At 42.0% G+C, this 129739-nt stretch overlaps 3 protein-coding genes across 4 annotated transcripts; 2 read left to right on the top strand and 1 right to left on the bottom strand.

The window, feature by feature from the left end:
* Window positions 1-2435: 2435 nt before the first annotated feature.
* clip3 (CAP-GLY domain containing linker protein 3) lies at window positions 2436-68804 on the top strand. Of its 2 annotated transcripts, none has more exons than XM_087984015.1 (14): window positions 2436-2880; window positions 17364-17529; window positions 18637-18776; window positions 30690-30783; window positions 31910-32071; window positions 34127-34245; window positions 35375-35611; window positions 37246-37381; window positions 38923-39051; window positions 43027-43161; window positions 45420-45543; window positions 46012-46076; window positions 46707-46779; window positions 68102-68804. In XM_087984015.1, the coding sequence occupies exons 2-14, from the start codon at window positions 17376-17378 to the stop codon at window positions 68130-68132; spliced, it is 1599 nt and encodes a 532-aa protein (XP_087840141.1). In that variant the 5' UTR covers window positions 2436-2880; window positions 17364-17375; the 3' UTR covers window positions 68133-68804. The 2 variants fall into 2 exon arrangements, with proteins under 2 accessions (XP_087840141.1, XP_043536687.1); XM_043680752.2 differs by lacking the exon at window positions 68102-68804 and adding an exon at window positions 57907-65278 and having other exon boundaries at window positions 2443-2880.
* LOC148135982 (homeobox protein goosecoid-like) lies at window positions 68375-73727 on the bottom strand. The gene is made up of 3 exons (XM_087984016.1): window positions 73451-73727; window positions 71973-72154; window positions 68375-68593 (listed from the first exon to the last, which is right to left on the bottom strand). The coding sequence occupies exons 1-3, from the start codon at window positions 73725-73727 to the stop codon at window positions 68450-68452; spliced, it is 603 nt and encodes a 200-aa protein (XP_087840142.1). The 3' UTR covers window positions 68375-68449.
* A 23722-nt stretch (window positions 73728-97449) lies between these two features.
* Window positions 97450-127257, top strand: LOC148135983 (cytochrome P450 2C23-like). Its single transcript, XM_087983879.1, has 9 exons — window positions 97450-97935; window positions 102291-102453; window positions 104908-105057; window positions 108215-108375; window positions 111240-111416; window positions 111643-111784; window positions 115548-115735; window positions 125462-125603; window positions 126554-127257. Exons 1-9 carry the CDS (start codon window positions 97753-97755, stop codon window positions 126733-126735), a joined length of 1488 nt encoding a protein of 495 aa, XP_087840005.1. The 5' UTR covers window positions 97450-97752; the 3' UTR covers window positions 126736-127257.
* Window positions 127258-129739: the final 2482 nt, after the last annotated feature.

The following is a 129739-nucleotide window of genomic DNA, read 5'->3' on the forward strand; positions in this document are numbered from 1 at the left end:
CAAAAGCTAGAATTGGTCAAATGAAAGTTCTCTGAGGATTGTAGATAAGGAAAGTGCAGTTAGGACAAGATTTGGATTCATGAATGAAAATTTAAAATTCATGGAGAATGCTGGATTGAGGGCTAGAGTAGAAAAGTGTGGTGCTGGAAAAGCACAGGAGGTCAGGCAGCAACCAAGGAGCACGACAATCGATGTTTCGGGCATAAGCCCTTCATCAGGAATGTCATTCTGGCGTAAGCCCACATCAGCCCATTCTTGATGAAGGGCTTATGCCCGAAGTGTCGACTCACCTGCTCCCTGGATGCTGCCTGACCTGCTGTGCTTTTCCAATGCCACACTATTCAACTCTGATCTCCAGCATCTGCAGTCCTCACTTTCTCCTGAGGGCTAGAGTAGGTCAGTAAGCACATGGATGATGGGTGAATAGTACTTGGGGCCAATCAAGATTCAGGCATCAGATCATTTAGATAAACTGACATTAATGGAAGATAGATGATAGAAGACTGATCAGAAGGGGATGGGAATAGTTGATTCTGGAGAATCTTTGAGAATTTCAGTAGCAAATGGGCTGAGGCGGTTGCAAAATGGAGTGATCTCTTGGTTTCTCAGCAGGTGTGAGATCTTAAAAAATAATTGAGGTGATGCTTCTGAGGGAGGTCCCTTCGTTAGAGAAAGGGTGCTTCGTGGGTTTCCTCTGGGTGCTCCGGTTTCCTCCCACAGTCCAAAGATGTGCAGGTCAGGTGAATTGGCCATGCTAAATTGCCCGTAGTGTTAGGTAAGGGGTATGGGTGGGTTGCGCTTCGGCGGGGCGGTGTGGACTTGCTGGGCCGAAGGGCCTGTTTCCACTCTGTAAGTAATCTAATCTAATCTAATCTAATCTACACAGATGGTACAGAGGAGTTTTACCTGGCTGTTGCCAGGACAGGACTGGAAAAATGCAGCTGTAGGAACAATTGTGTAGGCTGGGGTTGTTCTCCTCAGTATAGAGAAGGCATGGGGGAGATCTCGTTGGTGTGTTCAAGGTTGTGAGGGATTTAGATAGAGTGGCTGGGAAGGATCAATTTCCTTTGTTGGAGAGGTTAATGAGTAAGGGGCTTAGATTTAAAGTAGTTAACAATTAAAGGTTAGAGGAGAGATGGGTAAACAGGGTCTGGAATTCAAAGCCTGAACCCTTCAACTTATTTGAAAGGTGTCTGGATAGGCACCTGAAATCCCATAACTTTCAGGAAGGTGAACCAAATGCTACAAATACCTCACTGCCCATTGCTTGGCCAACACACACATAATGGGCAGTGTGGTATTTTTCTGTGCTGTAAAGTTTCTATGGGGAGGTTTGATCGAGACATTCAAAGGGACATTAGATGGTTATTTAACTAGAAATAATGTGCAGAGTTATGGGGGAAAGAATGGGAGAATAGTGCTAAGTCATAATGCTCATTTGGAGAACTTGAGCATATATGATGGATTGAATGGTCTCCTTCTTCACTATAACAGTTCTGTGAGTCTGTCAGCCTCAAACAGTTGCCAAAGAGAGCCATGGAATCAATGGCAGGTGAGCAGAATTTGTAGTCAGGATGAAAGACATTTCGTTAGAGAAAATTTCTTCTCATACAATATCAAACAAACAGCCAAACAAAGGAAATGCAGGTGGAAGGTTGGGGAGTGAGGTTGACTGGTTGTTGTCAGTGTACATGTGAAAGCTGACTTTGTATTTTTGAGTGCTTTCTTTGATGGGTAGCATGTCAATGAGAAATATGAGGAGGTGAAATTCAGATCCTGTGAGGAATCCAGTGGTAACAGTGCTATGGTGGAAACAGAAACGTAAATTATCCTGGCTACCACTGCACAGATAAGAGTTAGCATCAAGTGGAGACGGACTGAGACAGTGGAGAAAAGGCAGAGGTGTTGGATGATGTGGTCCATCATGTGAAAGTCAAGTTGAGGAAGGATAGTACAGCCTACTCATAATCATATGGATGCCACTCTGGTTAAGGTTGTGTCAATGCAGTCGATGGTACAGGAATCTCAATTTTATGGTTCAAACATGAAGTGACAGCAAAGATGAGCCAGATTTTGTACAAAGTTAAAAATCACACAACAGCAAATTATGGTCCAACAGGTTTATTTGGAAGTACAAGCTTTCGAAGCACTGCTCCTTCATCAAGTAGCTAGTGGGGCAGGATCAGAAGACACAAAATTTATCGCAAAAGATCAAAGTATCATACAACTGATGCGATAATTTTGAGGGTGACCACACTTTTTAAGACTTTAGAGAAGGAAAGGAGGTAGGAGATGGGGTGATCCCTTTCAACAACTGAGGCATCGAGGGCATCTTTTGGGGTGGGGGTGGGGGGTTAGTGATGGTTGTTACGGGTACTAAATACTGCAAATAGTAACCGAGACTGCAGCTTCTTGAGATGAAATGCAAACTTGAGCTACCACATTTAACATTTAATGGATAGAAATTTATTATTCTAGGAATATGCTGTTAACGAGATTGTTTTCCTCATGAGTGTAAGGGGAAAGCATCAGTCAAAATGGATGAAAACCTGTTAATTTATCCACAATCTGCAAACGTGTTTATTGTGTGAATTTCTACTTGAGCCTGGGTTGTGTGTCAAAATGGTATTGCCACAGTCCAGGGAGTGCAAGGTATTGAACATTTGCCACTCAATGCAGTCAGCACCACCTGAATTGAGAGTGTTTTCTAGAATTTGCAGCTTCGGGTGCAGCACTGACTGATCAATTCTCAGAGGCCAGGAGGAGTTGCTGTGACGCAGGCGGCTGGGTCCAGCCCCAACCTTCAGCTGCTTCTGAATGACTGGAAGATCCAAACAGCTCGGATCAGCACCAGGCAGGCGGCGGAGCTGAGCTAGTCCGGTAGGATTGCGCGACAATGATTGAAATCTTTTTGTTTTCATTATATTATTCTGAAATGTAGCGAGGCGGCCGGTGCCGCGCCATCGGTGAAATTGCAACAACATCGCGTTACCACCCGCGGCTGACCCGCTTCCAGTTGATTTTGACAGGCTCCTGAATGGTGCTTTGACAGGAACCGGGGTCGTTGCTTCAATCGGTCGTTTACCTCCCAGGCTTAATGTTTCACGAACGTGAACGAGTAGCGTCCAGTTCTCCAGGCCAGGAGGGAGGGAGGAGGGTGCCACAGTGTCTCTGATCGCGGTGTGTCTTGTACTATTTCAGTGACGCAGTTTGCAATCAATGCAAGACTGCTAATGTTTCCCCTTTCTCTATTGTTTGGTATCCTCGACCGAATGGGATGCAGCGAAAATAACAAAAAATAAGGGCAAAACATAGCAAAACATACTGATCAGTAACCGATGCTGAATTATATTAATTTCTAAGGGCGTTTCTGATTATTATTATTATAGAATGGGCTTGTAGAACATGTTTATATTGCTAATAATCTGGTCTCCCAAGGCTTGGTCAATTAGGAATGATCGTTCGAAAATAACCATTTCATACCATCAAATCGTGTGCTTGGTACGCCGTACTACAAACCTCAACCCCATGGCTCACGACTTGAACTGATTTCTGTTGTCGCCACCCCCAATGCAGACTAATTATCCAACATTTACAGAATATTTCTCATAAGTTAAATAATTGCTGAAAAAGTTTAACATTCGCCAGAAAATTCACTTGCTTTTAAAGTAACCGTGGTTCCTTTCTCATGGTTTGTACGGATAGTAAATATTTGGAATATAAAATAAGATCTCTGAATGCATTGTACATCCAGTGCATGGTACAATAGAAAAATTCTAAGAACACAATAGTTTTAAATGTTACATTTGGGTGACTTGAAAGTCAGTGTTTCGTGTTGTTTTTATATAAACAACACATTTTCAGAGGAATCACCCCACATTTGAATCGTATGCTTTCAATTGCTTTTATTTTCAAATGAAACCTTTTGAAATATTAATGAATTTGACGAGCAGCTCTGTGTAGCAGTCAATTTGGATAGTCCATTTTGGCCACGTCATTAGAAGGCTGTGGGCCTGAAAGGGTTACCTTTCCTCCTCTTGAAAATTACCAGACTATGGTCCTGGGGTAAGGGTGAATACTTTCTCAAATTCCCATAGTTATTTCAGAGCTTAGTGATGCTTTGTAATTTTTGTGGGAGAGAAAGAGATTACTTTTCCCTCTTCCACACTTCCTCCTCTTCCCCCACCTCTTCTCCTTTTGTCTCCTCCCTTAGCTTCTCCCCACTCATTCCTCTTTCTCTTTTGCTACTTCCTTCTGTCCTCTCCTCTTCCCTCCTTCTCCCAACTCTTCCATTCCTAACCCTCAAAATTTAATTCCTGGCCTCAGTCTGAACAGCAGATTCAGCACAAATCTGCCAATGTCAGATTGTTTTTCAATTATTTCTGCCTTCCCTCCCAATTTTTGATGTAAGTAAATCTCCCCCAGTGCAGCACAGCATGCCCCAAGATGATGAACCTAGCCTGACAGTTGCCTCTTAACGATTAATTTTTCTGAAGATCACGAGTAACTATCAGGGTCACTGAACCTTTAGTTTTCTCTCCCTCTCCCCTTAACTCTTTGGGGAAAAGCTTTGCCTGCACTTGGCTCTGTCATCAGAGAATGTGCTGAGAGCAGGAACACACCATATGGAGAATAACAGGTGTCAGCCCACCTTCCTCCTGTGAATCCTTGGCTCAAAACCAGCTCAAAAATTGTATTAATATTACCAGGACTCCCATGGCTTTCACTGACACCAAATCAGTTGATGTCCTGTTTTATAATATCAGGAGTATTAAACCTGTAATGTACAATGTATTACTCTTATATTAAGATGGATATACTATGCTGCTAATATGAGGCAGTGTTATAAAGTTATAATGGCAGAGAAGGAGTACATTCAGCCCCTTGAGTCCATGCTGATTTTAGCAAAGAAATCCAGTCAGTGCCCTTCCACTACTGTTTCTTTAATCCCACAAGTTATTTCCCTTAAATGCACATTAAATATCCTTTTGAAATCATTGATTGTTTCCAGTTCAAACCCCATGTAGGCAGGAGATTCTGTTCTTGATCAATGTGTAAAACAAGTTCTTCCTTACACCTCCTCTGCATCTCTTGCCCAAAACCTTAAAGGTGTATTCACTAGTCCTTGTACCGTCAGCTAATGGAAGCAATGGATTATCTAATCTAAATCTGTTACAATCTTGTACATCCCTCATATCCCACTTCCCTTGCTCCAAGGAGAATGGCTGTAGCTTCTCCAACCTAACCCTCATCCCCGGAACTGTTCTGGTAAATTTACTCCATCTCAAGATTTATCATATTTTTCTAGTTAAGTGTGGCGACAAAAACTGAAGGTGGTTCCTTCCTTTTTAAGGCCTTTAATGTCTTACTGGAAGTAGACACAGCTTGAGGCTTTGCTGAGTTTGATTAGTCACTTATTGATGCATGGTTTGCAGACAATGTCATTGTTGTAAGCTTCTGTCTGTAAATTAGGGAGATTACATAATATATAAAGTGTGGCTTTTAAAGAAAATATCCTAATGGTGACAGTGTGCGGTTTGACTTGAAAAAGTTTGTTTTTAATGAACTATTATTGACAGTGAAGTCTGTAAGATTGCTACTATTAGAAGAGCTAAGATTAATTTTGTGAAATTGCAAATCGCATTATCCACCCTGATTAAGGATTTTCTTGTAGAATTTTCATGAAGAAAGGAATTTAGTTTCATGTGCAGAGTTTTATATGAAGCTGAACAGTTCAGGAAGATCCCAGGATCCTTGTTGTGTTGCATGTGAGTAGCTATATGAGTGCTGCAGGTGGTTTCTGGAGATTGGGGAGGGTGTGATATGGGATAGATGTTACCTAGAGGAAGCAAGTATCAGCAGGAAGTTTGGTTCTGATTACTGTCTGTTCAGAGCTAAGATCTGATCTTTTGGTTGTGGGATCTCTTAGCTCTGTCATTTGTTTATGCTGTTTGGCATGCAAGTAGTCCCATTTGATGCCTTCACCAGATTGACATTTTTAAGGTGAGAGGAGAGAGAGAGAGATTTTAAAAAGACACAAGGTGCTTTTTTTTTGACACAGAGGGTGGTTCGTGTATGGAATGAACTTCCTGAGAAAGTGTGGATGTGGGCACAGTTACAATGATTAAAAGACATTTCGATAAGTACATGAATAGAAAAGGTTTGGAGGGACATGAGCACAAGCAGATGGGACTAGCTTAATTTGCGATTATATTTGTCATGGACTGGTTGGACCAAAAGGTCTGTATCCATTCTGTATGACTCTTAGTGAAGTTTGTACAGAATCTCTGAAGAAGACTCCTATTGGACTTGAAACATTAGCTCTGTTTCTCTTTCCACAGATGCTGCCAGACCCACTGATATTCTCCAGTGATTTCTGTTTTTAATTCCAATCTCTAGTACCCTCAATATTTTGATTTTGGTTTAGTTAATACTTGTACCTCCTCCCAAATACTTGAATAGGCTCAGTATTCATCGCTCAAACTCTTATGGTGTAGCCTGTAACTTTGAACCTATGTCTCACTGTATCAAACCAAATGAATTGTTGCCTTCAGGAGAGTATTTGAGGGAACAGGTCAAAATTACAAGTTCGTTTAGAGAATAGCTTTTATAAAATGGAGAGTTGAATGAAAAGAAAGGATGCCATAGAGTCATAGAGCTGTACAGCACAGAAACAGACCCTTTGGTCCAACTTGTCCATGCTGACCAGATATCCTAACCAAATCTAGTCCCATTTACCAGCACTTGGCCCATATCCTTCTAAACCCTCCCTATTCATATACCCATCCAGGTGGCTTTTAAATGTTGCAATTGTACCAGCCTCCACCACTTCCTCTGGCAGCTCATTCCATACACGCACCACCCTCTGTGTGAAATGGTTGCCCCTCAGGTCACTTTTATATCTTTCTCCTCTCACCCGAAACATATGCCCTCTAGTTCTGGACTCTCCTCCATCCCAGGCAAACGACCTTGTCTATTTATCCTATCCATACCCCTCATGATTTTATAAACCTCTATAAGGTCACCCCTCAGCTTCTGATGCTCCAGGGAAAAGAGCCCCAGCCTATTTAGTCTCTCCCTATAGCTCAAATCCTTCAACCCTGGCAACATCCTTGTAAATCTTTTCTGAACCCTTTCAAGTTTCACAACATCCTTTTGAAAGGAGGGAGATCAGAATTGCACTAAATGTTCCAAAAGTGGCTGAACCAATGTCCTGTACAGCTGCAATATGACCTCCCAACTACCATACTCAACATTGGTTAGGCCAATAAAGGAAAGCATACCAAATGCCTTCTTCACTATTCCATCTACCCGTGACTCTACTTTCAAGGAAATATGAACCTGCACTCCAAGGTCTCTTTGTTCAGCAACTCTCCCCAGGACCTTACCATTATGTGTATAAGTCCTGCTCTAATTTACTTTCCTAAAATGCAGCATCACGCATTTATCTAAATTAAACTCCATATGCCACTCCTCAGTCCATTGGCCCATCTAATCAAGATCCTATTGTACTCCGAGGTAATCTTCTTCGCTGTCCACTACACCACCACCCTCTGTCTTTTATCTTTGAGTCAATTCTGTATCCAAATGACTAGTTCTCCCTGTATTACATGAGATCTAACCTTGCTAATCAGTCTCCCATGAGGAACCTTGTCAAACACCTTACTGAAGTCCATTTAGATCACGTCCACCGCTCTGTCCTCATGAATCCTCTTTGTTACTTCTTCAAAAAACTCAATCAAGTTTGTGAGACAAGATTTTTCATGCACAAAGCCATACTGACTATCCCTAATCAGTCCTTGCCTTTCCAAATACATGTAAATCCCGTCCCTCAGCCCACCACTGGTGTCAGGCTCACCGGTCTATGGTTCCCCAGCTTTTCCTTTCTTAAATAGTGGCACCACATTGGCCAACCTCCAGTCTTCCGGCACTCGCCTGTGACTGTCGATGATACAAGTGCTGGGGATTTATCCGCTTTTATGCATTTCAAGACATCCATCACCTCCTTCTCTGTAATGTGGACATTTTCAAGATGTCACCATCTATTTCCCCACGTTCTATATCTTCCATGTTCTTATCCACAGTAAACACTGTATTTTCTATTGATAAATGACAGTGATGGGGAAATGAGATGGTTTATCCATCTAGTCTACAAGTCTGACAAATTCTAGACCAGAAACAAAATAATACAGATGCTGGACAGGAAGAAGTACAGAAACCATTAGAAATTCTGGCAAAGTTTGCAGAGAGAGGGACAGGGTTAATGTATTAGGTTTTATGTGGCCTTTCATCAGAGTGTGGTGCATGTGTGGAATGAGCTGCCAGAGGAGGTGGTGGAGGCTGGTACAATTACAATATATAAAAGGCAATTGGATGGGTATATGAATAAGAAGCGTTCAGAGGGATACGGGTCAAATGTTGGTAAATGGGACTCAATTAATTTAGAATATCTGTTGGCATGGGCAAGTTGCACTGAGGGGTCTGTTTCCATGCTATACATCTCTATGACTCTGTGACTGAAAATGTAAAATGGGGGAGGGATAGCAAAAGAACAAAAGACAATCTATATTTCATCTGACTCTCCTCGTGTTGCTGAAAATAGTCTGAATAAATCCATAGTCCTAAGAGAGCACCTGACCTTGCATATAATTAAATAAAGGGTAACTTTTCTCCATGCGCTTGTGCCCAAAGGGTACCGAAGCTGCCAGTTGATTTCACTTCGAGTGTGACATGTACAGCAAGACGCAGGAGCACACACAAAGGCACTGTCTGACCAAGCTGGCATCAGTCCCAGATCTAAGAGGAGAAAGGACATTCTAGCTCTCTGTTACTCAGTCTTTTAGCAGCATATTTCTAATTGTCCTTGTGATGCTGCTGAGAATTTGAGAAGGAAATGATATCGTCTTGAGGATCTGGGCCTTGGCTTTGGGACAGAGGCATGATTATTAGACACAATGTTCAAGAAAGCATCTGGAATATTTTATTGACTGAGACATTTGGCTGGATTATAAACTCGGGGGATGGGGCGGAGACTCACACGCTAGTGTAAATGTCAGGGAGAAACCTGTCTCTGCTTACCCCACTTGCCTCACTTTAACGTTTCAGGCAACGACTCACTTTAGTGTGAGGCACGGCTCCCCTGCTGTTTGTGGAGCCTCAGCTGGGCCATGGGTGTGTACCCACATGATGCCTCTTCTGTGATTCGTAAAATTGCAGCTGGGCCGGGGAGGGGGTGATCACAGCCATTGGCACAGCACCCCAATTTACATGTCAATATACAGAGTAATAGGGAATGATTTGTAGGACAGCATGGGCTTAATTTACACTGGTATAAAGAATAATTGTCAGGCCGCCATGAGGGTGATTTCAGATTGATATAGAAAGATTGATAGAGTGCCATGGGAGTAATTCACAGAGTGAGAGTGAGTGAGTGATGGTACACCATGTGGGCCATTTACAGAGTGACAGGAAGTGATGTAGTGGGCCTTATGTGGTAATTTTCAGACAGGGCATGACTTGGAGGACACAATTGCTTATTGTACGCGGTGATAAGAAATGAATAGCAGGAGGTTCTGTGGATAATTAACAAAGTCTTATGGTGTACTTGACATGGAATCATAGAAGAATTATAATAATGATAGGGAGTGCCTGGATTCCTACCTGTAGGTGTCGCGTAAAATTGAGCCCAGGAGCTTAAGGGCAAGAGGTTCACTGTTTACAGACACAGGTTAGGCTAGAAAAGCACAGCCGGTCAGGCAGCATCCGAGGAGCAGGATAATTGATGTTTCAGGCAGGACCCCTTCATCAGGAATGAGTCTTGTGGGCCAAGGGGGCTCAGAGATAAATGGGAAGGGGGTGGGGGTGGGCGGAAGGTAGCTGGGAATGCGATAAGTAGATGAACGTGGGGCTGAAAGTGGTGGTTCAGAGAGGAGGTGGAACAGATAGGTGGGAAGGAAGATGGACAGGTAGGACTGTTCAAGAGGGTGGTGCCAAGTTGGAAGGTTGGGACTGGGATAAGGTGAGGGGAGGGGAGGGATGGGGAAATGGGGAAACCGACCACATGGGAGAAGTGCAAAACCTGAGCCACACCTCCTGCCTCACCTCCGTCCAAGGCCCCAAAGGATCCTTCCACATCTGACAGAAATTTACCTGTACTTCCACACATCCATTGCACCCAATGTGGTCTCCTGTACACTGGGGAGACAGGATGCTAACTTGCGGATTGTTTCAGAGAACATCTCTGGGACATCTGCACTAACCAACCCCACCGCCCTGTGGCTGAACACTTTAACTCCCCCTCCCACTCTGCCAAGGACAAACATGTCCTGGGCCTCCTCCATCACCAAACCTGAACCACCTGACGCCTGGAGGAAGAACGACCCTCCAACCACACAGGATTGCATCAGTTTCCCCATTTCCTCTCCCTCACCTTATCCCAGTCCCAACCTTCCAACTCAGCACCGCCCTCTTGAACAGTCCTACCTGCCCATCCTCCTTCCTACTGATCTGCTCCACCCTCCTCTTTGACTTAACACTTTCAGCTCCATGTCCATCTACCCATCATTTTCCCAGCTACCTTCCCCCCCCCCCCACCAAACCCACCCCTCTCAGCCCCCTTGGCCCGTAGTCTTATTCCTGATGAAGAGCTTATGCCTGAAACGTCAATTCTGCTGCTCCTCAGATGATGCATGACCAGCTGTGGTTTTCCAGCACAACAATCTCGACTCTGATTTCCAGCATCTGCAGTCCTCACTTTCTCCACATGTTAGGCTAGAACTATAGAACTGCACATAGTCTGCTTGCCAATTTATAAGAAAGAGCTATTTGAGAGGGCACAGAGGAGGCGAATTAAAGGGAGTGATTTCTGAGACAAGGCTATTTTTACAGATTATTAGTCAAATGTGAAAAGGACATTCAAGGGTATACTAAGACTGGAGAATTTTAGCCATGAGGAAAAATTGGACTGGCTGGTGTTATTTTGTTAGGACCAAAATGGCTGAGAGGGGAATTAATTGAGATGGATAAAATGGTGATAACACTAAATAGATTGGATAGGAAAAATGTGTTTTCTTTAGCAGAGAGGGATTTAGATTTAAAATAATTTGGAGAAAGGTTAAAAGGGAAGTTGTGGAGAAATGGTTTCACCCAGAGGATCGTGGGGTTCTGGAACTCTTGTCTGAAAGGGTGGTAAAGGCAGAAACGTGCATTTACCACATTTTTAAAAAATGTGTGTATGCCCACTTGAAATGCCGTCACAGGGCTACATCTGGGACCTACAAAGTAGGAGTACACTAGATAGCTCCTTCTTGGCTGTGGTGAAATAATGGGCCGAATGGCCATTTTCTGTCTCATCAATCTTCCACGTTATGAAAGCATACATTGCTCAGGTGGGTGGAAAAGAGGATTTAGCAGGGTGTGTTCTGTTTTGGTCTCCTTATCTCAAGAAAGATGTTTTGCCACACTTTCCAGAACCATACCTTTTGACGTCTTCTCAGGATGTCCAAGTGGGCAGGTTGGGGCCATGTTCCCTAGAGTTTCGAAGATTGAGAGATAATCTCATTGAAATTTGCCAAATTCTTAATAAGATAAATGGAGGTAAGATGTTTCGTCTGATTGGAGGGGAGTCTAGACCTGGGGACAGTGGGGGTGGACAGTTTAAAAATAAGTGAAATGCCACTTTGGACCAAGATGAAGAGAATGATTTTTACTCAGAGTTGTGAACCTTATTTTAGTATTCAATATTGCTTTTCACTCTGCACTAAAATAACTGGCCCCAGTCCAGCAGAGTTTGATTGGCATGCTCTGATTGTTTATAGCTTCAGACAGACCGGGTGACCAATCCTTTGTTAACCTCAAGTCTGTCCTTCTGTCACATACCTCAGCTCCCTTTTCTTATTACAACCATGGGGGATACTTTGTGGAATTACCTCTCCCCTTCTTTCCTTGTTCCCCTCCCCCCACCTCTTTATTTTTCTCAACTGTAGATATGCCTTTATTTCTTTTACGATGCTAAAATGAAGAGTTATTCACCATCTAATTAATTCTGCATTGAAATCTCAGAGCTACACAATCCTTCCCTCCCTCAGTCCCACTGAAATAGAGTGCTTAAACACTCCTAATCATGACTTCCTGATTTGGCTCCTCTTAATTCAGCCCACGCAGTGTCTAACAGTTGGATTTCACCTGTCTCTGTCGTTTCTCATTTAAGGAGAAACAAAAAAATCCAAATCCAAAGAGGAAGCAGAGAATTTTTTTTTGTTTGACCTTAGTTTCTAATTGCTATGGCAGTGGCTGCTGTGATGAATTATAGGATGGAACCTGTCTCTCAGTAATTGACTGGTTCCTAACGGTAACTCAGCAGCAGAATGTCCTTTTTACATTTGCCTAATAACCTGTCAAAATAGCCTTGTATCAGAAATCACTCCCTTTAATTGGCTGGCTGATCAATATTTTAATTCATTTATTTCCAAGAATTAGTAATAATGGAGGGGGGAGGGGAGCAGCAAAATGTTTCCCCAGAAAGGATCAGCAGATTTGTCTTCACTGAGCAATAAGAAACCATATTGCTGTGTTAGGAAAAAGCAGCTGTTATTTTTGCATAGTGTAATAGACCACGTATTTTTCTTTTTTGGGACTATATATTTAAATGGAAGTTGGAGTGAAATACCAGAAGAGTGTTGCAACTTAAAAAATAAATCATGTGCTGCATATTTCTTGAGCTCTGTGATACTGTGTGGTTTTTGAAGTGTTTAGAGGGGGAATTCAAGACTGAGCAGCACTGAGATTCTTTTCAGTTGAAGTAATTCTGCCTGACAACAGCCTCTGATTGAATTGCAGTGTTAAAAAAAGCTCTAAATGTTGGGGTAGCAATGGAGGAGAGAAAAACAAAGCGTCCAGGGCCTGCAAATAGAAAGCATCCATCTCTTACTCTCTTTTTGTTTGTGGGAAAAGAAAGCAGGAATATCTAGAGAGATTCAAAGTTTGGGAGAAGATTTGTTGCTCGGGTGCTCGTTGTTGTGGTTCTATTCGCCGAGCTGGGAAGAAGAACACCTATAGAATGTATTCGCCAAAAATGGATACCCGCGCAATTTCATCAACAGATGCCTAAGGGAAAGACAACGGAACGAGGACGTGCCACAACCCAAAGGACTAGCCACACTACCATACATCAAGAGCATTTCTGAACTGACAGCCAGACTACTGCGACCACTAGGACTCATAACAGCACACAAACCAACAGCCACTCTCAGACAACAACTCACCAGGACGAAGGACCCGATACCCAGCTTGAGCAAAACCAATATAGTGCACAAAATCCCATGCAAGGACTGCACAAAATACTACAAAGGACAAACAGGAAGACAGCTAACGATCCGCATCCATGAACACCAACTAGCCACGAAATGACATGACCAGCTATCCTTAGTAGCCACACACGCAGATGACAAGCAACATGAGTTCAACTGGGACAACACTACTATTATAGGACAAGCCAAACAGAGTACAGCCAGGGAATTCCTTGAGGCATGACACTCATCCACAGATTCAATCAATAAGCACATTGACCTGGACCCAATATACCGGCCACTGCAACAGACAGCTGGAACTGACAACCGGAAGCGGCAGATACAAATCACTATAAATGCTAGAGGAAAGATCACAGAAGCGCTTCACAGGAGGCTCCCAAGCACTGAGGATGTCACCTAGACAGGGGACGAAACGTCTGCAACACAAATTCCTAGCTTGGCGAACAGAACTACAACAATATCTAGACAGATTTGAAGAAAGAATTCTGAAGCATGGGAAAAAAAATCTGTGTGCACCTGATCAACCATTGAATCGAAGTACAGCCATCACTTCAGATAAAAGCATATCATCATTGTTCAAATCAAAAAGACTGTGTGGCCTGGATTTTCAAGAGACAGAACAATAGCTCCATCACTATCATGTCCATTAAAGGGTCGAGGTGGTCCAAGTTCTCAAAAGACCGTTTTGAGACCTAGGTTTACTTAAATTATGGTGTAATCTAGAACATCCAAATATTTTATACTTAAGAATTCAGATGCCTGCAAATGGACAGATATGCCAACTGTATTGAGAATTTTGGAATCTGTCACTACTGAGTTTTGAAATTGTCAGCAGAAGTTCTGAGAATTGTGTTTTAGGTTTGATTGCAAGTAGCTGTGGAACACCTTAGGTTGTTGAGATGTTATTTTACGAGGACAAATTGCATAGCTCTTTCAAAAGGCTAGTATTGACACAGTAGAGAGGCTGAGTGGGGAGGTAGTGACAGAATGATATTGTCCACTGGGCTAGTAATCTTGAGACTGAGGTAATGTTCTGGAGACCAAAGTTCAAATCCCACGTTGGCAGATGTATAAATACAGTGCTGTCAACACTGCAGCTTCCTCCTTGCCAATATCTGGGGGCTAGTACCAAAATTGGGAGGGGTATCTCACAGACTAATCAAGCAACAGTCTGATACAGACATGTCCACGGAGTCATACCTTTACACACAATATCCCAAACAACATGATTACCACCTCTGGGTATATCCTGCCCTACTGGGAGTGATGGTAGAACAGTGGTATACAATCAGGAGGAAGGGATTTGCCCGGGGAGTCCTGTATATTGACTCCAGGTCTTGGGAAGTTTCATTGGCATCAGGTCAAACCTGGGCAAAGAAACCTCCTGCTGATTATCACTTTCTGCCTGCCCTCGGCTGATGAATCAAAACTCGTCCATGTTGAACAGCACTTGGAATGAAGAAGGGTCGCTGGACTCAAAGCGTTAACTCTGTTCTCTCTCCACAGATGCTCCTAGACCTGCTGAGTTTTTCCAGCACTTTCTGATGAGACATTGAACTGAGGCCTGTCTTCTCAGGCAAATGTACAAGATCCTGTGGTCCCAGTGTGCAGAAGAACATGGAAATTCTTCCAAATGTCAATATTTATCTTTCAGTTATATTCACTAAAGTAGCTTATGTATTCATCTTCACATGGCTCTTTATGAGGTCTCTCTGTATATAACTTTGATGCTGCATTTCCAGCATTACAATAGTGACTTCAAAAGCACATCATTAGCTGTAAAAACAAAAGCTTTGAGAAGTCCAGATTTAACAAGGTTAAGGATGTTCTCAAAGGTAGAAAATAGTTGGAAATACTTCATTCCCCAATTTCAGTGGATGATCCTGTAACTACATCAACGCACAGCTAACTCTCTGTCTGAGATTGCCCATGTAGTGCAGGTTAGTATCAAATTAGGATGCAATAAGCCTGGAACTAAGCCAAAAATCCTAGGGATCTCGAAGCCTCTATTTCCACCTGGTGCTATCTGAATGCGTCCAGTGAGCTGGGTTACACCAGCAGTGAGAGGAAATTTCCAGTCCTTACAGTTTACATTGCAATCGAACCCTAATATTTCCTACATTTAAAAATAATGACTACATTGGCTGTATTTAACAATAACTGAAGGCAATTACCTTTATATGTAATTAAAGTAAAGTCACCACAGTCCCAAAGGACCACGCAACTGCTGTCTCATTAGACAGAGAGAGAGAGAGAGAGAGAGACAGAGACAGAGAGAGAGACACAGAGAGACAGAGAGAGACACAGAGAGGAGTGGTGCTGAGGTTTAGCCTGATGGTCACCATGCCTGAGGCAAAGGGTAAGATTGAGAACCTTCATGGCAGCCTTTTATTGGCCCCTTTATCATGATAACATGCCCCAAGGAGCTGTACAGGAGCAATTTTATCAAAAATAAATTACCAAGCTCCAAAAGGAAGGATTAGGGCAGGTGACCAAAAGCCTGGGAAACAGAGCTGGCTTTTAAGAGCTAGAAAAGCACAGCAGATCAGGCAACATCCAAGGGGCAGGAGAATCGACATTTTAGGCACGCTTAATTGACACTTATGCCTGAAATGTTGATTCGCCTCCTCCTTGGATGCCGCCTGATCTGCTGTGCTTTTCCGGCACCACACTCTCGACTCTGATCTCCAGCGTCTGCAGTCCTCACTTTCTCCAAGGTTTTAAGAGCATGTGGAAGGAACAGAGTGAGAGGGAATCTCTGAGCTCAGTCCCCAGGTGTGTGAAGGCACAGCCGCCAATGACAGAGCAACTAAAATTAAAAGGTACAGAAGAAGCCAGAATTAGAGGAGCTTTGGAGCATGCTGAGGTTGTGAAAGATGCTTAATAAATACTTATCCTTTCTCACTGATGTGAAAGACAAATGCTTCAGTCAGCTGCTACTCTGCCTCGCCCTGCCCCTACTGAGAGTTTAATTTGAAAGCCCTATTTAGGAAACAGTCTCCAGATTGGTGAGAAATGTGCTTAGCATTTGGCTTTTTAATTATTATTATGGTTTAACTCTTACGCAACTCTCATCTACAACACAGCCAATAATCAGCGAATAAAGCCACCTGATTGGGCCTGTAACCTAAACAGAGCACTGGAACATATATTAAAGCCTTAAGTGACTGTGTCAAAGGCAGCTCTCAAGTAGTCAGTCCCACTGGATGAGTTCACCCATTCCCATCCAATCAGCTCACAAAATCTGCTCTGCCATTCAATGAGATCATAGCTAGTCTGATTATCCTCAACTCCACTTTCTTGCCTTTCCCTCATAGCCCTTGACGCTTTTACTGATTAAAAAAAAATCATTATTTTTATTTATTCATTCATAGGATGAGCATGTCGCTGACCAGGCCAGCAGTTATTGCTTACTCCTAATTTCCCAGAGGGCAGTTAAGAGCCAACCACATTGCTGTAGGTCAGGAGTTACATGTAGGCCAGATGAGGCAAGGATGGCCATTTCCTTCCCTAAAGGAAAGGGGGGAGAAAAGAGACAGGAGTGAACTAGATGGGTTTTTCATGATAATTGGTAACTGTCATGATTAGACTCTGAATTCTAGATGTTTATTGAATTCAAATTCCAACATCTGCTGTGGCAGGATTTGAACCAGGTTCTCTAGACATTACCTGGGTCTCTGGATTAACAGTACAATTATAATAACACTAGCCCATGGCTTCCCCTACTTCAGCCTTGAATATGTTTAATGACCCAGCCTCTACAGCCCTCTACGATAAAGAATTCCATAGATTCCCTACCCACTGAAAGGAGAAATTTCTCCTCATCTTTGCCTTAAATGTGCAATCCCTTATTCTGAGATCATTCCCTGGTCCTGGATGTGCCCATAAAGCCTGAGAACCAATCACTTTCCCCATGGCCTCATTGTTATAAGGGACGAGATGATGAGGATAGCTTATCACATCGTGTATTTGTAATTAAACACCCACCAAGAAAAAAATTGATAGTTGATTTTTTTTTTTGTCCGGCGGTGATTAATCTTTTGGAATGTTTTTCAGAAACTGTTGAAGATGACAAAAGAAAATGTGACGGATGTTGCTTCGGAGGAAGAGCACAAAGAGCTCCACGAGCAGCAGCCAGCAGAGTTCCAGAGCCCGGTGCTAGAGAGACGCAAGAAACCTGTTGTTCACCCGTCTGCCCCAGCACCACTGCCCAAGGATTATGGTAACTGCTTTGAGCTATAATTGGCTTTGAACCTGGTGCTGAGCTCTCAGGTCTGTGACAGTCGCCCATCACCAAGGGTCCTAATGTCTGACTCTTTAACCCCATGCACTCTAGTGTGGCCAAACAGCTGCCAGTGACCCTCTTAGAAACACCTCAATCACCTTTTCTGTTGGTGGCCTCATCTTCCAAATTGGTCAAGGACAGCGACAAGACATTACAAAGCCACCACAACAGGACAATGGCCATTTACAGTCGATGCAAACCCCTCACGCCTTACCTCATTTCAACTCAACATAATGCTCTTTTATTTCAGAACTACACCCAGACCTCTGGTAGGGTGGAACTGTTAGCTGGGAGATACATGGGTGATTCCCTACATACTGCATAAAGCTATCTGCTCCAAGTACTTAATATGTCCGCTTTAGTAGAAGCTATGACCATCAGACTTAGGATGAGCATAACCACTTCCATTTGAACCATGCAATGCCTTGAACCCTTTGGAAGTTACTCGATAAACTATTCCCCTCATCTGCTCAATTGAGCGGTAAAGATTGTGGTTCAGCCGCTGTGCTCCATGTGATCCTCAACTCTGCTTCTAATGCACTATTCTGTCCATTCCCACTCCTGCTCACTCTCTACAATGCCATGAACTCACATTCAGCACCAGTGATGTGCACACCCAGATTTTTGTCCTCCCCATCTCCTGAGCTGGTTTTCTATAACTGACCCCTGGCTGATATCGTGAGCTCCACTAGCACAAACTCCTAACTCATCCTGAAAGCAACCAGTTACATCTGCCCAGTTACTGGAAACCCTCTCCGAAACCTTCCTGACTTGGCTCCTTTAAAGCTGTTTTTGGATCATACTCTCAATAACTCTCTCAGCAAGACTCAATTCTGGAGGCATTTCCCACAGCAGAGATGTTAGACAAGTGTGAATCATTAATGGAAATGTAGTTATCTCGTTCCTTGCCATGTGCAGGGGCTTCAGTTGCTGTTGTATGTGGGATCTAGATCCCAAAGGTGGTCCTGGATCTTTGGGTGCTCACCTATGCGTGGCAACAGGTTAATACAACACAGTAATTGGTTGAAATGTGTTTCTGTGCAGCCTTTACATTCTTTGACCCAAATGACCCGGCCTGCCAAGAAATCCTGTTTGACCCCCAGACTACCATTGCTGAGCTCTTCGCTATCATCAGACAGTGGGTGCCCCAGGTGCAGCATAGGATCGATATCATCGGAAGTGAGGTGAGTCAGTGTGTATGTTCTTCTGGGAGCTGACTTTATTTGAATCTGCCGCACAATTAGAAACACTGTTTGGGAAGATTGTAAACCGAAAAGATTTAAAAACTAAGGAAATGCCTGACGTTAAAAACAGGTTCCTGTACAATTTAATCTTAATACAGCGACCAAAACTTTTGGAATTACCTTCTAAATCCATGACTGCTCTCATCCAGAAGGATAAGGCCAGTAGATAACATGGGAATACCACTTCCTACAAGTTCCTTTGCAAAGCACTCACCATCCTGACTTGGAATTACCTTGGGTGTTCTTTCAGTGTCACTAGGTCAAAATCCTGGAGCTCCCATTAAGAATGTACCTATAGCACATGGACCTCAGCCATTCACCACTACCTTCTCAAGTGCAATTAGGGATGGGTCGTAACTGCTGGCCCAGCCAATGAAGCCCATATCCCATGAATTGCTTGAAGAAAATTGCTTAATTTTAATTGAACAGATCATGAATTGGTGATCTCAAGTAATTGATGTGATTAGCTTCAGTCTGAACTCTTAATTCAGTCTGACATTGAAACAATGGTCTGTTGGGGTCAAAAGCCTCAGATCTAGATCTTGCATTAAAATTAGGGAGACTGGCAATGCAATCTCTTTAATTGTTTCTTAATGCCTCAGTGCTCATGAAAGGAATAAGCAGATTTCATGAAGAGGACAGTAGCTTTTCAGTAATTGAACTGCTCTTCACGGGAGGGCAAGCACCAGGTCATTCCTATGGGTGGCCTTCAGTATGCTTTTAAACAACAGCATTGGTGTGTGAGTGGCTGTTGTGCACTGATATTTGTTTTTTGGATGTACAGGCTTGGTACAATAACGTACAGAGGTAATGTGAGGATTTCTGCAAAGAGTAACCTTTCTCCAATTTGTTTCTCAACCAGTTTAGTATTTGTTCCCGTTTAGGGTTTTATGGAAGAGTTTGATTTTTTGATGAAATAGTTTGATGGTGTTCACTTTTGTGTGGATATACAAAATGACAATGGCCTGTTACTACTCTGTATTTATTCCATCTGCAGTGATTATTCTCTGTCTAAGCTTTCTCCTGCCTTCCTTCACTCAAACCTACCAGTGTCTGCAATGTCCTGAGGGAATACACCCTGAGTAGGTTGCCCATTAGGCCCAGCATGCCAGATACTGTCTGACCTCAGGCCTGTGGAAGCTTTGTTTTATGAGACACAGCTGTTACTCAAGGGGTGACATTGCTGGGATATTCAACACCATGACCCACAAGGTCCAAGGGTTTGAATGTCTGGGATGAGAGGAGTGAGGTATTACTGGACAAACTGCCCAGAGATGGGATAAAATGGTGCTCAGGGAGATTTACAAACTTTGTAGGAAATACATTAGGCACATATATAATGGGCTGAATGAACTGGACTGTTCTGATTCTGTGAACAGACATGGTCATTGACTATCACTCGGTAACAAGATATAGAGATGTACAGCATGGAAACAGAACCTTCAGTCCAACTCTTCCATGCTAACCAGATATCCCAACCCAATCTAGTCCCACCTGCCAGCACCTGGCCCATATCCCTCTAAACCCTTCCTATTCATATACCCATCCAAATGCCTTTTAAATGTTGCCATTGTACTAGCCTCCACCACTTCCTTTGGCAGCTCATTCCATACATGTACCATCTTCTGAAAGAAAAAGTTGCACCTTAGGTCTCTTTTATATCTTTTCCCTCTCACTCTAAACCTATGCCCTCTAGTTCTGGACTCCTGCACCCCAAGAAAAAAGACTTTGCCTATTTATCCTATTCATGCCTCTCATGAATTTTATAAACCTCGATCAGGTCACCCCTCAGCCAAGTCAGTTTGTCCACCTCAGTAATTTCATGTCAGTAGCCCCTGGGTTCAGTGGATCCTTGTGTGGCTGATGATCCCAATCCTAGAGCCACTTCTCTGACCACACACTGGGCAGATGCTCCTGGGAGGTGGAAGTTGTCCTTGTCCTTGAGATCGTTGGCATTCCTTTCTTGTTTTCCTTTTCAGTGCTTAGTCTTGGCAAGGTGTGTTCTCAAATAATTGTGCTCTTTAATGACAGAGATTCCTCCATGTCAGTTTCTTCTGAATGATGGTCTCCTGTGCATTGATATCTATGATGCATTTCTTGTGGGAAGCCCCCTTTCATTTGAGTGACTTCCTTGAGCTGGGTAAAGAGGATGGTTTTTAGCAGTCAGTATACCAAGCACGTGGCAGCCCAACAGAGTTGGTTTCGGATGATCATAGCATTGATGCTGGTGATATTGGCTGCTTCAAGGATACTGGTGTTAGTATGCCTGTCCTCCTAGCTGATGCAGAGAATTTGTCTCAAACAACATTGACGGTATTTCACAAATTGGTGGCATCTAAACTTAGTCCAAGGACTTCCTTAACTGAATGTCTAATGATGGTACCCAATATGAGAAATGTAATGCTAGATGTATGACAGCGACTGGTGAAGCATGAATCTAATCTCTTGTAGCACACAAACGACAGATTTCAAACCAGCCGACTGTCTAGATTTATACGATGTTTCTGTCCCCGATGATTTATTTCCACTTGGTTAAAGTGGTGCTGCTTGCTGTAATATGAACCATTCAGCTAACGGACATATCTGAAGCAGTAATTCAGGGAGAGAGCTGCACTTTGTGTTCAACGTTTAATCTGCTACAGGATGACATTGAGAGTTTTATTAACCCATCTCAAAATCCAATCACCTCTACTGGCAAAAGCCCTTTGCAAAGTCCATGTTTTTCAGCTACAGCTCCTACAAACCCTTCCCTATGACTTTACATCTATTCCTTCGCCAACCTTATTTATTTCCTTGCCCTTTCTTGAACCTGAAAACTTTTCTTTTCTCTTGTTGAAATTTTTAGCTGAATGAAAGTTGTTCAAACATGTGCCTGATGTTTGAGCCTTCCCTCAAATCTTCAAACGCCAAGGTGGGGGTCACAATGGGGGAAAGTTTGAGAGAGACCGGGGTAATGCCTCGTCTGAGCATCCTTTCATTTGAAATTTGGCCTTGCATGTGTTTCAATGTGGGCCTTGGTTTGGATGTGGTCCTGTTGCTTTCCGATACTGGCAGAATGATGACCAACGCCAGTCTGAGTGTGTCTAACTGATCCTTGTTGCTATCCAGCCTGCACCTCTCAATGAGGTCATTTGCCTAATGTTTGGGTTTTAGCAGCTTCTTGTCAGAACGAGTTGCAATCCAACCTCTAATAGTTTCACCAATCAGGATTGTTGTTTGTTTTATTCTTTGACGGGATACCAGCAGAAACTGATTGGTCATGTCACTAGCAACATCAGCCCCAGGCTAATGTTTTGAGGCTGTCAGTTCGAATTCCACCATGGCAAAAGGTGAAATTCAAATTCAGTATGTTTTGTCACTAAAAAACTACACTATCATAAAAACCTATCTGGTTCACTTTAGAGGAAGAGAATCTTTCATCCTTACCCAGTCTGGGCCCACAGTGTGACTCCAGACCCACAACAATGCTTTTACCAGCCCTCAGAAATGGCTGAGTGAGCCTCTTCACTTAAGGGCAGATAAGGACAGATGGTAAGTGCTGGCCTAGCCAACGATGCCCACATCCCATGAATGAGTTTAAAAAAAAAACCTTCTGCCACACAGCAGCAAGCTGTAAGGTCCTAACTTTGCAGAGTGTCAGCACTGAGTCAATGTAATGAGCAATCTTACAGACACAAAACCATGCATGAACCTCTCAAACACACTGAAACATTCAACCCATCAGTAGCTCACTAAACCACAGGCTCTGGATGCATTGCAGGAGCTTTCTCATGGAAGGTCATGGACGCTGGGAATTTGTTTCCGTTAGGCGGGGAAACTAGGATCCATGGGCACAGCCTTAAAATTAGAGGGGCTCAATTTAAAATGGAAATGAGGAGACATTGCTTCAGCCAGAGTGTGGTGGGCCTGTGGAATTCATTGCCATAGAGTCCAGCAGAGGTTGGGACGTTAAATGTCTTCAAGACAGAGATTGATAAACTCTTAATCTCGCAAGGAATTAAGGGCTACGGGGAGAGTGTGGGTAAGTGGAGTTAAAATGCCCATCAGCCATGATTAAATGGCGGAGTGGACTCGATAGGCCTAATGGCCTTACTACCACTCCTGTGTCTTATGGTCTTATGGAGGGAGTGCAGTGTAGACTTACCTGAATGATACTAAACATGGATTTCAGGGGATGAATTGCAAGGAGAGTTTGACTAATCTTGGGTTCTGTTCCCTTGCATTTACAAGATCAATTGGTGATTTACTAACAGATATTAAAAGACACAGAGGATAGCTAGAGAGGACTTAATTCTGCTGACTGGGGGATCCACATCTAGGGGACGGACTCCAAAAATTAAAACTAAACCTTACAGGAAACGCTCTTGCACTGAAAGGATGGTGGAACTTTGTAGTTCTCCTCTGCAAGTGACAACTGATGCTTGACCAATTAACTTCAAAATTGAGATTGATAGGTTTTTGTTGCTGAAGGGTATTTAGGCCGAAACAGGTATGTAGAGGTAGATGGCAGGTCAAAGGTCAAAGTGCTTCTCCTGCTCCTGTATGTTTTACCTGCAATTGGGGATCGGTGACTGGTGTTTACTCCGTCCTGTATTGGACCCAACCCAGTGCTGTTTGCTCCTAAAATAGGAAGCATGCAGTCTCAGAGTTGGTGAGTGAAATACAGGTTATATCAACAAAAAGATGATTAAAGGGTAGAGAAAATAAAGTGATTATGGGGAGAGGAGCAAATACTTATGATTAAGATGCTGCTTATAGGAAGGATAGTGACCATTAAGGAGGGGATGGGATGAATGGTCTGCTTTTGTACTGTAATTACTGTGTAAGTGGCTGGGAGAGCAACAAAGCAGAATTCTCTGTCAGTTTGCTGTAAATTTGTAAGCTGTCTCTGAGTTGACAGAAATAGTTGATGTAGGAAATACAAAATTGAATGTTCCAGTATAGTGTTATCTTCTGGGGTCAGGACTTATGACAAATTGGGAGAGGGAGGTTCCTCCTGTAAGGGCAAAGTCTCAAGCAGGTTCTTTGTCTTTGTCCTGCAAATAACAAGTACAGAATCATTTCCCCATAGTTCCAAGCTGACTCCAGGACGTGTTGCTAGCATATGTATGATGGGCTGAATGGCCATCTTGTTTTGCCCCAAGTATGATCTAGATCACTGCATACTGAATGTGAGCGATGCTGGTGCTGAGCGCAGCAGGGGTCCTGGCAGAGGTCATGAGCTCAGATCCCGAGGGGGCAAGTTGTGAAATTGAATTCAATAAAACCGGTTGATATGGAAGCTGACACAGAACTGATAAATCATGAAATTTGTTGGGCTGTTGCTAAAATTAAAAGCTAACGGGTTCACAAGTGCCCCCCAGGGGTGGGGGGGGGACACCTGCCCTGTTCGTGCAGAGATTTGGCTGCTGATGGCTGTTCCCAAATCCTGTCTGTTTGTTAATACCTGTGGTAAAACTACTAATTGGTCATGGTAATAAATTCAAGCAGTGTGCTCCACTCCTGAGGGTAAATAATTTGCCCCTTCCCTGGCCCTTGCATTGAAATGTACAAAAAAAAGAATCTACAAGCAAGTTAAATAAATAAAACTGAAGAGATTTAAAGCAGAATACTTTGATTTGATTTAAAAGCTTTGATCAACACTCTAGCTGTCTCTGTTAAATTATCTGGCTGGAAATAGCTGAGAATCCCATTTCCCTGTGACCGATTTATTACAGACCTTATTGCACTCTTGCTGTTCTGTGACCCAGACATAAATCCCATGGTTTCCTCATAATTTAATTGTCAGATTGGTATTTACTATCTGGAGTCTCTGATATGACTCCCATATGGTTCAGTCAGGACTTGGAATTAGCAAATCCCTGCAGTAAAAGTCTAACGCATTAGCTTAGGAAATAAATCAGCAAAGAAAATGCAATTTGGGAAAACTGTTGAGCATGATTGTCATGTTTTTTCCTCTTTTATTCCTCCTCATCGTTTGGTTCCACAGTGCAGTGGGAGGCTGTTTGGTCCATCATAGGAAACTGTTGCAGTAGTAGGCCATTCAGCCCCTCAAATCTGCTTCTGCCATTCAAACAGATTATGGCTGATCATCAACAGTTTCCCCATATTATTGATATTCTAAGGCATGGAAACCATAAGATTTTGGAACAGAGAAGATCATTCAGCTCAGCATACCTGTGCAGGCTTACTGAACAAACTGTCCAATTAATAAATCTGCTCTGCTCTTTCCCCAAGCTCCTTTTTTTTTAACCTTTGAAGTATTTACTCAATTCCTATTTGAAAGCTGTTTTCAAACTGCTTCTACTCCCTATCAGGCAGTTGTGGTACAGAATCATAGTACCTCTCTTTCTAAAGAACAAAATCTCAACTCTGTCATTTGGTTCTTTGGACATTTATCTGAAATCTGTGTCCCTCTGGTTACTGACTGTCCTGGGACTGCAAACTGTTTCTCCCTATGTTTTCCATCAATACCCTTCATCATCATGTTAAATCTCCCTTTAATTGTCTCTGCTCTAAGGAGAACAACCCCGCTTTCTCCAGTCTCTCTGCATTGTGACATTACTGGTGCCATTCTAGTCAATCACTTCTAAACTCTTGCCAAGATCCTAACATCCGTTCTACCACATGGTGTCGAGAATTGGACGCTATACGCCAACTAAGGCTGAACCTGTGATATAAAAAGGAGATAATATATTTACATTTTAAATTTGGTTTTAATCCATTGGATTAGACAATTGAGGTTAATTCTGCCATGGTGTAAAGCAGCATGTGATTCAGTACCAAAATGCACCACCTGGTATAGGTCTGAGCCACATGAGCTGGTAAGATCCCAGTGTGAGCCACTGATCAGTCACCATTCAGTCAACCCTGTTGCAGGGAACATTGAGGTAGCATTCACCTGCGAGGTTTCCTCTTGCATGGTCCAATTTCCTGTCCACCTTCTCTTGCTATCTAGAGGCAGATGTGAAGAACAGCCACTTGGGAGGCAGGGTAGAGAAAAGAAACCCCTGTCAATGGGTCTACATTTGGACACAGCATGTGTCAATGTGGCACAGTTGGGAGACCACTCACCTCTGACTCACCACAGCTTGTGGGCAATAAGCTCAATTCCAGTGCTTTGACACCTAGAAAGAGGGTGCTGCGAGAGTGGGGAGAAAATTCTTTGCTAGATATCCCAACCTTTGAAGATTTAATGCAGAATTGCAAGAGAAACAGGCCATTCAGCCCACCCAATCTGTGCTGGTATTTACATGCCACTTGAATCACATTCCATACTCAAATTTCTTCATTTCAGCCCCTCAGCATCTCTTTCTGTTCACTTTTTACTCTTGTACTCATTCAGCTTCCCTTTGAAAGCAAAATTAAAGCCCATGGGATTGGGGCTAATGTATTGAGGTGGACAGAAAGTTGGCTGGCAGACAGAAAAGAGGGGTGACCTTATAGAGGTTGTAAAATCATGAGGGACATGGATAGGATAAATAGACAAGGCTTTTGCCTGGGGTGGGGAAGTCCAGAACTAAAGGATATAGGTTTAGGGTGAGAGGGGAAAGATATAAAAGGGACCTAAGGGGCAACGTTTTCATGGAGAGGGTGGTGCATGTATGGAATGAGCTGCCAGAGGATGTGGTGGAGGCTGGTACAATTACAGCATTTAAAAACCATCTGGATGGGTAAATGAATAGGAAGGATTTAGAGGGCTATGGGCCAAGTGCTGGCAAATGGGAGTAAATTAGGTTAGGATATCTGGTTGGCATGGATGAGTTGGACCGAAGGATCTGTTTCTGTGCTGTACATCTCTATGATGCTAAATGGATCTTTTTCTGAATGAGAGGCGATTCACAAGGATCCTACCAAAACTCCAACTATTCACAATATATGTTAATGACTTAGATGAGGGAACTAAATGTAATATCCCAACATTTGCAGATAACATAAAGTCAGAGGATGGGCCATCTGTGTGGAGGATGCAGGGATGTTGCAGTGTAGTTTGGACAGACTGAAGGCATGGGCAAATGCATGGCAGATGCAGTATAATGTAGATAAAAGTGAGGTGGCAGCAAAAATAGGAGGGCGGATTATTATTTGAATAGCTGCAATTTGAGAGAGAGGAATGTTCGAAGAGGCATGGATGTGCCCGTTCACCAGTCACTAAGAATAAAAGTGCAGGTGCAACAGGCAGTGGAGAAAGCAAACTATATATTGGCATTCCTTGTGAGAGGATTCAGGTACAGGAACAAGAGTGTCTTGCTACAATTATACAGGGCATTGGTGAGGCCTCACCTGGAACACTGTGTGCAGTTTTGGTTTCCTTACCTGAGGAAGGAGGGAGTGCAGCGAAGGTTTACTAGCCTGATTCCTAGGATGGTAGGGCTGATGTTTAGGATTGTATTCCCAAGACTTTAGAACAATGAGCCGAAACCCTACAGAAATCTATAAAATTTTAAGAGGACTAAACAGGTTAAATGCAGGAAGAATGTTCCTGATAGTGGGGGGAGGCCAGATCTAGAGGTCATACCTTAAGGATAAGGGGTAAACCTTTTAGGACTGAGATAACAAAAACTTACTTCACCCAGAGAGAGGTGAGTTTGTGGGATTCACTGCTGCAGAAGGTAGCTGAGCCCAAAACATTTGTGTTTTCAAGAAGGACGGAGGTATGTCTCTTGTGGCTAAAGGGATCAAAGGATATGAGGGAGGAGGGAAGGATTAGGATATTGAGCTTGATGATCAACCATGATCATGATGAATGGGAGAGCAGTCTCGACGGATCAATAAGCCTGTTTCTGGTCCTGTCTTCTATATTTCTATCTCACTCTCTTCCTCAAGTCCATTCTGTGGTAACAAGTTCTTGTCTAACCATTCTTTGAATAAAGAAATTTTTCCTGACCTCCATTTTGTTACTGCTTTATACTTGAAGGTCCTAGTTTCAGAAGTGGAACCTATTCTCTCTGCATCTTCTCTGGTCCAACACATTTGTAAATTTTTAATACCTGTATGAGGTCTCTTGAAAATCTTCGCTTTCTTCATAAGAGAAAAACTCAGTCTGTTTGGTTATTCCTGATAGCTGTAATCCCTCAAGTCTGGTCCTGGTTAAAACTAGAAACAGTGGAGAAAGTTGAAAAATATCCTTCTTTATGAAATGAATATCAGGGTCCGTCGTCTCCTTCTGTGAATCAGCTACGACTGGGACACCTTTTAACCTGCTTGCTCTAGATTCAGTCCTGGTCCACTCCCACTGATTCCTGCAAACTCAGCAGCCACACGCCTGGAAAAAGTTAAAAATCACACAACAGCTGGTTATAGTCCAACAGGAAAGTACACGTTTTCAGAGCGCTGTTCCTTCATCAGGTTGTGTGATTTTTAACTTTGTCCAGCCCAGTCCAATACCGGCACCTCCACATCACACTCCTGGAAGCCATTGGGTGGCTTCAAGAATAGCAAACCTCTGCTCTTCAGCATTCTGAAAACAGGAACACAACTCGGATTCGGTTCAGATTCCCAATTTCTGCCCAACATCTCCACACCCAGAAAAGCTGGGCCCAAGAGTTGCGCTCTAATTGCAGCCTGGGATTGTCCTTGCCTCTCTGTAGTAGACCCATTGCAGTGGCTTAAAGATAAAGGGGAGGGAGTGATTTTTCCAATGTCCTGTCCAGCATTACTTTTTTTTTACAAAAAGGAGCAATTTAACATTGCATTCTTATCAATATTATTTGTGGGATCTTGCTGTGTGTAAAATGGCTGCCCTGTCGAAAAAAGTCCCCTTGTGCAGTGAACTGCGTTGCCTCGTTTTGCGCGGTGCAGGGAGGTGGATTGTAAATGTACCAGTTTTTGTTTCCCTTGCCAGTTTCATCAAGAATGATTTCTACATTGGAACATGATCACCAGCCTGTGCATTACTGTCATCTTTCTGTCTCAACTATAAAAGAACTCATATAAAAGAACTCCGTTTTGTTATACGAGCGAGCGAAAGAGCCTGTATATGAAGCATTACTGGGGTCAAGGGATGCTTTGAAAGGATGAGCATTGTTGGATGAAAGCTCAGGGGAACATTGATTTTTTTCAGAGCAGTATATTTTCTTAATGTGCAGTCAGTGTTAACACTGTAAGAGTGGACTGTGACTGTATGTTAGTGATTGATTTTACACCAGATGCACTAGTCCCTGGTATAAAAGCTGAGATTATAACTGCTTGTTCAAATAGGAATAGTTAAATATTCAGGTATTCAAAGCTGGAATAAGGCAGGGGGACAACTATTTAACAGTTCCTATTGTCCAAGGTTTGTTCCTTAAGGTTTTTTTTCCCCCCAGACAGACTAATCTTTGGAAAAATATAGGAACAGAAGGTGGCCATTCAGCCCTTTGAAATTGTGGCTGACCTCTATCTCCATCTATCTGCCTTGGTTCAGTAAACGCTAGTCTCCTTTTTTAATAAAACAAATCTATCAGTTTTGATACTTTCATTTAACTCCCTTCCTCACACCAGTTTTATTTTGGTAGAGGGACTTCCAAATTTCCATTGTCACTTGACGAGACTGCAGGGGAATTAGAACATAGAACATAGAACAATAGAATTGTATATAACAGTATGTGTTTGTTGTGTGTAATGTGCTGCTGAGTCTGATGCATCACTTATTGCCATTCCAGCTGATATTCCTCTCAGTCTCGGAACAATGATTTGCCTTATCTCCTACTGCAGCTGAGATGTGCTGACCCAGCACATGCTGACTATACTGGTCTGTATTGCTCAGCTGGCAGTGAATCATCATAGAGTCATACAGCACAGAAACAGACCCTTCGCTTTAACCAGTCCACGCTGACCATAATTTCAAACTAAACATATTCCTACCTACCTACTCCTGGCCCATATTCCTCCAAACCTTTTCTATTTGTGTACTTACCTAAGCATCTTTTAAACATTATAACTGTGCCCACATCCACCACTTTCTCAGGAAGTTCATTCACATGCAAACCCCCTTCTGTGTAAAAAAAATTGCCCCTTGTCTTTGTTAAATCTCTCTCCTCTCACCTTAAAAATATGCCCCTGGTCTTGAAATTCCTCATCCTAGAGAAAAGTCAACTACCATTAATTCTATCTATACCCCTCACGATTTTATAAATCTCTGTAAAGTCACCTTCCAGCCTCCTATACTCCAGTGAAAAACATCCCAGCCTATCCAGCCTTTCTTAATAACTCAAACCTTCCATTTCCGGCAACATCCTGGTAAATCTCTTCTGAACCCTCTCTAGCTTAGGAGAGGGAAAGAAAGCTTGCCTTTATTTAGCACCTTTTATGGTCTCATGACAATGCCAAAGCACTTAACAGTCAATTAAAGAGTTTTTGAAGTGGAGTCATTGCCGTGATGTAGAAAATGCAGCAGCCAATTTGCACACAGCAAGATTCCATAAACAGCTGACTGTATTATTGTTCTATCTGGAGCTAATGTCAAAGTTGATCCCTGATATTATTGAAGGCCAAAGCTATATTGTCTACTTTCACTCCTGTTGATGATTGAGAGACGAGTATTGGCTCAGGGCACTGAGGAGAGATGTGCTGTTTGAAGGAGTTCCATGTTTTACTCTTTATCTCCACCTGAGAGGGGCAGACATCTTAAAGGAAAGCCAGCACCTCTGATAGTGTAGCACTCGCTCACAACTGCGCTGGAGTCTCTGACTTGATGGCCTAGATAATTGATAATGAAACAACTTTACTGTACATTAACCTGTTCTTAACCTTTCACCTTTCCTGCTTTCTAATGTGTGTCAAGCAGATTGGCGTAACACGACTAGGTGATTAAGGGGATTCTTGTTTGTTATGTAACTCTGAGGTCTCCTCTTGCTCTTTCTGTTGATCCAGATTCTCAAGCGAGGTTGCCACGTGAACGATAGGGATGGACTGACCGACATGACTTTATTGCACTACGCCTGCAAGGCAGGAGCCCACGGAGTTGGTAGGTGGATGAACTCTACAGCTGAGGGGGGTCCACAGAGATCTCTGAAAGGAAATGGGGAAAGGCAGCACCCATCTTGTTCCCAAATCTGACATCTATAGCAGGTTAAAAACGAACTTCACTCCCCCAACACCAACACGCCCCTCCCAAAAACACACAGCGAAGGCGTCGTTCTGTGAAATATGGAGTTTGTGTACTTATTATGAATTCCTTAATGAAGCAGAGCCTTAAGGGGTTTGTTGTTGCACTGAGCTGTATCCAATGAAACACCAAAAGGTCCTACTTTTACGAAAAGTTCTGTTGCAGTCCCTTAAAGATAATCTAATTGCTGTGGCATCATTCTCTTGTAAATTCCAGCTCATCCAAAACTCTGAAGGCTAACTCACGCCTTCATTTAAACATCTTCTTTTTGTGTCCACTCACCAAATTGGCTCCTAGTCCAATTTTAATTGAATTTTAAATTCTCATCCTCGTGATCAGCTTGCCTTGGGATCCATGTGCTCCTCCAGTTGCAGCCCCTTGAACATCCCTTAATTGTAATCACTCCACCATTGGTGGCTGTGCTGAGACCCCAAATTATGGAAGCTCCTCCTAAAACTCCTCCACTTACCCCCCCTTTCCTCTCCTTCAATTGAAATCTACTTCAGTGACAGCCCAGATACCTCCCTCACATGCCACATTTTGTTTGACTCCTGTGTGCAGTTTCTTGGGATATTTTATTTTATCACAGGTGCTATGTAAATGAAAGTTGTTGATCATAGAATCCCTACAGTATGGACGCAGGCCATTCAACCCATCAAGTTCACACTGACCCTCCGAAGAGCAGCACACCCAGACCCACCCCATCCTCTCCTTGTAACCCTGTATTTCCCATGGATAACCACCAAGCCTGCACGCTATACCATGGCCAATCCACCCTAAACTGTGCATCTTTGGATTATGGGAGGAAACTGGAGCACCCGGAGGAAACCCACGCAGATACTGGGAGAATGTGCAAACTCCACACAGAGAGTAGCCCAAGGGTGGAATCGAACCCAGATCCCTGGCGATGTGAGGTAGCAGTGCTAACCATTGAGCCACCATACTGCCTGTTGATGGTAAGACCTGTCTCTGTTTCTGTGTCAAGGGGATCCTGTGGCTGCTGTGCGCCTGTGCAACCAGCTGATTTCTTTGGGAGCTGATGTCGGACTCCGCAGTCGCTGGACCAACATGAATGCCCTTCACTACGCCGCTTACTTTGATGTCCCAGAGATAGCCCGGATCCTCCTGAAGGCTCACAAATCGAAAGGTAGGGGATGGGCTTCCAACACTCTACCGGCTTCAGACTTCAGGATACTGCGGGCCTGGGATTCTGTGTCAATCTTTCTCTCTCTGCTTACTGAGAACTGAAACACCACGGCAAACTCTGTGGGTGATGGTTGTTTAGTTGTTACTAATTGGGTTTGAAACCGAAAGGAGAAAGTGAGGTCTGCAGATGCTGGAGATCAAAGCTGAAACTTTATTGCTGGAACAGCACAGCAGGTCAGGCAGCATCCAGGGAACAGGAGATTCGACGTTTCGGGCACATGCCCTTCTTCAGGAATGAGCAGAGAGTGTTCAGCAGGAGAAGATAAAAGGTAGGGAGGAGGGACTTGGAGGAGGGGCGTTGGAAATGTGATAGGTGGAAAGAGGTCAAGGTGAAGGTGATAGGTCGGAGTAGGGTGGAGGCGGAGAGGTCAAGAAGAAGACTGCAGGTCAGGAAGGCGGTGCCGGGCTGGAGGGATTCGGCTGAGACAAGGTGGGGGGAGGGGGGATGAAGAAACTGGTGAAGTCCAAGTTCATCCCCTGTGGTTGGAGGGTTCCCAGTCGGAAGATAAGACGCTCCTCCTCCACCGCCAAACCACAACAACGCGACGGTCGGAGGAGGAGCGTCTTATCTTCCGACTGGGAACCCTCCAACCACAGGGGATGAACTTGGACTTCACCAGTTTCTTCATCCCCCCTCCCCCCACCTTGTCTCAGCCGAATCCCTCCAGCCCGGCACCGCCTTCCTGACCTGCAGTCTTCTTCTTGACCTCTCCGCCTCCACCCTACTCCGACCTATCACCTTCACCTTGACCTCTTTCCACCTATCACATTTCCAACGCCCCTCCTCCAAGTCCCTCCTCCCTACCTTTTATCTTCTCCTGCTGAACACTCTCTGCTCATTCCTGAAGAAGGGCATGTGCCCGAAACGTCGAATCTTCTGTTCCCTAGATGCTGCCTGACCTGCTGTGCTGTTCCAGCAATAAAGTTTCAGCTTTGAAACCGAAAGCCTCAACTCTTTGTCAATCCAAGACTCTGTTTTTGTAGAATAACAGAAACGTGACATGCAGAAAGAGGCTATTCAGCCCTCCAAACCTGTACTGGCTCTTTGAAAGCACATTCGGCAAATAAAGACCCTGTCATTGTCTCCTAGTTTCTGGCACATTTCTTTTGAGAATTATATAATTACTATACAATTTAAAGCAGGGCCTTGGGTAGTATTATAGAACAGAGAGACTTAGGCGGTTCAGGTACATAATTCTTTGAAGTTTGCTTCACACGTAGACAGAATGGTTAAAAAGACATTTAGCATGTTTGCCTTCATCGCTCAGACCACTAAGTATAGGAGTTGAGATGCTATGTTGTGGTTGTATAGGACGTTGGTGAAGCCCCTGCTGGAGTACTGTGTCCGATGCTGGTCCCCTGTGATAGGAAGGATATTATTTAACTGGAGAAGGTTCAAAAGAGATTTACCAGAATGTTGCTGGAAATGAAGGGCTTGAGTTATATGGAGAGGATGGAGTATTGGAAGTTATGGGGTGACCTCTCTCAAGGTTTATAAAATCATGATGAGGTGAATAGCAGGTGTTCTCCAAGGGTAGGGGTTTCAAATCTAAGGGGGATATTTTTAAGGTAAGAGGAGAAAGATTTAGAAAGGACAAGTAATGAGCGACAATTCTTTTATACAGAGAGTGGTACGTGTGCAGTATGACCTACCAGAGAAAGTGGTGGATGTGGGTACAGTTACAGTGTTTAAAAGACATTTGTATAAGTTCGTGAATAAGAAATGTGTGGTGGGATATGGGCAAGCACAGGCAGGTGGGACTAGTTTAGTTTGGGATTATGTTCAGCATGGGCGAGTTGGACTGAAGGGTCTGTTTCTGTGTTGTATGACTCTGTGATATGGCCTATAATATTTCCTTAATGGCTCCTTGCATTTGAGATGTGACCAATGCTCTAAAAGTAGGAACTTTCAATTTCCTGTCTTTTTTTGCAAAGTGTGATCTCTGGACTTGAGGTCTGTTTGCTGAAATATTTGTTCTCTCCTGTGTTTCCACAGTGCTGAACTCCACCTGCAGTGACTTCAATCACGGCACAGCCCTGCACATTGCAGCTTCTAACCTGTGCCTGGGAGCTGTGAAGTGTCTCCTTGAGCATGGGGCTAATCCAGCGGTCAGAGTAAGTGGAGAGCTCTTTGCTCAACTCCAACATTCCCTCCTTCCCTCCTTTCCTGAAGGCCCTGGGTTACACAATGACCGGGGACTGCTGACTTGCACTTCACTGACTGTCCAATCCTCAAGTGAGTATACCCCTCAGATCCTCTAATCTGGCATCCATCCAGCCCATGGCTGACGGATTATGGCAAGTACCATTTTATACCACCCATTTTATTTTAACCCAAAGAATCCTGAATCCCATTGCATTGCCCCCCCAGTTGTTCCCCTGGCTTGTTATGTTGGATTTGTCGGCGTTATTTCACAGTCTCCTTGTATGCAGGAGTAAATCTGCAGAAATTGCTGGAGAAACTCAATGGGTCTGGCAGCATCTGTGGAGAGAGAAGTAGAGTTAATGTTTCAGTGACCCATCTTCAGAACTCAGTCTGCAAAATCTCCTATGAGCCTGCAGGTTGTGCTAAGTTTGAACCCACTGCTTGTATTTTCAGTACAACTTGGTGTTTCACTTGGACCTGGTCAACCTGCTCACTGTCTTTCTGCCCTCAGACACGGCGTGTTTGCCCAGCTCCCTGGGCAGGCCCACGGTGGTTTGGACCTCCCAGGAGATGATATTGCTGTGCTGGTTGTAATGGGCCAGCCGAGAAGCCTCCCCTGCTGTCCATCAAACATATTATTGATGACCATGTTCATGAGGCTCGTCGCCTTGGACGAGATGCAGGGTTGGGGTGAACATGCTTTATGTACAGCATGTTGACCAGCCACACTCAGCAAATCCAATGTAAAGGCAGCTTGAAATCAACTAGAGAGACTGTAGTATAGCTCAGTGTCACTGGGCTAGTAATTCACAATTAGCGGCCTGACTAACATGAGTTCAATTCCAACCACGTCCATTGGAAGAATTCTTTGCTGGGTCACCACCACCTTCCCAAGATCAGGGGGATGAACAGGAAAGGTTGGTCTAGCAATGTCCACATTCCATGAGGGTGGAAAATGTGCCCCTTGGCTGTTGTAATGTTTTTGCTTGGGTTGCTTTCCCGGTCCTCGCCTTGTTGACCTCACAATAGTAAGAACTGTACTCCTACGTCTCTATTCTTTTGAATGTTTAGACTTCTCGTTCTTTTCTAACCGAACAGAATCGGAAAGGACAGGTTCCCGCGGATGTGGTCCCAGACCCGATGGACATGACGCTGGACAAAGCTGAGGCTGCCATGGTTGCCAAAGAACTGAAGCAGCTGCTGCTCGATGCGGTACCTTTGAGCTGTAACCTTCCCAAGGTCACCTTACCAAACTATGACAACATCCCTGGGAACCTGATGCTCACCTCATTGGGTCTCAAACTCGGGGACAGAGTCATCGTAGATACAGACAAGGTTAGGAGATACTTTTGCAGAGTCCGAAGCTCATTGTAATGAGCTCTCCAACATCTGCTTTATAAATTGGAAGTTTTGTGACGTTGCTGTGGCTTTAAAGGCCATATTGTCCTGGTCTCTTTTGAAGAGAGGTAGCAAGCAGCTTGAGAGGCCTTGGGTTTTTTTTAATGCAGACTGAATGGGTGTGGCCAGCTCTCTCACATCAGGATTTCTGGGTTTTGGTTTATTTCAGTAACATCTGAAACTACTGGAATGTCAACAGTGTTGGGAGCTTCAATGAATGCCTCCTGTCTGCTACTCTCTCTCTGAATTTTCTCTTGGAAGTTTTTCCCTCCTGGATTGGAGAACTTCATGTGAGACTTTCTGTCGAATTTTCCTTTATTCCAAGGGGAGTGTTTATGGGATGTTACTGAATTGGAACAGTTAATTAGTAACAGTTACAGTATCTACTATTCTGTTAAGTTTTCCAATAGACTTAAGTTATTCTAAATTCTCTTTCTTTGATTTTTTTTTGTAACTGCAGTGTTTAAATAAATTGTGTTTTGTTTAACATCGAAGAGTTTGACCAGTACATCTGAAACAGGTACTTGATATTTGCCTTTAGAATAAAAAGAGTTAGAATCTAGGCTACCTTCTTAAGATGTTTTGAGGGGGGTCTGGTCTGGTTCTCAACAGTCTGGTAGACAAGGAATGGTTTTTACCTTGAGAGAGCTAGGTATCCAGAAAGTGGGGAGAGGTCAACAAACCGTGTGTAATTGTATATTAGAGTGAATTATGGTCTCATGTGGTGCAGAGATATTGTTCCTACCTCAGGACTAGGAGCCCCATGTTCAACAGGGGAGGTGATGGTCTAGTGGTATTATTGCTGGACTGTTAATCCAGAGACCCAGGGAACATTCTGGGGAGCCCGGTTTGAATCCAGCTACAGCACATGGTGGAATTAGAACTCAATGAAAAAAACATCTGGAATTAAGAGTAAATTGATGACCACAAATCCATTGTCGATTGTCAGGAAACACTCAGCTGGTTCACTAATGTTCCTTACCTGGTCTCATCTACATGTGGTTCCAGACCCACAGCAAAGTGGTTGACTCTTAATTGTCATCTGGGCAATTAGGGATGGGTAATAAACGCTGACATAGCCAGTGATGTCCTCCCTCCATGAATGAAGAAAGTTCCATTTGCTCAGAGGTGTATAATAGTGGCTCGGAACAGTTTAGTTAGAAAATATCGAAGATGAATGAATTGGCAAAGGCTTTGAGAGAGAAGGAGATCTTGGGTTTGGCTCATCTCTTGTAAAGCATCCCCAAGTACCTAGCAAATGTTTGTGGTTCATTTTTCTGTGCACCATAAATACAGAAACTATTCTGAGTCCAGCAAAATTCCTCAAGACCAATGATTGGTCAATCTGGGTTTTTGGTCAAGGGAGGAGTTTTGACCTTGCAGTGAGAGCTGTACCACACATTGTGGTCTGGGTCACATTCTCAAATTCTAGGGTAGGGTTTGATCACAGAACGTCTTTGTTCAAAAAGGGAGAGGGTTTTGGATTGGGCCAAGGTGAATTTGTCATCTCACCTCAAGCTGTGTGTCTCCTGGAGATTGAAACCTTTGATTTGTTTCTCCACTTGTTCTAGGCTGGAACGCTGCGATTTTGTGGCACCACCGAGTTTGCCAGTGGACAGTGGGTTGGCGTCGAGCTAGATGAGCCCGAAGGGAAGAATGATGGCAGTGTTGGAGGAATAAGCTATTTCATTTGCCCTCCGAAACATGGTGAGGGATAGCTTGTTCACTGAGGTTGTCCTGTAGCTGAGGGATTGTTCCTAGAGTCAGAGTCATACAGCATGGAAACAGACTCTTTGAAAACAGACCAGTCCATGCCAAACATAATCCTAAACTAAACTAGTCCCACCTTCATGCTCCTGGTCCATATCCCTCCAAATCTTTCCCTATTCATGAACTTATCTGAGTGTCTTTTAAACGTTGTAATTGTACCCATATCCACCACTTCCTCAGAAAGGTCATTCCACATGTGAACCATCCTCTATGTAAAAAATGTGCACCACATGTCTTTTTTAAATCTCTCTCCTCTCACCTTAAAAATGTGCCTCCTAGTCTTGAAATCCTCCACCCTAGGAAAAAGACACCTATCATTTACCCTATCTGTGCCACTCATGATTTTATAAATTTCTGTAAGTCACCTCTCAACCTCTTACGCTGCAGTGAAAAGAGTCCCAGCCTATCCAGCCTTTTAGTTGTTTTAGCCTTCTAAGAGATCCTCCTTCATTCTTTTAAACTCCTGTAGCTGAGGGATTGTTCCTAGAGTCCTAATCAATCCAGTCTGTCTTTGTACATCAGTCCTGCCGTCCCAGCAATAAGTCTACATCACACTCCCTCCATCGCCAGGATATCCTTCCTGAGATAAAGAGATCAAAATTGCACATAATACTCCAAATATGGTCTCACCATGGCCCCTATAACACAGCAACAAAACAACCCTGTGCCTGTAATTGAATCCTCTTGCTTTGAAGGCTAGCATCCCATTTGGCTTGCTCACTGCTTGCTGTACCTGCAATGCCTACTATCAGTGATTGATGTGTAAGGGCACCCAGTTCTTATTGCACCTCTCCCTTTCCCAATCTGCCACCATTCAGATAACAATCTGCTTCCCTGCTTTTGCTACCAAAATGGATAACCTCACATTTACATACATTATACTTTATCTGCCATGTATTTGCCCACTCAGTCAAGTTGTCTAGATCACACTGAAGCAACCCTGCATCCTCCCCACAGCTCACTCTTCCACCCAACTGTATGTTGGCTGCAAACTTGGAGATATTGCCTTTGGTTCTCTAATCTCAGTCATTAATGTAGATTGTGAATAGCTAGGGTCCGTGCAACGTGCGTTCTGCTGGTACCCTGCTAGTCACTGCCTGCTCTCAGAAAATGACATGTTCCTAATCTTTGTTTTCTTGTTTGCCAGCCAATTCTCTCTCCATGTCAGCACACTGTCCCTAATCCCTGAATGCTTAATTTCACTCGCTAATCTCATACTTGGGACTTTATTGCAAGCCTTTGGAAAGTTCAAATAAACCACATCCACTGGCTCCCCCTTAACAACCTGACTAGTTACATCCTTGAAAAATTCCATGAGATTGGTGAACCATGATTTCCCTTTTGTAAATCCAAGCTGTCTGCATCCAATCCTGTCACTGATTTTCAAGTACTTTGCTGTTAAATCTCTTATAATGGATTCTAATGTTTTCCCCATGCCTGATGTCAGGCTAACTTGGTTGTTGTGCTTTGTTTTCCAGGTTATTTTTCTCCAGTGTCTAAAATCAGTAAAGCTCCCGATCAGACCCCGTCTTCTGTAACCTCGACACCTAAAACTCCCAGAATGGATTTCTCTCGAATGACAGGGAAGATGAAGAAAGATAAAAAAGGTGTGTGTGTCTCAAATTGTATTTCCCGCTGTCCATTGAATATATATACAACTTTCACCCTTGGTGTATACAGAGGAACCTCATTTATCTGAATATCAATTATCCAAATCTTGGATTATCTGAAGAAGATCTCAAGGTCCCAATAGAAACTTTACATCGAAGAGATGTTTCCAACACTGATCACACCTTTTGTTTAGATGATTAAAAATGAACTCGGCTTACTGAAATGCTGCCAAGAACAACCATTGATGGGAGCCCTGGCACTGTATCTAAATGACTGATCTCCTGCCCCCTCTCTCTCTCTCTCTCCCCCTACGCTTTCCTTGGGGTTTTAAACCCTGATTCCCCAGATAATCTCTCCAATGTTGGCCTGTACAGGGCAAAGGTGGATCTTGTCAAAAGGTTGGTATGTGTGTGTGTGTGTGTGTGTGTCATCCCCCCCCCCCCGCCCCCAAAGGCAGCAGCAGTCTTGTGGGTGTCCAGTCTGGCTGTCTCAGAGGTGAGGGAGGGAGCAGGGTGGGTGGGGACGGGGACAGAGTTGGATGGGGGCGGGGGGGCTGTGTTGGATGGGGTTTCAGGGCAGCCGGGGATGCAGGCTGGGGGCTGATGGAGGGTTGGTGTTATGTAGTTATTCACATTAATCAGTTTGTATTCAGGAGAATCCCACAAATTGCAGTGAGTTGAAAGGCCAGTTAGCCTAATGAAAATAGTAAATGCTGAGAAAAACAGAGATAACTTTGGAACTCTGATATCTGGACTCTGTCTCCACAGATGCTGCCAAACCTGCTGAGTTTCTCCAGTATTTTCTGTCTTTTATTTCAGACTTGCAGCATCTGCAGTATTTTGCTACTATTTGCTTGTTTTGTGCTGTGAAGTTTGACCCCCTACCCCAGTTAACTCCCCTTTCTTTCAATGCTGGGGGGCCATCATCCTCATTTAAAGCAATCACCAATGAATAACTGTAACACAGTGACATTATCATTCTCTGGTAGAGGTCAGCTTTCTGCTCAGTGGTTAGCACTGCTGCCTCACAGTGCCAGGGATCCCAGTTCGATTTCACCCTTAGATGACTGTTTGTGTGAAGTTTGCACATTCTCCCAGTGTCTGTGTGGGTTTGCTCCGGTTTCCTCCCACAAGCTAAAGATGTGCAAGGTTAGGATGGATTGGCGATGGGAAATGTAGTGTTACTGGGAAAGGGTGAAAGGGTGAGTCTGGGTGAGATGCTGTTCAGAGGGTCAGTGTGGACTCGATGGGCTGAATAGCCTGCTTCCACACTGTAGGGATTCTAAGTACAGAACAACCTCAGTTATCCATGCATGAATTATCCGAATTTCGAATTATCCGAACAAGATCTCAAGCTCCCATAAATGCTTCCTTTGTTTACGATCAGACCAGTTATCTGAACAATAAGTTTTTTCTGAACAAAATACTGCCCACCTGTCTTATTTGGATAATTGAGGTTGTTCTGTAATAATGTTTCCTTGGTTAGTACCTTTGGCCCTCAGATTAAGGAGTCAGCTGAGGGACAACCCCTGTGACAATGCAGCACTCTCCCAGTACTCCATAGGGAGTGTCCATTCGAGGGGGTGCAGTGATCCATTGAGACATAACTGGGCCAGAATTGGACCTTTGCCAAGTTCCAATAAATCATCTGTTACTTTATCATAGAATCCCTACACTGTGGAAACAGGCCGTTCGGCCCAACAAGTCCACGCCAGCCCTCCAAAGAGTAACCCAACCAGACCCATTCTCCTACCCTATTATCATACATTTACCCCTGACTAATGCACCTAACCCACCCATCCCTGAACACGATGAGCAATTTAGCACGACCAATTCACCTAAGCTGCACATCTTTGGATTGTGGGAGGAAACCGGAGCACCCGGAGGGAACACACACAGACACAGGGAGAATGTGCAAACTCCACACAGACAGTCACTGAGGTTGGAATCGAACCCGACTCCCTAGCCACTATGAGTCAGCAGTGCTAACCACTGAGTCACCGTTTATCTTGCAGATCAACTTGGGCTTAAACATTTTGTGACCATGGTTCGTGAAAGCCAGTGGGAATGTGTTGCAAGAAACATGACCTTACCAGCAGTGCCTAGCATCATTTAAAGTTTCCAATGTATATTGAGTAGTTACAATGAGTGGGCAGTAATAGACACCCAGTGGAGTGTTCACACATATAGAAGCTCCATTTTGATATATTTTGCTGTAATGTAGGTTAATTTGTTAACATGAAAAGCTTATGCCTGAAACGTTGACTCTTGTGCTCCTCGGATGCTGCCTGACCCGCTGTGCTTTTCTAGTGCCACACTTTTCAATCCAAATAAAATGAATTAGTGTCACAGCCTGTACAATATAATGGAACTGTACGAATGGTTATAAAGCATTGATGTTTATTAAGGGTTCATGTGCTGTGGTGTGATTTTGTCACTTTACAGGCACAGTATAAGTGATAACTTTCCATTAATACATGCCTAAATTTAAATCCATCTGAACATACAGGTTTGAGCAAATATTCTTTGTGTGAAATTGTTACAACTGTCATTCATTTATTAAGGGAATATAGACTCCATTACATACAAAAAAAAATTAGGAGCAGGAGTAGGCCATTCTGCCCTTAAGCCTACTGAATAAGATGGTAACTGATTGGCTTGTGTTATGAATTCCCCACTCGCATCTCTGCCCTGATAACATGGGTTTATGTTCAGCAAGGAGATCAGTCTATTTCCACGTCAGAAATATGCAATGACCCTGCCTGTGAAGCAGAGAGTTTCAAACTCGCGCACCCCTCTGAGAGAAGGAAAACTCTCTTCATCTCTGCCCCAAAAAGGTGACCTCCAATTTTCCTTATGCTATGATCCCAGCTGATGTCATCACTGGACAAGTCAGATCCCAAAGTGAAATCTGGCTTGATTAATCATATTCTGTTTTAGTTTTTATTCACTGAAGGCAGTGTTTCACTAAAACATAAACATGCAATGCAGCAGATTTGGTTTTGAATGGAAGTTTCCTTCACAAAAAAATGAAGCGAGAATAAACCACCGATTTACATAAAACACAAATTGGAAGATTTTTCAATTCTGGGTCTTAAAGAGTTTGATAACCTCTTCCATGATCATTAATACAGTTGAGCTCAGACTTTCTCAGCTTCAAATGACCCTTCCAGGGTTCTGGTCTGGAACTCTCAAGCTAAAACCCATACACTGAGGAAATCTATTTTCTGTTTCGAACTAATTCCTTTCTCTAGGAGAAACTGTTTTGTATATCTAACCTCAGCTAGGACTTATTCAAATTGAAACAAAATGGCTGTCCACTCTCTGGGGATTTCTCCTCGACAAAAAAGCTCAATTTTTCTAAACCAAAAGAAGGCTAATGTTTGTCAATGTTTGCTTCCTCTGATCATAAAACTCTCACAATACAAACAAATTACCATTATCACTCCAGGAGCCATCTCACTCTCATATTAGTTACAAAAACCAGTTTTAGAAAAGCTAACAAATTAATTATTTAACCACTTCATACACACAGACCAAAATAATTCATCAGTTCAAATCCACAATGTAAAATAGACTATTATATATCATATGCTTTACATCATATTGACTACCTTCAGTTTTTCTAAGTGCCCAACAATGACTTCCTTAATGTCTGTCAATTAAATCATTAAGTCCTAGTCAAGACAGAGAGTTGAATAAAATCATCATCGACTCACTCAGCAATTCGAAGCCTTTCAACCAACTGAAAATTATTCCAGCAACTTATGGTGCTAATTATGTGAAAGGTTGGCTGTGTAAGTGTCTCTTTATTAGTCAATCACACCCTAATATCCTGTTGTGGTATATTTTTCATAGATTTCTGGTTCCAAAGATTTAGGCCCCATCATAATGACAGATAATTGATCTCACCCAGGCTGGTATCTACATTGCCATCACCCCCAGTTTATCCCTCTCCCTCTCTCTTCTCAGCCTTGAGAAGGAAGTCCTTGTCAGTGGGAAGCCTTGATCGAGAAGGTGTGAAGATCGAGATTGGAGACCAAGTGTTGGTTGCGGGTCAGAAACCAGGAATAATTCGGTATTACGGTAAAACAGACTTTGCTCCAGGTGAGTGAAGTCATTAAGAGATATTCAGAGTGTCTTGTGGGCTTTCAATCGTGGGGACATCGCACTTAGAAGCACGAGTAGAGCATCTGGTGCTTTAAGCCTGTTCCACCATTCAATAAGACCATTGTTGATCTGAATGTGGTGTCAGCTCATCTTCCCGTATGTGCCCCACAAGACTTCCCTCCCTTTGTTGATCAGAAATGTGTCTAAATCAGCCTTGAATAAATTCAATGACAGCACCTCCACAGCTGGTGAATTCCACAGACTCATGACTTTCTGAGAGAAATTTCTAATTTTACCTGGCCTCCATTTTATTCTTAAACTGTGTGCTTGTTCTCGTTTGCCTAATAAGAAAAACAGCTTTCACTCTGTTCAGTCCCTTCGGGATCTTTATAAGTTTCAATAAGATCACTTATGAACTTATCACTTACTCCAATGGCTTAAGTCCCAACCTGTTCATGCTTTCCTCTTCCTAGGGGAGGCAGTGTTCTGATGGTAATACCACTGGGCTAGTAATCCAGAATGCCACACCAATATTCTGAGGAATCCCACCATGGCATATTGTGACATTTGAATTCAGCAAAAAGCAAGTCTAATGGTATCGATTGTCATGAAAACCCACCTGGTTCACTAATACTCTAATCTAACATCTTTACCTGGTCTGACCTACATGTGATGCCAGGCCTACAATAATGTGGCCAACTCTTAACAGCCCTCTGGGCAATTAGGGATTGGCAATAAATACCGGCTCACCAATGACATCCTGTGAATGAATAAAAACTGATAAGACCTTTAACCCAGGAATTGGTTAATGTTACATTGTTGTGTCATGGTCCCTACCAGATATTGCCCATCAGAACTTGCTCATGTAACTGTCTTGGCTTGGAATGTTGCTGGTGCCCAAGGAAAGGTTTAGAGCACTGACTGTCCTCGTCCCAGAGAGACTGATTAGTCTGTTCTGAAAACACCAAACAAATCTAGGATGTGAGTTGAGGTAATCAACGCACACAGATCGAATAAGGTTTCTTGTCTTATATACCAATTTTATTTCACAACTTCATGTCACTGTAACTCATACCAGCTTTTTATTGAAGTTTTATTTAATAATTGAGTTTGAATTCATAAACTGGTGGATTCTAAACCACATCTGCAGAGTGTTAGTACTCCCTTTGGATTACTAGTCCAGTGCAGAACTGTTGTCTAGGGGTCTGAAAGGGTTAACAATGAGGATTGTCATAAGCACCGTCCACTATGATGATATTGTCATGTGGTCTTGATGGCAGAACAGCTTATGTTCTTGAAGAATTAACTCCCAACCTCTGATCCTCCTCAACGTCCCTTATATATTTTCTAATCATCCTGTTCAGAGATGGTACTACACACCTCTGGAGCAACTTGAGTCCGGGCTTCCTGTCTGAGAGAAACGGACACTGCCACTGCAATAGAAGAGACCCCAAAGTCTATCACAATATCTAACAATGTCTCTTACATTAAACTAATTTGTTACTAGTTGCTAACATGCAGTAAACCACATCTTGTTAACTGCGAGTGACCCTCTAGTCAGACCAAGAAGTGGTTTTCCTCTGTCATAATGGACCAAGCAGGTGCTATAATTTCCTCAACTTTAAAGAGGTCGGTGGCAGCTACCTTGATCACAAGGGGCAGCTGTTGATACAGCGTAAAGAGCTGGCTCTGCCCAAAAGTGAAATCTCAATGAGCTGGGTTACCAGCTGGCACAGCAATAAAGTCAACACCACTTTCTCGAGGACACCTGGGGATGGGCAGTAAATGCTGACCCAGCCAGCGATGTCCTTGTCCCGTGAGTTAAATTTTTAACATGATTTGGATATTGTTAAAGAGATAATGGATTACTTGAGTTAATCCACAGAGCAATTGCCCCCCACCCACCCATGAATTGTGATTGCTTCATGTTTGGCATTTACAACTTTTTAAATGTCCAGTCCTGTTCTTGGATATTGCAAATTCCTTAAGTATTATGAATAAAGGAGCCAGGATTAAGAGGGTCGAGCTGTTAGTTCTGGCAACCTCTTCATCTGCTGAGAGGTTGTGAGACTTGAACTGTTTTAACCCTACATTCCTTTCTCTTGACCTGCTCAGTGTTTCCAGCACATTTCCAAGATTTATTTGTGTTTTTTTTTCTCTCTGGGACTTTAGACAGACAGTGATCCTTTGAATAGTGTTAGCTGCTACCTGTTTCTCCATTGGTTATTCACACTGGGTCAATATTTCCCTCGCAGGGTACTGGTATGGTATCGAGCTGGACAAGGCGACTGGGAAGCACGATGGCTCAGTGTTTGGTGTCCGGTATTACACCTGCTCTCCAAAATATGGCGTGTTTGCCCCTCCTTCCAGGGTGCAGAGGTAACTTTCACTAGTCATTATTTTGTATGTCTAAAGATTTATGGGGCCCATGCATTGCAGGCTAATTTGAAATGCCCTTGATTACATGCAGAGTTGGATATTTTTGTTTCTTTTTCCAGCTGAGAAATTGGCTTTCATTGACCCTGAGCATAAAGATATTGCCTGACAGAACCTAAGACAATGTTGGCTCCTTCTGATGTCCTATCTTGACAGTGTCACCTCTGGCTTAGTGCCTCATGAATCACTGTAGAGTCTGTTAGTAACCAGTTAGAGAAGTGCTTGAAAGTCTTATTGTTTCACCATTGGATAATATCCATTGTGGTCAGACCTAACAGACACACAACTCTCAGTGCTCTATTCCAACAAAATATAGACCAGGAAGTGCAGAAAATTAGGACTTTTGTCCCCACATGTCATCGTTTGGAGGTGTATCAAATGAATAGTTTTTTTCTTCTTTCTCTGCTGTAGGATTGGTGGACCTAAGGGACCCCCAAGTGATGGGACCATTGGCAAAAAAATTCACCAAGTAACAAGTAAGTTGAGATGACATCACTCAAATTAAAAAAAAACTGGTTTATTATGAAAAGCAGAGAACTGTAGAGCTCAGGAGGAGGTTATTTGGCCCAGCATTCCTGTGCTGGCTTGCTGAAGGAGTGATCCTGTTCATCTCAGTCCTCTATTTTTTCACTGCACCTTTCAAATGTTAAAGTGGAGGATGGAAATTTGTAGATTGTGAAAGGGAAGGGGTTCCACAGCTCTGGGATCCTCCGGAACAGGTGAGAGATTGCACAGTGAATCTGAATTTTAATGCAAAGAGGATGTGGGGAGTTTGAAACTGTTAGTCACGTGGATTGGATTCTACACTGTTTCATGTTTTTGGAGTCACATCACTGAAAGCTGGTTTGACCACATTAAAACATTGTAAAAGATTCTTAATGGTCATTTGAAAAACAACTTTGATTTCCTGAGAGTGGAATGAATTGGAGCCCAAATCCCAGGACTAACAGAGAAACGTGCTGACCTACTACCCCCAGTCCTGTATTTGAGTAAAACTCAAAACAGTTATTGCAGGTGACGGCTACTTGGAGTGAGATTTGGATCAGTTCCAATGTGCGTGTGGTAGCTGTGGCTTGATCTCAATCTCCACCTTTTTGTTTCTACAGTGACTCAACCCAAGAGAAATTTAGCAGCTGTGAGGACTCCCAAAGACATCACATCAGAGAGCTCCATATCCAGGTAATGTGTCATCCTGCATTGTTCAAGAATGCTTCATGCATCTTATAAGTAAGAAGGGATAGAATAGAGAATGTACTTCTGCTTTTTCTCCTTCCTGACCTTGCAACCTAATATTCCAATGTTAGGCAGGAACACATCTCTCAGTAAAATAGCTGTGTCTATCTCTCATTTCCCCTTCTTGAAATCTCTCAAGACATCTCTTATGTCTTGTGTCTTCACCCCTCTGAGCCACATTCTTGCTCCCATCAGATCTGAACTTGGGGTACTTTGAACAACCAGTGGAATGAGCTCCTTGTGATTACACATGCTCATGGGGAATCAAAATTCAGGCTGACTACTGCAAACGCAGGATGTTCTCCCTTGCCTAGCCCAGGGATGGAAGTGGTGGGGATGATACAGAATGAGGAGAAAGTGAGGACCGCAGATGCTGGAGATCAGAGCTGAAAAATGTGTTGCTGGAAAAGCGCAGCAGGTCAGGCAGCATCCAAGGAGCAGGAGAATCGACGTTTCAGGCATAAGCCCTTCCTCAGGAATCCTGAAGAAAGGCTTATGCCCGAAACGTCGATTCTCCTGCTCCTTGGATGCTGCCTGACCTGCTGCGCTTTTCTAGCAACACATAATACAGAATAACACTTCTGCAATGGCTGAGATCAGTTAACATTTCTTTACTCATTCAGAGGACGTGAGTGCCATTGGCTGGGCCAACATTTATTCCCATCCCTCCTAAATGTGAGCTGTCTTCTCAAACAGTTCCTTGGTGTGTTGTTACTGAGGGAATTCCAAGATTTTGACCCAGTGACAGTTTAGGAATGGCAATACATTTCCAAGTCAGAGTGGTGAATGGCTTGAAGAGGAACTTGCAGATGGTGGTGTTCCCATATATCTGCTGCCCTTGTCCTTTTGGGAAGTTGAGGTCGTGGGTTTGAAATGTGCTGTTGGAGGAGGCTAATGAATTCACGGTCATCATTAGATTCCTAATTCCAGATTTTGTTTTTACTGAATTCAATATTCACCATCTGCCTTGGCAGGATTTGAACCCAGGTCCCCAGAACATTACCTCGCTGGAACATTTCTGGATTAATAGTCCAGCGATAATACTACTAAACCATTGCCCCACAAGAGGGAAATGATGAGGAAAAGATTGTGAAATGGTGTTACAAATTGTACGTATTCCCGCCACCGTTACTCAGCAGAGACGCTCATTTTTATCCTTAAACAACCTCCACCCATGCCCATTTCCCCATCAGCTGTCACTAGTCCCAGTCAACATGGATGTGTGTGTGTGTGTGGGGGGGGTGGAAACTCCTTTTATTTTCAGCCTTATTGCAGTGCTGAGGCCAAAAGATAATCAACTGCAGCCCGTTGGATGGATTAACTCAGAGACTCGGAACTTGATGTCGAATCTTCAGCTTGTATATTTCAAGGTTGTATGTTATACTGGTGAATGACAGGCAATAAAAGTTGCGTCAAGTAACAACAGAAAATGCTGGAAATACTCAAAGATCGGAGAGTGATTGTGAAAAGACTAACCGAGTCAGCGTTTTGCGTCGATGGCCTTCCTTTAGTCCTGGTGAAAGAAAGATAGAAGTACCGAAGGGGATGTCAATATCATGAAACAAAATATGTGTCAGGTTGAGGTGTGAGTGACTGGAAGGTAGCTGGCCAAATGGAAAGTGAAGACATGAAGAATTGATCAAAATACAAAACAACAACAAAAAAAAACCATGAAGCAAAATGAAATGTGTTCCAAACGTCGTCTGTTGTATTTTGGATTTACACATCTTAGTTTTTAGAGTTCATTTAATCTTTAATGACATTGGTCATTCTAAATATCAATTACAGAATTGTTACGACTACTCTTGTCTGACGGAGGGCTTTTCATCTACCTGTTTGAAATAACAAAGAGACCTTCTCCATATTACACAACAAATAGGTTCAATTCTGTAACAGTTTCATATGCAGCAGGTTCCTCGGGTAATGGAAAGTTACAGAGTTGAGTTAATGTTTAACCTGCTGTTGCATCTGGGTTAGGGGGATGCAGAGCTAACTTAGAGTCACACAGCATGGAAACAAACCATTTGGCCCAACTTGTCAATGCTGGCCAGGTTTCCTAAACTGAACTAGTCCCATTTTCTTGCTTTTGGCCCATATCCCTCTAAACCCTTTCTGTCCATATATCTGTCCAAGTGTCTTTTAAATGTTATAATTGTCACCTCTACTACTTCCTGTGGCAGCTCATTCCATACACACACCACCCCCTGTGTGAAAAAGGTGCCCCTCAGGTCCCTTTTAAATCTTTCCCCTCGCACCCTAAACCTATGCCCTCTGGCTTTGGACTTCCCTACTCTGGGGGGAGGAAACCTTAGTTATTTACCTTCCCTATGCTCCTCGTGATTCTATAAACCCCTATAAGGTCACCCCTCAGCCTCCAGCGCTCCAGGGAAAGAAGTCCCAATCTATCCAGCCTCTCCTTATAACTCAAGCCCTCCAGTCTCGGTAACATCCTTATAATTTTTTTTGTAAATCTTCTAAAACAGCCCAAAAAGGCTGGAGAATTGGGTTGGGGGTTAGGGCAGATACTTGAGGTGGAGAAAGCAACTTGCCAAATGAGAAGAGAAACATTAGCTTTTTACGTTAACCCATTTTGATAGGTGAGTTTAAAAAACATATATCGAAAGCAAAGCTGTCATAAAATTTGAAATGAGTTTAGGTTTGATTCCCAACAGTTTGATTTGAGACAATCTCTTGTCTTTCCAAGATTTGACCTCTCACTGTGAATCATTGCAGCTAATTAATTCTTAAGTGGCAGCTGTCACTGGCCTTTGTCTGTGTTCAAACTGGTTTTGAACCCAAATGGATTTTGAAGGGGAGTATAGCCACAGGGACAGTTTGATTGGTTTCTGGTTGCCAGCCAGAAATACGTGAACCTAAATAAAGTGGGTTTCTCGCCTCTCTATGATATTTATACACGTCATTTCAAGTCAGTAATTCACCAAAACAGACTGCGAGGTGTTGACCATGGAGATACCTGTTGGATGGACAATCCCTGTTGATAACAGGGAGGTTTAGTAGTTGCCACAATTGTTTGTCTCTCCTTCTTTCCAGTATTGTTCTTAGACAGCAGCCACCCTAACCTCCTGGCTACACTCATTATTTTAGAGATCAGTGTGTGACGTTCCCTCACTAAGTCACTGTTCAGTGTGCCTAGGGAAATCATTATAGAGAGACTAAAACATCTCACGATTTCATTTTAAGTGATTTCCCCAATATTCTGGATCGGCATGATTATTGTTCTCTAAAGGAGGCTCAAACATAGTTTATTGCACTTTTTCGCCCAGTTTACCTTTAAGATGTTGACTCCAGGTTAGCAGTCAGGTGGAGTGTCCCAGTCCTGGGCCTGTGAAGGGGGAAATCAGCAAGGATTCCTGCTCCTGTCCATTGCCCAATGGTTAATTTAATTTCCACCTATGAAGGTCTGGTGAGAACAGGGTTTGAGTGTGATGCCTCACGTTGGTCACCAGTTCGTCACCACCCTCATGGTCTTGGCGGAGGTTGGCCAGTTTGAGTGAGGAAAACAGAGGGCAAGGATCGAATTTGACAGCAATAAGTGTGAACAGGAAAATGAGGGAAAATCGGGGAGGCAATCTCAAGGTTCAGTCAACCTCCACTGTCACTGCCCCAAAGGATCATTAGCTCCATGTTGATGAGGTGAAAGCTACAACCCAAGGTCCTGTGAGATAAAGCAAGTTCATGGGAACATTGCAGGGCAAAGGCCAGGGCATTTCCTGCACCTGTGGACCAAGTTTTGATACAACTCTTGGTTGTTTCTCTTTGCCTCACATGATTTTGTGAGGGAAAATTGTTCTCTTGTTCAGAGACTGATGATATAAATTAACGCTTTGAAGGCCTGAGGATTCACAATAATGTCTTCTGGTGGCCACTCCTCTTTGCAGCTTTTCACAATAGTGATTAAATTAGATTCCCTACAGTGTGGAAACAGGCCCTTCAGCCCAACAAGCCCACACAGACCCTCCGAAGAGTAATCCACCCAGACCCATTTCCCGCTGAATGATGCATCTAAAACTATGGCCAATTCACCTGACCTGCACATCTTTGGACTGTGGGAGGAAACCCATGCAGACACAGGGAGAATGTGCAAACTCCACACAGACAGTCACCCAAGGTTGGAATCGAACCCAGGTACTTGGTGTTGTGAAGCAGCAGTACTAACCACTGAGCCACCGTGCTGCCTGATAATGTGGCTGATGTTATTTGCCATTAGGTCATTATAAAATGATAAAAGGCTATTAGTGTTTACTTTTTTAAACAAAAATCATGTGGAATTTAAAGGGTTAATTGAAAATGTTTCTCATCAGCAACAATCTGAATATCAAATGTTTAGCACAGGGTTAGAACTTCTTTCTCTCAGTCCCTGCTTTGAATGATATTTATGAAAAATGCAGAAAGCTGATCATGGAATGTTTTGAAAGGGGGTAATGTCTCTATTCGTGAGGGAACTGGATTAAAACCCATGCTAGACTATTCTAGAAAATCTTAAAATTATTAGTCTCTTTGCAAGCTTACAGCTTGCTCATTACTTCCAGTTGACAAATTCTTCACATGTTTTTGTCTCAGCTTTTCCCATTAAAAAATGTGGATGTAGGAAGTTTTCGTAGGATGTTGCCACATGAAGTTGTGCTTTAATGATATCCTCTAAATGTGAAGGGGCTGGAGTGCCACGTCTCTGCTCCAACCACTGTGCCCCCCGTTTCCTAAATTCCCAATTTTGGCCTTAATTCTAATACATATTAAAATTATAGCATTATATAAAAAATAAAGATTGGGGAGAGGATATCAGTCAAGGAGAGGACATTGCAACACTAGAGTTTGGCACATCGCCAGATCCGAAATAGCCTGATCCCCAGTTAAATCTACAACATATTATTCTTGGTATCTGCCCCAAATATACAATAAATTCTTCCTAATGGCTACATCTGCCAATCCGATTTTCCTACTCTACGTGAATATTAAAGTCATCGATGATTAATGCCCTGCCTTTTTTTACATGTCCTCATCATCTCCTGGTTTATTCTCTGTCCTACTCTGTCGCTACTATTGGGGGACCTTTAGTACCAGTGTTTTCCTGCTCTTATTATTTCTTACCTCCACCCGTGTGGATTCTGCATCTTGCAGCCGTGAATGCAAGTCCCTAAGGCTGCAATCTCTGCCTGTTACCATGGCAAAAGAAACCTCCTTAGGGCTGGAGAGGAACTTGTAGAGGGAGGAAGGGGTTCCAATCATTGTTGTCCATGTTGGTACTGAACAAGTTGTTTTTAAGAAAAGGAATTGTTGAAGAGTAGAGACCTAACCACAAACTTACTTTTACTTTAAAGTCTAAAAATATTCACCAAGTCCTACCCGCCTGCTTTCCCTGCACTCACTTTATACTGTGTCACTGGCCTCACTGCAGGTTGGCATCTTGCTCTGTGTCTTTTGTAATCTCATGCTGACCTCTCACTTTACATCCTGCACAAAGCTTACTTAAAGCTTTTGTTTCCCCTTCCCACCCGCCACCCAAATTCCCACTTTGAACCAAATTCCCAGATATTTGGCCTTTCTCTCACTCAGCTGAGATCCTTACTCGGACTGATCTTGCTCTTTACTGTCCATGTGTTGCAAAAAAAATCCTCTGTTTGAATGGAACTGTTTGGAATCCCTTCTTTGCTACAATAATCTGTAGCTCATTTAGACAAGGGATGGGAGAAGGTCAGTGACGAAACTGAGCTAGTTTGGCCAGGAATATTGGCAGATTTGATGTCATGAGCTTGGCCAGGTCAGCTGTCACAGCTTAGATATTAACCTTTGAACCAAGGAAGGAGCAAGAGTCTCAATCCATTACCACTTACTGGACAATATATATAACGAGTTACAGAGTCATACATGCCTTGAGGATTGGTATGGGTGTGGCCATTACCACTCCCCTCCTTCCAGCCCCCATCAGTACTCCATTGACATCTTGCTGTCTCACCTTTATGATGTCAGTACTCCATTGACACTCATCTCAGCTTCATGATGTAGGGTTCAGTGGAGGAGGGCAGCCATTGTGAACTGTGCCAAGTAGGAAATGGCGTCTTCCTGGCAAGATGCAAACAAAGGCCCATGTGAGAATGGCAAGTTGTTGTAAAGTTAAGTTCACCCTTGAGCCATGAGCTTTTCAATCCATTGTTGACCTTCTGTTGATTGTTCATCATAGATTTCTGTGTTCTCACTCTCCAGTTCCCAGATTTGTACTTCAGCCTGTTAAAGACTTCACTCAGACTCTCGATGCAGTGTAGAACAATCCAGGAAACACCTAAAGCTTGAGAAGTTTGTTTGTTGCTTGGTGATATTCCATTGGATGTACAGTAAGCATAACCCTACAGCCTTCAACAACCATGTGACTATATCGTATCACACTGACTTGCTCACACTCTTAACATAGGCTGGGAATTGTTTTAGCTCGGTTGGCTGGATTTTTGTTTTACAGAGCAGTGTGATGCCAACAGCATGGGTTCAATTCCGACCACCGGTTTGCGGTTAACATGAAGGACATTAGTTAGGCCACTTTTGGAATATTGCATGCAAATCTGGTCTCCTTCCTATTGAAGGGATATTGTGAAACTTGAAAGGGTTCAGAAAAGGTTTGCAAGGATGTTGCCAGGGCTGGAGGGTTTGAACTATAAGGAGAGGCTGAATAGGCTGGGGCTGTTTTCTGTGGAGCTTCGGAGGCTGAGGGTTGACCTTATAGAGGTTTACAAAATCATGACGGGCATGGATAGGATAAATAGACAAGGTCTTTTCCCTGGGGTGGGGGAGTCTAGAACTAGAGGGCATAGGTTTAGGGTGAGAGAGGAAAGATATAAAAGAGACCTGAGGGGCAGTTTTTCCACACAGAGGGTGGTATGTGTATGCAGTGAGCAGCCAGAGGAAGTAATGGAGGCTAGTATGATTGCAACATTTAAAAGGCATCTGGATGGGTATATGAATAGGAAGGATTTGGAGGGATATGGGCCGGGTGCTGGCAGGTGGGACTAGATTGGTTTGGGATATCTGGTCGGCATGGATGAACATAGAACATAGAACATAGAACAATACAGCACAGAACAGGCCCTTCGGCCCACGATGTTGTGCCGAACTTCTAACCTAGATTAAGTACCCATCCATGTACCTATCCAAATGCCGCTTAAAGGTCGCCAATGATTCCGACTCTACCACTCCCACGGGCAGCGCATTCCATGCCCCCACCACTCTCTGGGTAAAGAACCCACCCCTGACATCTCCCCTATACCTTCCACCCTTCACCTTAAATTTATGTCCCCTTGTAACACTCTGTTGTACCCGGGGAAAAAGTTTCTGACTGTCTACTCTATCTATTCCTCTGATCATCTTATAAACCTCTATCAGGTCACCCCTCATCCTTCGCCGTTCCAACGAGAAAAGGCCGAGAACTCTCAACCTATCCTCGTACGACTTCCTCTCCATTCCAGGCAACATCCTGGTAAATCTTCTCTGCACCCTCTCCAAAGCTTCCACATCTTTCCTAAAGTGAGGCGACCAGAACTGCACACAGTACTCCAACTGTGGCCTAACCAAAGTCCTGTACAGCTGCAACATCACTTCACGACTCTTGAATTCAATCCCTCTGCTAATGAACGATAATACTCCATAGGCCTTCTTACAAACTCTATCCACCTGAGTGGCAACCTTCAAAGATCTATGTACATAGACCCCAAGATCCCTCTGTTCCTCCACCTGACTAAGAACCCTACCATTAACCCTGTATTCCGCATTCTTATTTGTTCTTCCAAAATGGACAACCTCACACTTGGCAGGGTTGAACTCCATCTGCCACTCCGCAGCCCAGCTCTGCATCATATCTAAGTCCCTCTGCAGCCGACAACAGCCCTCCTCACTGTCCACAACTCCACCTATCTTCGTATCATCTGCAAATTTACTGACCCACCCTTCGACTCCCTCATCTAAGTCATTAATAAAGATTACAAACAGTAGAGGACCCAGAACTGATCCCTGCAGAACTCCACTTGTAACTGGGCTCCAGGCTGAATATTTACCATCTACCACCACTCTCTGCCTTCGACCGGTTAGCCAGTTTTCTATCCAATTGGCCAAATTTCCCTCTATCCCATGCCTCCTGACTTTCCGCATAAGCCTACCATGGGGAACCTTATCAAATGCCTTACTAAAATCCATGTACACTACATCCACTGCTCTTCCCTCATCCACATGCTTGGTCACCTCCTCGAAGAATTCAATAAGACTTGTAAGGCAAGACCTACCCTTCACAAATCCGTGCTGGCTGTCCCTAATCAAGCAGTGTCTTTCCAGATACTCATAAATCCTATCCCTCAGTACCCTTTCCATTACTTTGCCTACCACAGAAGTAAGACTAACAGGCCTGTAATTCCCGGGGTTATCCCTATTCCCTTTTTTGAACAGGGGCACAACATTCGCTACTCTCCAGTCCCCTGGTACCACCCCCGTTGCCAGTGAAGACGAGAAGATCATTGCCAATGGTACTGCAATTTCCTCTCTTGCTTCCCACATAATCCTAGGATATATCCCGTCAGGCCCGGGGGACTTGTCTATCCTCAAGTTGTTCAAAATGTCCAACACATCTTCCTTCCTAACAGGTATCTCTTCTAGCTTACCAGTCCATTTCACACTCTCCTCTTCTACAATACGGTCCCTCTCGTTCGTAAATACTGAAGAGAAGTACTTGTTCAAGACCTCTCCTATCTCTTCCGACTCAATACACAGTCTCCCACTACTGTCCTTGATCGGACCTACCCTCGTTCTCGTCATTCTCAGGTTTCTCACATACGCATAAAATGCCTTGGGGTTATCCTTGATCCTATCCGCCAACGATTTTTCATGCCCTCTCTTAGCTCTCCTAATCCCTTTCTTCAGGTCCCTTCTGGCTATCCTGTATCCCTCCACTGCTCTGTCTGAATCCTGTTTCCTCAACCTTATGTAAGCCTCCTTCTTCCTCTTTACCAGACATTCAACCTCTCTCGTCAACCAAGGCTCCCTCACACGACCATTTCTTTCCTGCCTGATAGGTACATACATATCATGGACACGTCGTATCTGCTCTTTGAAAAAGTTCCACATTTCCACCACATCCTTCCCTGACAGCCTATGCTCCCAACGTATGCTCCTCAAATCCTGCCTTACAGCATCGTAATTTCCCTTCCCCCAATTATAAAATCTGCCTTGTTGTGCGCACCTATCTCTCTCCATAACCAAGGTGAAAGTCACAGAATTGTGGTCACCATCACCAAAATGTTCACCCACAAACAAGCCCACCACTTGTCCTGGTTCATTACCGAGTACCAAATCCAATATGGCCTCCCCTCTGGTTGGACAATCTACATACTGCGTTAGAAAAGCTTCCTGGACACACTGCACAAACACCGCCCCATCCAATCTACTTGATCTAAAGAGCTTCCAATCAATATTTGGGAAGTTGAAGTCGCCCATGACTACGACCCTGTGGCTTCTGCACCTTTCCAAAATCTGTTTCCCAATCTGTTTCTCCACATCTCTGCTGCTATTGGGGGGCCTATAGTAAACACCCAACAAGGTGACTGCACCTTTCCTATTTCTGACTTCAGCCCATACTACCTCCAGAGGCAGATCCCCCTCAAACTTCCTTTCTGCAGCCGTTATACCATTTCTAATTAGCAATGCCACCCCCCCTCCTTTTTTCCCACCCTCCCTAATCTTACTGAAACACCTGTAACCAGGAACCTCCAACAGCCATTCCTGTCCCACATCTATCCATGTTTCCGTGATGGCCACAACATCGTAGTCCCAGGTACCGATCCACGCCTTAAGTTCACCCACCTTATTTCTGATACTCCTTGCGTTGAAGTATACGCACTTGAGCCCATCTCTGTGTCCGCAAGTAGTCCCTGTCAGTGCTACCTTCTCCACAGCCTCCCTACAGTCTTGGGCATCCTGAGTTGGACTGAAGGGAGTGTTTCCATGCTGTACATCTCTATGACTCCATGACCATGACTCTCCTCAACCTCTTCCCTCACCTGAGGTCTGCTGGCCCTCTGGTTAAATCACCACCAATCGCTACTCTCTAATGAAGAGAGGAGCCCCTATGGTCTGGTAAGAATATAGTGACACAACATAACATAGTCTGAACAAGGGGTCAGCAACATCTGTTAAATTGTCCGCATGAACCCATGGATGTTCTAAAGTAAAACTCCAAATTTACTTTTTCTCCCTTCACTCTTTTCTTATTCCACTGAAATTACAATGTGGATAAAGGTTAGTGTTGTATTTATGTTGCCAACAGTGCTGCCCTCCTTCAGTGCTGCAGGAGAGACTTCAACACCAATACACATCTCATTCTCTTTCAATGCTTTTGAGTCAAAATTCACCACAATGGAACTGTTCAGGACTTATTACTAGTACAGAAGGAGACCATTCAGCCTATTGTACCCATGCTAACCTATTGTTGGGGCGATCCAGGTCTAATCCTTACGATCTGTTCCTCCCACTGCTTGAAATAGCAAATTTATAAGAACTGAGAGTTATTCATGTAGACTTCTGAAATTTCCAGTTCCTTCTCTTTCTCTAAACCTGTTTATCCAGTGTCACCAAGGAGCCAGAGAAACAGTCACCAAAAACCATGGATTTGGCAAAATGAGTTTGGTCTTTGGTCTGTGTATAATGTGTAACCTGTTTTTTGTGAAATATTTCTATCATTGTCAATGACAGCATAAAACACACAAAAATATTGGGAAGAGGAATTCTATACCTTAGCTTTTACGCAATATAATTCATACCTGGAGTTTGGAATTGGTGAGTTTAAAGAGTTGAGATGCTTGAAGATGAAATAATTTAGAAAGAAATAAAGCTGCTAATTTATTATTTGTTCTCATACCGATGTCAACCAACTGGGAAAAGGTGGATGGGTGACTGGTGATTTACTCAGCTCATCGTCTGTTTTGTCTCGGGTCTGAATACCCCTTACTGAATCCTTGCTGCTCTTTATATTCCAGAATGTCCTTATCTCAACTCCCCTCCCTCTCTTGTCTCTTCTCATTCCAGATTACTGTTCTGCTGTTGGTTCCCCTGGATGCTGAGAGCAGAAATGCAGTCGTAAAAAAAACCTTCTCACCCTCCTCCTCGGACTCTACTCTTCCTCCTCAACTTGGTTCTTTATTTGTGCTCTGGAGAAAGACTGCCAATCACAATCTTAGATACTAGTTCAGCTAGATGCAGTCATAGTTGATTCTAGTGCCTTGTACCTTAATTAAATATCCCTGCATTCCACAGTAGTTTAAATAGATGAGATGACCTTTCCTTTGATACTGATTGAAAGATATATATATATAAAATTATATATAAATGTACGTAAAGATGGTTTGTGATTCCTGTCTGTTTGATTGGTAAAAACCAAAGGTGTGTTTACTGTCAAAATTATGACCTGAACCATGATACTGAGAACATGAGAACTTCCCTGTGCAGTGAAATATGTGTCATGTTGGTTTATCAACTGCTTTGCTGTATATTAGAGTGTTAAGGGATGTAAATTGTATTTGCGATTTCATGAGACTGGTCAGGAAGGATAAGTTATTGAGTGCTTCAGTTAATGCCTGATGGGAATAAATAGATAAAATGCTGTTGAAATAAAAACCAAAAATAAAGTTCAGGAAAAATTAACATATGCACCACTGCTTAGGATTTCAATAATTCATTCCTCATTTTCTCGTCTCCCCATATCTTGTAGTCTGGTTTAACAGGTGAGCCTCAACATTGAGTGGGGACATGTCATTAAACTACCAGATGCATCACAACTTTAACTAGTCCGAGCTGAACTCTGCCATATGGCGTTTTAAGTAAGTGTTGTGTAATATTAATGAGTGATGTTGCACCAACCCCAACTCCACTGACAGTCCCCAATTTCCCCCACTCCCCCTCAACCATCACTACTATCACCATCATTTCCTGCAGGCATGAATGAGGACAGCCATCTTGGCAAGACCTGAGAGCAAAGGACTGCTAGATTCTGGGATGGGAAACATTTAATTTCTTCTTTCATTCTGATCATTTGAAATTGGATGAAGATTAATTGGAGATTTCATTTGGAGTTATCCATCTTCTATTTGGATGAAAGCTTCGTTGTGGTATTGTTATTGAGGTTGAATGTTGTAACAGTTTTCAACATTATTTAAATTTAATTTGCACTAATCTTTTCAATCCCTAAACCCATTTGTATTCTCCAGCCTTCTCAGTAGGATTTGATTTGCAGCATCTTTTACAATGGGGGGAGGAGGGGATTATTTTTTATTTTAAGGTGAATTTCATCCCTCTATTTCCAACTTTTTCACCCTCATATTCAGCTTCCAACTGACCAGAAGCCAGCACTCTTTATGAAATGGGCTTGTTGGTCTCAATTTGGGTCTCAGGGTGAAGTACCTCAAGCAAGAACTGCTCCTGGCTTGGTACTAAACTTTATAAGACAGGCCAGAGGATGGCCAATACAGTGAGGGTTGGAAAAGAGGGAGCTGGATGTTGTATCTTATCCATGGTCCTCCCAACCCTGTCTGCACTTGCTGCTAACACAGCACAAGGATTCCTCACCTTGATCAGAGCAATAGGAAATAACTGATTGAAGGTGTGGGAAAAAGGGAAAACCGTCAAGCAGGAAATCTTTCTTTGCTGTCCACATACCCAAGCAGCATTCTGCTTGGATTTGGGATTGCTGTCTGTCAGGAAAAGTTCATTGGAGAGCAGAGTGTTCTCCGTTGGATAACCAGGTTTCAGTTTAGAAGTGAAGACAGGGTCCTGATTTCTGGTTAACCAAGAACACGCTGAACATCAAAGTCTACAAATGCAACTTCAGAAAACATCTGGTGTTTTGTCTTCCATAATTCTAACAGTGAGCAAAAAAAACCTGTATCAGAAAACTTAAAACAAAAGATCTGAGAGAACACAGGTAGCTTCTGGCTGTTGCCTCATTAGCAGCCAGATCTGACTTAGATTTTCAGGTCAGATAGCCGAACATTTTGGAAATTGGAAACCAGACACCTAAAGTCTTCAATTGTGTTTTTTTTAAAAGGTTGATTCATATCATTACAGAACCTTGTCATGTGGGACCTTCTGTCAAACAACCTTTTAAAGATGTTTCACCTGCAGCAAGGTGATTTTGATTGGTGGGTGTCAGTGACTGACTGCGACCTTAAAAGAAATGTCACTGAGATCCAGGAATCTTGCATTATAAAACCAGAAATTGACATTTCTAGGGCCTCATTTAAAGTTTAGTGGTTTTTTTTGTAGAGGCCTCTTGTGGTTTATTTTAATGTTTTCACTGAATCACAAGAAGTGATCACCAACAAAAATCCTCCCACATCAGAGTTTGGTTCTGACATTTCAGTCGGCTTTGATCATTAGCACTGAGAAGGTAAGGGCCCCAAGCACGGGCCTCCCTCACCCAGTCATGGTCCTCTCCTCTATTCTGCTCCACGTTTAGTTTTAAATGTATCAAAAAAAGCAGTCATCTAGCAGTTAAAGAGCAAAGCTGCTGTAAATTTGAAGTGGAAGCTGGAAACACAAGCCACCTTTTCTCTGGACTTGTTACTTTAATGTACTAATCAATGTAAAAAAGTCTTATATTAATATGTGTGAGAGAGTGAGTGTGTCATGGTAAATTTGGCAGCTATAAGATTGGATTTTTTTTTAAAGAAAAGAAAATAATGTGAAAAGATGCAAGGTGAATTAAACCGAACTCATGAACAGACGTGTAGCAAGGAACATTGGAAATTCCTGATGTTTTATAAATGTGCTATAAGTGCATTGAGGTTGGTGCTAAAAGTTTTTTGTAACAAGATTGCTGGATTTATTCCTCTGAAATAAGCAGAAAATCATGTGTTTTATTAATCCCCTTGATTCTATTGTTAATTAATGTAAATCTTAAAGAATTTCTCTTGCCCCTGAGAATAATGATCTTGGAAATGTGTTCATGTTTATGATAAGCTGTCCCTTCCCTTGTTGCTCTCTTCTGACTTCACCCTCCCCTTACTGTCCCCCTCTCCTCATTGCATTATCTCCCTTTCCCTCTCCTTTGCCAGCTCCCATCCCCTTCTTCCCCCTGAGCCTCCCCTATCCCTTTCCTGTGCTCTCCCCTAGCCATCCCCCTCTTTCACTGTCAAAGTTGTTGCAAATACTTCTTTTATAACAAAACCATGGATCTTGTTGAAATGTATAAAATTCAGACAGGGCTGAATGGACTAGATGTAGGAAAGATGTTTCGCCTGACTGTGGATGAGGGTGTTAGAGCAAGGGGTTGCATTTTTGAGATATAGAGTAAACCATTTAGGACTGTATACAAGGAATGATTTTACCAAGAGTGGTGAACTTTTAGAATTCTCCAGCACAGAAAATGTTGGTGGCTAAATTACTGATTACTGTATGTTGAACACAGAAATGGATAGATTTTTAGATACTAAAGGCATCAAGGATTATGGCTAGAGAGCAGGAGTATGGTGTTGAGATAGAACGAGTGGAACCAGCTCAATGGGCTAAATGGCCGACTCCTGCTCCGTGCTTCTATGATTCTAATCTCTCGAAGTTCCCTTCAGTGAAGTCAAACCATATTGAAACGTATTATGTTCATGTATGGCGAAAGTGAGGACTGCAGATGCTGGAGATCAGAGTCAAGATTAGAGTGGAAAGGGTTGATGAAGGGCTTTTGCCCAAAACGTCGATTTTCCTGCTCCTCGGATGCTGTCTGACCTGTTGTGCTTTTCCAGCGCCACTCTAATCTAGATTATGTTCATATGTGGCTGCCCAATAAGGGATCAGTGCTGTCTGTAATTACTCCAGCTATGTATTTTCATAGATGACCTTGCCCCTCCATAATAATTCGAAATGTATTTTATAATTATAACTGATATTACCTTAGCTAAATCACAAACACTGATTTTAATTATAATTTATCATGGTGTCATTATAGAGCTTCCTGTGTGCTAATTGGCTGGTTGTCCACACTACATCACTGTGAACACTTCATTGGCTGTAAAACATTTTGGAACATCCATCTATGTTGTGAAAGGTGCTATAGAAATGCAAGTCTTTCTTTCTACATTATAAAAATGCGGTCCCCTGTTTCCTCCCTTCAGACGCAACCCTGCAGCCATTTTTATTGTGAAAAGTTAGGCAATGAGCTGGAAGGCTGTTTGACCAATGTGGCACGACCAGATTCTGCCCTGGTCCCAACCTTCACTGTTCAGAAGCAAAAGAAACCGGTTTAGTGCAAGCTTACACTCTATGTTGAGCCTCAAATTGCCTAACTCATAAAACACCACAAGTTTCCTATCATTAAGCTTCAATGTTGTATTGCTTGTCTCTAACCACCAGGGGGAGTATAGAATAATAGTATAGAATAGATCATAGAATCTCCACAGTGTGGAAACAGGCCCTTTGGCTCAACCAGTCTCCACCGACCCTCCAAACAGTAACCCACCCAAACCCATTACCCATTACTCTACATTTACCCTTGACTAATGCACCTAACCCACACATCCCTGAAAGCTACGGGCAATTTAGCATGGCCAATTCACCTAACCTGCACATCTTTGGATTGTGGGAGGAAACCAGAGTACCTGGGGGAAACCCATGCAGACACAGGGAGAATGTGCAAACTCCACATAGACAATTGCCTGAGGCTGAAATGGAACACAAGTCCCTGGCGCTGTGAGGCAGCAGTGCTAACCACTGAGCCACCATGCCTCCCCTTCTGACCAATGCATGTTGTGAAGGGTACAATAATGAACTGTCGGTTAATTAATTAATTTTTTGTTCAGACTTTGTGCAACTTATAAAATTAATTCAGCCTAGAGAAAATTTATTAAAATACGATCAGAATTATTTTGCTACACACACACCTATCTGCATTTACATAGCACCTTTCAGGATGAAAAATATTCAAAAGTATTTTATCAGAATATCAGCAAATAAAATTTGATATTGAGTTACAATATGGAGGAATTCTCACAACCTTTGTCAAAGAGGTCAATTTTAAAGACCATTTTAAGGGGGGAGGGAGTGAGTTTAGAAACAGAATTCCAGAGCTTCGAGTCCAGATGACTAAAAGCATGGTCACCAATGATAGGATTAGAAGTGTAAATGCATAATCTATGTACTTTCAAGTGTCTGACTGATCATGTGTTGTAGCAACAACTGATATCCCTGTGACAAATAGAGAAGGTGCTCTATACAGAGCTGACACATCCCAAAAAATGATGTAGGCATTATTGGCAAGACCAACATTTATTGTCCATCCCTGATTGCCCTGGAAGAGGTGGTGAGCTACTGCCTTGAACTGCTGCAGTCACTGCTGTCAGGATTGGAGAATATTGAAGGAACAGCAATATATTCCCAAGTCAGAATGGTGTGCAATTTGGGAGGGGACCTTGCAGGGAGATGGTGTTCCTATGCATCTATTACCCATCTACTCTTCTTGGTGATGGAAATTTACAGGTTTAGAAGGTGCTGTAAAGGAACTTGCTGGATTACTGCAATGCATCTTGTAGATAGTACACAAATGGCTGCTTTATGTAGGGTTGTGTAGAGCTTTTTGAATGTTTTGGATGTTTACTTATCTCTAGCAAGTGGAGAGTATTCAATCATGTTTCTAACTTGTGTCTTGTTAGTGGTAAATAGGCAAGGGGGAGTCAGGAGGCTAGAATATTCTACATCTGATCTGCTCTTGTAGCCACAGTATTCAGTTTTTGGTCAGTGATAAACCCCAGGATGTTGATGGTGAGGAATTTCACGACAGTAATGCCATTAGTAATCAGGGGGAATAATTCTGACTTGTTGGAGGTGGACATTGCCTGGCACTTATTTGGCATGAATGTCACCTGTCACCCAAGCCTGGTCTTGACCAGGTCTTGCTGTGTGTGATTATAGCAGAGCTCATAGCATGGGTCAAAAATGCTTGAACATGTTTTGATCAGACGGTTTTAAATGAGTTGTTTGGAAATATCGCTAACAAATTCAGTTGCTTTTCTATTTTAATGAAAGCTAATTTTGTCCTCACCATTGTGTTGCACAATTCAAAGATATTTATATAAATCAAAATCGTTCTGTATCACATCTTGTCCCTGGTCTTGCTACCCCTCAATACCAGCTGATTACCTATCCCTAGTCTACACATCTGTCCCTATCCTGCTATTATAAATCTCACTCCATCTTGCTCACACTCTGCCCAACTTCTGATCCACTCCAAACCTGCCAAGTTTTCAGAAAATTGGCCCCATTCTGAATGTACTTTTCCTTGTAAATGTGACATGTGCTCATGTTATCTGAACTGCGTTTTTGAAGTCCCCACTGGAATTTCTAATTGCCCAACTTTAGGATCTGCTCGTTAAGAGGTAGCAGTGTTGGTGTCTCCGAAAGGTGCTCCCGGATGTGATGCTGCTCAGTCTTGACAAAAATGTAAATCTTTGCAATTTTGGGAAGAAATGGCTGCCAATTGGCAGCATGTCAGTTAGCCCGTCCACTGCAGACATTAAAATGACCAGACAGAGGGTTGTTATTTGTTCACTAATTTTGACTCAAAAGAGAAAGTTTTTCAGGGCTATGGGAAAAATATTCAAGGAGGAGTGGGACTAATTAGATACATCTTTCAAGGTGCTGGTACAAGTGTGATGGGCTGAATAGTCTTCTGTGCAGTAAGATTCTATGATTCGGAGACCTTCCCTTATGTACCTTCCTCAAAAGAGCATTCTTCATATGAGAGCTAGTCAATGAGTTACTTGAGTAACTCCAACTGGGGGTTGGATGACAGATTCCAGGCATCCATGAAACCTTGGTCTAATGCTCATATACGCACATCTTCAGGAGGTGTCAGTAGGTACTGATCATGACTGTGTTTCATCCACTCTTTGTTTCTCATTCCAAGGGGACAACTGAAGCCAATTATAACGAGTTAAACACTGTCCTGGCTGAGATCAGCTCCCTGGATACAAGGCTGGGAATCAAACTTGGGAGGTGCAGACTTGTGTAACTTGGTGAATCACCAAATACAGCAAATAGCCACTACCTTGCTCTATGGGATGTATGCTTTATAATTCTCTCTCTAAACGGTGTTCTTGCAGTTTCAGTGTACAAAGCATTAAGATGCCTGTACAAACCAGATGGGCATTTGAAGGTAGGTAAGGATGGCTGTTTTTACGGACCGAAAAAGCAAAATTTTCCCTTTTTATATCATTGCTCGTTATTATTTCTTGGAGTTTTTCTGCTTCTCTTGTCTTAACTTCAAGTCCGCAGCCCTGCGAGTTACTGCATGCTCCTGCCTAACTGATGCATATTCTCTTTCTGTGGAGACCATGTATTTCTGAATGATCTGTTGCTCTGGGCATGTATTTATGATGTTGCTTAAATAAACATATTTCTATGTGCATTTTACCATCAATGGCCATGGTGTCTCTTTGTAATACAAGATACCAATTCCTCACCACCTTCACTGAGGGCCTGTTCTTTAGGTCATTGAATTCCTTGCCAATGCTTTGATGGAAGATCATGTGTGGGATGATAGCTAAGTTTACAATAATTACCAATAACTCCAGTAAGGAGTTTGTTATTTAAATCAGTTTGAATCTTTTCCACCAGGCTTGTCTTCTCTCCTGAAGCCTCCTGACCTAATTTCCATCAGTGGAAGTATACTTTAGGCTTATATTTTGCTCTCGCTGCTTTTGTCTGCTTGTGTTGTGACTCAAGCTTTGGAAAAGTTTTGACGTAATCAATACACAGACTCCTAGAATAGACTTACATTTAGGTGGCAGTAATCCCTAGTATTTGTGAACCATGCATGGTTATTTTCCAGAGGCAGTAGAAGAACACCTGCTTGGTTGAGATGGGGAGGTAGGTACTGAGGGGTTATGCAAGATACGCAAAAGGTTTAAGACTGACTTCGCAAAGGTAGTTGTGGAGAAATCAGATGGGCCTTTGAGATGAGTGGTGAAATCAGTAAGATAATAAACTAACAATAACTTGCATTTATGTTGGACTTTTTATGTGATATAACATCCCAGTGTGCTTCATGTGGACACCTTCAAACAAAATTTGACACAGAATGACAAAAGGAGTTATTAGAATAGATGTCTAATAAGATTGATCAAAGAGAAAAATTTTACGGAATATCTTAAAATAAGAGAGAGAGGCGTGGAGATATTTAGGAAGGAATTTAACGCTTCATTTAGAAAACAGGGTAGGGTGATATTAATGTCCATGTTCAGAGCGTATCATCAGAATTATTGGTTTATTTTCCATTAGAGAAACATGGGAATAAAATTTCTTTGGGTGGCAGTGCAGTGTGAATTCAATCTCCCTTTAGAGTCTACCCCAACATTCTTGACTCGAAGTTGATGAGAAGCAAAATAGGGAAAGTGTGCAAATAGAGAGGTGTATAAATGGGGTGGGCATAAACTCACTGGAGTGTAAACAGTTAACTGGCTGTTGCCCAAGATGAAATAACTCTCCATGGATTTTGAGAGTGTGATTGAGGTAATGAAGGGAGTACAATTTGTTTATGTGGGTGGGTTATTTGAGTTGGAGAAGCTGGGGAAATCTATCAATACAAAATAAGAAAAGAGGAAGTTGAGATGCAAGGAGTTAGGGTAATACACCCCCTCCCGCACCATCCAACCACCACCAATGAAAAGAATCATCAATGTGAATTGGATTTGCTTTAAGAACTGCGATTGGAAGGACATTTGGTGTTGCGTAAGATTATGAACAGCCAACAGTGATGCCTGTTTTCTCCTAGAGCTCAGTGGTCTCATGAAGAAAGAATTCAACAGAATTTGTTTTTCCCAATTGGCCATTTGTTTTTTCCTTATTCGGTTCTTCCTGTCCCAGGAGTTTACAGAGAGAAGAGATTGCACCAGATCTGGATGGTTCAGATGGGTCTTGCCCTGATATTTTGTATTCTTCCTGGTGCTATAGATACCATGAGCGTTTGTGAAGTTTTCTATTCTCAAGGTAATTTTAGGGCCTCGACAGTTAGTCTTTGTGGCTCTAGGGAGAATTAACCTTTTTTTCTACCTGTTAATTCTTACATTTTAATTGTGGAGGTTTGGTAGTAGGAGCAGGAGAGAATATTATAGCTCCTGAAATCAGATAAGCTGAGAATGTGATCTGGAATACTTGTCACTTGGGTGAGTACTAGAGGGAGAAACCATAGATGACACCTTCAACAGAGGAAAAAAACACCAGTGAAATGAGAAGGAAAAATGTATGGATTATTCAAGACAAAATAAAATAAAGAACTGCAGATGCTGCAAATCTGAAACAAAACAGAAATTGCTGAAGTGACTCTGCAGGTCTGGCAGCATCTGTGGAGAGAAAGCAGTTAATGTTTGAGCCCAGTGACCTTTCTTTGGAACACTAGCCTCAAAATGTTAACACTGCTTTCTCTCCACAGATGCTGCCAGACCTGCTGAGTTTCTCAAACAATTTCTACTTTTATTCAAGCCAAAATTCATTGATGTTCACGAAAATGTAAAGAAGGAATGAATGCAAGATGTTCCTGCCTTTGTAGACATTATATAACTCATTGAAGAGTTTTCCTGTAGAAGTATGTTTATAAATTACATTTCCCATTTCTGCTCTGGAATTTATTACCTATCTGTACTGGATTTGTGAGATTGTACAACCAAATGCAAAATAAGGCAGTTGTTTAATGAAATTGAAGCTTCAGAACTTGTTATTGCCATGTCATATACTAGAATGCATAGATTACAAACTAATTCCAGCTCCCATGGAGCTCTACAGAAAAGTTTATATTAAGGTTAGAGTCTTTTCCGAATCTACAGCAGCCATTATATGGTGCTTTCAGTAGCCCCCTGGTCGTTGCAAAGGCTGACCATCACAGGCCAAACCTCTCACATTATACACAAGGAGGTGGACAAACAGCCACTGTGACACTTAAAAACATTTCACTGAGAGGACCATTAACAAAAACTTTCTGGGGAACATAACAATCAATAAAACTTCAATAGTATAGTGACAAAGAGAGTCTTGCGTATTGGATCCATGACCAAACAAAGACAATAAAATTAAATATTTGTATATAAATATACAGCCATGAGTTCCAAGAATTTAGACACCATTTGATTAGTTGACTAAGATTAGAAAGATCTTGGGTTTTCCCGGACAGTTTATAGCTTTACTCGCTCTCTAGGTTCAAGAAAATTAATCCATATTCTCCAAAATTATTTTGTTTTTATTTTTGCAGTAGAAAAATATGTGCTACGCAATTCAACTGAATCTGCTCAAAGGAAAGTTTGAAACTTAAGCAAGTTGATTAAGGTGGGTCTCCATATGGATGAGGTACAAAATAGGTAAGACTACTTCAAATTAAACTATGAAAGTAGAACAATAGGGCAGTTTCACATTGATGCAAAGTTACTTTAGGGAAAAATTAGGAGTAAATGGTGGAGGCAGGAGATGGTTCCTCTGAATGATCATTTATAGATTGTATACAAAAGTCTTTTTACATTTTGCTTCCCTAAGATTTAAATAAGATTGAGAACAACGGGGTATTTCTGCATGTGTATTGTAGTAGTCCCTCTGTGCTGAGCTGTCATGAATTGATGTCGCTGTGCAGTAACTGTTTAGGGCATTCTTCCACTGTCTCTGTGCTGTTGCACTCACTCGAACTGTCCAGCTGCTGCAAGAGAGACATCTTTTCTTTCCTCACCTTTGCTCGACGGTTTTTGAACCAGACCTATATAAATATGATGAGAGTTAGAAATAAGGACACTGAAACAATTACAATTTGTATTTACATAGCATATCTTTAACATAATATAACATCTCACAGAGTTTCCCAAGAACCAGATATGGAAAGTGACAGCGGACAACCAAAACACAATCAAAGAGTTAGGATTTAATGCTAATTTAAAAGAAGAAACGTGAACTGGAGAGATTTGGGCAGGGAATTCAAGGGCTTATGGTCAATGTGGATCAATTCCAACTGGGGATGTTGGAGAGGCCAGAATTAGAGAAGTGCAGAAACCTTACAACGTTTCTGAGCTGGAGGAATTGCAGGGGTAGGGAGGGGTAAGGCCATGGAATTGAAAACAAGAATGGAAGATTGGGGGAGGAATCATTTCTCACTGAGATGCTAGTTTTTCCTCCCACAGTCCAAAGATGTGCAGGTCAGGTGAATTGGCCATGCTAAATTGCCCATAGTGTCAGGTGTATTAGTCAGAGGGAAATGGGTCTGGGTGGGTTACTCTTTGAAGGGTCGGTGTGGACTGGTTGGGCCGAAGGGCCTGCTTCCACACTGTAGGGAATGTAATCTAATCTAATCTAATTCTCTCTACAATCCACTGTAAAAGTGCTATCTTTTTGGTGCCTTTCTCCATTTTCTAAAACATGGTTTTACTTGCATTTGGATGTGAAAAAGGATCTTGTGGTGCAGTAGTAGCATCTCTACCTCTAGGCTAGGTAGTCCAGCTTCCAGTCCCTCACTCTTGATTTGTGTAACATCATTTCTGAACAGGTCAATTAAAATAACTATAGGAACAATAGGGCCAATGGCAGAGGACAGGATGGGGAATGTAGTAATTAAACTGTGAGGTAAATTGACCAGGCAGTGTTGAAGAACACATATCATTGTGTTATTGGATTAGCAAATTTGGTTGATGGCTCAACCGCATCTCCATACAACAGATCCAGCTCAGCAGGTCATTTAGCTGGTGACTCGCAATTTACTGTAAACCTGCTCACATCTTGACTATCATGAAATAGTATATTAATCTCTAAACCCAAACTTTTCAGGAATTAATATATTTGTTGGATGTTTGTTTGTTTGGTTGAGACTGCAGGACCAGAGCACCCATGACTTGGATCTTCACATGAATCAAGACAGTAACAGGTGCAGGAGGCCATTCAGCCCATTTAAATTCACCCATATTGAAATAATTCACCAATTCTCCCCTTACATGTGCTTCTCCCATTGATGTAAATAATTGTTTCTTATTAATCAATTCCAGAATTTCCTCTTCCACGACATCATTTTGTGCATAAGGCAGTTTTCCTGATGTCTGTCTTAAATTAACCTTTTAATTTGAATCTATCAGCCCCTATCAGCCCTGTACTACTCTTTAAAAAAGTAATACTCTGGTTCTACTTTTTCCATTCTCTTACTTAATCTTGTTCAGCTCTCAGCTCCTGATTTGTCTATTTCCTGCATTGCCACAAAATTACCATTTGTCGTGTACTTTCAGTATCTCCAGTCCATTTGTCATGAATGATCCCATCATGTCCTTCCCCAGTATCTACAAATATACATGTTCAATGGAAGTCATTGGATACTAGGCTGATAATTATCTAAGCTGAAAATGTGTTGCTGGAAAAGCGCAGCAGGTCAGGCAGCATCCAAGGAACAGGAGAATTGACGTTTCGGGCATAAGCCCTTCTTCAGGAATGAGGAAAGTGTGTCCAGCAGGCTAAGATAAAAGGTAGGGAGGAGGGACTTTGGGGAGGGGCGTTGAAAATGCGATAGGTGGAAGGAGGTCAAGGTGAGGGTGATAGGCCGGAGTGGGGGTGGGGGCGGAGAGGTCAGGAAGAAGATTGCAGGTTAGGAAGGCGGTGCTGAGTTCGAGGGATTTGACTGAGACAAGGTGGGGAGGGGAAATGAGGAAACTGGAGAAATCTGAGTTCATCCCTTGTAGTTGGAGGGTTCCTAGGCGGAAGATGAGGCGCTCTTCCTCCAACCGTCGTGTTGCTATGGTCTGGCGATGAAGGAGTCCAAGGACCTGCATGTCTTTGGTGGAGTGGGAGGGGGAGTTGAAGTGTTGAGTCACGGGGTGGTTGGGTTGGTTGGTCCGGGTGTCCCAGAGGTGTTCTCTGAAACGTTCCGCAAGTAGGTGACCTGTCTCCCCAATATGGAGGAGGCCACATTGGGTGCAGCGGATTCCTCATTTCCCCTCCCCACCTTGTCTCGGTCAAATCCCTCGAACTCAGCACCGCCTTCCTAACCTGCAATCTTCTTGCTGACCTCTCCGCCCCCACCCCCACTCCGGCCTATCACCATCACCTTGACCTCCTTCCACCTATCGCATTTTCAACGCCCCTCCCCAAAGTCCCTCCTCCCTACTTTTTATCTTAGCCTGCTGGACACACTTTCCTCATTCCTGAAGAAGGGCTTATGCCCGAAACATCGATTCTCCTGTTCCTTGGATACTGCCTGACCTGCTGCGCTTTTCCAGCAACACATTTTCAGCTCTGATCTCCAGCATCTGCAGTCCTCACTTTCTCCTCCTTGATAATTATCTAACCAGATTATAATGTATTAAAATTGTGTTTGACTCAGTTTACCTTTGTAAAATTAATCCTTTCTCATGGTCAATAAATTTTATGTTGTCTGAAATTAGAATATTAGTGTACAACAATCATGAGGGGGCTCTTGTGGTAGTGTCCCAACCTCTGAGCCAGGAAGGCCTGCTTTCAAGTCCTACCTGCTCTAGATGTGTGTGATAACATCTCTGAACAGATTTGATTAGAAAATACTGACAACATCCCACTGCTTTAATATGTTATAATCACCTTATTCAGTGATGTTATTACACACTCTGGAACAGACAGGACTTAAATGTGGGCCCCCTGGCTCAGAGGTAGGGGCACTACACTGCAAGAGCCTCCAGTCATTGCTCTTTTCTTTCTGTAGCAATAGTTTCTTTCTTTTCTCTAAATCCAGATGAGCTCTTACATACAAGTGAACATTTTCTTTCCCATCACCAAATCACCCTTGGTCTTTATTCACCTTTTAACCACTACTAGTAAATCACTTTGTTTTCCAAATGGTTAATTTATGTGAAAAGCCCATTCAGGGCAATGCAAACCCTCAAGGGGGAGAGGAAGGGGGAGGAGAAGAGGCTAAATTGGAATGGAGTTGGAAGAGGAGATCTAATTACTGCTCTAAGAAACCTTTCGAGGGTGTTGGGAGGAGGTGTTTAAATTGGTCACTGAAGTCAAAAACAGGCAGCAACCAATTAGCCTGTTGTAAATACTGACTTGATCATCTACAACCATTTAAACACTGACTACAATTGCTGTTTCCCAGTAGTTTAGCCACCCTGTAACTGGAGGATTGGTACCTTGATTGTTTCTTCGGAGAGGTGGCTGTTCCTGGCCAGTGACTCCCTGGTGCTGCTATCCGGGTAGCTGGTCTTGTTGAAGAGGTTTTCCAGCTCCTGAAGCTGTCTGTCTGTGAAGACTGTCCTGTGTCTCCGTCTCCTCTTCTGAACTTGGCTCAGCAAGTGCCGCCCTAGCTGTGGCACAGCAGCAGGACTTGAGACACCTGGGACAGGGGCATTACACAACAACGCTTGCATTTATATAACATCTTTAATTTGGTAAGCTGTCCCAAGAATTTTTACTGGATTGTTATCAAGCAAAATTAACATTGAGCCATGTAAGGCTTTTTTCAGAACAGGTAAACCATCTGCTTCAAACATTGGCCAGTGAGAGGATTTGAGTTGGTGGCTAGAGAATTGGTTTTGTCTGCTGAGAATTAAAGCAGCATGCAAAGAATAGGAGAGAGAGTTCCCTGTGTCTTTTCTCCCAGCACCCAAAACAGAGAATCTGATATTTGTTTTTCATTTGACGGTTGATGGAATCTTGCTGTGCACACACGTTTTTTTACATAATAACACTGAATGAACTTCACAAGTAATTTCTGTTTTGGACATGTTACTGATTGTAAGCGGGGGTTTTATGAACACTGACTATTTTTTTAAATTTGGGAGCTGACAAATGATTATTTCCTTGATGCAAATTAAACAAGCAGCATTGGAAAGAGTGTATTAAATGAGATTGGGTCATGAACTGCAGTTTGAATCTTGACAGTAGCTTCTGATTTAAGATGAGAAAATGGAGCTGGGAACTGTGAAATAGAGTCAAACTCCACTGTTTGTTTTTTATTAAGCTAATGTACAGGCCAAACTGCTTCAGTGACTGTACATAAAGATATTTTTATGAATAAAATATATTTTTGAAATTAAGGAAAAGGGAAGTCTGAGAATTACTTGCAAATTTCTTCATTAAATCCACTTGATTGGGTACCGTGTGGAACAGACCAAGTAAATCCCTGATTCAATATCTGCCCTGACATCAGTTAGCATGGCACAGCCACTGTAATTTGCCTCAGAAAATCTTGATCAAGACCGAAGCTCCTCTTTCTGATTATTAAACCTCAACATGCTTTAACATTGCAGGAGGGCAACACAATTGTGAAGAATGCTGACATTCACTGTCTCATCCTGTATCGAGTGCAAGCTGCTTTAGTAAGAGCTGCAGTTAGGTCTGTGTAATCATAGTAAGAGGTTGGGAAGAAAATTGGGATAATTGAAACTAACCCATCCACGTGGAAAAAAGATGATTTTGTATCTGCCCTCTGTCTCTGATTTTGGGGAAATCTGTAACCAGGTACTTCTGATGAAAATGACCTTGATTGACTCTCCTCTCCCATAATAACACACAAAATCAGTTACCACACTTCAGATCCTAATCTAAAGCCTGTACCTCCTAAATTAAATGAAGTTTACTATATTAAACCGTTCAAATCACATTGTGTTACCTGTGTGTCTCAGACAGTAATGTGGAGAGGGCTGGTGGACCCAGTCTGAATAGCATGATTGCCTTTCCATGTGTCCACAGTAAAAGTCTTCATCAGTTGGTACTGACCGTGGAGCTGAGTGAAGTCCAGAATAACCGAGATTGTGCCAGCTGGGCAGAAAGCCATTCGCAGAATGGAGTAGGAGTGGGCAACACTGCCAGAGGAGTTGACCAGAAGGACATTTGGTGTCCTGGCTGGACAGAATACTGTCAATACTGAAATCACTGGCAAACATCAGAATCTGGTGTGCACTGTCCTTCCAAATGTCCACTTCCAACCATAGATGAGATGTTCCCTTGTGATCCTAAATTGTGAAATGTCTCACTGGGTTTATATTCCTTTCACTTGAAGGTGAGTTCTCCCAGACTATCCCCCGGCACTTATCCGACAGATCTCCTGTGTATTCATACTTATCAGTCAGATCAGACGTTTCAAACTGTGATCGGCTATTGTTCATTCAGAACTTGTGTATTTAAGAAGAAGACGCCTAATCTGAAAGCAGTTAGGGACATCAAATCTTCATTTCTGCACAACTATAAATATAGTCATTCCAAACCTCAAGACCTGATTTGTTACAAAATTCTTTCTTATTCAGAACATGTATATACTGTCACAGATTAGAAAACATAGGAATAAGCTTTTGAGCTTTGATCGGGTACCTTTCTTTCTTGAAAGTTTCAAACACAGTATGTAAACTTTAACAGGTTTGATTGGAAGCACACTAGCTTTCGGAGCGACGCTCCTTCATCAGGTGATTGTGGAGGGCTCGATCGTAACACAATGTTTGTGGAGGGCTCGATCGTAGTTCTGTGTTACGATCGAGCCCTCCACAATCACCTGATGAAGGAGCGTCGCTCCGAAAGCTAGTGCTTCCAATTAAACCTGTTGGACTATAACCTGGTGTTGTGTGATTTTTAATTTTGTACACCCCAGTCCAACACCGGCATCTCCGAATTATGTAAACTTTGATTTTGTAGATAGGGCACTTGGTTTGCTGCGACATGACATTTTTGTACAGACTGCTGCATTATTTTTTTCCATTCTATAACAACCCTGTGAATCTCCACACCCATTACAGTTGATTTTAATCTTTCAGTGATTGACTGGAGGACTGTATGGATTGCAGTGGGAACCGGCAGCCAAAGAGTTATGCCCCCAACCCCCTGCACTGAACATCAAACGTGTCCCAGGCCAGCTCACTTGTTCGAGGCATGTCGTTCAAGCTGGGTAGACCTCCTCTTGCACACTCTCTCTTCCCTCCCTCCCCCAAAATCAAAATTATTTACAGTCAGGCCACAGTTACAAAGTAAAGGGAGAATGGGAGTGGCCAAGCTTATTTTGCAGATCCCAATCCCAGGTTTTGCAGTTCTGGGACCCACACACATATTCCACCACTTCACCTGTGCCCCTTCTGTTTCATTCTTGTGGAGTTAGTTAAAACAAGACCAGTGCTGGCCTATACTAGTAACTGTTTGCTTTATTTCTCCATTATAAAGTGACTGCTCTGCAAAAGCAAACCTTTTGACAGTTGACGATAGGTTTAAGGTGAAAAAGATTTAAAAAGGACCTGAGGGGTAACTTTTTCACACAGAGGATGGTCCACGTATTGAACAAGCTGTCAGAGGAATTGATGGAGGCTGGTACAATTACAATATTTAAAAGGCATCTGGATGGATATATGAATAGGAAGGCTTTAGAGGGATATGGGCCAAATGCTGGCAAATGGGACTAGGTCAGATTTGGATGTCTGAGCAGCGTAAATGAGTTGGACCGCAGGATCTGTTTCTGTGCCGTACTACTATAGACTGTAAGTCCTGAAATTGTTAAAAGGGACTGCATTAAATGTATGCTTTTCTTATTTCCATGACCGTGAAAACTGAAATAATTCCCAAGGTGTAGTCTGGCAATATTTGACACAGAAGCAAAGATGGTTTTAGCTGACTAAAAGTTTTTTCAATGTTAAGCATTGTTGAGCATTTCAAAGGAGAGAGAGAGTCAGGCAGAAAGATTTAGGGAGGACATTCTAAACTGAAGCATAGGGCCTCAGAGAGCTCAATGTATGTTCACCAATGGTTGGGCTGAGGTATTGAATCATCTTGTGAAATGATGTGTGATTAAGATATTTGATAATTATGCACAAGTAGAACTTAGTTTAAGAGACACACAGAACGATTCATTTGGGCTTTGCACAGATTCTGAAGCAATGCATTCAGGTACTAGACCTACAAATAAAGCAGAGTTGAAAAGTGAGGCACTGGAAAAGCACAGCAGGTCAGGCAGCATCCGAGGAGCAGGAGAGTTAACATTTCATGCATACACCCTTCACAAACAATGCAGGTGAGTATGTAGTATTCTCTTTGCAACCAGTTTTCATATACTTTTGGAAATAGCTATCAAACATTACTTCACAGGCACTTGTTGTTCATGAAGTGTGCAGTGATTTGTCTCCCAGTGATTCAGTGGTCAGTCCTTACCAACCAGGATGCCACAAATATTTCCAAAGGGTTCCATGCAATTTTTAAAGTAATTTGAAAATTGTACCATTTCTTTCAATGTATATTTTTGCATTTCATAAAAAGTAGTTTTTAACTTTGCTTTCATTTTTGTTTTATAGTGTTAACTTGGTGGGAGGGAAGAAGGGAGAGGACTGCAGTTAAATAGAATTTCACAACATATGAAAGGATTTCTTAACCAGGTGAAGATAATGTATACTGTGCTGAACAATAGACAAATCCATAAGTTAAAGAGAGGGTTGATCCTGTCATGTTGTTCCCCGAGCAGACAGTCAAAGTCATTTGGCAGAATGCCTCATCGCCAGAACTTTCCAACAGGCACCAAGACACCACTTGGCTGGTGGTGAGAAAGGTGCTGCCCATCAGATCCTTCATGTCTGCCTAGACTCTCTCAGCCATCACACGCTGCCCTAGAAGTGGCTGTGCTAGTGAAGAGACTGTCACACAGCTCCTTTTGCATTGTGCCTTTGCAAAGAAGGTCTCAAGAAAGATGCAGTGGTTTTGGTCAAGGTTCATTCTGAGCAGTTCCATGACATGGGACTCTGTGCTGTACAGGCTCTTCCTCAGGATGCACACTGAGACAAATATCAACTGCGTCTGGAGGACCATTAATTTGGTGAAAGATGCTCTTTAACTTGTTGGTCTTCACGTGCAAGAAGGTGACCTTGACCAAGTGTTGCTGAAGGCACATTCCAAGAACTACGTGCTGAGGGATATACTAAAGCATGGGCCAGCTGTTGCCAAGGAGCAATGAAAAAAAGGCCACTGTCTGAGGTGTTTCTTATAACAGAACTCCATTTAGTTGTCAGATCCCCTGTTGCCTCATAAGTAAATATTTCCTTCTTGCATGAATTAAAAATACCCTTGTTATTTGCAACTGCACAGTAACTCTGTGGGATGTAAAATTCCAATGTATCACTTGTGTTTCTTTTTCATCTTTGGAAAGATTATACAGAATAGAATGAGAAGCTTTTTGTCTGTACCTATAGATTTTTTGTTCTGAATAAAGTTTTTTTTGCACTAAAGAAATCAGTGGCTCCTGACATTTATGATATTACATTCAGACCATTTAGGCGCTGAGTTGTCTTGTTGAATCACTCTTAATAGGGTCTGCTGGTCTGATACCTGATATGGCAACAGGATTTAAGCAGAAATACTTGAAACACATGAGACAGTCATGATTTGACTTTAAAATAATATTTCTAGATAAAAAAAAGACTTGCCAGATGCAGAAGTAGACCATTCGACCCCTCAAAGCTGTTGCAATAAGCTGTTAGTCAATATCAACTTGTACCTGATGGGGTTCTTTAAGCAGAACCTCCGTGCTGCCCTTACGTGGTGATAACCAACTGACCCACAGGTTGTTAATTTAGCCTAGGACTTGTAATGTATTGATTATAAGAGAAGGCTAATTTGGAACTCATGGAATGTGGGTGTAACTAGCAAAGCCAGCATTTGTGGTCCATTCCTAATTGCTCTTGGGCTGAATGGCTACTTAGACCATTTCAGAATCGACTTGATTTCTTGTGGAATCTCAGATTTCCTTCTGTGAAGGATTTTAGGGTGGGTTTTTACAACAAGCAGCAGTAGCTCTTATCATGCCTGGCTTTTTAAAAATGTCTCAGAGTTTTTAACTAAATTCCATCTACTGTGGCAGCTTCCAAATAATGTCCAAAAAATGTTTGCACAGGCTGCTCAATTACTAGGCTGGTGATATTAATTACCCGACCAGGCTTCCAGTGAAATTATAGAAGAGGTCAAACAGCATGAGGGTTTAAAAGGATACATATTCGTGGCGACAGTGATTTTAACTCAGTGTGGTGAAGTGAGATAATATCATTGTAGGTTTAGAGAAAGTTTACAGCATTTTATAGTTGTAAAGATATATGATCTACACACAAGGGAGGATTATTATGGAATGCCCTACCGCGCTAATCACTCGCCCTCACTGTGTAATAATGGTTTGTAGCAAGTGTTAAAATCCGTCTGACACAAGACAACAGGATGTGAGATTTTTTTTGAAAGTTTACAAAAGGGATTCACTGGGGAGTCCAGATGGGAAGAGGAAACGCGAATGAAAAAGGTGTGAGATGGAGCCATGAGCAGCGGGAGGCAGCTGAGCGCATTTACACCTGGAAGATGCTCGGTCGTTTTTGCAGAAAACTTGTGCGGGTTGCTCTCGGCCCAGCTCAGAAAGACACCAGCAGCTTTAGTTTGGGGGGGGGGGGGGGGTTTGCCTCTGATGAGAACCATGCGCCGGCTGAATGTATTGACAATTAAAATGCTAAAACTGACTCTATGAGACAGTCACTGGCATAGGCAAACAATAAACAGATAAAATTCAACAATGGAAACTAACGGTAATGTGCTGCGTATTCAAGTGTGTTGTAATTTTTTAAAGGGGTCAGGGTGGGAGATGAACTTGATTTTGTATCGGCATATACCTTACCGTCAATAAAGTACTTTAGAAAAACAGGCAATTTGCAAAAAGCAATACTAATTTGGTAACCACTGGTTCATCTCTTATAGCGGCTGAGGGGCATATATCGGAAAGGAAATAAAATGCAGAAATCGAAAAACACTCCCCTTCATTTAGGAGCACCCTGGAATCTTTTATGTCCATCTGAAAACGTTGACGGAGCCTCAGTTTAGCGACTCAATCCAAGTGACAACACATCATACAATGCAGCTCTCGATCAAATCTGCACTGAATTACATGTTTACAGTCTCAGTATAAGATTTGAACCCATGATTTTCAGGTCCCAGAAACAGGGGGTTGGGGGGGGTGAAACACTGAACTAGGCTGACCCTCAAACATTGGTATGAGCAACAGTTCTCTGTGGCTGGACTGACACTTGCCAAGCACTTTTTGCTGATTCCCTAATGTTCTGAAAGACTGGGAAAGCCAATACACAGAGTCACTTGTGACTGTTGAGTCACTTGTCCTGCCAAGGCCCAATAAGGCTCAGGGTCAAGGGCTGAAAAATGTGATTACAATAGGTGGTTGTTTCCGATCAGCAGAGACACAATAGGGTGAAGGGTCTTTTCCCGCCCTGTAGACTTCTATGATTTCAGAGGTAGCCAAGTCAACTAAGTGTGGACTGAAATCACAGAGGCCCAAACTGCGTAAGGATGGTAAGTTTCTATCCTTGATGAACTCTATAATGTTGAGAATGAATTGTTACAGTGTAGGAGGCCATTTGGCCCTTTGCATTTGCACTGAGCTCTCCAAATGGGCATTTCACTTGGAGCCATTCTACTGCCTATAACCCAAAACATCATCTCTTTTTGAAAACACTTTTTGAACCTGCCTTCACCACATATTCAGGTAGTGCATTCTAGACCTTAAGCATTTTGCTTAATGAAGAAGTTTTTTCTCAACCTTCCTTTAGCTTTCTAAATCAATAATTTTAAATCTGTGCCTTCTTGTTCTTGATCCCATCAAATAGGAACAATATCTTTCTATCTTCTCTGCCGGATTCCTTCATAAGTTTGAATCCATCTCTCAGATCTGAGCTTTCTAATTTCTTCATAACAGAAAATAAACATGCCTGGAATTGTTCTTGTGGATCTTTCAATACTCTCTCCAATGCCTTCACATCTTTCCTGAAGTGCAGCATGTAGAACTGAATGTAGCACAGCAGCAGAAGCTTTCGTACAAGTTCAACATAAACTACTCGCCCTTGTATTCTCTGCCTTGATTAATAAAGGTTAGGATATGAGATACTTTATGAACCACACTCTCTACTTGTCCTGCCACCTTTAATGATTTAAGGGCATGTACACCCAGGTCTCTTTGCTCTTGCACTCCCTTTCAAGTTGTCCACTTTTTAAAATAAAATTGACTCTGCAGTCGTTCTTTTACAGTAATCAGATAGGCCTCTTCTACTGATATCAAATCGCTACTTTCATAATTTTTCAAGTTATTTCAAATTCTAAACTGCATTGATGGAATTTGAACATTTATTGGATTATTGGTTCAGTGACTTGATCATTATATGAATGTACTCATCTTGAATACAATGTATTTGTAATCTTTAAAAATAAAAAGGAAGAGAGAATGTGTATGAAACATCACCTATACTTCATAGAATTGCAGTATTTTATAGTACAGATGGAGGCGATTTGACCCATCATGACTGTACCAACTTCTAAAAGAACTACCCAGCTAGACCCACTCTCCAGCTCTATCTCTGTGGTCCTCTAACATCTTCACTTTCAAATAAATATCCAGCTCTGTTTTGAAATCTCCTATGGAATCCATCTCATTTGGTCAGTCAAAAGGTCAAATGAAAAGCATTGTGCAATTGTAAAGTACTTCACTTCTTTGCTCACGAAATGTTGGCAGATTTTCCAGGCCAGACTCTCAGGAAATCACCCAACTCTTGCGTACCATTACTCCCAAAACTGTTATCAGTGCTGGCGATCTGCAAGATCACCCCAGGGCTCACACTTGAGAACATGCTCAACAATAAACCACCTGAAGATGGATACATGGGAGCTGGGTTCAACAAATGAACTGATCCTAGGCCCAGAAGATCACTTAATGGGGATGTGTTCGGCATGGGGTGAAACACTGTGGGTTCAGAGCTGCCATTAACATCAGCATTCTGTCCCTTTTTCACCTCCTCCAGGTCAGCCAAGCTGCTGAATTCCTTATTCTTCAGATTGTTAAGGATCAAAACCTCCCCCTCCGGAAATGGTGGCATCTCCTCCAACACAGTTGCCTAGCAAGGAATAGCTCAGTTAGCTCTGAGGACATTCCAATTCTGCAAACATGCCCACTTCAGTTTAACATACTGAAGTTTGAAATGTTAGCGAGACAAGAAACATGAATTAAAAACAAAAGGGAAATTCAATTGTGATGAAAGGTCATCATGCTGAACCATTAACTCTGTTTATCACTTGGCTAATACTGCCTTATCTGGTTGAGTATTAAGGACTCTGATGAAGGCCCTGGCTTCAATGTAGGGCTAAGGGGTGGTTTGATGATCAGTTAGGTAGCTCAGTCAGAGCAATGGTAAACCTGACCGGTTCCCTGGTCTTAACAGTGAGCATTAGTCATAATATTCTTCGAATTATTCTGCAGCAATTGACATCATAGTGGATCTGACATGATGGATATGTAAATATTGGTCACTCTTACAATGAGGTTGAACATTTTGATAGGAATTATTATCCAGGGAGACAATGCATTTGAGGAGGTGGAGGGAAGGAAAATATAACTGATTGAGGAAGTTAATGAAAATGAGAAAGAAGCACTTACAACAGCTCAACCCAGTGAGGTGAATGGCCAGTTGCAATGAATCAATTAGAGAAAGAAGATTACCAGGTTTGAAAAAAAACACCATTTGTAGAGAATAGGTGAGGATCATGTAGAGACTGTGAAGCACATCATAGTTGAATAATTTATGGACTTCACATGAAAAATGGCCATAAAATCATAGAGCTGTACAGCATGGAAACAGACCCTTCAATCTAACTTGCCCATCCTGACCAGATGTCCTAAATTAGTCTAGTCCCATTTGCCAGTATTTGGCTCAGCTCCCTCTAAACCCTTCCTATTCATATACCCACCAACCTCCTCTAGCAGCTCATTCCACACACACACACACCACCCTCTACGTGAAAACGTTTTCCCTCAGGTGCCTTACCTTTAAATAATTTACCTACCTTTATTTTAAAGGCAGGTAAAAGGTGCCAGCTGATCTTTGAGGAACTTTATTCTAACTAGAATCATTACCATCAATAGAAGAGAGGGAATGTTGGCAAAACAGGATGAGTTGATGGAGAAAGCTTGTGAATCCTGTCAGGTTTATGGTCAGGTGAAAGATAAGTTTATACAATCTATTACCACTGAATACACTCCAGTGACACACTCAAGACACACTTCAGAAGACTGTGCAAATGTAATCAGTTCCTTTTCTTAATTAGCCACTTCATCTATTAGTTAATTAGTTGTATTAATTTAGGTGCCATGGATGTCAATTTACAAATCTTTTCACTATATATTTTTATGAAAAACACCTTGTGACAATAAATTGCTTTTCTATTCTATTCTTTTAAAATTAATAACTGGAAATTAGTTAGATTCTTGGAATGCACCTGGGAGTACAGAAATGAATAATTCACTCCGGATAGCTTCCATGAAAGACACTTGAAGCCCCCATTAAGAATTTGATGGCCTGAAAAGATCAGGCTCTCAGTCATGCTGGGATCAACAGCAAAAAGCAGAAAATCTTAGAGAAAATTCAAATTTAGATCAACAAACCATGTCTCCTGCTTGGATGGATACAGATTCCCCAAAGCAAACAAAATCAGAGGGGTTAGCAGTTTCTGCAAGGATTTTGAAATTTATCGAGATATGGCAGTGTATTTGTAACCAATGGTACTTTTTAAGACAACCAATCTGTTATTGAAATGTGAAATTACTTTGTATAAATACAATAATTTGACTTAATCAAAATAAACGCAACCAAGTTGGAATACAGTGCTAAAATTTAATTGTTAGACAATATGAATTAATTGTAGAATATACAAAGTGAATAGGGTGTATTTCTGTAGCAACAGAGCAGACAATGAGTTTAAAAACTCACCTGTGAAATTTTTCAAGTTGTTCGAATTGAGTTCACTAGCTCAGTTAAAAGAATGACTAAATGCAATTGAACACCACGAACAATGGGATGTGAAGTTAATGGTATAAGGACAGATCAGCAGGAAACAAGTGTCTGAGTCACTGTTAACTATGTGAAGCATTGATGGATAACTTTATTAAAAGGATTTGGCTTTGTAACTTAAGCAGTTCTTAAGAGTTCTTCCATGTCAAATTCCAAGTAGTTGTTTGTATAGCTCTCACATAATGTGATTCAGAATACACACAGGATAATGCTGCTTCTAAACTAATTATTCAATCAGGTAATCCTGTCAAGGGGATTCTGGTGCCTGGAGGTGATTTACTTTGCTGGTAATCAAAATCTGCTAGCCACTGTCTGAGGTTGAACGAGAAAATGTGCAGTTTTGCACACAATCAAACAGAGAAGGCATTGACCACAAAAAGAGACTTTGATGGGAATGTGCTGAGGTGAAGTTGAGGTGCCTGAGGGAGATCACAAAATCCAAACAACCCATCTACATTACCCAACACTTAAAGCACTACTTACTTTGTTTGTTGAGTAGAGTCAAACTCCAATGTTTGTTTACATCATATGCTAGCGTACAGCACAGAACTATTTTAGTGATTATGTATATATATATATATAAAGATATTTTTATGAAATATGTATATTTTTGAAATTAAAAAATTACTTGCCTTGCATATGGCAGAGTCTACAATTTGCAATTTGGATATTACAGCCATCCCAGATCCCATAAAACCAGTGTGGAGGCAAGTCATCCTCGATCTTGATGGTCTGCTAAAGAAAAGTTCTATTTGACTTTGACATCAATTTCTAACCATATATTTGCACCATCATCAAGACTACTCACTTCCACTTGCACTTCCACAACATTATCTGACTCTGCCCTTGCCTCAGCTCATCTCCTTCTGAAACTTTTATTCATGCCCTTGTGACTTGACTATTCCAACACATTGCCGATGAAGTGCTCCAGCCCGAAACGTCAATTTTCCTGCTCCTTGGATGCTGCCTGACTTGCTGTGCTTTTCCAGCAACACACGTGGGCAGCACGGTGGCACAGCGCCTGAGACCCGGGTTCAATTCCTGCCTCAGGCGACTGACTGTGTGGAGTTTGCACATTCTCCCCGTGTCTGTGGGTTTCCTCCGGGTGCTCCAGTTTCCTCCCACAGTCCAAAGATGTGCAGGTCAGGTGAATTGGCCATGCTAAATTGCCCGTAGTGTTAGGTAAGGGGTAAAATGTAGGGGTATGGGTGGGTTGCGCTTCGGCGGGTCGGTGTGGACTTGTTGGGCCGAAGGGCCTGTTTCCACACTGTAATGTAATCTAATCTAATCACTCTCAACTCTGATCTCCAGCATCTACAGACCTCACTGTCTCTTATTCCAATACATTGGTGACTGACCTCCCATCTCCTACTCTCCATAAAGATGAGTTCATCCAATACTCTGCTACCTGTGTCCTAAACTGTAACAAGTGCCACTCCCTCATCAGCTAGCACGCACATTAGTTCTCAGTCTGGCAAACCCTGAATTTTAAAATTCTTATTCCTGTTTGCAAATCCTTCCATGACCTTGCACTTGGCGCAATCTCTGAAGCCTCCTTTAACTGAAAACCTAACCCTGAAAGTACTGCACCTCTCAAATTCTGGCTTCTTGTGCTTTTCTATTTTAATCACTTCACAACTGGCAGCCACACATAAGCTGCCTGGGCCCTAAGATCTGAAAGTGCCTCTCGCTCCAACACTCTCTCCTCCTTTTAATACATTCCTTAAAAGTTACCTCCTTGTGATTTTTGTCAGCCTTCTCAATATCTCATTATGTGACTCAGTGCCAAATATTGCTTGATTTCATTCTTAGGAAAGACTTTGGGATACTTTACTACATAAATGTGCCAAATAAACACAAATTGTTGTTGTTGCCTGTGGTTCAGCTATTCTGTATGCCTAGGACCCATGTGTATTTCATCTCAGTTGGTATTTCTCTTTGCAGGCCGGTGAACTTGTGATAAGAAATATAGGAACCACATATTTCCATGTGTGCCCATGTTATAATCACCATATGCATCTGTGTAGTTCCTTGCATGGTGCAAATGCCTGGAATCAATTCATGGAAATCAAAAAGAGGGAATAGGGAAGAAAGTATAAAGTATGGTCAAAGGGGTAGGTATTGCATCAGCTTTGAAGCACAAATGTATGTTACTATAGCTTCAGAGGACGTGCTCTCTCATTTGAGACAGACAGCCGGTGATGAATTTAACCTGAGGCTCACTGCGCATCAGATAAGGGACAAAGTTGAGAAAGTGCGGCCTTCAAGATGACCTTAGAGGATTGGAGTAAGCAGGACAGATAGAATTAAGGAGGACGTTCTCTAAGTTGATTTGGATGGCTCATGGTTTTTATCCTCTGTTGACTCTTTGACACCCATGACTAGATTTCATGCAGAATCTTTCCCCAATGAAGGTGGAGGGTGAACGGAGTGGGATTCCTGGCCATCAATGGCAGGATGTCAATTAATGTAATTACTGAGCCAATTGACACCCTTTTTCCCTGAAGCCACAGCACTTTACTGGTGCCTTGGGGATTTAACAGGAGTCACTTTGCTTTCCTGTACTCCAGGTATGGCAGGAGCCTCCCATGGGGAGAAGCCATCAGGAAATGCAGGGCCTGTTGAAAACCCCTCTCCTTTCCGTGTCTCAGATTCCTAATGGTGCTGGTGCAAACGATTAGCTGTCAGCTTCTAATTGGTCGGCAACTCTCATCATGTAGGACTCACACCCAACTGGAGACCATTTAAGTGCTGGAGGGAAACTGGTTTCTGTCAGGCCTTCTTCTTGAAACTAATGGGGATTCCTCACTCAGAATACTTGGTGCCATCTCTGTCAGTCCCACAAACTCCAAGGCACGGCTGGGCCAAAGTTTTGTCTCATCAAGTATTGAAAAGACATGATTATTTTTGTACCTTCTGAGTCAATCTGTCATCCTCTATCAAGTTCAACTCATTTTTGGCTCTACGGAACATTAGCTGTTGACCGTTTGTGTTCACTGGCATACCTTTGATCTTTGGATTAAGCTCAGCTATATTTGTGTTCAATGCCTCTGTAGGTGGAAGAAGAAAAGAATTAACTGTTCCTATTTGCTATTCAGCAGCACCTCGCCACCCTGCATTGAAAGTGAATCTGTACTGAAAAGACATTGTATGTGACCTTTTTCCTGTTTGAAAACACTGCCAAAACTCACTGTTTTGGCTCAGTCACCAAGAATGACCACTTGGATGAGATACCAGAAGCTAACAGCAGTCCCATAGCACTGTGTTTCAGCAAGAATCAGTGCCATCTGGAAATGAGGAGAAAACGACAAACAGGAAAGCTTGCAATCAATTTATCGGTATAATCATTATTTACCACTGTGCTAAATAATGCCTTTATCTTCCTCCCTCTGGTAATGAGCACTACCAGTAATTTCCAAACATCAATGATCAGCCACCAACTGGGCCCATGTGAAAAGTGGCCAAAGGAAAACTGTAGAATCATACAATAAAGGACACCACTTGGCTCATCCTGATTGCAGTGGCTAGTTAAAAGGCTGATCAAATAGTCCCACTTTTCTGCTCATTTATCAAATTTTTAAAATTTTTCAAGTATTTATCCAAATCACTTCTGAAAGTGCCTGCTGAATTTGCAACCATTACTTTTTCAGGTAGGGCATTCTAATTTTCAAAAACTCGTTGTCTAAATTTTATCTTCCTCATTTTTCCTCTGGTATTTTTACTAAATATCTTAAAGTCTATAACTTCTTGTTAGCAACCAAGTTGGAGTTCAATGCAATTCTGGTTCTATAGTAATCCATCATAATTTTGAACCCATATAGAGTCATAGAGATGTACAGCATGGAAACTGACCCTTCGGTCCAACCCGTCCATGCCGACCAGATATCCCAACCAATCCAGTCCCACCTGCCAGCACATGGGCCATATCCCTCCAAAACCTTCTTATTCATATACCCATCCATATGCTTCTTAAATGTTGCAATTGTACCAGCCTCCACCACATCCTCTGGCAGCTCATTCCTTACACGTACCACTCTCTGTGTGAAAAGTTGCCCCTTAGGTCTCTTTTATATTTTTCCCCACTCACCCTCTAGTTCTGGAATCCCCGACCCCAGAGAAAAGACTTTGTCGATTTATCCTATTCATGCCCCTCATAATTTTGTAAACCTCTATAAGGTCACCCCTCAGCCTCCGACGCTCCAGGGAACACAACCCCAGCTTGTTCAGCCTCTCCCTATAGCTCAAATCCTCCAACCCTGGCAACATCCTTGTAAATCTTTTCTGAACTCTTTCAAGTTTCACCACATCTTTCCAATAGGGATATTTCTCGAGTCTTTTCAAATGCTGTGGATCAGTATCTGCTTTTATGCAGTATCTCTCTACAATGGCACAGGAACTGTATTAGACCAATCTGCCCTTGGCTAATCTGTAATTGAACTCCACTTACTTGTCTCAGTTCCATATTCCTTAATAATTTTATTTAACAAAAACCTGTTGGTCCTTTTTGAAGTTTTAAATTCATCTTCAGCTGTTGTTACGGGGGGGGGTTGGTGTTTCGGGATGAAACAAATTTCACATTTAAACTTATGTGTAGTGTAGTTCTTCATCTCAACTTCTTACTTGTAATGAATCTAGTCCTTTGTTCTGGACCCCTGCTGCCCCCACCCTGTGACTCGAGTAATGGAAATTATTCATTTCTGGTGACCCTACCATTTAATTTCAATACAATCTCAGTGACATTTTTCACTTAAATTCTAATTATCAAAGATTAAAATTCAAAAGGATGAGACCAAGAGACCAAGAGACCATGACATGAGACCAAGAGAAGTGAGCATGAAATCGCTGTTGCAATTCAGAATTTTCCCAATGCTTGTGGGAAAATTTCTGTATGCAAACTTTCATAAGTGAACTTAACTCTGCAGCCTTAACCATGTGTTGAGCAATGTAGTGTGTTATGACAAATAATTACCCATTGATTATGACATATTGCATTGGAGGTTACAAAGGATGTTTTCAGTGTTCTCTCTAAATGCCTAATTATCGTTATTAGTTTGCAATGGTTTGCAATATTTTTCTGGTGAATTTGTTCTCTGCTGATTTCCGATGTGCTAGTTTTCATGGGTTAATACAATCCGTATCCTATCCTTACATCACAAACAAATTGATCGTAATTTGAGATAATGTTCTAGTTCTTAGACTAGGCATAAGGGTACTGTAGACTGAGTTTCCATTCAACTAAGATGAAGAGTACTTGTATTATCCTCTACATTGAATATTATGATAAGCAGATATTCATCCTGCTTTCAACTGGCATTCAGTTTCACATTTCCTCTGAATTTATCCATCAATGGAAATAAAATTCATGAAAGATAAAATGGGCTGTCAATTTGCATTCAACTATTTTATGCCGTTGCACAAAGTGACCTCCGACTATATCTTAACCAATTTATTGAAATGCAGAAAAAGATTATCTGCATGTTATTTCATTGCTTTTTTATGAATCTTGCTGTGCAGATCTGCAGGTTGAATTCCCACTCTATTGATTTAATTCCACTCAGCTTGGGCAGGAGTTGGGGCATTTTGAAAATCTGATTGAGTCACTTTGAGACTGCTTCCTTATTTGGTAATGGATGGAAGCTGACCAAAGATTTCAGAATCCCGCTGGTTATGGCCTTTACTCTAGTTCCAATTTTAAACACATTTTAATCATTAGCCATATTGCTCATTAGATTGCAGGATGTGGAATAAGGAGGGCTTGGATAAGTCAGGTCTCCTACCAGATCATTGTTCCTACCAGAAAATGAGGATAGTCTGTGGATGTGAGGTTCATGTTTGGATCTGCTGATAAATTTGAACTGCCATTCAAATACTCACTATCCTCACAATGGAAAAAAGCTCTTTTGGATGAGGTAGCAGGAGATTGCTTGTACATATAAAATTATCCTCCAGCATATATAGGAAAAGAGAAATGAAAATTTGGGAACCAGAGCTCTTAGGTTCAGAGCTGAATTGGCAGAAGGCACCTACAAATAATCAGAAGGTGATGTTGCACGAATATTATGAGAAAGTATCTTCCCTAACATGCAAATAATCTGGACTCAATGGCCACTTTTTCATTTTTGAGTCAGAAGGTCACAGGTTCAAGTTTTGAATGGAGGCTGAATACATAGTATTGATAGTTTTAATCAATCTATTCAACGATGTTAAGACATGACTTTAGAGCAGTTGAAACTTAAAGACATAATGTAAGCTGAAACTTCAGTGCAATACCCAGGCAGCTTAGTAATACGCATCACGTTGTGGAATGAGTCTGCCTACTCAGATGGTGTTACAGTCTCATAGAATTTCACAAAGAAGAGTCATGATTTGGAGATGCCGGTGTAGGACTGGGGTGTACAAAGTTAAAAATCAAACAACACCAGGTATAGTCCACAGGTTTAATTGGAAGCACTAGCTTTTGGAGCACCACTCGTTCATCAGGTGGTAATTCTGCAGCTTGTAGCCTCTGCTCCAGTTCCATGTTTAAACACATGTTAATCATTAGCCATATTGCTCAATGGGTCCTAAATTGTATTGCTTTTTTGAGTGAGAACATGGAGTCCACCCCTTAAAATCCATAATAAACACAGAAAGTTTGTCCTCTCAGCTTCCTACATTTGTTTAAATGCTGTGGCAACCCATATGAAATGAAAATTTACTTTTGGGCTAAAACTATCACTTAAAACACATTTTCTTTGTTATAATCATTTTAAATGGATTGTTAGATTATACATTGTAGAATACAGTATTGTTGCCAACTCTGACTGACTGTTTTCCCAGAGCCAGTATGGCACAGAATAAGACCATTCAGTCCAAATTCTTGCAAGTTTTGTCATATGATATAATGTCACAAAGGATCTCACTCCTCCTATTGGTTCATGTTTAAGGTGCACTGCTTTCCCATATCAGTTGGAAGGAACCAAGATCATTGTTACCCAATTGGATTAAACTTGACTGTCAATAAAGCATTTTACCCCCTGCCTGGGAGCTGGAGATGAGGAGGGATGTAAACTTGAGGGGGTCATGGGGTGTCATGGTTATCACCTCTGTTGGAATTTGACCAGGTGGGGGATTTAAGGGGTGGCCTTCCCTCTCTTGAGCCAATTGAGGCCCTAATGGATTAGCTGGTAGTTTCTGGAGATGGATATCCTCACTCATAGAGTTGATGCCATAACCTCAGGCAAATAACAGCCTGAGAGAGTAAAGTCTAGCCATAGATTCCAGGATGGTTGGGCTCACCCTTCAAACCACCATAACTGCAGGTGGGACCATTACTTCCACATTAAATCCTCACCCCTATTATCTTTATATTTTATGACTTACAAATTGAAGAGTTATAAGAAAATAAAAATTTGAAAGTTCCCCAAAGTTATTTTTTACTCCTGGAATGTTTTCAGCAGCATCCTGAAAATTAATCATCTATTCTTGGAGATTCCAAGGTGATCCTAGAGTGTTGGCCACTGGAGAATAGAGTGAGCTAATGTTGGTGGAATGGAAGTCTGGCTTGGCATCAGATGTCCTGCCACTGAGGTACAAAACCTACTAAAATTCCAAACACTTTTCTTCAGTATCTCATCTTTCTTTGTCATAATATTGCAATCTTCCTTTAGGGAATTTGTGAGATACTTTTGTAATATGTAAACATGTTTTCATTGCTTTGATTACAATTGCTTGACAACACCTTCTTCAAAGTAATTATGGATTTAATGGTTTTTATTTTCTGATAACTGTTCAATTTAAAGAGCTTTATAAGTGTTTAGGTCACATATTTCAAGTTACAAGGCACTATGTCAAGAGGGTGATGGAATACTCCTCATTTGCCTGGATGGGGGCAGCCCCAACAACATTCAAGAAGCTTGACACTATCCAGATCAAAGCAGCCCCCACTTGATTGGCACCACACCCACAAACATCCACTCCCTCCACCACCGTCACTCAGTAGCAGCAGTGTGTACCATCTACAAGACACACTGCATAATTCACCAAAGATCCTCAGGCAGCACCTTCCAAGCCAACGACCACTTCCATCTAACAGGACTAGGACAGCAGATACATGGGAACACCATCACCTGCAGTTCCCCTCCAAGCCACTCATCGTCCTGACTTGGAAATATATTGCTGTTCTTTCACTGTTATTGAGTCAAACTCCTGGAATTCTCTCCCCAAAGGCATTGTGGGTTAACCCACAGCGCATGGACTACAGCAGTTCAAGAAGGCAGCTCACCACTACCTTCCAAGGGCAACTAGGGACGGGCAATAAATACTGGTCAGCCAACAAAGCTCACGTCTCATGAATGAATAAAAGAACTGAAACTTTCTGAGGAAAACTGCTAATTCCAGTACACCATTAGAATCATTCACAGCCACTGTACTTAAAATCCTAATGGATTGATTGCTTTAGTCTGTAATATTTTATGCCATCTTATAATTTGAAGATGCAGTATAAATATTTATGGAACTTTCAGGACATAAACTGCCATAATCATACCTTACTTTTAGAGCTGAGGTATATTACTAAGAAGAAGGAGATGTTGACTGAAGTTTAAAAGTAACTTTGCAGAAACTGAATAGTCAAATGGTTTGAAAAAGAAAGGAGTATTTAAAATGTCTAAATTGTAGCAGTATGTGAAATTTGAAAATTATAGAAACTTTATCAGTTTCAGCAGAACATGGAATTATAGAACAGTTACATACAGACACTGAATGATTCAGCAAAATGTATATGGATCATAATGAACTTCATATCAATCTTCAAAAAGTGAGTATAGAGTCATCCAGTCGAAGTAGACCACAGCAACCAATTTCCCAAACTAAACTGTTCCCACTTGTCTGCATTTAGCCCATGTCCCTTCAAACCTTCCCTATTGATGTGCTCATCCAAATGTCTTTTAAATGTTGTGATTGTACCTTTATCCACCACTTCCTTTACAGTTCATTCCACACACGAAGCACTCTCTATGACAAAAATTGCCTCCCATTTCCTTTCCAAAACATTCTCCTCACCTTAAAAATATGCTCCCTAGGAAAAAGATCCTTTCCCCCACCCTAGGAAAAAAATTCTTGCTATTCACTTTATCTATGACCCTCATGATTTTATAAATCTCTATAAGGTCACCCATCAATCTCCTATGCTTCAGTGAAAAAGTTCCAACCTATATAACATAAACCCTCCAGTCCCAGCAACATCCTGGTAAATCTTTTCTGAACCCTCTCCAATTTAATAATATCCTTCCTGTAGTAGGGCAACCAGAACTGTACACAGTACCCCAGAAGATGTCTTGCCAATGTCCTGTACAATTTCAACATGACATTCCAACTCCTATACTCAAAGGTCTGTGCAATGAAGGCAAGTGTGCTAAAAGCCTTCATATGGAAGGGTATCCTTCAACATTCAAAATCTCACTATTTTTGTTTTATTTTGGAGCTTCTAAATTCTCCTGAAGTGGCTGGCTGAAGATCAAGAATCCTCCAGTACAATTATTAATTCATTTTTAACTAACTTTATGATCACTGCTTTCCCTACTTTATCTATGAGTGGGTTCTATATGTTAACAATTAACTTACTAGTTTGAACCTGTGTCCTACTTTCACAACTTTAGTTAGAATGACATTCTATTGAAAGATTTTGTATATGCAGCTACTGGAGGCTGTAGCTGCAAAGTGACTCGCCTTTATTGGTCAGTGCATTGATTATGTGAGTTGGCAGATCACGCTGTGGCTAATCAGGACACTTGTGAGACCACTTCTGGAATATTCCATTCAATTCTGGTCTCCCCGTGATAAGAAAGATGTCCTGAAACTTGAAAGAGTCCAGAAAAGATTTACAAAGATGCCAGAGTTGCAGAGTTTGAGCTATAAGGAGAGGATGTAAAGGCTTTTGCTATTTTCCCTGGAGCATTGGAGACTGACTTATATAAGTTTATAAGGAGGAGCATGAATAGAGAAAATATCAAAGTCTTTTCTCCAGAGTAGGGGAGTCAAAAACTAGAGGGCATAGGTTTAAGGTGAGAGGAGAAAGATTTAAAAGAGACCTAAAGGGCAACTTTTTTCATGCAGAGGGTGGTGTGTGTATGGAATGAACTGCCAGAGAAAGTGGTGGAAGCTGGTATATTATAACAATTAAAAGGCATATGGATGGATGTGTGACAATAGAAAATAGACAACAGACAATAGGCGCAGGAGTAGGCCATTCGGCTCTTTGAGCCAGCACCACCTTTCATTATGATCATGGCTGATCATCTTAATCAGTATCCTTTCCTGCCTTATCTCCATAACCCTTCATTCCACTATCTTTAACAACTCTATCCATCTCTTTCTTGAAAGTATCCAGAGACTTGGCCTCCACTGCCTTCTGGGGCAGAGCATTCAATATATCCACCACTCTCTGGGTGAAGAAGTTTCTCCTCAACTCTGTTCTAAATGGCCTACCCCTTATTTTTAACTGTACATAGGAAGGTTTTAGAGATATAAAGGCCAAATGCTGGCAAATTGTACTAGATTTAGTTTGGACATCTGGTCAGCATGGAGGAGTTGGATGGAAGGGTTTGTTTCTGTGCTGTACATCTCCATGACTTTCCCCAGGAAGCTATTTTTCATGTTTGGGATTCAGCAGTGAGATAATTTGACTATAAATGGCAAAAGGTTATTTGACTATATATGTCAGCACACTTAATTCTAAACTTGTCCAATTTGTGTATTTTCAGCAGTAGGTAACCAGCTGGTTTTATTGCTGCCTAAATAATGCTCTCATATTGTGATTTGACAAAACATAGATTCTTGTTTGGGTCCTCAAAATTTATTGACCATCCATCACAGTTAGTCTGGAACCATGACCACTAGAAACCCACCATTAACAACAAAGGATATAACTTACATTTAGGCAACTATTACTTTTTTACAATGGCAGCTAGTGTTTTATGTTTAAAAATTCTAACTTATTTAACAACTGAACTCTGACTGAACTTGGTCAGGTAATAAATCTGTTGGCAAAAGCTCCATAAACAAAATGGTAATATTTAATGGACTGTTTTTCTGGTGCAACAGTGCATAAGGTTACTGGAGGAAGTGTCATGAACAAGTACAGAGCTAGTTTCATGTCTGCAATTGTTTGAATTATGAGTTAGAACTTGAGTTTGGTTCTAAAGTTTTATATGACAACTGGTTTGTTATTTTTGTTTGAATGAACTTTAGGGGTTTGAACCTGACTTTCCAATAATTTTTAATTGATGTGAAATTGGACATGCTCCTTATAGCCCTGTACTCTCATCACATGTATTTCCTCCTTCTACTATTCCCAGTTACTCAATAATTTCAAGAACAAAGACAACAACAATATCATTTTTCAATTACATAGCACCTTTAACATAATTACTCTGCCCCAAGGTACTTTACAGACTATTAAGTAACAAATTTTGATACTGATATAAGGAGTTAGTAGGCCAGAAAACCAAAAGCTTGGTAAAAGTGATAAATTTTAAGTAGTGTATTTAAGGAGGAAAGAGAGGAAGAGATGCAAATATACAGTTCCCAAGCTGAAGGTTTTGGCAGTTTATGGCACTACCACAGTGATGAAGAGACTATAATCGGGAATGCTTCAGATCCCAGAACTGGGAGAGGCAGTGGTGTAAGTGGTGTAGTTATCCACACTCCAGGCTAATGCCCTGGGCACATAAGGGTCATAGAGTCACACAGCATGGAACAGACCCTTCAGTCCATACTGACCATAATCTCAAATTAAACTAGTCTCTTCTGCATTTGACCCATATCCCTTCAAACATTCATTATTCATGTATTTATCCAAATGTTTTTTAAATATTGTAACTATATCTGCAAAGTTCGTTCCACACACGAACTACTCTCTGTATAAAAAAAGTTTGAACCTCATTGTGGCTGGTGGTGAAAACTAAATTCAACAAAAATAAATCTAGATTTAAAAAAAATGTTTAGCCTAATGACAGCCACATAACTACTAATGATTATTATAATCCACCCAACCACTCCCCAAAAAACAAAGAACTGTAGATGCTGGAAATCAGAAATAAAAACAGAAATAGCTGAAGAAACACAGCAGGTCTGGCAACATCTGTGGAGAGAGAAGCAGAGTTAATGTTTCGGCTCCAGTGACCTTTTTTCAGTGCAATTTTGTCATAAAAGCCAATCTGGTTCATTAAAGTCCTTTTTGAAAGGAAATCTGTTGTCCTTACCTGGTTTGGCCTACATGTGATCCCAGACTCACAGCAATGTAGTTGATTCTTAACTGCCCTCAATGATTCCCAAAGTCCATGAATGAATAAAAAGTAATTAGTGGAGTGGCAATTGTAGGGCTGAATGGAAATGGCAGGTGGATGGGTGGTGTGGGTGGGAAGGAAGACAAGTTCGAAGGTTTGGTTAAGAACCTTAAAATCAATGAGGTGCAGATATGGAGAAAGAAGCTTGTCTAAGGTTAGAAAAGTCTGGCGTAACATTGACTAAATGTAAATGGAGAGCACAGGGAGATGGATAAACAAAATATGGTGGGAGTTAGGATGCAGAATTATTCATTATTCAGATGGTGTTTAATTTAGATAATGTGAGGTGTTGCATTTTGGTAAGGCAAACCAACGCAGGACTTATACAGTCCCTGGGGAATGTTGCCGAACAAAGAGACCTAGGGGTGCAGGTGCACAAATACTTGAAAGTGGAGTCACGGGTAGCCAGGGTGGTGAAGAAAGCATTTGACACGCATGCTTTCATAATTCAGAACATTATGGACAGCAGTTGGGATGCCATGCTGTGGCTGTACAGGACATTGGTGAAGCCACTTTTAGAATACTGCGTACAATTCTGGTTGCCTTTTTACAGGAAGGATATTGTTAAACTTGAGAAGATGCAGAAAATATTTACAAGGATGTTTCTGGCACTTGAGGGTTTGAATTGTAGGGAGAGGCTGAATAGGCTGAGGTCTTGTTCACTGGAGCTGAGGGGTGACCTTATGGAGGTTTATAAAATCTGAGGTGCACGGATAAAATGAATGGCCAAGGTATTTTTCTTAGGATGGGGAGAGTCTAAAACTAGACGGCATAGGTTTAAGGTGAGCAGGGAAAGATTTAAAAGGGACCTGAAGGGTAACATTTTCACAGAGAGGGTGGTGCGTGAATGGAATGAGCTGCCAGAGGAAGTGGTGAGGCTGGTATAATTACAACATTTAATAGGGAGGGGTTAGAGGGTTATGGGCCAAATGCTGGCAAATGGGACTAGATCAAATTGGGATGTCTGGTTGGTGCATCTGAGCTGAACCAAAAGGTCTGTTTCCATGCTGCACGATTCTACGTGGAGGGTTGAATGTAGAACTGGTTTGGAGCAATTCTGAAGAAGGGTCACTGGACCCGAAATGTTATCTCTGCTTTCTCACCACAGATGCTACCAAACCTGCTGCGTTTTCCCAGCAATTTCTGTATTTAGTTAATACCATTCCCCTGCCTTTTCCTCATACTTTGCACATCGTTTCATTCAAAGCAGAACTGAATTGCTTACTCGGGCTGTTTCAGAGGGAAGTTAAGAGTCAACTACTTTTGCTGTGGATTTGGAGTTACATGTAGGGCCAGACCCAGGTAAGGACAACAGATTTCCTTTCCTAAAGGACATTAATGAACGAGATGCATTTTTATGTCAATTTATAATAGTTGATTTTTAACTCAGTTTTTTTAATGTAGTCTATGCAGCTCCATTCTTGTAGGTGCAGTTACAATCACGATTGATCAGACAAGTGGTGATACAAAGTAGCAATATGTCTATGAATGTGAGCTTCTATTTCCAATTAAGTGTTACTTATGCCACAATCGTGCCCTCAGAAGCTGCGTTTTAGTTTCCCTTCACTATATTTGCTGCAAAGGGCTATTCATGGCTGGCAGTGATTGACTTAGTGCACAGCTGGGCTTTAAATATGGCATCAGTGTCAGAAATCCTGGAATGTCCCAGCAATGATGAATGCTTCTGCCACTGGTCAGCACAAAATGGCAGGAATACCGAGGCAGAGAGGTATGGTGCATCCATAATGAGGTGAGAGTGGAGGATTGCATGAAATAACCCACTGTACTCACAGAGAGAAACCCACCATGAAATTCCCTAAATTTGACACTTAGCGAGTTTTGTTTGGTAAAATTCAGCCCTTTGTTTTAATATTTAAGGTCTTTCTGTCTTCATATATATAGCTTTGTTTGTTTGTTTTTTCTTTTACGTAATAAACTTATGTTGTTATTAAAAAACTATCTGCAGCCTCGTGTGATAAGTTTCAGTGATGAACCCACCATGTTAACTACGTGTGAAAATTAAATACAAATGTACCAAACCAAGTTAAAACCAAGTTAAACAGTAGGTTTGGAGAAAGTGAGGACTGCAAATGCTGGAGATCAGAGTCGAAAAATGTGGTGCTGGAAAAGCACAGCAGGTCAGGCAGCATCCAAGGAGCAGGAGAGTCAATGTTTCAGGCATAAGCTCTTCATCAGGAATGTTCTTCCTGCCCCTCAGATGCTGCCTGTCCTGCTGCGCTTTTCCAGTGTCACCCTTTTTGACATCATGCAGCAGGCACTGACTTTGGTTGAAACAAAACAGTTGAATATGTGAACACAGGATGACTCAGCTATTGGTTTAACTTCAGATTATCAGGAGTGCAAAGAGCAATAACCTCTAGCTCTTTAGACACCAGTTCCTCTATTACTTAATCAAGGACGTAGACTAAGACCTACATTACAAAGTCAAACCACAACACTTTTGGCTGTAAAACAATTTGGGTTTGTCACAGGAGCTATAAATACAAGTCTTTTTCAAGTCGTTAATTCCCCTCAATTAAGCTAGGTGTAGAGAGATTTGATGTTTAGACAGGTTTTTATTATTATTGAAGTGTTGCTTTGTTGTTTACAACTCAGCTTTAATCAAGTGAAAGTTATTTTCTATTTTGCACCCCAACTCCCAAACAGTGTTCCAAGAATTGGAACCAGGCCACAGCCTTTATTGCACCTCCTGGAAATTTTTTTGTCTTTCTTACACTAACACCATGGATTTAAGTGACCCAGGAAAAACTTTACTTTTTGCTTTTTTAATTATTTTATTTGTTGTGTGGCTCCTTAAAAGGCAACAGGTGCAGAAAGGCAGGTTTCCCCCAGGGCCTCCTGCCCTCCCACTTCTTGGTAACTTGTTCCATGTGAATGTAAAAGCACCTCACAAATCTCTCATCAAGGTAAGGAGAACTTCTATTCTTTTAAGTGAATAAATAATGAAAATGACTTTTTGATTCCACCTAACATTCTCAGTCCTTTTCCTTTGACTATTGTGTCAATTTACAGAGTCCAGCTGTTCTGGGGATTCATCCAAGGGTCATTTTAAACTGTTAGACCGGTTTAGTAAATGTTGATGATCTTTTAAGGTGAGACACAGTGAAACTCAATACTGTAATTGGCAACTTAATGTCAAAACATATTGGCCGGGATTTTTGTGCAGATGGGACAAACTTTAAAAGTGGTAGACAGGTCCCACCTTCAGAAACTCCACTACAATTTCCAGCAGCTCCTTATATGCTGCTAAGGGAAAGAGGGAAGGAAGTGCATAAGCAACAATTATAAATTAGCTGAGTTATTTGAATTAGTGCATGAATTTTACCCGCACTTTGCCCCAGGAGCTGCTTTTAATCCATGACTTTGAGGTATAGATAAAAATACTCATAAGGGCAGTTAATGTATGTAGCACCATTAAGTTGTCAATTTAACTGTGCTGTCTATAAAAAGAAATTGTTCCAGCAATTTTCAAAGATGTTTGGTGACACTCCTATGCATCACCTTTATAGCAAGTTTGCCTGCTTTCCAGAACCTATTATCAGTAAATTCAGTTCGATAAACACCTTATTGAGATTATTTAAGCATTAAATGTTTTTGATTTGAGATTATGAATACTAATATTTGCCTTTATAAGGGATTAAATGCTTAGAGTCATAGAGATGTTTTGATGTTTTGGATGGGTTTTTCATGAGTGGGACTTCCCTTATTTAGTGAAGTCTGTAATAATTACTTAGAATTTATTTTACTTAGAGTCATAGAGTCATAGAGATATACAGCACAGAAACAGACCCTTCGGTCCAACCCGTCCATGCCGACCAGATATCCCAACCCAATCTAATCCCACCTGCCAGCACCTGGCCCATATCCCTCCAAACCCTTCCTATTCATATACCCATCCAAATCCCTTTTAAATGTTGCAATTGTACCAGCCTCCACCACTTCCTCTGGCAGCTCATTCCATACACGTACCACCCTCTGCGTGAAAATGTTGCCCCTTAGGTCTCTTTTATATCTTTTCCCTCTCACCCTAAACCTATGCCCTCTAGTTCTGGACTCCCCGACCCCAGGGAAAAGCCTTTGCCTATTTATCCTATCCATGCCCCTCATAATTTTGTAAACCTCTATAAGGTCACCCCTCAGCCTCCGGCGCTCCAGGGAAAACAGCCCCAGCCTGTTCAGCCTCTCCCTGTAGCTCAGATCCTCCAACCCTGGCAACATCCTTGTAAATCTTTTCTGAACCCTTTCAAGTTTCACAACATCTTTCCGATAGGAAGGAGACCAGAATTGCACGCAATATTCCAACAGTGGCCTAACCAATGTCCTGTATAACCGCAACATGACCTCCCAACTCCTGTACTCAATACTCTAACCAATAAAGGAAAGCATACCAAACGCCTTCTTCATTATCCTATCTACCTGCGACTCCACTTTCAAGGAGCTATGAACCTGCACTCCAAGGTCTCTTTGTTCAGCAACACTACCTAGGACTTTACCATTAAGTGTATAAGTCCTGCTAAGATTTGCTTTCCCAAAATGCAGCACCTCACATTTATCTGAATTAAACTCCATCTGCCACTTCTCAGTCCATTGGCCCATCTGGTCAAGATCCTGTTGTAATCTGAGGTCCACTACACCTCCAATTTTGGTGTCATCTGCAAACTTACTAACTGTATCTCTTATGCTCGCATCCAAATCATTTACGTAAATGACAAAAAGTAGAGGACCCAGCACTGGTCCAGTGGCACTCCACTGGTCACAGCCCTCCAGTCTGTATCCAGTATCCAGTATCTTGAGCCAGTTCTGTATCCAAATGGCTAGTTCTCCCTGTATTCCATGAGATCTAACTTTGCTAATCAGTCTCCCATGGGGAACTTTGTCGAACGCCTTACTGAAGTCCATGTAGATCACATCTGCCGCTCTGCCCTCATCAATCCTCTTTGTTACTTCTTCAAAAAACTCAATCAAGTTTGTGAGACATGATTTCCCATGCACAAAGCCGTGTTGACAATCCCTAATCAGTCCTTGCCTTTCCAAATTCATGTACATCCTGTCTCTCAGGATTCCTCCAACAACTTGCCCACCACCGAGGTCAGGCTCACTGGTCTATAGTTCCCTGGTTTTTCCTTACCGCCATTCTTAAACAGTGGCATCACATTGGCCAACCTCCATTCTTCCGGCACCTCACCTGTGACTATTGATGAAACAAATATCTCAGCAAGAGGCCCAGCAATCACTTCCCTAGCTTCTCACAGAGTTCTAGGGTACTCCTGATCAGGCCTTGGGGATTTATCCACCTTTATGCATTTCAAGACATCCAGTACTTCCTCCTCTGTAATATGGACATTTATCAAGATGTCACCATCTATTTCCCTACAGTCTATATCTTCCATGACCTTTTCCACAGAAATATTGATGTAAAATACTCGTTTTTAATCCCAGCAGTGACTGTGGTTGATGCTGGACTATGCAAGGGCAAAGGATATATTAGCATAAGGGCAATAAGGGATGGAGGAATGAGTGGAGGGAATAAGTTGACACTAAATTGGCACAGCTTGTCTATATAGACACAGCAAATTGTTTGCTTTAGTGTGTTGTTTAATAGGCTATTTACTGAGTCAGTAGACTTTACTGAGTTATGTGGATAGGTAGGAGTCATGAATTGACACTAATTTGGCACAGCAACTATAAATCTCAGTGAGAACTGTGACATGGATTGATAAGGAATCACAAGGAGGCTGTTGAAGTTGAAATGGGGGCCAGAATAGTTGGGGCATGAGGAGTGGGTGTAATGTGTAGTAGGCTGTGAGGGGTGAGCACATGGCAGCATGATACTTAAAGTGCCAGAGAATTAAGGTGGGCCTTTTAACCAGCCTTCCTCACCACTTGGCGAATCCGACAGAGTTGTGTCCTGGATAGGCCCAGCTCTCTTCCCCTAAAACATGAGCGAGAATTGCACATTCCGGCACCATTTCTGAGGTGACTGTGCTGGGTGGGTCACTTCCTTACTCAAGCTACCTACCCAGTGCTGTAGTTTCCGTTAAAAGATCTATTTCTTCTAGTTTGTTGAGATTCTTGTCACATAGACTTTGCAGACTGCTTGCTGTAGTGTGCTATTTAAATAGACAATTTACTGAGTAATAAACTTTACTGAGTCATACTCCATCCACTGACTAATGTGACAAAGCTGCTCCTTTCACAGGGTTATGCAGTCCTTGGTTTTTTAAGAGAAGTCCTAATTGACACAGACTCCGATAAGTCTGGGATGTAGGGTTTTAGAGCCAATTTGATAATAACTAATAGATACTGTCTCAGGCAGAGGCTTTCAAGTTTTAAAGACACTTGCGCAATGAAAGGAGTGTGGCCAGTTCTCCCAGCTCAGCTTTGTTTTTTTTTAGCAGCAGTGTGAAAATAAGCTGCTGCACCCCAAAGAAGCAGATCCTGACTGGTACTCTATCTCTGGTTTCTGTCCTTTAAGAACCTGTGTATGATCTTACCTTTTGTGCCAAGGGGTGTTTATGGAGATTGTTGCAAGTATTTGGAACAGCCTCATTAAATTGGGATGATCTTTTGGGTTTTCGGAGAGGTTAGGTTATTCAGTATTCTGTTTCCTGTTGTTTGTGTTTCATTTAGTAAGCTTGTAAATAAATTCTGTTTTGTTTAAAGCTAAGTGGTTTGACCAGCTGATTCTCTCCTGGAATATCCACTGCACACCTGCTGAAAACAGCTAGCAAAGTTAGGGTCTGGGCTAACTTCTTGAAAGCAAGGAGAAAGTGAGGTCTGCAGATGCTGGAGATCAGAGCTGAAAATGTGTTGCTGGAAAAGCGCAGCAGGTCAGGCAGCATCCAGGGAACAGGAGAATCGACGTTTCGGGCATAAGCCCTTCTTCAGGAAATCTTCAGGAATTTCCTGAAGAAGGGCTTATGCCCGAAACGTCGATTCTCCTGTTCCCTGGATGCTGCCTGACCTGCTGCGTTTTTCCAGCAACACATTTTCAGTTCTTGAAAGCAAGGTCCCACTTTCTCAACCTTACCCTCTCCTGAGGTGTGGTGACCCTCAGCTTAAACCACAACCAGTCAACTTCTCTCCCTCTCTCTCTCTCTTTAAAATGAGAGAGCAGTGCTAGTGTCTTCTGGGACTATGGCAACTTTGCTTTTGCCTTCAAATAATTATTTGATTCAATGGTGTCAATGGACATTTTGATATTGTTCATGATGCTGCATCTCTCTTTAACAATCATTGCTGATTTATTATGTCTTGACAGCTGAGTGAGCAATATGGACCTGTGTACACCGTCTGGTTTGGTACCTACCCTGCAGTGGTGCTATGTGGTTTTGACACTATTAAAGAAGCGCTGATTGAGCGAGGGAATGACTTTGGCAGTAGGTACCCTCTTCCAACGCTCCATAAAGCATCAGAAGGCTACGGTGAGAACTTGTTTTTTTTCTCTAACAGCCACGCTTTTGGTCTCATAAGATTTGAGCATTTGGAGTTATGGAATGTACAACAGATGATGAGGTCATTGGGCCATTGAACTGTAACCACTACTAGATTGTCAGTTGGATTTATCTTACTTCCATTACCTTTCCCTATGTATATTTATATAGTTTTTCTTTTAGAAATTATTTACTTTAACTTCTGCCTAATTCATTCAGCGATAGTGATAATTCTCTGCTACCTTGTTGAAATAAAACAACTCATCTACCTGCTTCCAACCTATCATAGAAATATAACATTGGCTTTTACAAAATTTATTTTTCCATTTTTTCTTCCCAAAAAGTCCTAACCAATGAATACATTCACTGCTATTAAAGCATACATGGCAACCAATGAGCATTGGCATAAATGATCAGGTAATCTGATTTTAGAGATGGTTGAAGTATAGGCTAGGATACCCCTGCATTTCAAATAATTCAGTAGGATTTTCACATTCAGATTGACCTGGGTTTAACACCCTAACTCCACAACTCTGCCTAAAGACAGAATTCTCTCTGCATTGGACTGAAATGTTATTCTAGGTTATACACTGAAATTCTAGAGAGAGATTAAATCCACAGTCTTCTGACTTAGAATTATAGAATCCCTACAGTGTGGAAGTCGGCCATTCAGCCCATCAAGTCCACACCGATCCTTCGAAGAGCATCCCATCCCGACCATGGCACCCCTGCAATCCAGCATTTCCGCTGGCTAATCCACTTTGCCTGCACATCCCTGGACATTATGGCCAATTTAGGCATTGCCAATCTACCTAACCTGCACATCTTTGGACTTGGGAGGAAACCCATGCAGACACGGGGGGAATGTGTAAATGTCATACAGACAGTCGCCCTAGGGTGGAATCAAATCCAAGTCACTGATACTGTGAGGCAGCAGTGCTAACCACTGTGCATCTGCTTCTTATACTCAAAATAATCTATCTTTGACCAGGTTATCCATCCTAACATCAGCTTGTTTAGCTTAGTGCCAATTTTTGTCTTGATTATGGTTCAGAGGTGTCTTGGAACCTTTCCTATGTAGAAGTTATACACATGCAAGCCAACTGTTGCTGTTAAAAACCACAATAACCAGGGACTGTACTGCGAAAATGCCACTTTCGACAAATTGAAATTAGAAAGGTATCAACAAAAAGGGCACACAAAGGCTTACTGATGGACAAACAACTCTTGCAGTGGCCTGAGATCCAAATGTCTCTATCTGTTCTGTCCTGCAGATACATCTAGGCCAATGGAGAGAAGTATGTTACCAATTGAATCAAGTTGGCATCTCCAAGTTTAGTGCCATTCTGTCACAATGCTTTCAGTTTTGTACTTTGCCCTGAAGGAAATTATTTTATTTCTGGTGATTCAGTTGAGGACAAACCCAGAGTTCTTTTTGAATCCAAAATAGGAGATAGCACCTTGATTCAATACCTCTTCTGCAGGACAACACTTTGACAATGCAGGATTCCCTCAGAACTAAGTATCAGACTAGGTCAAGATGAAGTCATGAGTGGGCCATCAACAAATGTGCGCAGGTTTGAGTAAAAACATTTAATCTACTGAAGTGGACACTCTGCACAGCCTCAAGGTTCAATATTGAGTCGAACAACATTCTCTGCGAACATTTTATATATTTTTTTGCTGTTATTTCCTCTCTTGTTTTTCTCTCTGATGTTCCTTTGCATTTTGAAAGCAGCAATTTAGGATCCTGACCTTAGACCTTGAGATAGATATTTTGTTTGTCTTTGTACCATAAATCTTTTTGGCATTTAATCTTGCTTTCCTTCCAGCCCATCACAGACTTCCCTTTTTGTTTCCCTACCTATGATTTTCAACTTCATAGAAGATCATAGAATCCCAACAGTGTGGAAGCAAGCCATTTGGACTATCAAGTGCACACTCCAAAGAGCATCCCACCTAGACCTCCCAGCTTATCCCTGTAACCCTGCATTTCTCACCTAACTGGCACATCTTTGGAATGTGGGAGGAAACCGGAGCATCTGGAGGAAACCCACGCAGACACAGGGAGAATGTGCAAACTCCATACTGACAGTCACCCGAGGCTGGAATCGAATCCATGTGTTTGGCACTGTGAGGCAGTAGTGCTAACCTCTGGGCCACCATTCTGCCTCTTACACAAATGCTATTACGTTTCTAACTTTTTAAGTTTCTCTCTCCATTGTCACTGCAAGACGTGCTGAGTATTTCTATCTGTTTTTATTTAATATTTCTAGAGTTTACAGACTTCTGTTGTTCCACCTGGAAGAATGGCCACGTGAATGATGTATGGTTGGCAGCTGTGGGAAAGGGGAGAAAAGAGATTCCAAATATTAAGCACATTTAGTCCACACACAATTGAAATTCAGCATAGCTAACTTTCACTCATTAATATCTCTTTTGCAGGAGTTATTGCCAGTAGTGGGGAGAGATGGAAACAGCTCAGGAGATTCTCTCTTAGCACCTTGAGGAATTTTGGAATGGGGAAAAAAAGCATTGAAGAGCGAATCCAAGAAGAAGCACAGTTTCTAGTTAAAGCTTTCAGAAATAAAAAAGGTTTGACTAAATTACTAATGCATTATTTTCAATAAATAGAAATAGATTTATATTTTTCCAAGCTCCAAATTATGGATACATGAGGGTGACTGACAGACATGAGTGGGAATGGATAACAGATATGTAAGGTCAGGTATGACATGATGACTTCAGTTTAAAAATTAATTTAAAATACAATCTCCAGTAAGCTAAGATGTGTCTTGAGACACAACAAATGTTAATTTAACAAAGCAGAGTTGATGTATAATTCCAGTCACCTTGGAAGACAGTCATCACCAGCACAGCAAACTATAGAGGTCATCAGTTTAAAGAATCCATTTAATTTTTTTTTTGTTTTTGGATTGTGAACCAAAATGGAAAAATAATACTGCTCTACACCAAGGAAATTGGGGAAGGAGATGTTGCAGTTTTAGAACAAGTTAGTGGAACTGACACTGTTGTTTTGTTCAAATTGTGTGAGAGGATTGCTGGACTTGTTGGCACTGGGGACATATATTTAAGGCAGCTTTGTACAGAGACAGTTTGTTGATTGTTTTCAATCAGGACAAATTTGTGTGAGTCAGGATTTGCTCAGCATGACGAAAATGCTTTGATTGGCTGCTGGGCTGGTGGACAATCTCTGTGTGAACAGAACAGGGGTATAAAGACTCCAGACTCTTACAAGGTGGTATTTCTCTCTTCCTGCAGAAATGTAACAAAGAATTAGAAGATAACTAGCTATTCTCACTCACCATTTGCCTAAAAACTGGTGTCTCTAACCAGTAACTGAGAAACTGAATAATTAATCTGTCGACAGCCTCTGTCGGCAGTAAAGAACTGAATATATTTGCAAAGAAGAGTATAGATCAGAAGGACTCTAAAGAAGCAAAATGACACCTCATTGAATCCTGTGGGTAATACTTTTGACGGTGTTCCCCTAATATGTTTTCTCCACCCATCATACCTGATTTTTGGTTTATCTATCTGTCTGCATATAGGGCTCTAAGAAGATAGAATTATAAGTTGATGATTCATATTTTGTTTGCCTCCAGTTCAAAATAAACAGAAATAGTAGTAAGTACAGAAAACTTGCCAGTGTTTTCTGTTAACCTGGGTTCATCAGACATAAAAATCAGGAACTTTGAGTAATTTGATTAACTCTAACTTTTGTGAAGATCATGGGAATAGTGGGGCTAGAGTACCTGTGTACTTTCCCAACTGTTGTGACATCAGGACATCACATTGGATAATGGACATGATTCAATGATGTGGGAACTGGTTTGCATTTCTCGTCAGAGATTTTGCTTGTTACAAAGGCCCCATTGATGAAGATTTAAGGCACACTGCCCATGAACAGTTCTGGATTATTGAGAAATTCCCAATTTTCGAGGCCAAGTGAAATCTGGCTGATGATCTACAGCTTCAGACATGATATAATTATTTATCAGAGCAAATGCTATTTGCTCTTCAGGTATGGAAAAGATAAAAGAATGACCATACTGAGTATCAACAAGAAAGCTATTCTGTTAATAAAACAGTAATTTATTAGTAAATCAGTGAATTGCAATTACATTTTCTGTATTTTTTTCATCAATTTTGCTACCATAGCTGAATGACGGAGACTTTGTGGTGCTATGTTGCACTGGTGACCATGACAGTGATGCAGGCAACGTTCCGGAGCTATCTACCATTGCTCCTTACCACAGTGACCATTCCCTCAAGAGACAAGGAACAATGATTCTCATAACTAGACTTCAGTTGCTTGCTTTCCCCAAGATTCAATGGATTGCACCAATAAATCCACTGACCATTATTGACAAAATGACTGACTACAGCCTACTCCCCTGATTGATTTGATAGGAGAGTGCTGAATGACCACAGCCCATCACCAGACTACAGCACCCTGCCTGACTTAGCTCTAATCACCAACTGCTTGCATTTGACCTACAGGATTAACTATGGCCCAATTCTGTTTGCAAGGAGATAAATAACAGGATTCAAAAAGAATGAAGTGTCTAACTGACTATGGACAACTCCCTGTGGTATTTTTGTATGAACCATAACTCTGATGTTACTGTAGTCCCTCTTCACATCACTATAGTTTGCTCCCCCATGACTTTCACATAGTGTCATTGCTTCAAGTATATGCAGTGTATTTGCTACATAAACCGCTGGCCCATGGTGGAAGTTGATATTGACGTAGGCACTGTGCTACACAGTGACATGTCCAGCCCCTGACTGACTGACTGTTCAGTCCTCCCTCCTTCACAATGTGCATTAAAAAGTAGTGCAAGCCAGAGAGGCTGGCAAACTGTAAACCAGCATTTAAGACCTTGTGTGCTAAGAAAGCAATATGATCCCACACAAGCCTTGAAAGCCTGTAAGTCAGGAATGACATCAATGTGCAGTAAGAAAGTAATTTGAAGCAGGCAGAGACTGGCAGCCTTCAAGTCAGCACGAAAGTGGTAACTACTCAGGAAGCATGCTAAAAACAATAAGATGTTCGTGTCAACGTGAATGCAAAAGCATCCCATGTGGATGCAATCAGTTCCCACATGCAAAGGGATCAGGCAGAAGCAATTCAAATCCTAGGTGTCCTTGATCTCCAAAGTAAAGCAGTGAACAGCTGAAATGGTATCTGAGTTGATTCACAAGCAGGCGTGATGTGGTGAAGCAGGTGGTGTGCCAATGCAGACCTGTGTGGATGAAGGGTTCAGGTAGATGGTGGCCATGGACCAAGCGAGGACATTGTTCAGAAGAAGCAGATGCATGATGACCTGGACAAGCATCAGTCAGCTGCAGCTGCCAGGTACCTGCCCTGATTTACCTGATGGGAATTTACTCAGTCTAATTTCTCAGCAGAAGAGAGGAGAATTGGAAGTGACATATCATGGGGTGAGTTGGATTTTAATGACATGCAAATGCATAGAAATGAGATCGGAGCACTCGAGATTTCGAAGTCACCATTTAAAGCATGAGGGGAAAATCATGATTATTTTCTTTAATGAATTTTTTTCATTCTTTTTGTGTTTTCCCACCTTTCTTGCCATTACTCTCACCATACCAGGGAGAAGAAAATTCTACCCCTGAGTTTTAAATGTCAATAAAATATTTGTCTGCATTGGATTGCTGGTGCAACACTTTATGCTTTTCTAACTGACCTTTCTCATGGTATCAGAGAGCCCATTTAATCCAGATTTTCTGATGAGATGTGCAGCATCGAATATCATCTGTTCCATTGTCTTTGGAGATCGCTTTGAATATGGAGATAAGGAATTTCTCTCATTATTGGAAATGATTGCAGACAATGGCCGAATTTTAAGTGGACCCTGGGTGCAGGTACTACCATTTTTTCTTTTAGGTCATAGTGTTTCTGAAACTCTGTACATAAGTCATTAAAAACGTTCACAATAAACATAAACATTATCAAAAGTTGAATGCTGGCCCTTAGAGAGAACTAGAATACAACGAAGTAGAAAGTGACACTTAGTTATGCAAAGTCTTGATTAGACTTCACTTGGTGAGCAGTTCTATTAATCATTCCTTAAGTAATATATATTGGCTTTGGCTAGAGTCCAGTGCGAATTTATTAAAATGATAACTGGCTCCAAAGGTTAAATCTTGAGGATATATTAGAGTTGTGTTCACTGGAAATTAAAAGGTTAAGGATTATTTCCAGATGTTAAAGGGCTGACAGAGTGGATGGTAAGAAACCAATTTCCACTGACTGCAGAATCTAGGATTACAGGACATAGCCAAAACATTAGAGCCAGACCTTTCAGGATTGAATTAAGAAATGTTTCTACACGCAAGGTGTGGTAGACATTTGGAATTCTTTCCTCCTAAATGAAGTTGATGCAGAGTCAATTGATAGTTTAAATCTGTAGTTGATAGATCTCTACTAAACAAAGCTATTGAGGTTTTTGGAGCAGTTATTTGCAATCTGGTCATAGAACAAATGGAATAGGCTACGGGGCTAAATAGTATCCTCTAGTTACTTCATTCCTAACTCTAAACTGGTCAAGATTTTTAAATGATGCTCAGTGAGAAAGAGGATGAAACTCAAGATTTAAAAAAAAAAGTTAGATCAGTTGCAAATTTGGAAACGAAGTGATAAATTCCCGGTTGATAGATGTAAATTGCTTGGTCAGGTCCGCCTTAGTGCTGGGTACCACATGACAATACTGGCACAAGCATGGTCAAGATTGAGGGTGGGGCTAGAAGGAAATGAACCCAAGACTAATGGCGGTAGCACCATGACGAAATTATGATTAGGCTAGGATCTGAAATATTAGGTAGTTACCGTCTTGTGGGAGCTCAGACTATTATTTCAACTTAAGGCAGACAAGCCTTAGAAGAGGACAATTAGTGAGAAGTAAACTTAAAACCAGTGTCAGGACTAATTCCTTCACTTAAAAATAAGAACTGTTTGGGATATTGGAAGTGTTACAATCCAGTTAGGGACCATGAACATTTAAAAATAAATCCAAATCTCTTACAGTCATAGAGTCATAGAATCATAGAGATGTATATCATGGAAACAGACCCTTCGGTCCAACCTGTCCATGCCGACCAGATATCCCAACCCAATCTAGTCCCACCTGCCAGCACCCAGCCCATATCCCTCCAAACCCTTCCTATTCATATACCCATCCAAATGCCTCTTAAATGTTGCAATTGTACCAGCCTCCACTACTTCCTCTGGCAGCTCATTCCATAGATGTACCACCCTCTGTGTGAAAAAGTTGCCCCTTAGGTCTCTTTTATATCTTTCCCCACTCATGCTAAACCTATGCCCTCTAGTTCTGGTCTCCCACACCCCAGGGAAAATACTTTGCCTATTTACCCTATTCATGCCTCTCATAATTTTGTAAACCTCTATAAGGTCATCCCTCAGCCTCCAACGCTCCAGGGAAAACAGCCCCAGCCTGTTCAGCCTCTCCTTATAGCTCAAATCCTCCAACCCTGGCAACATCCTTGTAAATCTTTTCTGAACCCTTTCAAGTTTCACAACATCTTTCCGATAGGAAGGGGACTGGAATTGCACGCAATATTCCAACAGTGGCCTAACCAATGTCCTGTACATCTGCAACATGACCTCCCAACTCCTGTACTCAATACTCCGACCAATAAAAGAAAGCATATCTTGTTTTATATAACAGAACTAAACCACAAGATTTCAGTTACTTTGGTAAGGAAACAGAATTTTATTGCACATTCTGTAAAAACATTAACAGAACAAAACCATTAACTTGGGATAGTTTATGTTATGCATTCAGATTTACTACTTAGTTCCCTCAAGAATTTTCTTTTGAGATGCATCAACCTAGAAATTATTTACTTTGAAGGGGAGGAGGGGCATAGTCTGGCATTCGGTCATGGAGTTATTTGGGAAGATATAGTTTAGCTTAAGGGGATATAAGAGGATGTGGGGGATGGAACGAGTCCTGAGATCGAGGGGGAGTGAGGGGGCAGTCTTATTGTTGCTGAGACTGCCTTGGCTACCGGCTGTAGTTTCCTGCAAATATTTCTTAAAGTTGGCTGTCCCGATTGCAGCCTATATGCACCAGACCCAGCAAGCTCATGCAGGTATTAGACTCGACCCTGAGTTTAAACAGTATAATTTCAGTCCATATAGAATATTCTAAAAGAAATTCCCTCTCATATCACATGATGCTTCTCTATCCCTGTCTCCATAAACTTATAATCCATCAGTGATTCTCAATGTTTTTACAATCTCCAATTCGGCTTCCCAGCAGGATGATGCTACTGCTTTCTAAATGAACCCTCAAATCAACTATCTTCAATGGGTGCCTAGCCTACATGTTCACCATCCTCTTCAGATGGAGTAAGAGAGTTGAGTTTGAGTTAGCGGTGGGGTTTTGTCACTCAAGCCATGTGAATTTTATACTGATATCCTCTGTTTCTAAGTTAATCACTATCCTAACTATTCTTTTCATAATTGTAAAATCCTGTAATACACCCTTTTCTCCAATGGAAACCTTAAATCCTTTCTTCCTAACTCCTCCTGGCTGGGAAGAGATGGTTCTCTCTATATCCCTTTTTGTGGCTTGTTTAGTACTAGATCAGGTGACTGTGTTTTTGATCCAATGTCCCATTTAAGGTATCTGATCCACACTAACTACTGACACGAGTTGTCCAGAAGGACTATTTTGATAATTAAAGTATTGTTTATTTTGCAGTTGTACAATAACTTCCCAAAGATTATGGAATTTCTGCCTGGGCCTCACAAAAGGATCTTCCAAAATGTATCAAGTTTGAGTGCATTTTTGAATAAAAGTATTCAAAGCCATAAAGAAAGTTTGCAGAAGCATTTCTCCAGGGATTATATCGACAGTTTCCTCATCAAGATGGATGAGGTACTTGGAGTAGTTTTCTTTTCATAACTGTATTCTTCAACACTCATATCTTCTTTAGTGAAAATTAATGATTTCTTGAGAACGGAGATCTGGTGAATGAAACACCAGTACATTGAGGCTATCACTGTCTAAATAAAACTATTTGGGAACTAGTGTTACAAATAAATGACTACATACAACACAAGGAGCTTTAATGTTTTTATAAGTAGATTTTATTTTGTTTCAGGAGAAACACAACCTTGATTCAGAATTCAATGATAAGAACTTGTTGATGACGACAATGAATTTATTTCTGGCTGGAACTGAAACAACTAGTACAACACTGCGATGGGCTATCCAGATCCTGGCAAAATATCCACAGATTCAGGGTAAGTATCGTCACTTCTCTTCTTCCTGTTTTAGTTCCATGGCCTGAGATGTAGTCAAGAAGCAATCCAGGACTTGCCACCTATAACATTTCAGTTTCTTCTACTTCCACTGGTGGTTCCACCACCTTTGGTGAGGCCGATATTTTTGCACCTACCAGGTCGTTTCCCAAAATAAATTTCTGTGAAAAGAACTGATTTTGTTTCATTGCTCCCACTATAGCATTTCCATTTACCAAGTCATTTTTAAATCCAATTTCATATAATGAGAGTAGTTACCTCTGTGTACGTGTCCAGTTAATACTTTCTTCTTTTGTTTAACTCCCTCTGGAAGACAAATAGTATCATCCTCCAGCATCAGTGACTCCCTTTTGCTCCAGTGTCATCCAATGGGTAGAATCTGAGAAGTCTGAGTAACATGGACTATGGCTAGGTGTATGGCAAATTTCAGTGACAAGTACGGACTATCTCAGTGTTGAGATCATTCCGCTCCACCTTTTATGCTTTTCACAACAGACATGACAAGATCCTTGCCAGAGCGCAGTGAGTTTCTAATTGATGTTTATTATTAATAAACGCCCAGTTCATCAACTATTGTTAACACCCTGTTTGCCTCATTAATATTCACACTGCCATCTTACCAAATTCAAGCTTGATGTCAGGAAAACTCAACAAAGAAGGCAGAGCAGCTGATAGATTCAGCTAACCAAATGAACTCCAGTTTGGACACCAGGCACTGATATCTCAGGGCGCACTCCATGGGCACTGGCCACATACACCCCATGTCAATGACACAGGCATCCAACATGTGCCAGCCTCTAAGAACTTTCATGGCACATCTCTGATCCATTAACAGGAATTATCTGAACTCCAAAGTTGCAGTGGTAATTGTCAGTGAAATGCTGTAGTAAGGATGCTCTGGAGCACATACCTACCTTATGGACTGGACCAGGATACATCTCCAGGCTCTTTGCTCGCTTTTTTAGTGTTCATTCACTCTAAGCCTACCTTGATGTTCACAGCACCCTTGCTCTGCATTGCCTTGTCTGTCTTTTTGCGCTTTGTCCCCTCAGCCAGAGATATCAGGTCCACATTGCTGCTGTCTTGCCCTTTAGTTCACAAGGCACAAAGGTTGTCAGGAAGCTTGGCATTGTTGTCAGCAGGCCTCATCACGTCAAGGGGATAGCCTTCCCTCAGAGGCAGTAACAGGAATACCTAAGGAACCCTCAGGATAGGGACACTGAGAAAGACAATAGGTATAAGGACTTTGTACTATTAAAGACATGTTTCCTTATAATGATGGATCAGGACAATCATGAAAATTCCTCTTCAAATATTGGAGCCTGACTTCGGGGTGGGCAAGTTGTTGGAGGGAATCCTGAGGGACAGGAATGTACATGTATTTGGAAAGGCAAGGACTGATTAGGGATAGTCAACATGGCTTTGTGCATGGGAAACCATGTCTCACAAACTTGTTTGAGTTTTTTGAAGAAGTAACAAAGAGGATTGATGAGGGCAGAGCAGTAGATGTGATCTATATGGACTTCATTAAGACGTTCAATAAGGTTCTCCATGGGAGACTGATTAGCAAGATTAGATCCCATGGAATACAGGGAGAACTAGCCATTTGGATACAGAACTGGCTCAAAGATAGAAGACAGAGGGTGGTGGTGGAGGTTTGTTTTTCAGACTGGAGGTCTATTGACCAGTGGAGTGCCACAAGGATCGGTGCTGGGACCTCTACATTTTGTCATTTACATAAATGATTTGGATGCGAGCATAAGAGGTACAGTTAGTAAGTTTGCAGATGACAGGTTTGGAGGTGTAGTGGACAGCGAAGCGGGTTACCTCAGATTACCACAGGATCTTGACCAGATGGGCCAATGGACTGAGAAGTGGCAGATGGAGTTTAATTCAGATAAATGTGAGGTGCTGCATTTTGGGAAAGCAAATCTTAGCAGGATTTATACACTTAATTGTAAGGTCCTAGGTAATGTTGCTGAACAAAGAGACCTTGGAGTGCAGGTTCATAGCTCCTTGAAAGTGGAGTCACAGGTAGATAGAATAGTGAAGAAGGCGTTTGGTATGCTTTCCTTTATTGGTCAGAGTATTGAGTACAGGAGTTGGGAGGTCACGTTGCTGCTGTACAGGACATTGGTTAGGCCACTGTTGGAATATTGCGTGCAATTCTGGTCTCCTTCCTATCGGAAAGATGTTGTGAAACTTGAAAGGGTTCAGAAAAGATTTACAAGGATGTTGCCAGGTTTGGAGGATTTGAGCTATAGGGAGAGGCTGTTTTTTCTGGAGCGTCGGAGGCTGAGGGGTGACCTTATAGAGGTTTACAAAATGATGAGGGGCATGGATGGGATAAATAGACAAGGTCTTTTCCCTGGGGTTGGGGACACCTGAACTAGAGGGCATATGTTTAGGGTGAGAGGGGAAAGATATAAAAGATACCCAAGGGGCAACTTTTTCACACAGAGGGTGGTATGTGTATGGAATGAGCTGCCAGAGGAAGTGTTGGAGGTTGGTACAATTGCAACATTTAAGAGGCATTTGGATGGGTATATGAATAGGAAGGGTTTGGAAGGATATGGGCTGGGTGCTGGCAGGTGGGACTAGATTGGGTTGGGATATCTGATCGGCACGGCCGGATTTGACCGAAGGGTCTGTTTCTGTTCTGTACATCTCTATGACTCTATTGAAAAGAAGAATCAGACCACTGGAAGTTCTGAATATTTTACCTCAAGAGGTAATGTTTTGTTATGTTCCAATTCAAAGGGTAAGCAAATAAAGGTACTATACTAAGTCTGAGTTACTTCAATTTTCTTGGAGGGTTTCTTGCCTTGAGGCCTGTAAATTTCCTTGCCCTAACTTATGGAAAGAGCCTCATTAATTGGTTTCCATGTCCCTATGGAGTTTGTCTCATTTAATTTCTGCCCCATCTTACCGAGGACAATTTGCCACACAGCGGATTTTCCAGAATTTACTGGCATTCCTTGCACCCACAGCATCTTCAAAAACTGACAGTGCTTGTCGAGGTGCACAGTCAGTTACCGTGAAGGGTCACCTCTGAAACCAGTCTAGCCCCCAGTTGGAGTGGTAAGAGTCAGAAACATCTCATTTTACTCCTGTCTGTCTACTCATGTCATGAACTGCGCAGAGCATTTACAGACGGACAGGATGAATTGAAAGCAGCCGTTCCAGTCTGTTGAAGAGTCAATAACAAGGGGACATAATTTTAAGGCGGGAGGTTTAGAGGGGATTCGAGGAAACAGTTTTTCAACCAGAAGGTGGTGACAGTCAGGAATGCAGTACCTGAGAGGATGGTTGATGTAGTAATTTCAAAAACTTTAAAAAGTACATGGATGAGCACTAGCAATGTCATAACATTCAAGTGTATGGGCCTAGTGCTGGAAAGTGGGACTAGTGCGGAATTGGTGTCTCTATTTGGTGGCACAGTCTTGATGGGCCGAAGGGCCTCTTCATGATTCTATGTTTCTACGACACCTTAATCTTGCCTTCCTTCTGTGGGCTTTACAAACCTACGTTTATTCCACTGAACATTGAACGAAGGCCAATGGTTAAAAAACTGCTTTAAAACCATTAAATTTTCCATCGGCTCAGCAATTAGATAAGACTTCTTTTTGAACTGATAATGTAAAATTGATATGTGTATAAGTTGTTAGATGACAAAAGTTGAGTACATGCTTGTAAAACTAAATATGTTATAAAATAATTGTGAAATTGTCTTCCCTCCCATCAGAGAAAATTCATCAAGAAATCGACGAGGTAATTGGATCCTCGCGATGTCCGTCTATTGAAGATCGAACAAAAATGCCGTACACAGATGCTGTCATTCACGAGGTCCAACGATACGTTGACCTTATTCCCATGAATCTTCCACATATGGCATCGAATGATATAGAATTCAGAGGATATCTGATTCCTAAGGTCAGAATGAAACCTATTATTACATCCAACATTATTTATACAGCACCTTAGGGTATCAAACCATTGCATAATTAATTACTTTTGAAATTTAACAACCATATGTAACTGCTACTTTGCTCCAGTAAAATAGAGTAAGAAATCAATCTAGAAAGGGTTCAAAATGTATTCTGGAACTGAGCTTGAACCAACTTCTTCTGAGATGTCTGGCTTACTGGCTCAAATTTTGTATAAATAGCTTCCAAGTGTTTTATGTCATGGAGTCAAGGTGCTATTATATCCAGTAGATTGCAAACATTCTCTCAATAAGGAAGGCAAATTAACAATCAACACAGTCAGATTTTAAATATAATTGATGATATCCTGAGTTTCAAAGTTATTTTTAAAAGCTCTTACTTAATTTTGTCAATTGCCTTCTGAAAATGTTGACTCTCGTTGTGTACCTCACATCTGAACACCATAAGTTATTTCACTGTGAAAAACATCAGAACAAAGGCTGATCTGGTCATCACTTAACACCTAGATGCTCACTCTTAAAAGCAATTTTAATGCTTAATGATCTGGAGTCAGAATTATAGGGCCAAATTTTCCACACTCTCAAGCATGGGACCAAGAAAGTTGGGAAAATAGTGTAAAAGTGGAAGCAACAGATTCTGAACATTGAGAAATTTATTTCCAAATCTCCCCTTAGGTTTTGAATGATGAGTTTTGAATCAATAGTGATGACCATGTATTTGTATCTTATTAGCCATTTGGGGATGGCACGGTAGCTCAGGGGTTAGCACTGCTGCCTCATGCACCAGTGTCCCAGGTTCGATTCCAGCCTCAGGTGACTGTCTGTGTGGAGTTTGCACATTCTCCCAATGTCTGCGTGGGTTTCCTCCGGGTGCTCCGGTTTCCTCCCACAGTCCAAAGATGTGCAGGTCAGGTGAATTGCCCATGCTAAATTGCCCATAGTATTAGGTGCATTAGTCAGATGGAAATGGGTCTGGGTGGGTTACTCTTCAGAGGGTTCGTGTGGACTAGTTGGGCTGAAGGGCCTGTTTCCACACTGTAGGGAATCTAATCTAATCTAATCAAACTTGCCTCATTTCTTTGGGGCTCCTAATTCACCTCCACTTCTACAAAGAACTAGACAGTGCTAATTCCTGACATGAAAGTAAGACTGGTTACTTGGCAGCAGCAGCTTGCTATTTAGTTCTTCAGGTCTTCATCAAACTCTGTTTTCACCTCAATGTCCTTGCATGCCCTATGGATATTGTCATTTCCAACCGTTTGTACAAGCCAATGAGCATTGCCAAATCACCAACATAATTTTGTTGCATTTTCAGACCAATGAACACACCACTTTAGAACTTTATTTCAGCTCGAGAACATTTATGAGTTGTGTGCCTCTGCTGGGTGCTTTTCCTACAGGAACACACAAATTTCATGTATCCTACACAGAGTATATCTTATTGCTCTGAGTCTACTTTCTTAGTGCTTGCTTACTTTGTGTTTATTTGAATGCTGCCAGTTTCTGTGCCTTGCACTGCTTTTTAGTGCAGAGGGTGAGGTAGGCAGCATGTTACAGTTTGGAGTGCTGAATAGGTGAGAGGTGGCAAATGGAGTTGAATGCAGAAAAGTGTGAGGTGATTCACTTTGGAAGGAGCAACAGGAATTCAGAGTACTGGGCTAATGGTAAGATTCTTGGTAGTGCAGATGAGCAGAGAGATCTTGGTGTCCATGTACATAGATCTCTGAAAGTTGCCACCCAGGTTGATAGGGTTGTTAAGAAGGCATACGGTGTGTTAGCTTTTATTGGTAGAGGGATTGAGTTTCTGAGCCATGAGGTCATGTATAAAACTCTGATGTGGCCACACTTGGACTATTGTGTGCAGTTCTGGTCACCACATTATAGGAAGGATGTGGAAGCTTTGGAAAGTGTTCAGAGGAAATTTACTAGGATGTTGCCTGGTATGGAGGGGATGTCTTATGAGGAAAGGCTGAGGGACTTGAGGCTGTTTTCGTTACAGAGACAACAGGATTGAGAGGTGACTTAATTAAGACATATTTGATAATCATAATTCGGAGATGCCGGAGTTGGACTGGGGTGTACAAAGTTAAAAATCACACACCAGGTTATAGTCCAACAGGTTTAATTGGAAGCACACTAGCTTTCGGAGCGACGCTCCTCCATCAGGTGATTGTGGATGACCACCTGATGAAGGAACGTCACTCCGAAAGCTAGTGTGCTTCCAATTAAACCTGTTGGACTATAACCTGGTGTTGTGTGATTTTTAACTTTGATAATCATAGGATTAGATAGGGTGGATAGTGAGAGCCTGTTTCATCAGATAGTGATGGCTAGCACGAGGGAACATAGCTTTAAGCTGAGGGGTGATAGATATAGGACAGATGTCAGAGATAGTTTCTTTACTCAAGTAGCAGGAGCTGTGGAACACTCTGCCTGCATCAATAGTAGACTCGCCAACTTTAAGGGCATTCAAAGGGCCATTGGATAAACATATGGATGAAAATGGAATAGTGTAGGTTAGATAGGCTTCCCATTGGTTCCACAGATTGGGGCAACATTGAGGGCCAAAGGGCCTGTACTGCACTGTAATGTTCTGTGTTCTTTGGTCGTGTGTGTGTGTGTGGAGGGGTGGAGGGGGCATGGGCAGGCTGAACATGTTGATATATGGCACCATGCTTTGTCAATTTCAGCATATGCCAGCAGTTTATGTGGCAAACACGTTGCATGTGCTTCAAGGAAATGGCCAAGTGTGAAAATCAAGAGGGCCTAGTGCGGATTATGCCATGATCAGTTAAAGGGCTCATCTGATTCCACTCCAGGGGTTTGGCAACAGTGATTCCTGCAGGCCTGATGCAACCACTCTGGGTTATATAGGTACATCAGTCAGGGTGCTAAAAACACATCTATCTGGATGTTAGGCCAATTTCTTTTGCAATGAGACAAAGGGATGAATTTAGTCTGGTGGAAGAACAGTTATGTGCTGATGCAGGAGAAGTTTTAAACTCCCCTATCCTTAGGGAAAACTTTTGCTATTCACTTTATCTATGCCCCTCATTATTTTATAAATCTCTATAAGGTTAGGACCTTATGAAAAAGTCCGAGCCTATCTGGCCTGTCCTTATAACTCAATCTTACATATTCGCAGCATCCTTGTAAATCTTTTCTGAACCCTCTCCAGTTTATGGGTGACCAGAACCGTACACAGGCCTCCAAAAGTGGCCTAATCAACATCCTGTACAACCTCAATATGATATCCCAACTCCTATATTCAATGGTCTGAGCAATGAAGGCAAATACGCTAAGTGCCTTCTTACCCATCCTGTCTATCCATGACGGAATTTTCAAAGAACTATGTACCTGAAATCTAGGTCTCTCTATTTTACAACATTACTCGGGACCCCACAATTAACTGTGTAAGTCCTGCCCTTGTTCAACTTACCAAAATGAAATATTTTGCATTATTACAAATTAAACTCCATCTGCCACACCTCGGTCCATTGACCCAATTGACCCAAACTTACTGACTATGCCCCCTAAATTCTCACCAAAATTCATTTATATCAATGTTAAACAACACTGGACCCAGCACCAATCCTTGCAGAACACTGCTGGTCACAGGCCTCCATTCAGAAAATCAACCCTTCACCCTCTCTCTCCCACCACAAAAACAATTTTGTATCCAATTGGCAAGCTTTACTAACCAATCTACCTTGCAGAACCTTGTCAAAGGCTTTACTAAAATCAATGTCAACAACATCAACCTCTCTGCCCTCTTCGATCTTTTTGGTCAAAAAAACTCAATCAAGTTTGTGAGACATGATTTCCCACATACAAAGCCATGCTCACTATCCCTAATCAATTGTTGGAGCAATGGAGTGAGCATGGATACAGCATATGCTGAGGATGCTGAACCTGATTCCTATGGCAGATGCTAACCCTTGCATGAAGCAGCCAAACACTCACATACTAGATGCAGCATTGTACAAATAACAATTGTACAACCTTTGTGTCAATTTGCCCAGAACCTCCAACAAACCTGCCTTCTGCTCCTGCATCAGCTTGTTTTTTATATTGTGTTCTTAATTGTGGACACTGTGGAATTCTGTCTTGCCTGGAGCTGATCAAATAGCTGCTCTCTGGCAGTCCTGAGTTCCAGCAGCCTGGGGCATTCCTTCCTCAGCCAGCAGTGTAGACGCAGCTTGATGTGTTCACCACAGGTTCTCCAGATTAATCTAGCTAACAAATCCGCCAAGGTGTCAGTATCTGAGCTGGTGAAGGATGCAGGAGGCAGCTTTGTCTGTGCTTGCTGTGAGGGATCTGTGTCCTTTCTCAGAGGTGAAGAGGAGATGTCTTGCAGGGAGAAAGTGAGGACTGCAGATGCTGGAGATCAGAGCTTAAAAATGTGTTGCTGGAAAAGCGCAGCAGGTCAGGCAGCATCAAAGATGTCTTGCAAGGCCAACCACTAATATACAGAGACCACACAAATGCTACGTCTACCTGCAGGAAAGAGGGGTGAACCATGCTGGACAGCTCTGGATTGATGGTATTTAACCTTGTGCACAACTGTGCTTTAAATTTGTTGAGAGTGTCCGGAACTGGAGCATCGGAGGTTGAGGGGTGACCGTATAGAGGTTTATAAAATCATGAGGGGCACGGATAGAGTAAATAGACAAGGTCTTTTCCACGGGGTGGGGAAGTCCAAACGTTGAGGGAATAAGTTTAAAAGGGACCTAAGGGGTAAATTTTCCATGCAGAGAGTGGTGCGTGTATGGAATGAGCTCTCCAAGGAAGTGGTGGAGGCTGGTACAATTACAACATTTAAGAGGGATCTGGATGGGTATATTAATAGGAAGGGTTTAGAGGGATATAGGCCAAATGCAGGCAAATGGGACTAGGTTTATTTCAGATATCTGGTTGACATGGACAAATTGGACTGTTTCCAGTTTTGTGCAAGGAACATCATGTCTCTTAAGCTCGATTTGAGTTTTGAGAGCATACCAAAAGATTATGATGGCTGTGCAATAGATGCTGTTTACTTGGATTTAGTAAGGCCTTTGACAAGGTTCTGCATGGTAGCCTAAATAGTGAAGTGATGTCACATGAAATTCAGGGTGAGCTTGCCAATTGGATACATAATTGGCTTAATGGTAGGAGACAGAGAGTAATAGAGGAGGGTTGCTTTTTAGACTAGAGGCCAGTGACCAGCGGTGTTCCACAGGGATCAATTCTGAGTCCTCTTTTGTTTATCATTTATATAAATGATTTGGATGAGAATATAGAAGGCATGGTTAGTAAGTTTGCGAACGACACCAAAATTGGTGAAGAAGGTTTTCTAATATTATAAACTGATCTTGATCAAATGGATCAATGGGTTGAAAGATAGCAGATGGAGTTCATTCTGGATAAATGCGAGATATTGCATTTTGGTACAACAAAGGTTTATACAATTCATGGTAGGGTCTTAGGTAGTGTTGTGGAACAGAGGGACAGGTACATAATTCTTTGAAGTTTGCATCATATATCGACAGGTGGTTAAAAAGATACTTGGCACACTTGCCTTCATTGGTCAGTCCTTTGAGTATCGGAGTTGGGAAGTCATGTTGAGGTTGTACAGAACACTGGTGAGGCCTCTTCTGGAGTTCTGCATCCAGTTCTGGTCTCCCAGTTATAGGAAAGATATGATCAAGTTGGTGAGGGTTCGGAAGAGATTTACCAGGATGTTGCCAGGTATGGAAGGTTTGAGTTATAAAGAAAGGTTGGATAGGCTGGGATGTTTTTGCTGGAGTTTAGGAGGTTGAGAGGCATCCTGATAGAAATTCATAAAATAATGAGAGGTATAGATAGAATTGATGGTAGTTGTCTTTTCCCAAGGATGGGGGATTTCAAGACTAAGGGGCACCTTTTTAAGGTGAGAGGAGAGAGATTTAAAAAAGATAGGAGAGGTATAGTTTTTTGCACAGAGGGTGGTTCATGTGTGGAAAGCACTTCCTGAAGGAGTGGAGGATTACAATTACAATGTTTGAAAAACATTTAGATCGATAGATGAATAGGAGAGGTTTGGAGGGATATGGGCCAGGAGCAGGCAGGTGGACGAGTTTATTTTGGGATTATTTTCAGCATGGACTGGCTGCACTGAAGGGTCTGTTTCTGTGCAGTATGACTCTACCACTCTATGAATACCTGGATATTTTAGGCACCAATGATAGGAAGAGAGATGGGGATTTAAGGCAGAAATTCAGGGAGCTAGGATGGAAGCTTTTTTTTAGATTAGATTACTTTAGATTAGATTAGATTACTTTACAGTGTGGAAACAGGCCCTTCGGCCCAACAAGTCCACACCGACCCGCCGAAGCGCACCCACCCAGACCCATTCCCCTACATTTACCCCTGCACCTAACACTACAGGCAATTTAGCGTGGCCAATTCACCTGACCTGCACATTTTTGGAGTGTGGGAGGAAACCAGAGCACCTGGAGGAAACCCACGCAGACACGGGGAGAATGTGCAAACTCCACACAGTCAGTCGCCTGAGGCGGGAATTGAACCCGGGTCTCTGGCGCTGTGAGGCAGCAGTGTTAACCACTGTGCCACCGTGCCGCCCACTTAGAGCTAGGACAAACAGAGTTGTTGTCTCTGGTTTGTTGCCCGTGCCATGTGCTAGTGAGGCAAGGAATAGGGAGAGAGAGGAGTTGAACACGTGGCTACAGGGGTAGTGCAGGAGGGAGGGTTTTGGATTCTTGGATAATTGGGGCTCTTTCTGGGGTAGGTGGGGCCTCTACAAGCAGGATTCTCTTCATCTGAACCAGAGGGGTACCGATATCCTGGGGGGGAATTCGCGAAGGCTATTGGGGTGGGTTTAAACTAATCCAGCAGGGACATGGGAACCAAAATTGTCATTCAAGTATAGAAAAGATTGAGAGTAGGGAGGTCCAAAATCAAGTTTCAGGGACGCAAGATGGCACCGGCAAGCAAGAAGTTGGTTTGAAGTGTGTCTACTTCAACACCAGGAGCATCCGGAATAAGGTGGATGAACTTGCAGCATGGGTTGGTACCTGGGACTTCGATGTTGTGGCCATTTTGGAGACATGGTTAGAGCAGGGACAGGAATGGTTGTCGCAGGTTCCAGGATTTAGATGTTTCAGTAAGAACAGAGAAGATGGTAAAAGAGGGGGAGGTGTGGCATTGTTGGTCAAGGACAGTATTACAGTTGCAGAAAGGATGTTTGGGGACTCATCAACTGAGCTAGTATGGGCTGAAGTTAGAAACAGGAAAGGAGAAGTCACCCTGTTGGGAGTTTTCTGTAGGCCTCTGAATAGTTCCAGAGATGTAGAGGAAAGGATAGCAAAGATGATTCTCGATACGAGTGAGGGAGATAGGGTTGTTGTCAAGGGGGACTGCAACTTTCCAAATATTGACTGGGAACGAGTACTATAGATGGGTCAGTTTTTGTCCAGTGTGTGCATGAGGGCTCCCTGACACAGTATGTAGACAACAAGGGGCGAAGCCACATTAGATTTGGTACTGGGTAATGAGCCTGGCCAGGTGTTAGACTTGGAGGTAGGTGAGCACAATTCTGTTATATTTACTTTAGTGATAGAAAGGGATAGGTGTACACCACTGGGCAAGAGTTACAGCTGGGGGAAAGGATATTACGATGATGTGATTAGGCAAGATTTAGGAAGCATAGGATGGAGAAGGAAACTGCAGGGGATAGGCACATTAGAAATGCGGAGCTTATTCAAGGAAAAGCTACTGTGTATCCTAGATAAGTATGTACCTGTCAGGCAGGGAGGAAGCTGTAGAGCGCGGGAGCCGTGGTTTACGAAGGAAGTGGGATCTCTGGTCAAGAGGAAGAAGAAGGCTTATGTTAGGATGAGATGTGAAGGCTCAGTTAGGGCGCTTGCTGGTTACAAGGTAGCCAGGAAAGACCTAAAGAGAGAGCTCAGAAGAGCCAGGAGGAGACATGAGAAGTTGTTGGCGGATAGGGTCAGGGTAAACCCTAAGGCTTTCTATAGGTATTTAAGGAATAAAAGAATGACGAGAGTAAGATTAGGGCCAAACAAGGATAGTAGTGGGAAGTTGTGTGTGAAGTCAGAAGAGATAGAGGAAGCACTAAATGAATATTTTTTAACAGTACTCACTCTAGAAAATGACAATGTTGTCGAGGAGATTACCGAGATACAGGCTACTAGACTAGGTGTGATTGAGGTTCACAAGGAAGAGGTATTAGAAATCCTGCAGAGTGTGAAAATAGATAAGTCCCGTGGGCTGGATGGGATTTATCCTAGGATCATCTGGAAAACCAGGGAGGAGATTGCCGAGCCTTTGGCATTGATCTTTAAATCACCATTGTCTACAAGAATAGTGCAAGACTGGAGGATAGCAAATGTGGTTCCCCTGTTCAAGACGGGGAGTAGAGACAATCCTGATAATTATAGACCAGTGAGCCTTACTTCAGTTATTGGTAAAGTGTTGGAAAAGGTTCTAAGAGATAGGATTTATAATCATCTAGAAAATAATAATTTGATTAGGGATAGTCAGCACAGTTTTGTGAAGGGTAGGTCGTGCCTCACAAACTTTATTGAGTTCTTTGAGAAGGTGACCAAACAGGTAGATGAGCGTAAACCCAGGTTGACAGGGTTGTAAAGAAGGCATACAGTGTTTTAGCTTTTATTAATAGAGGGATTGAGTTCCAGAACCATGAGGTTATGCTACAGCAGTACAAAACTCTAGTGCAGCCGCACTTGGAGTATTGTGTACAGTTCTGGTCACCGCATTATAAGAAGGATGTGGAAGCTTTGGAAAGGGTGCAGAGGAGATTTACTAGGATGTTGCCTGGTATGGAGGGAAGGTCTTACGAGGAAAGGCTGAGGGACTTCAGGCTGTTTTCGTTAGAGAGAAGAAGGTTGAGAGGTGACTTAACAGAGACATATAAGATAATCAGAGGGTTAGATAGGGTGGACTGGGAGAGCCTTTTTCCAAGAATGGTGACGGTGAGCACGAGGGGGCATAGCTTTAAATTGAGGGGTGATAGATATAGGACAGATGTCAGAGGTAGTTTCTTTACTCAGAGAGTAGTAAGGGTATGGAATGCTTTGCCTGCAACGGTAGTAGATTTGCCAACTTTAAGTACATTTAAGTCGTCATTGGACAGGCATATGGACGTACATGGAATAGTATAGGTTAGATGGGCTTCAGATTGGTATGACAGGTCGGTGCAATATCGAGGGCCCAAGGGCCTGTACTGCACTGTAATGTTCTATGGTGAGTACGTCTATCTCCAGCGAGTTGGAGAATTGATGATGGTGTGCCATAGGGGCATGGTGCATAGATAATGAGATGATATTTGGGGAGATAACATTTGAAAACTCATAATGCTTCACAGAGGGAACATCTCCATGAAACTTGAGAAAGATGACACTAAGCTGATTTAACCCAATGGGAAAATTTAGCTGATTTGTTTCTCAGCGACAGTGAGTTCAAATGTAACAAGTCCATTGCCACTCTGGTTAAGATCAAATAATTCAGTTAAGTTCAAGAATCAGATTTGCTCTCTTGCATCAATATCAAATATGATGTTACACTAAATCACCAAGATAGATGATTTCTAATTTCACTTCACTGTCTCATGTTGCTATGTTTTTCAAGTGTTCATTTGTTACAAATGTAAATTTTGCTTTTTTCCTTGCTGAACTGCGGTAATTTTGTTTTAGGGCACATTTGTGATTCCTGTACTTTCCTCTGTTCTGAAATCCACCAGCCTGTGGGAGAAACCAGATTCGTTTGACCCAAATCATTTCCTTGATAAAAATGGATGTTTCAAAAATAGTGAAAGCTTCATGCCATTCTCTGCAGGTATGGACTCTCTTTCTCATTTCTGTCTAATTGAAGTTTTACTTACCTTCCGGTCAGTAGTAAATATGCTTTTGAGAGACAAATGAAGAAACAAGACTAATCCCTATCATTTCACAGACAGGTTGGCTATCATGCAGTCTGACTGCTATATGACATAAAACCTCCGCTGTTATAAAGAGCATTTCTGTTCTTTGGAATGAGCAATGTACTGAAATGTTAGTGGTCAAGTTAACCACACCAGGTCGAGTGTGAGTAGTTAGCTGAAGATCTGATTTCATTTGAAATAATCTTTAAATTGGTATAAATATGTCTTTTGAATTGATATCTGTGGGAATAATACCACTGAGAGAAATGGTGGCCCATAACAACAGTAGAATTCAGAAACAATATGGAATTGCACATATAAATTAAAAATTCAAAGAAGTCATGGGAGAAGAGAGGTTTGAGTTACAAACCTGCTCAGTTTGGACTCAATAGTTACTTGGATTTATACTGAACTACTTACTGTGGAAAAGTTGGAAATTGTGAACTTGATCAATGAAGTGTGCAGAGTGTGCAAGTGTTTTTTTGAGCAGAACTGCTCCACAACCACCTGGTGAAGAAGCAGCTAGTGTTTCCAAATAAACCTGTTGGATTATAACTTGTTGTTGCGTGATTTTTAACTTTGTCCACCCCAGTCCAGCACCGGCACCTCCAAATCATATCTATATTGTGTGTGTAGTAAGGCATTTCAATCAAAATTAATGGTTTAGACAGAGGAACAATTGTGTGAACTGTCCCATTGTGGGTCACGGGCATGTTTCATTATTTCCCCCAGTTTGATAAGAATTAGACTCATACACAAAATGTACAGAAACAGATTCAGCCCCCTATTCATAATGCCACATATGTTAAAGCAATCAACCGTCAAATACTTTGAGTTTTTTGCTTAATAACATCTGTTTTTACAGGGAAAAGGAAATGTCTGGGAGAGTCCTTGGCTCGCATGGAACTTTTCCTTTTTTTGACAACTCTGCTTCAGAACTTTGTCTTCAACCCTGTTATTGACCACAAGGATATTAACATCTCATCGGTTTCGAGTGGAATCTTGCATATACCCCACGTGTACAAGTTTTGTGCTATTTCTCGTTAACTCAAGCAGGACATCCGTTGTGTTGTATCAACTGAATTTTAGCAGATGATGTTAGAGCTTCGGTAGTTTCTTTATAAATTATGGACTAATCTTGAATATACATATTCTGTGTTTTTTTTAACAAATTCACTCAATCTAAATGTAGATCAAACTTCAGCACACAGGATGAGTACCTTTCTCACAGTCACAATACCAACCGTTTATAGAAATTACTAACTTGCCACGAGTGTGACCTACAACAACAGCATTTGGTGAAAAACACTAATTTTAATAAGGAATAGCTTAATTAAATTCATATAATACAGGTAAATGGTTATCCATGTGTAACATTAATTTTGTTTCTCTCTCTGTACATGCTTTTAGACCTGCATTTCTGGTTTTATTTCAATCTTCCAGTATCTGCAGTATTTTATTATAGTAATGAAGTCAAATATTCATTTTTTAAAAATACAATGAAGTAGTTTAGAATTCACAATAATTCACATGTGATAATGGAAATGTGTAATTAAAAAGTTTATCAGATCTTTGTCAAAATAGGCTTTTAATATTTTTTTTCTACTGGCATCATAACAGATACTTAAAGCCAGTGAAATGTTGTATTAATGAAGGATGACCATGTGAAGTGACTGAATATAACACAAATTTGAACATAATGGGCAGAATCTTTTAGGGGCTGAGTGATGTGGGTTATAGTAAGATCTGTGACAGAATTAGATGAGAAGGCTGGTGAGGCCTATCTCGATGGCAGGAAATCTTGCTGCATCTTTTAGGCTTTTGACAAGTGAGGGTCTGTTTCCATGCTGTACATCTCTGACTCTATGACTCTATGGTGAGGGGAGTTTCTTGCTTGGCAGTGAGTTGTCAATTAAACAGGTTTATAGGTTGTTAAGTCCCTTATTAATGCTGCAACTTGACTCATCCATATTCAGCTTCCTATCTCATCAAATGTGCCAAATAAGCTAGACATTGAGAATTCTTGACACGAAATCAGAGCAGGCACCTGGTGATTTCAGCTCACCACAGGCTGCAAGTAGCCACCAAACACCATTTCAGGGAGAATCCACAGGCACCAGCCACAGGCACCCCTGATCTACAGACATTAGTATCTGCCACTTGTCAACTCCTCACGACCATCGTGGCATATAGAAACAGAGGGAGGCCTTTTGGCCTTCTGAGCCTGCTTCACCCTTCAGCAGGATCATGGCTGATCATCCAACCCTATTCTCGCTTTCTCCCCCATACTGTTTGATCCCGTTAGTCCGAAGAACCAAAGTTAATTCCTTCTTGAAAACATTCAATATTTTGGCCTGAACCACATTCTGTGGCAGAGGATTCCATAGGCTCATCACTCTCTGGGTGAAGAGATTTCTCATCTTAGTCCTAGATGGTCTACTCCATATCCTTAGACTGTGGCCCCCCTGGCTCATTGGGAATATCATAGAACATAGAACAGTACAGCACAGAACAGGCGCTTCAGCCCACGATGTTGTACCGACCATTGATCCTCATGCAAGGTAAACCTAACATACAAACCCTCAAATTTCTGTGACCATATGCATGTCCAGCAGTCTCTTAAATATCCTCAATGACCTCGCTTCCACAACTGCTGCTGGCAACGCATTCCATGCTCTCACAACTCTCTGCGTAAAGAACCCGCCTCTGACATCCCCTCTATACTTTCCGCCAAACAGCTTAAAACTATGACCCCTCGCATTAACAATTTCTGCCCTGGGAAAAAGACTCTGGCTATCAACTCTATCTATTATCAACTCTATCTCATTATCTTTTATACCTCAATTAGCTCCCCTCTCTTCCTTTTTTCCAATGAAAAAAGTCTGAGCTCAGTCAACCTCTCTTCGTAAGATAAGCCCTCCATTCCAGGCAGCATCCTGGTAAACCTCCTCTGAACCCTCTCCAAAGCATCCACATCTTTCCTATAATAGGGCGACCAGAACTGGACACAGTATTCCAAGTGCGGTCTAACCAAAGTTTTGTAGAGCTGCAACAAGATCTCATGGCTCTTAAACTCAATCCCCCTGTTAATGAAAGCCAAAACACCATATGCTTTCTTAACAACCCTGTCCACTTGGATGGCAATTTTAAGGGATCTATGTACCTGCACACCAAGATCCCTCTGTTCCTCCACACTGCCAAGAATCCTGTCTTTAATCCTGTACTCAACTTTCAAGTTCGACCTTCCAAAATGCATCATTTATCCAGGTTTAACTCCATCTGCCACCTCTCAGCCCATCTCTGCATCCTGTCAATGTCATGCTGCAGCCTACAACAGCCCTCTATACTGTCAACGACACCTCCAACCTTTGTGTCGTCTGCAAACTTGCTAACCCATCCTTCCTGTAAGTATACTGCCTAGCCGCGTTAGAATTTGGTTTCTACAGGATTCATGCTCATTCTTCTAAACTCCACTTAGTATCGCCATAACTGATCCAATCTGTCATCATATGTAAGTCCTTCCATCCCAGGAATCAGTTTGGTAAATTTTTGTTGCCCTCCCTCCATGGCCAGAACATCTTTCTTCAGATACCAACACCAAAACTGCGCATACTACTCCAGTTATGGTCTCACCTAAGCCTTAATCATTTGTAGCAAGACATCACTGCTCCTGTACTTAAATTCTCAAGCTATGCAGCCAGCATACCATTTGCCTTCTTCACTGCCTGCTGCACCTGCATACTTACTTTCAGCGACTGATGTACAAAGACATCCAGGTCTTGTCGCACCTCTTCTTTCTCAATGTATCGCCTTTCAGATAATAATCTGCCTTCCTGCTTTTGGATAGCCCAGAAATATTGAGGATCTTCTTGCCAGAGGCAAGCAAACCTCCCTCGGTTACGACTTCCAAGAAGTGAAGTGGGGCAGATGGGGTGGAAGTGGAAGGTCTGGTCATCTCTGGAGAGTTCTGAGAGGAGATTTCTGAGGTGGCTTTGTATGGTTCTTCCTCCAGTTGGTGCCTCCTGGAATAGCTCTGTCTCATTTTGAGGAA

Source organism: Chiloscyllium plagiosum, unplaced genomic scaffold, assembly GCF_037043375.1.
Source record: "Chiloscyllium plagiosum isolate Xiang-an unplaced genomic scaffold, Cpla_swu_hap1 HiC_scaffold_47, whole genome shotgun sequence".
Taxonomy (NCBI): Eukaryota; Metazoa; Chordata; class Chondrichthyes; order Orectolobiformes; family Hemiscylliidae; genus Chiloscyllium; species Chiloscyllium plagiosum.

Bases quoted from the DNA above. Each gene is read 5' to 3' on its own strand.
- clip3 (XM_043680752.2), top strand. From the start codon at position 17,376: ATGACAAAAGAAAATGTGACGGATGTTGCTTCGGAGGAAGAGCACAAA. The intron at 34,246-35,374 runs GTAAGTGGAGAG...CTAACCGAACAG, and splicing joins GGGCTAATCCAGCGGTCAGA to AATCGGAAAGGACAGGTTCC. The intron at 46,780-57,906 runs GTAATGTGTCAT...TTCTCATTCCAG, and splicing joins TCAGAGAGCTCCATATCCAG to ATTACTGTTCTGCTGTTGGT.
- LOC148135982 (XM_087984016.1), bottom strand. From the start codon at position 73,727: ATGTTTGCCAGTGATTTCAGTATTGACAGTATTCTGTCCAGCCAGGAC. The intron at 72,155-73,450 runs ACACAATGTGAT...GTCCTGCTGCTG, and splicing joins CTGTCTGAGACACACAGGTA to TGCCACAGCTAGGGCGGCAC. The intron at 68,594-71,972 runs GTACCAATCCTC...ATATTTATATAG, and splicing joins TCTCCGAAGAAACAATCAAG to GTCTGGTTCAAAAACCGTCG.
- LOC148135983 (XM_087983879.1), top strand. From the start codon at position 97,753: ATGGATTTAAGTGACCCAGGAAAAACTTTACTTTTTGCTTTTTTAATT. The intron at 108,376-111,239 runs GTACTACCATTT...TTTATTTTGCAG, and splicing joins TAAGTGGACCCTGGGTGCAG to TTGTACAATAACTTCCCAAA. The intron at 111,417-111,642 runs GTACTTGGAGTA...ATTTTGTTTCAG, and splicing joins TCCTCATCAAGATGGATGAG to GAGAAACACAACCTTGATTC.